Raw genomic sequence first — 139,109 nt, 5'->3', positions numbered from 1 at the left:
TTCTGTGGCTGGTCCGAGAACTGGCACAGCGCAGGGGCCACCTGGTCTGCCCACCCCACCCCTGAGTTCTTCCAAGGACCTTTATTTCCCCCTTTGCCTAAGGTGGGGGATTCCAGTGCCCAGGACCCCGAGGAAATCACCAGATGCCCAACCCACATCCTCCTGCCCCTAATTCTATCCCATCTGCTTCCACTTTGTCTCTGTGGAGTTGACAGAGAAGGAAAAGCTTCCTCCCTACCTCTGTACCAGAGCTCATTCAGATGTCGAGCAGGGTCTGAGAGACCTACCACCAAGGAGCAGCCCAGCTCTGCGCGGACCAGCTGGTGCCCCGGAGCCTTGCTTCCCCATCCCCAGCCTGGGAGCCATGCCTGCTGTAAAACCGGGAGAACCGAGTCCTGCTTTGCTGTCCCCCGTGATGGTAATGAAAATAAAGCGGTGGGTTACAGACATCCTTTGTAAACTATTGACTACAAACACAAGGTCTCAGTTCATTATCTGCTGATGCCTGGAGGGCGGGGGACCGGCCGGATGAGCAGGCCTTTCTCGGTCATCCCTGGTTCCAGAGTTGCTTCATCCCTACGGTTTCTTCAAGACCACTTACAGTCTTACAGACCACTGAGGATACAGGAATGGACAAGTCAGACCTGTTTCCTGCCTACTCAGAACTCACAGATTTGCAGGCTGCCCTGTCCAGTCCAGTAGCCATTAGCCATGCATGGCTATTTAAATATAAATTAGTTAACGTTAAATAAAATCAGTAATTCAGTTCCTTAGTAGTGCTAGCCACATTTCAAGTGCTCAGTAGCCACATGTGGCTACGACATCGGACTGCATGTGTCTAGAACATTTCTATCATTGCAGAAGTTTCTATGGGATAGGATGGCTCTGGGGGCTGTAGGCAAATTAATAGTTAATTACAATAAAGTGTGGTAGAGAGGTGTTTTGGCAGAAGAAATACCAAGAGCTACAGGAGTCTGGACAAAGGAGCATCTGATCAGAATTTGGGGATCTGGGAAGTCCTCCTGGAGGAAGTGACACCTTAGCTGAGACCTGAAAGTAACCGAGCAAGAGCATAAGGAAGAGTGTGTCCAGCAAAGGGTCTAGACTGTGCAAAGAAAAGAGGACATTCGGGGAACTTAGAATTGTTCCCTCTGAGTGGAGCATGAAGTTTGAAGTAGACAAGGGGAGGTAACATAGGTAGGACCTGCAGAAATAGGTCAGGTCACAGGGAGCCGCATTCAGCTCTGGAGGGGGTGGCTGTGAAGTGGGGGGTGAGAGGTGAGGGAGGGGGGTTCACTGAATCCAGCCCTCAACTGCTTCTGTGCCCTGGGCCGGATTCTGCGGGAATGCTAGAGACACCTCCTGGCTCAGCAGCCTCACTTGACAGATGAGGAAGTGAAGGCCTGACAAGGGAAGTGACTGTCCCAGTGAGTAAATGGAGGGACTTCCTGACTCCTAGCCCAGTGCTCTGTCCCACACCACACTCAGTCCCTCGGTGGCAGTGGCCACCTTTTAAATGTGCAACAGCCACACGGGGCAAGTGACTACCACACCAGACCGTGCAGATGTTTCCATCATCACGGAAAGTTCTACAGGACTAAAGGTACCAGTCTTTGAGTTAGACCAGGCCCATAGACCCTTTTCTCTGCTGGGAGCAAAATACACCTGCCCCCACCCACGTTGTCAGAGGCTCCCCTCTCTGCCCTGACACCAAAGTGCAGGGCCTCCCCACGGCTCAGAAGCAGGCATTTGGGCTGGTGGCAGGACTCCGCATCGGCGAGAGTTCTTGTCTCCTACTTCCTTTATGAACTCTTCTGGTGACCTGGGATCAGCCCCCTGGCTCAGCCAGAGCCTTCTGTGACATTGAGGGTGACCCTAACTTGAGGAAACGGAGTTTTAGATTCCTCAGCGGTGTCGTTTAGTCCTGATGTTTCTGGATTGTGACGTTCCCTCCAGACACGATGTTTCCTCTGTGAGTTCACAAAGCCCAGCCTAGATGGGTCTCTGCTCATGGAGTCTTAACTGGCAGGGGGACGTTGAAGGACTAAGGAGGCCGAAGAAGCTGGACCCGCAGGAGCTGGAACTCCAGCGAGGAATACTTGGCTTCCACGTCCTAGGGGAAGATTAGCCCCGGGTTTCTTTCCCTGCCAAAATGCTGAGAGCAGTTAGCTTCTCGCACCTTCTATCTCACCTCTTCCTTCTTCCAGCCGTGAATTCTCTGAAACTGCCTTTCCCGGTCAGGTCATGGGATAGACATCAAGGAAGGAGAGGCCCTTGGACTGAGTCCTGGTTCTGCTGTGCGGCCCTGGGCACGTCCTTTCCCCTCTCTGAACTTCCCTTCTGTAATATAAAGGAATCAGACCAGACAATCACTAGGGGGCCTTCCATTCTGACTGTAAAGAAGTCCAAAAGTTTGGAAGAAGGAGGAATCAGGGAAGGCTAAGATGGTCAGGAAAGAATAACACTAAGAGATAATATTTAAGATTAACGTGTGCCAGGCATGGTACTGAGTGAATTATTGCATGCCTTCCTCATCAGAACCCCAGGAGACTGGTACTGCTATTTTATAGACGAGGACACGGAGGCTTAGCGTGGTTGAAGCCACAGCTGGGGCTCAAACTCAGGTAATGTTTCCAGCGCTCACCTGGAGCTGAGCGCTCTCTGCTGGACCTCAAAAGATGGGTGAAATTTGGGTATACGCGGGAAACTCTCACAGGCCCACTCCTTGGTGCTCAGATATTCACCTCTCCCACCCTGGCGTCTCTGGTCTTCTTGTAAATGGGTGGGGATAGCAATAGACTAGTCTCATGATAATCAATCAGTATTTATTTAGTAAATGAATGGATTTGACCCCGTGGGTTTCCTGATTCACCAGTTCTATTGAAAGCTTCTCCAGCCTTAGCTGGTTTGGCTCAGCAGTTAGAGCATCTGCCTGTGGTCCAGAGAGACCCGGGTTCGGTTCCTGCTAAGGGCGCGTACCTTGGTTGCAGTTTGTCCCCGGCCCTGGTTGGGTCGTGAGGGTGGCAGCCACTCGATGTGTCCCTTTCACACTGATGTTTCTCTCTCTCTCTCCCTCCCACTCTATCTAAACAAAATATCGGAAAATGTCCTCGAGAGAGGATTAAAAAAGAAAGAAAGCTCCTCAAGAGTGGGGACTCCTCATGCTCTTAGGACCTAGCCCAGGACTCTGGGCAGATATCTGGGTCCCACCACAGACCTAAGAAATCAGACTCTCGGGGGAGGGGGGCTGGAGGCAGCATTTTTAATAACCTCCCAGGTGTGACCTTAGTACTTACTAGAGTTTGAGAAACCCACGCTCCTTAAGCTAGGCCTTCCATCTCCAAAGTGAGAATTATGTGCTTGTAGACAGACAGCCAAGGAGAACTCAGTGTCATGAACGGTCAGGAGGTACCAAGTATGCTAGTACTTCTCCGGGTCCCCTAAGCATTCAATCCATGACTTTTGCAAAAACGCTTTGCGTCTTCAAGCATCCACTAGGCGCCAGGCCCACCGCCATTCCTCAACCCATTGTGTGACCTCAGCAAGTCGTTTCTTCTCTCTGTCCCTTGTTTTCCTCATCTGCGAAAAGGGGCTCGATTCTCTTTGCCCATCTATAACCTTAGGAATAGCTATGTGCCTAGAAGGGATACCCATTATAATTTCACAAAGAATAACATAGGTCAGGGGTTCGTCAACTTTAGCATTCATCAGAATCACCTGATCTATTTGGTCTTGGGTGGGTCCTTAGATCAGTGGTCTCAGTCCTGGCTACACATTAGAATTACCTGGTGAGCTTTGTAAAAATACAGATGCCCAGGTCCCACCCCAAACCAATCACAGCAGAAGCTCAGAGGGTGTGGCCTGGGATTGCTATTTTATTGTTTGTTTGTTTTTTTAAGGAGAGAGAGAGAGACACATCGATGTGAGAAATATCGATCGGCTGCCTCCTGCACGCCCCCTACTGGAGATCGAGCCCACAACCCAGGCATGTGTCCTGAACCGGGAATCCAACCGGGACCTCTTAGTCCATGGGATGACACTCAATCCACTGAGCTACACCACCAGCCAGGCAGGATTGCTGTTTTAAAAGCTCCCCAGGTGATTCAAAGCTGTGACTACTGCTCTCAAAGCGCCATTCTAACAGTTGGTTCTGCTGCAGGTGGTCCCAGGACCTCACAATTTCTTGGGGCTTGGTGGTCTTGCCCCATCTCTTCCCCTTTTTGTACCAGGGAATGTGCCTTCTCAGTGCCAGGCTCAGAGACCAGGAGGATGACAGATTTTAGAATCTGGAGAGAAGAGAGCTTTACCCCACTTTCAGTGGAACATTATACATTATGGATGTGAGAAGAGAAATTAAAACTCAAACCAAGTCACTATGAGGAGAGCAGGTACATGTAACTCAGTCATCATCTGAAAGATGGGATTCGGGGATGCATTTTGCAAAATTGTGCTTTCCAAGGAAACACAAACAGGGCAGTATGTTGCAAGATTTTTGTCAAAGGAAGATGATCCAAGGACAGATGTTGCAAGACTGTGCTGCTAAAGGAAGTGGCTTCTTGGCCCATCAGATCTGGAACAAAGCTTCGAGATTATCTTCACCAGCCCCCTGGTTGGACAGAAGAGGAAACTGAGGCCCAGAGATAGGGAGGCACGTTGCCCAAGGTCAGACAGGGAGTTGCTGGTGAGCTCGAATCACAATCCAGGCTTCACAGCCCCCTTCTGCCTGCTGCCCTTCCCTCTATTCAAGTACCTACCACCTCTGTTTTTGCTCCACATCCCCAGCCCACCCCCTGCTCATACTCTCTTGGACAGAACCCAAGGCCAAAGCAGGGGACTAATCCGTGAGCTGCATGTACACCTGACAGATGAGAGGGGCCAAAGCCAGCAGGAGGCTGGGGCGCTAGAGAGGAAGGAGCAGCCTGATGATGCGGCCTGACCTCAGAAAGGAAGCCTGGTCACCAGGGGGAATTTCCCCGGGTGAGGTCTCATGTCTATGCAAATATGGTACTCCCATTAACCTGGACCCCAGAACGGGACAGTGAGGGAGGACTCCGGGAGAGACAGGGACGGGGGAAGGACAGGAATGGGGTGGGAACTTCCCAGGGTTCCCACATTGTGCCAGGTCCCTTTGGTCATCTCATTTCGTCCTTGGGACATCCTCCTAAGCGGGAAAGTTGGCAGTCAGAGGCCAGTGAGGGGAAGGAACATTTTCTCCAACCCCAAAGGGAGACCAGAGCCAGGAAGCGGCAAGGATGATGATGGAGCTCATCTGCTGTTGACGCGGTGACAGTAAGACGCTGGAGTCCGAGAAGTCTGACAGTTTCGTTTTAGGTTTCCATCTCACTCACTGAGGAGTTTTATCCTGGGAACAGCTCTCTTGGGGAGGCAGCGACCCTGACTCGCTTTGGGCAAATCCCAGAGCTCAGACTGCCAGGGAGTGTGGCAACTGGCACCTTTAACCTGTACATCACCAGCTTCCAGAACATTCCTAGAAAAGTGAACAGAATGGTATGATGTTTTTGAAGGAAAATCTCTCTCCTGCCTCTGCATTTCACTCCCCTTGAGCCTCACTACCGCCTGAAGCCTTCCCTGGGGACCCTGCTCCCTTCCAAGGCTGATCCCATTACTGCCTGGTTCTCCAGGGAGCTGGTCCCGCCCCCCAGAGCAGGGTGGCCAGTAGGACCAGAGCCTTGGCAAGGCACTTGGGCCCCACAGAGCCTGGGCGCTTCTCCTCCCGTCGAGGAACACACACCAGAACAGCGGATTGCTGACTTCTGTGTGCCAAGAGGAGTGAGTGTGTGAAAAGCAAGTGTGGGTACTTGCGAGAGGTATTTCCTGTGTGGGCAGGAATGCATATATGGACAAGTCTGTCTTTCTGTTTTTACCAGTAGCGTTCTGTGGACCTAATCACTTTATTTTTTCTCTCTGTGGCCACCAGTGTGCGTTTCTGATTCTGGGTGTAGAGATTGTGTGTCCCTGTGGGTATGACTATGGAACGCTGTGTGTCTGATATGTATAGGCGTTGAGTGGATACTAGATGTGTGGGAAAGTGAGAATGGAAATCTCTGGCCCAGCACAGGCTGAGGGTCTCTGTGTCCACCCCCCATCCCTGCTTCTGGCTGTCTCCATCAGGTCATGGCCGTCTCAGTGGGGAGCCACGCGGGGGTTCTGTCTGCAGCTGGTGGCACAATAGGCAGATGGTAGTAGCTGGGAGGAAGGGGTGAGACCATCCCACAGAAGGACATGTGTGCTCTGGAAACTGCTACAACAGCTGGGCCTGGGGGAAGGGCTCACCCCTGCATGGCTCTGATTTAGGGCTCCCTCAGTCCTTACTTAGCTGGGACGGAGCAGGACGCCTGCGCCTGGGGCCTGGGGCCTGACATCCTGCCTTTTAAAGCACTTCTTGCATCTGGATTCCCAGGTGATGACTCCTCGCTTCGCCTCTGCCTTCCTCTCATCCCCCCAGCAGGCCAGGCAGTTCCCTTCCTGTTTGCTCCCCACGTCTTTCTTTGCTCCATCTCTGCTTCCTCCACTCTGGCTCAGATCCTCATCCCTCCACCTCTGAGGGGTCACTGCACCCTGCCCAGTGGTCTCCCCGCTGTGGGCCTGTCTCCTCCACAGAGCGTGTTTCCACAGGACGTCTCTAACCATACGACCTCCTCCCGCGCACATCCAGGGGCCGGCCAGAGCCTGGAGGCTGAAATCCACGCTCTAGCCTGGCCTCTGCGACCTTCCAGATGGTGTTCTCACGCTGGGTGTGGGGCCCACGGCCCAGGGGGCGTTTCCCATGGTCTCGACTTCCCACCCGTGCCCTTGCTCAAGCGTGGCCTCTGCCTGGAGGTCCCTCCCACCTTCAATATCTGGTTGTTGAAAGCACATCTACCCATCTTTTGAGGTGCCTGGCACATGCCCCTTTCCAGGGAGCTGTTCTGTTTCTCTGTGGTTCATCTGTGACCTCAGCACCTGGTACCACTTGCTCCTGTGTACTTGGTTGAATTTTTCTGATAATCTTTCCCCACTTAGCTGAGGGTTAGTGGCCATAGAGGGACTCAGTAGCTCTCGGAGGCTATTGAAAGAGACTCCCCTCTCCTCCTCCATGAAATGGCATGTGGCCTATTTATTAATAATGAAATGCTGATCTTGACTGAGTCCTTCATACCTCTTGAACAGTGTGGTGAGATAGATAGTCATGTGTTGCCTTTTTTAATCTTCACGATACTGAGAGATAAAAACCTTTGTCATTCCCATTTTACAGATGAGGACATCAAGGCACAGAGAGCTCACTTGTCTATGTCTAAGTGGTTGACTGGGATCAGAGGCCGGCCTGCCTGCCTCTGGAGATCTAACCACTGAGCAGAGGGCTCAGCCCCACAACTAGAATTTCCCCCTTCCCACTCCAGCTGTAAAGCAGGGGAAGTCTGCCTTGGGAAACCCGAGGTCTGAGGGGAGTGGAGCACATTCAGAGCGCCGATTTATGGCTTCTGCGTTCTGAAATTTGGGTTGGGCAACTTGACATTTCTCCCTCCCACCGTCAGCATAGGAGGAAGAGGACGGACCAGAAAGCAGAGCAGGGATCAGGAGACTCCGGTGCTAGCCCCAGATCTAGTCCTTACTAAGTCACGGTCACGATCCCACTCTCTGGGCCTCAATTTCCAAACTTATAGAACAGGTTGCTTTGGATGATGTCCAAGACCATTTCCAGCTCAGGCAATCCATGATGTCCATCTTCAGGCAACTGGATTCGCCACTTGGATCTTCAGTGCCCTCATTAAATGGGGTGATCACCCCTCCACTACCGAAAAGGAAGGAATGGTTATGGAAACTTCCCCGTGGGAGGACTCAGGCAGGGGCTCTTAGCTCTCAGCAAAGCTGGGTCAGTGAATGGGGGAGGGGGGGGTGGGCAGCAGTTCCCACACTGCTCTCCAATGGCAGGAAATGGGTCAGCAGCAATTCCCAAACAGCTGCTCTAGGCCCGGCTTCAAAGGGCAACCCCCTCCCAACCAGCCACTTCCTTCAGAAATTTCCCTGTGGCCCAGAAGCCCAAAGTTGGCACATCCCAGTTTGCCCCAAGGGCAAGTGCAGGGCTCAAGGCCGGAGGGAGCAGGTGGCTCTGGGTGGAGCCTCCGGAGGGGAAGGGAGAAAGCGGGAGACCAGTGGGCCGGCCCGGTGTTTATACAAGCGCTGAGCCTGGAGCCTGCACGGGGCTGCAGGGCTCGGTTCTGTCTGCCGCTAGTGCTGCAACCCGGCCCGTGGCTTCCTCTCCGTAGAGGTGACGGTTGTTTCTGTAACTGAGGGAGGTGAGAATTTCTGAGGCCCCTTCCACATTCAGAACGCTCACAGCCATCCTCCTCTTCTCCCACTCTGAGACAGCGCGGTTTGGGCTTCTGCTTTCTCTTTCCTTTTAGTTTTAATTTAGTCCCCACTTCTCTTCCTTGAACTTTGGCCACAGAAGCGATCTCTGGTACGTTATCAGCCGAGACAGGTGTTTTGGAGGGAGCTGGGTGGGACACTGGAATGGGAGCTCTTAAGGATTCGGACCAACTGGGTCTAACTTTTTACGTCTTTAGCATCGAGCATGCTGCTTGGCACACAGAAGGCATTCAGTAAGCACAAGCTGCATGAACGAAGGAATGAGGTACCTCGGATGCCGAACAGTGGCTGCTCCCCCCTCAGCTCCAAGAAGAAAATGCGGTTTGTTCTGCAGGCCCTGGGTCTTAGTGGGATTGCTGCAAGACTCCCAACTGGCCACAACTCCCTTCACGTTTTTTAAAATTGATTTTGAGAGAGGAAAACATTGATCAGCTGCCTCCTACTGGGGATCGAGACTGCAACCCAGGCACATGCCCTCACCAGCAACCTTTTGGTGCACAGGGACAATGTCCAGCCACCTGAGCCACACTGGCCAGGGCCCTTCACGTTTTTCTTAAATGCCAGGCTAGATGACACGTTTCCTATCCAAGACTCCCCCTGGGTTTCAAGATAAAATCTGGACATACAAGATCCTCTATAGTTGGATGTGAACTAATTTCTAATCTGTTCTACCTAACCCCACAAACCCTGAGGGGCCCCCTCCTCCTCCTGACCAATCCTAGAACACAACCCACCCAACTGGATGAAAACTAAGGGGAACACGTGGGAAATTAGCAGGATGTCGTCTGGCTCCGGGCTCCGCTGGAGCTCACCTCACTCCCGGTGTCCAGGAATTCTGGGTCCCTAGTTTCTCCACCGTGTTCCCCTCAGCCCCCTGGGTCTATTTCCTCAGGTCCTGTCACCCTTTCCTGTCCACTCCCAGTCTATTTTCCCCTCTGTACATATTTTAAGCAAATTTCATATTTGTCTTTGGATGCCTGTGATCTGCAGCTGACTTGTGAGAACAAAGCTCAGAAAACATCTTGGGATCCCCTCTCAGCTCCTGCAATGGGGCCTGGCCCAGGGCGGTGGCGAGGTGACTCCAAGCCAGGCAGGACTGCACTCGACTCTCCTGTGTACCAGGTTTCACCTCCCAAAGGCTGCGAGATGAGCAGAACTGGGAGCCTATCTTACAGACAAGGAAATCGAGGCTGAGATGACAGACTCCACAGCTCTTACCCAGTTTGTTATCTTTTGGCAACAGTTAAGTTAAGTTGGGTAAATACCCAAAAAAGCTCAGCTGACTCTCATGGGGTTCGGGCTCCCCATAGGGCAGGAGGCAGGAAGTGGAGAAACACAAGGTAAATCGTCTTCCTTTCACTCATTTTGTCACAGATGAAGAGAAGGGTCTTTTAACTGTCGTGTGCAAACCGTCATTGTACAGATGAAGAAACTAAGGCCTAGTGCGGGCTCGGCTGGTCCAAGGTCACATGGAGAGGGAGGGACAAGGCCAGGCCCAGCAAGTCTCCCAATACCCACGGTCCCTGCACAGCTACTACAATCAACACACAGTGAACCTCCAGGACAGGTCAGGACGGCGGGGACAGGGAGCAGAGCCCTCCACCGGCAGGCACCGTCACGCCATGTCAGCGGACAACGTTAGATCCCCATCTCAGAGGCAGAGCTGGGGGAAGGGAGACAGAGAAACTGCAGTTGATTCTACGGCTTATCAGTGATCTTCACAAAGTGGAAACTTTCCACGGGCCTCCCCAGATCATGATCACATCTGGTGCCCTTGAAGAGTTCAAAAGAGGAAGTTTGTTTGGTTGTAATGGACGAAGAGCACACAACACAGACAAACGTCCAAGCAGCAGGAGGAGAGGGGCCCAAGACCCAGAGCTCAAACTCTCTTTTGGGGTCCCCAGGAGAGGATGCAGACAGAACCAGCTCCCAGGCAGGCCCAGGGAGGACAATCCAGCCTGCAGGGTGCAGGTGACATACACAGACCCTCACTGGAAATGGGTTTATGTGTGTCTTTTATTTAGAGACGTGTAAAGAGAATGATTTGGAGGCCCATCCTAGACTGTCAATATCAGAAGAAACGCCAAGATCTTCCTGTCCAACCCTCTCCTTTTCCAGCTGAGAAAACAGAATAGAGAGGGGGAAGAGATGGGCCCAGGTCAGAAAGCCAGTGTGTGGCTGATGCCACGGAACCCAGGTATCCGCACTGCTGGTCCAGGGCTCTAGCACAGCCACTGGATGGAGGGGCTGGAATGGCGGCAGGATTGTCGGCTGGCCCCCCTGTCCCCCCACCGAGAACACTCAACCGGCCCGTCACCACACCCCACTGTTCAAAGCACACACGGTACTCATTTCATAGACAGAGGCTCAGTATGTTTCTGGATTTGACAATGCCCAAACCAGGCAGGGCTGTGGCAGGGACAGAGGTGCCAGGAGGATGGGCAGTGGAGGTGGACGGAATCTATGGCTACGGTCCTCCAGCCGCTCAGATTAAGGGGTGACCAGCTGGGCCTTCAGTGGCCACTGGGAGTGGGAGCCTTTCCTAAACCCCGGTTGACGACAAGAGCCCCCCGCCCCCCGCCCCCCCCCCCCCCTAGTCTCTGAAGCTGGAGCAATCAGGCTGGGTCATGGTGGCTGGTGCCGATGACCATTTCTCGGCTGAGGTGTCCGCCAAGGCCGGCAGCCCTAGTCCTCGCCACCACAGAGAGCCAACAAGGCCTTCATGAAGTCTCCGGAGGTGTCGCCCTGGCAGAAGAAGAGGGAGAGCTGGGTAAGTGAAAACAATCCTGATGACCTCAATGCCCCACCCCACAGCAGCCCAAGTTCCAGGAGTAGTCTGTGCACGTACAAATATGTGTATGTATATAACCTCCCCTTCCTACACAAAAATGGACATGTGACAGTCACACTATTCTGGACCATACGTTTTTTAATTAAGAGAAGATCCCAAACCAGCACAGAGAGCCTCCTTGTGCTTTTTCATGGCTGTATCGTATTCTACCACAGGGATATACACCACTCAACCAATCCTGTAAGGAAGGCTTCCACTCTTGCTACTACAAAAAATGCTGACATACATACTCCCTTCCATGCCTTTGGGAATAGGTATAGCTCTATCTATAGGATAAACAGAACTATCAAGTCCAAAATGTACACATCTTAAATTTTAAAATCTCTAAACTCCCCTTTAGAGATGTACTACCAAGTTACCTCCCCACCAAGTCTGTGAATCTGCCTGTGAGATTTCCCAGTCTTGTCAACCACGTACAGTATCAAACTAAGATCTTGGCTAGCCTCTACGACAAGAACATGGGTCCCATGGTGAAAACAGTCAGACACAGTGCCCTGGCTGGTTTTGCTCAGGAGTTAAAGCATCAGCCCTGGACCGAAGAGTCACAAGTTCGATTCTGGTCAAGGGCATGTGCCTGGGTTGTGAGTTCGATCCCCAGCCCCAGTCAGGGGTCGTGTGGGAGGCAATCAATTGATGTTTCTCCCTCTCCCTCCCTCCATCCCTTCCAGTCTAAAAAGTATCAATGGAAAAATATCCTTGGGTGAGGATTAACAACAACAAAAAGACAGATACAAAAGGGTCCCATATTACATGATTCCATTTATATGAAATACCTGAAAAAGGGAAACCTACAGAGACAGAAAGTCACCTGATGGTTGCCTAGGGCTGGGGGTGGACATAGGTAAACAGGTACAAGGATCAGAGCAGGGTGATAGAAAGTTTTTTTTTTTTTTATCCTCACCCAAGGACATTTTTGCATTTATCTTCAGATAGAGCAGGAGGGAGAAAGGGGGGAAGAGAAAGAGAGAAACATCGATGTGAGAGAGACACACACGACCCCAACAGGGGCCGGGGACAAACTGCAACCGAGGTACATGCCCTTTGCGGGAACTGAACCTGGGACTCTCTGGTCCGCGGGCCGATGCTCTAACAGCTGAGCAAAATCGGCCAGGGCTGGAAATGTTTTAAACTGGATTGTGGCGATGGCTAAACCACTTATTACATTTACTAACATTTAAAAAATGATACCCTCGCCCTGGCCAGTTTGGTTCAGCGGTTAGAGCATCGGCCTGCGGTCCCGAGAGACCTGGGTTCGGTTCCCGCTAAGGGCATGTACCTCGGTTGCAGTTTGTCCCTGGCCCTGGTTGGTCGTGCGGGTGGCAGCCACTCGATGTGTCCCTTTCACATCGATGTTTCTCTCTCTCTCTGTTCCTCTCTCTCCCTCCCACTCTGTTTGAACAAAAAATGGAAAAAATGTCCTCAGGTGAGGATAAAAAAAAAAAAAAAAAAAAAAGATACCCTCAAACAGGGGCATTTGATGGTATGTAAATTATACTTCAATAAAAAATTTTAAAAAGCAAAAAGAAAGGCTCTTGTTTTATTTGGAAATCTTTAATTATAAACCTTTGATCCATCTGGAATTCATTTTGGTATAAACAATGAGGCAGGTCTTTCATTTAGCAACATCCTGGCTGTCCTAGGAGGTAAGTCACTGAGAAAAAGACTGGGGATGAAAGGGACTGGGGATCTCATGTTGACCCCCTTCCCCACTGACCTCTGGCCCCACCCCTCACCTCAATCACGTGGTGCAGCGACTTGTCGTATTTCTCAATGAACTCCCGCCGGATGTTGAGCAGGTCGATCTCACTCCTGGAGACCATGATCCTGGTGAGGGTCTTCTCGTCCGTGCCGGCACCCTGGTGGAGCCGGCGGGAGGGAAACAGGGCCAAGTCAGGCAAGGACTAGTGGGTGACTGTCTGTCTCTCCCCCTTTTCCCTCCCAAACCAGGGTGGGACATTCTGCCTCTGTCTGCAGAAGTAGCCCTGACCCAAACTCCCTGGGCCTAGGACTAGCCAGAGAGGCAAAAATATTAGCTGGTATGAGTTGAAGAGCTTACACCCCAAATTCAGGACCACCTGAAACCTTACAATGAGACCTGATGTGGAAATAGGGTCTTTGCACGTGTAATTAGTTGAGGTCCTACTAGATTAGGGTTGGCCCTAGATGCAACCACTGGTGTCCTTATAAGAGGACACATGCACACGCACACAGAGAAGGCAGGTGAAGACAAAGGCAGGGACTAGAGGGATTCATCCACGAGCCAAGACACACCAGGGTTCCTGGCAACCACCAGAAGCTAGAGAGACGGGCGAGTTTCTCCCTTGGGCCCTCCACAGGGAACCACTCCTACCAATACCTTCACTTTGCACTTCCGGTCCCTAGAACCATGAGAATAAAGCCTGTGGCCACTCAGTTTGTGGTCATTTGTTATAGCAGCCCTGGAAAACTAATGCAGGGCACAAGGAGCAGGCACAGGACAGGGAGTGTGTGGGCAGCCAGGGCCCACCTCTGCCCCCAGGGAGCTCGATCGCCACCTGAGGCGTGGGAGCGGGCACACGTAAGTGCTCGATAAATGGCTGTCACACGCAGCTCGCTCCACTACACAGCCTCCCCGGGCTGTCAGAGCTGAGACCACCTGCGGGGCTGAGAGGGAGGCCAGCAGGGCCTGGGTTTTTGGGAAGCCAGGGCCAGTCCCAGAGCTGAGCACTTGCTGCCTTCTGTGATCATCTGTCACAGGAGGTCCTGGGTCACCTGCTAGAATGTAAGCCCGGAGAGGGCACTGTGCCCCTCTCACTCAGCCCAGTGTCCCCAGAGAAGTTTCTCAACCTTGGCCTTTGGCCCAGATCATCTCTCGTTGTGGGGATCTTTCCTGTACGGTGGGGGCTGTTAGCAGAATCCCTGCCCTCTACCCACCAGGTGCAAGCAGCCGTCATTCCCCACGCGGTGACAACCCAAACATGTCAGAACATGGCCAAATGTCCCCTGGGGGGAACGTCACCCCAGCCCCCAGCTGAGAACTGCAGTCCTAGAGCCAGACACAGGGCAGACGCTGCTAAACATCAGATGGGGATACAGCTGCCACAGTCCTGATGTGGGGGATGGGGAACGTGCTGAACGAGCAAGATCTTACCTTCATGGACTTATAAAGTTTGTCAGCAAAGAAGAGAGGCTTGTTCTTGACACTCTGAACTGGAAGGAAGGGGGCAGATGCAGGAACTTGTTCAGAGGCGCTGGGCCCAGTCTCTGGGTAGGGCTTTCTTCTCCCACCTCCTCTCCCCCCAGCCTGGGCCTCCAGGTCACTGCCAACCCCAGGGTCGTGCTCCGGGCCCGACACACCCACTCCCCCTTCCGAGGCCGCTCTTCCGGCTCATCCCTAGGCCTGGCTCTCACTGGCTGCCATGCAGCTGCTCAGGTGCTTGTAGCTAACCCAAGGGTTGTAGAGGGCTCAGAGGGAAGAAAGCTTCATGAACCCAGGCCCGGGCCTCAAACTTCTAAGTGCATCGGAACCACTGGGGAACTTGTTTAAAACCCAGGCGTTAGGCTCCACCGTAAGGACTCAGGTTCAAGGAGCATCTCGAGAACCAGTTCTCCGAGAGTGGCTCCTGGAGAGCTGCACCTGCATCACCTGGGGACCAGGCAGAGATGCAGATCCTCAGGCCCCACCCCAGGTGTGCTGACGCTGCAACTCTGAAGGTGGGGACCAACTCGTCCCACTTTGCTGGCACAGCCATCTTAGCACAAATCAGGACGGTCAGCAGCCCCGCTCACCCCCACCCGAGACAACGTGTCTGGCTGTACCAACCCAGCCTTTTCTCAAGGCCTGGGGGCCTCTGGCCCGCAGCAGGGCCCACACGGGTATCTCAGCTCAAGGAGGAGGAATCAGACACCAGTCCCAGAAAGCCAGTGACTGGATAAAATTATTTCTGTAAGGAGGGCAGGGGGCAAAAGGCTGGAGCTGTGCACCCCGAGGTCACAGTGACTCAGGGACAACCATGCACTCGCCCCGGCGACAGGCTCAGGGACCCATGGGGAGACCGCGTCATACTTTCCAAGCTCTGCAGTAGTTCCCTGCCACCTTCCACACCAGCCAAGCTCCTCGCCTGGAAGTCAAAGCTCCTCCCTCCCTCTGCTCTCTCCTCGCCTTTGTTCCCCGGCTCTCCGCACACACTGTGAATTTCTTTGTGGCTCTGTCCTCTTGGTACGGAGTTTCCCCTGTGCCCTCCACTACTTTACCTCCCCACCCTCCTGCAAGGCTGTGCTTGACATGCACACCCCATTGTGTCACCCCAAGAAGCCTGCCCTGACTCCGGGCTCAGGGCTCAGTCGACTGGTTAAGGAGTAGACTGGGCAGAAACCTCCATCCTCTGCAATCAAGCCCAACACCTGAAGCCTGCTCACTCACCTCAGAAGACCCTGGGCCTGCCACGGATGAGTGATGTGGAGTGGGGTACGTGTGTGAGTGTGCGCCCACGCGTGCATGTACACAACCCGGTTCTGCAGGGCACTGTGCCCCCACCCAGCCCTGCTAGCCCCCCCTGGTCTCTTTCCCGGGAGAGCTGTTCTCTTCCTGACCTGCAGCCTGGAACAAGTCCTCAGGCTGCCCCACCGAGCACACGGTGGCAGGACCCCTGGAGCCAGGAAGTGGCAGTGTTGATTTTCTAGTCCCGGTTGTCTAGGAAGCTGCCACAGCCACTTGTTCAGGGAATCTGGCCATGTTCCCAATGTCCTTAGTCCTTGCCCTTGACCTCTAACCCCTTCCCATGGTCCCCGCCAGTTACCAATGGCCACAAACGCATCCTTGACATCCCCAGACATCTCCTTCTTGATGACATGCTCCACGTCATAGTTGGTCATCTTGATGAACTCCTGAAAGACTGGCCCCAAGAGAAGCCCCAGAGGTGGGGGTGAGCTTCAGATAGAAGGGAGGGGGGAGATCACCCCTCCCCCACCCACCCAGCTCCGCCCACAGGCACAGGGAAAGAGGGAAGAGGCAGCAGGTAAGGCTGTGTCCAGGGACACAATCGAGGGAGGGAAGTTCTGACTTCAGGCTACCTTGGGCTCAGAGCCACACTGTGTCAAGTCAGACACTGTCCCAGAGCTTTGGACAAGTCCCAGTCATGGCTCTGCCCCCAAACTCACTGAGTGACCTCGGAGGACCCACTGTCCATTCTTGGGCCTCCCCGTCCTCCTGTGCCATCCTAATGATAACACTGAGCAAGTTACTGTGTGCTGGGCATTGTGCTAAGTTCCTTTTGTGAATTATAACTTTTATATCCTCTCAACAATGTGCAGCAGAACTAAAGTCCCAGTTTACAGCTAAGGGAATTAGGACACAGATATTCACTAACTTGCCTAAGGCCCCAGGGCTGGTAAGTGGGAGACCTGAATCAAGGCAGTCCAGCTCCTAGGTTTGTTCTTTTAGACACCATGCCAAAGTACTAAGTATTTTTACTAAAAAGTGCCAGGCAAATGCATGTTAAAATGTGAAGGTCTTATGGGAAGGACACTTCACGATCACTTGTCAGGGCCTCTGCACAGAGGAGCGCCCTGCACATGTGGCAGCCTGAGGCTCAGAGAAGAGTGTGTGGTCCTGACGTCATCGGCACCCTCACTGCCTTGCTCCTGGCGGACATCACCGCTGGACCAGGACACAGAACCTCCGAATCCTTCGCGGCACAGAGCAGGCGGCCACTACCAGTCCATCAGGTTGGCTGGCCTTGGAGGCAAAAGGCACCTGCTTTCCCTTGTCTCTGGCACCCTGCCTGCTTCCCTAAGGGGGCGAAGGGAGTCGGCCCAAGGCTGAACGACACCAGGACTAGACCCCAGGGCTCCCAAGGCCCCATCAGCCACCGTACTCCGTTGCTGGGTAAGGAGTGTGGGGGGTACAATCGGCTCCTCTTGTCACAGAGAGCTGAGTGGTTCTCAGCCGACTCGAGGGTCTTCCTGCTGAATCGGAAGGGGGAGGGGTGAGCCTCACCTCTCCGGAGGTGCGGGTAGCTACGTGTACACAGGATCATCATGAAACGCGTCTCCAGGGAAGTTTTGTCTCCACTGCTGGACGTGTCTGCTATTTCCTGCAAAGCCCAGGTGGGGGCAAGGATTTGGGAGGAAGACACGGAAAGCCTTGGTTATTCTCATTCTCACGTCTTTGCTCTGGCCGAGGGCAGGTAGAAGTTGGGCTAACCCAGCCACCAAGGACACTGACGCTGGCCCCTCTTCCTTCCTCAACCCCTCCAGTCCCCAGCAGGCCTGGGGACTGACACTCAGGGACTAAGCCTCAGGGAAGCGTGTCTGTGCACACGGGCAGGGAAAAATGGCCTAGCCAGTGTTTCCCCAAGTGTCAGGAATGTCAAACACACTTTAGCACACCACATCTGTGTTTCCACAATGACCTTCTAGCCAGCTACTAGCTCTATTTACACTGACTTTATATTTCCCTTTAAAATAATACTTTCAGCCTGGCTGCTGTGGCTCAGTGGTTGAGTGTCAACCTCCGCAACAAGAGGTTGCTGGTTCAATTCTCAGTCAGGGCACGTGCTGGGGTTGCAGGCTTGGTCCCTGGTAGGGGGTGTGCAGGAAGCAGCTGATCAGTATTGATGTTTCTATCTCTCTCCCCCTCTCCCTTTCTCTCTAAAAAAATCAACTGAAAAAAACATTTAAAATAACTGCTTTCAGATTTTTTTTTTAAAAAAAGAGTCTATTTAAAGAAAAATACGCATAGCTCATGGTACACAGGGGGAAGTGAACGGCTAAAGCTTGGGAAACACTTGCCTGGCCCATTTTTTACCCAAAGGAGAGAGAGAAGCTGCGAGACAAACCCTCACACCGCCTGGCTCTGCCCCGCTCAGCCCCGCGCCCAGCCAGAACCAGCCTTTGGTCAGAGACCTTAAAACCCACGGGGAGACCATGACACTCACCAAGATCTCAGCCGCCACCTGGGAGCAGGGAGGAGAGAAGGGGAGGCAAGAGTCAGAGGAGGCCGGGAGAGGGTGGCTCTGGGGGCCTGGGGTGCAGGGGGAGGGGGCCTGGCTCAGGGTGGCCGAGGTCCGGAGAGGCCCCAAGGGGACTTGGGACCACAATGGGATCGGGGAGGAGAGAAACACCTTTCCCTAATCTTTGGGCTGAAGCTCAGAATGGAGATAGGCCTGGAAATTAATTACAAACATGTCCACCGAGGGGTAAGGGAGGACACAGAACAGGGCACTGCACCCGTCGTCACCCCGGAAGACCTAGGGTGACTCCAGACCTAGTGTGCTCATCCCCAAGGCCCCAGGGAAGTCAGAGTGTGAGAAGTGCCGAGTTCTCTCCACCCTTCACCACATTCAGAGTAGGAGGGTCCTCGGAGACCTGTCACTCGACCCCCGCAAGTGACAGACAGCAGAGGTAGGACAGCTGAGGCCTGGAGGAGGGGACTTACAGAAGGCACAGGGTCAATCAGGTGGGAAAATGCTAGTTGTTCAGTCATTTTACAAGGGTCAGTGCTGATTGCTGCTTGATGCCCAGCACAAAATTCTGATGTTAGGGCAAGATTTTGTCAGGTGAGCACTGGACCCGGAGTGCCTGGGGACAAAATCTAGCCAGCCCTAGACTAAGTTGTGCCTTTGTCCCCAAAACTCTGCTGACCACTTTAATCTACCGGACCAAAACCATCCTCTTCATAAACTTCCCAATAGCTTTGTTTTAGAAAACGTCTTCTCATTTTAGAAGTTGGTGATGTCTATCAAAATTTAAAATGCACATGCCATTTGATCAAGCAATTAATTGTGTAGCTAGGACTTCGCCTTACAGATCAACTGGCAAAGTCTTCAGCGATCTGACGCAAGGCTGTTCACTGCGGCTGTCTTTGCAAAAGAGAAAAACTAGAAACATTAATAGATGACTTATTAACACATTTTTGACTGCTCAAGAGTTAACTCGTGTTTTCCTGCCCAAACGTTGCAGACCGTGCATGAGTTAACTTGGGTTTGCACTTGCATTAGCTATTTCAGTTTTTGAAACTCAGGGTAATGTAGGATTATGCATTTGTGACTCTTCGCCCTGAGGGTCGAAGTTCGAAAAACAGCACACCGTTCTATATTCTTGAAGTAGCTAGGGAATGGGTATCTGCTGGTTCAAAGGAGTGCAGCTCAGAACCTATCGTGCAGTTTGCCCAAAAACGTGCGGTCCTTGGCGTATGTCTTAGAGATCTCTATGCGGTACACAATGTGTTAAACAGGCCACACGCGTGGTTTGTCCAATCCAAAAAATGAAATCCACACGGCTATCACAAAGAATGAGAGTGGTCTGCAGTGCTGATAAGGAGTTCCCATGTAAATTAAACAAAAAAGTAAAGTGTAGCATAACAGTGTATCATTGTGTTTTATTTGGCTAAGAGATGAACATACACTCGTTCCTATATACTTACTGGAAAGTCACGCTAAAGGGACAGTCAAGATGTTGACAGTGGTTACCTTTAGGAGGACCATGGGGGAGAGCTTTTGCATTTTATTTTACTTTCCCTGAAATTTTATGTTTATGTTTAGATTTTCTCAACATGTTACTTTTATTTTTTTTATTTTAATGTCAAATCAGAGTTATCAGGGCTACTGGGATTTGGGGATGCTTCTGGTTTTTATTTATATTTTTCTACATTAGAAACAACCTAGCTGACCTTGAGGACATCAAGCTAAGTGAAGAAAGACAAGCACTGGATAACGACTGTATGAGGGACCTAGCGGAGTCAGATTCAGAGACAGGAAGTAGAATAGTGGTGGCAGGGGCCGGGGAGAGGGAAAAGGGCAGTTATTATTTAATGGGCACAGAGTTTCGTTTTTACAAGACAGAGAGTTCAGTGGATGGATGGTGGTGATGGTTGCACAACGACTTGAATGTACTTAATGTCACTGAATTGTACACTTAAAACTGGTTAAGATGGTAAATGTTATGCTATGCATATTTTTATGTGTTATGTACATTTTACCACAATTAAAAAAAATTATGCTAAAAATACCCAGTATTTTTTTTAAAAAGAGGGAAAAGTTTAAGAAATTAAACAAAAAAAATGCCTGGCCGGAGTGGCTCAGTGGATTGAGCGTCGACTGAAAGGTCTCGGCTCAATTCCAGGTCAGGCACATGCCTGGGCTTTGGGCTCGATGCCCAGTGGGGGGCATGCAGGAGGCAGTCAAATGATGTTTCTCTCTCTCCCTCCATCTCTAAAAACTCAACAAAAACATATTTAAAAAAAGGAAAGAATTTAGGTGTCACCCTGGCCAGTTTGGCTCACCGGTAGAGCGTCAGCCCTCAGACCAAAGAGTCGTGGGTTCGATTCCAGCCAAGAGCATGTACCTCAGTTGTGGTTCGTCCCTGACCCTGGTCGGGGTCATGTGGGAGGCAACCAGTCTATGTGTCCCTCCCATGTTAATGTTTCTCTCTCTCTCCCTTTCTGTCCCTCTCTCCCCCTCCCACTCTGTCTGAAGATAAACAGAAAAATATCCTCAGATAAGAATTTAAAAAAAAAAAGAATTAAGGTGTCAAACATTCTTCATTTATTTGGGTCAGAGATTCCCCAGACATAGGTTTCTTCAAAGCACCTTTAAGACAATAATATTTGTAATATGAAAAATGCAGTGGGTTAGCAGAATAGTTTTCCAGAGAGTCAACACAAAAGCTTTTCCTTATTAGCTGAGCTACTTCATGCAAAAATTTATTGGGCCCTGGCCAGTTTGGCTCAGCGGTTAGAGCGTCGGCCTGCGGTCCGGAGAGACCCGGGTTCGGTTCCCGCTAAGGGCATGTACTTCGGTTGCAGTTTGTCCCCGGCCCTGGTTGGTCGTGTGGGTGGCAGCCACTCGATGTGTCCCTTCACGTCGATGTTTCTCTCTCTGTCTCCCTTCCTCTCTCTCCCTCCCACTCTATCTGTACAAAAAATGGAAAAATATCCTCGGGTGAGGATAAAAAAAAAAAAAAAAATTTTTATTGGGGCTGTTCCTCCAAAATTCAAATGCAGTTACCTACTCCTAGATATACACCTAAAAGAAACAAAAACATATGTGTACACACAAATTTGTACACAAATGTTTATAGCAGGCAGCATTATTTGTAATACCCCCAAAGTGGAAACAACCCAAATGTCTATTGGCTGATAAATGGATTTTTAAAAAGTGATATAGTCATACAATGAAATATTATTTGGCAATGGAGAGGAATAAAGAAATGTATATGGTATAAATGGGATGAATTTTGAAAATATTATACTAAGTGAAAGAAACCAGTCACAGAAGGCCACATACTACATGACTCCGTTTGTATAAAATGCCCAGAATAGGCAAATCTAGAGAGCTGGAAAGTAGATTCGTGGTGCGGAGGGCTGGAGGGCTGGGAGGAAATGAGGAGTAACTGTAATATGTGCAGGGTTTCTTTGGGGATGATGAAATGTTCTAAAGTGAGTGTTGCGCAAGGCTGTGAAGACACTAAAAAGTACTTAAGTGTACATTTTAAATGGGTCAATGTATGGTTTATGAATGACATTTCAATAAAGCTGTTACATTAAAAATAACAACTTGGGGAATGAGGTATCTAAAACTGGCCACAATTGTTCATTTCGATCTGGGTCTATAGCTAGATTATCTATATTATTATTATTATTATTATTTTTAATCCTCACCTGAGGATATTTTTCCATTTATTTGCAAACAAAGTGGGAGGGAGAGATAGAGAGAAAGAAACATTGATGTGAGAGAGACACATTAATTGGCTGCCTCCCACAAGACCCGACCAGGGCCGGGGATGAACTGCAACCAAGGTACGTGCCCTTGACTGGAATCGAACCCAGGACTCTTTGGTCCATGGGCCGAAGCTCTAACCGCTGAGCCAAACTGGCCAGGGCAGATTATCTATATTATTTATTGCTCAAACTGGAACACCAAGAGTGAAAGGGAAGCTACTGGCAATGACTGTGGGGCAAGAGGTGAACACAGGACATACGTCACCCTGTTCACAACAGACCCAGACTTTCAGGAGGATGAGGGTGTGCTAGGTGCCCAGGGTGAGCGTGTGCAGAGGAGGAGGTGTAAAACAGACACTGCCAAGTACTAGTGTGCATTATCTAGAACTCCTGGGGGGAACTTGGCCCTGCATATCAAATGCCTTCATTTGTGGACACATTCTCTGCCAGCATTCCCATTTCACCTCTAGACTCGAGACTAAGGAAAAAGCCATGCAAGTGATGAAAGAGTTGGCTGCTAGGAAGAGGGCTGGTTGAATCAAGTGTGGTAGACCCTTCCATGGAACAGTACACAGCCATTAAATGATGTTGATTTGTAAAAATAATACGTACGTTTTAACAGAATATTCATTTTTAACTTTTAACTATTACAGATCAGGAATATATCTATATCTATATCTATGTCTATGTCTATGTCTATATCTATATCTATACCTATACCTTTACCTATATCTGCATTTTGATATATTCCAAAATATTAACAGTGGTTATTATTTAGAGGTTCTGGATTTTTTTACTTGTCTCTACTTTCTAAAGTTTTACAAAAGAATGCATATTACTTGTTCTAGCTTTAAGAAAATGAGCCTACACTAAGATCAGGGTCTAACATCTGTGAATCTGGAAAGGGAGCCGAGTGGGCCTTTCAGCTGGGTCCTTTGGTTGTTTCCACCCAGGTTTTCTCTCACCTCTTCTCTTCTGCAAAGGCTGCCAGCAAACCTCACCACTGCCCCCTACTGGTAGCAACTATAAGCACAGCCTCATAGGTTAGACCAGGCACAAGGCTTCCAGAAACATTGGGGTGGATGGATTTGGGGTGAGCTTTAAGGAGTAAGCCAGGTTCAAAGATCCTCAATGGCACAACAGGGCCACTCTATTGAATGAGTGAATAAAATTCACTCTAGGGGGCTGGGTTCCCAGCCTAGTCCCTAAAGCATACCCATAATGCAGCTGGAATACCCATGAATGGAACCCTGCCGCTTCTGACAGCTGAATTCCAAACCAGGGACTGGAGAACTGGACAACTGGTTTGGAAGCTGCAGGGAAATAACTGTGCTGGGTCCTGGAGGACATTCGATGGTATTAAGCATAGGTTTTGGAGTCAGGCAGGCCTGGGTTCAAATCACATTATGGACACTTCGAAATTGTACCCTTGGATACGTAAGGAGCTTCATTTTCCTCCAGTAAAAAAAACGGGGGACATAAAAAAGTATAAAAGTCTTAGCATCATGTTCAGTACTTAGTAAGCATTCTAACAGTTTTATACTTGTTAGATTACAGCTAAGCATCCTTCCAGCTCAGGTGCGCTGCCAACACTCCACACCTCTGCTGGTGGAACTGGGAACGGAGCTGGCGCCCTGACACCTAATCCATCAACTACCAACTCGCCTACTGTAAAAGGGGGTTGAATCTCAGGCTGTGGTTATCTATGACCAATCCCTGAACCTAGAATTTGGGGGGGCTGGGGATGAGTCAGGCAAAAGAGACAGACCTGGACCTGTGCCAGGCCAGACGGTGCTGGGAGCAAGGCACAGGGGAGTGGGGACAGTGAGGATGGCCTCCGCAGGGGCTGCCCAACCATAGGGACGCTTAGGGACAAAGCATTTGGGTTTGTTTGTCCAGCCTCCATGAGACACCATCTCCAGACCTCAAGCCTTAGGAGCAAGGCAGAAGCAGAGAAGCCAAGAGACCCTAGAGAACCCTCTGCCCCCTTGTTCATCCAAAATGTATATATTGAGTTCTGATCACGTGCCACTTCAGACACATCAGTGAGCAAAGCAAAGATCCCAACCCTGGATAAACTCACTTTCTAGGTTCTCCCAGGATATAACCTTCAACCTCGGCCCATTTCATGGGTAATAAACTAGGAGCTGTAGCGCTCAGGCCCCCTTCCCAGCAAACTCCCAGACCTGCTCCCTCTGGGTTTACTTCACCTGGGAGACTTGGTTTGCTGTGTGACTTTCAGGAGTCATTCACCCTCTCGGGGCCTGTTTTCCCACAGTAACACGAGGAGTCTGACCTGGATGATCTGCAGTCCCTTTGAGCTCTGAAGGTCTGGGGCTCTAAGCCTAGCTCTTCATACAGGGGATACAGTAAGACCAGCACCACACTCCCGGATATCACTCAGAAAGCTGTGAGTCCTCAGTCTCACCTCCAAGCGGGACAGGGGCAAGGGACCCAGAGTCTAAGTGTCTGCCCATCAAACCACCCATGCCCCTGCCAGGAGCCTTCCCCACTTGAGAGCCAGGCCCAGGCGTGCACTGATGTCAGCTGGAGCTGCCGGGGTCTCACCTGCGCATCTTCCCGGGCCCTGTCCCGATCTTCTCCTCCCTCCTCACGGTTCCCCTGCGGCAGGACCAGTGAGAAAGGTCAGTCCCCAAACATTCACCCTCTGTCCCTTAGCAGCCACAGGACCTTGCTCAGCCATTCGGCCTCTCTGAGCCCTTTTCCTGAGCAGTAACATGGGGACAATAATCCTGCCTTCATAGCGTAGGCTTCGTGAGCGTTAAATGTGAACGTCTGGAAGGCACTGAGCCCAAGGCCCGACTCGGACTCAGTGAGCCTGCATCAGGGTCTGGCACCTGGGTTGTGAGAATTCAAGAGATGGTGATGGCAACTCCTGGGTAACAACACAGGGAAAGGTCACCCACATGGCTTTGTCTTGTCGGCTGAGTGCCCAAAAAGCCAGGCTGAGAGCCACCACGGGAGAGCTGCCCGGAGAAGGTGGCACCAAACCAGCTCTGGGAAGCGAACAATGGAGAAGGCACTGCACGAGGCAGACTGCCTGAGTGGCAAGTGGGGAAGACACCCTCTCTTCACCAGTATGGGCCCTGCTTCCCCCCGGCAGCCACCCTGCCCCTCTCCCAGGGCCCGAGGGCTTAGCAGTCCTACGACCATGAATTCACCCACCGTAGCCAGAGAGACGAGGATCCTTTTGAAGTGGCCGGATGTGTCTGAGCTCAGGGCATCCTCCAGGGACTTGTGATAGTCTGAGACAGAGAAAGGGGGTGTGGGCAGCTGCTGGCCAAGGGGATTGGCAGGGGGACCTAGGGACTCAGACCTGAGCCAGAGCAGTGTTGGTGGGGGTGGTGGGGATGAAGTTTATAGCTGGTTCTTGGGGGCACCCTCACATCTGCTGATCTTTTTTTTTTTTTTAATCCTCTGCGAGGACATTTTTCCATTTTTTGTTCAGGTACAGTGGGAGGGAGAGAGAGGGAGAGAGAGAGAGAGAAACATCGACGTGAAAGAGACACATCGAGTGGCTGCCACCCGCACGACCAACCAGGGCCGGGGACAAACTGCAACCGAGGTACATGCCCTTAGCGGGAACCGAACCCGGGTCTCTCCAGACCGCAGGCCGATGCTCTAACCGCTGAGCCAAACTGGCCAGGGCTTTTTTTCATTTTTTTTTTTTTTTTTTTACATCTGCTGATCTTGACACTGATATTCCCACTGGTCCTTCACCTCCCTTTGCTCCTGGCCCAGGTGAGGGCTTGCCTCTCCCAGGTAATAGCCTGTCTTCGTTCTCTCTTCCACCTACCCCCCTGCGTGACAGCTGCTGGGACCATGGGCACAGTCCTGACTATGTCACTCCATGGCTCACAAATTCTACCATTTTAAAGTTGCTTACAAGAGACAAAGTTTACATATTTTGACCGGTATTCAAGGTTCTTCCGAATAATATGGGGTCACTGGTGAAAAAATTAATAAGCCCTGGCCAGTTTTGCTCAATGGTTAGTGTCAGCCCGAGGACCAAAGGGTCGCAGATTTGATTCCTGGTCAAGGGCACATACCTGGGTTGCAGGTTCAGTCTCTGGCCCCAGTTGAGGTCATGTGGGAGGCAACCAATCGATGTCTCTCTCACATCGATGTTTTTTTCTCTCTCTCTCTCTCTCTTTCCCCCTCAACACAAAAGAGCAAGATGGTGATGGTGTGGCATGCAGGTAAGCATGGGCCTTGTGAAGACGGGGCCCCGTGCGCTGCACAGGCCGCCCTCTCCCCTCACTCCCAGAAAGACTCTTCCCCTTTCAGCCTTAGTCCGGCTGGGACTCTGTTGAGGGCACCCTTTCCCCAGACGCAGGGCTGGGATCAAGGCCTTTGGCTGGGATTCTCTGTCTGGGGTACCCTTTCCCCAGACACAGGGCTGGGATCAAGGCCTTTGGCTGGGATTCTCTGTCTGGGGCACCCTTTCCCAGACACAGGGCTGGGATCACCCAAGGCACTCATCAAGGCCTTGCGGCCCGAGAGAAGGGAGACAAGCAGAGCTGTGGGCAGAGCTGTGGGCGAGGTTGGAAGCTGGAGGACCAAGCCATTCGCCTGCCTGCCTCCCAGTGGTGCCGGGCCCCAGGCCTCCTTCCCATGGACTCACCTTCCTTGTAGGCCTCATTGATGGCCCGGATTTCAGCGTTGGTCCGAGTAGCTAGGATTTCGATGAGAGCCTTTTCATCTGTGCCGGCCCCCTAAAATGTCAAAGCCAAGAGCATCTGAACCACAGTTCTGACCTGCGTGCACAGGCCCACGTGCTCTAACAAACCACCCCGGAGGTGAACACTCGGGCCAAGCCCTCCTGGAGTTTCTCCCCATACCCAGACGTGGCCACAGACATTGGTCCGATCAGGGCTGAACGTATTAGCCCGTTAAGATTTCCAGAATCACCCACGAACACTGTTTTGGACCAAAATTAAAAAGAATATATGATATATGGGTACGTGCATATAAAAGTACATATGCTACGTGTACATATCAGAATATAAATATTTATATATGAGTATATAAAAAACAGAGCACCTGCACCATAGCATCAGTAACTGTGGTCTCTGTGCAGGTGAGAGGTCACAGATGATTTCTATTTTATTCTTTTGCTCTGTGTATATTTTCTCAAATATACACAGTGAACACATGATTTTGTCAGAAGAAAAAAATGTTTGGTGTTTGAAGGAAACAATATGCTCTATTTGTTTGTATTTGGATGTGATGAATGATACGTGGACTGATCCATTAGGTCTTCTGGACTGAGGTAGCTTGGGGAACACGCTCCTCAAAGGCCCCCACTTAGAGGGAGGCGGACAAGACTGACTGATGAATCGACTGGTAGATTCAATTATCTGTTAAACACCTGCAATGTGCCACTCACTGTGCAAGCTGCTAGGGCTATGACTATAAAAACAGGGAAGTCACCCTGGCCAGCAGGCTCAGTTGGTTGGAGTATGTCCATCCATCAAAAGGTTGTGGGTTCAATTCCCAGTCAGAGCACATACCTAGGTTGCAGGTTCAATCTCTGGTCTTGGCATGTACAGGAAGCAACTGATTGATGTTTCTCTCTCATGTCAATACCCCCCCGCCCCAAAATCAATAAAAAAACATCCTCAGGTGAGGATGAAAAGAACAGGAAAGTTGTGTTCTCTGTCCTGGGAGGTTACTGCCCAGTAATCAACTGGTCCCAGGGTTCTCTGTCTTGAAGCAGAATAATGCTGACTGAGATCTTTAGAAGCTGCATTGTGAGGACAGCCCGATCCTCAGAGTCCAGGGTTACCCCATCCTTCCCCCAGCTTTGTATTTTTAAGTCATTTGCTTTCTTGTCTAGGAATTTTGAAAGGACAATCTCAACCTGCTTTGCTTGGGAATGTCTCTTCTCTAAATCCTTCAGAGGCCAAAGCCCTAGTGATTTTTGAGGCAGGATGGTAAGAAGTTAGGAAAATTCCTGGCAAGTGGAAGGAGGGAAACTGAGGCAAAATAGTTAAACAAAGCTGAGCAATTAACAGCCAGCTAATAAACCAAAGACACTTAGGAGCAGATGGTTTATACCTCTCCTTCCCAACCAGAGAATGAGTAGCTTAAATCACTCTGGTTAGGGGAATAGATAACAGAGATCTAGTCGATGCCAACAACGCCAGCCAAACCCCAGAGCAGATGAAGTAAGAAGAATAAACAACAAAAAAGCCCAATCAGAGCCAGACAAATTCAATATAAAAGTAAAGCAGTGAAGCTGACCAGAGAATGATCTCAAACTCCCCTATAGGCTCACATTGATGCATCACCATACTAAAAGACACACCTGAAAAGCTACTGAGTCTTCTGTTGAGACCCTCCCGAGACCTCCCCTAAAATTCCCACCTTCAGGTAACAGATAAGAACCCTCAAGATACCCACACCTCCCCTTTCCTCAGGCATGTATTTTGCTCTTTCTCCTAAACTCTAAGGTCCTCATGAGATTGCAACCAGGGGAGCAGCAGCAGCAAGAGCTTGTCTTGAGCTAATCCCCTGAACCTGTCTCTAAGGACTCTCCTTTTGCATCTGTAACTCGTTTCTTGAGTCCACACAGCCCAGCATGGCTCACTTTGTTTGCCTCTGTAACGTCCTTTCCTGAGTCCATGCAGCCCAGTATGGCTCACTTCTTTTGCCTCTGCAACTACCTTTCTTGAGTTCATGCAGCCCAGAGTGGCTCACTTCTGTTACTATGACTTCCTTTCCTAAGTCCATGCAGCCTAGTCCAGGCTCACTCCTGTTACTGTGATCTTGCCTGTCTATCTTGATTGAGCCCTTCCTTTGTTCCACTGTCCCTAGCTTTCAGAAACGTACTCTTGACATCACCTGGACCTGTGTTGTGAAATCTTTTCCTGCATGAAGTCAAGACCCCGCACATTCTAGACTGTACTGGGGTAGACCCCCCTCAGTCCTGGTCACTTTCTGTTGACAGTTTTATACAGTTGTCAAATCAGGTTCTAGAGCCAGACAGACTTGATCTATATTCCAGCTCTGCTACTTCACAGCACTGTGATTTTAACCAAGCAATTTCACCTCTAAGCCTGTTTTCTCATCTGTAAAATGGGGACAGAAAAAGAGCCTTGCCTCATAGGTTGATGAGACAAGTTACTGTATGTTCTTATTAAAGGAGAGTAGCCCTTGGTAAAATTGGAGCCTTAGGAAGCAAAGAAACCCCAGCAACAGCTAGGCCAGAGCATAATGCCCTTTCTTGCTAATCGCAGGGCCAGGTCTTCAGAGTTAACAGTGCCCCTCATACCTGTGACCTCGTTTGACCCTCCCCCTTGTTTGGAGGGCAGGAATCACTACTTCCATTTCACACTTGAAAGCACACAGGCTTGCGTGAGTGGCCCAACAGCACACAGTACATAGTGGCAGGGCCAGATTAGAAAACAGATCCCAACTGCTGCTGTTGTTCCATCCTGCTTCCTCAAGCTGCTCCATGAGACCCCTCTGACCCCACTGGTTACTGGGTATGTGACCTCACTTCAACCAACCACAGTAAAAGCCAACTTTGGCGGGAGTCCTGGGGGGAAGGAGCTCTTTCCACTGGAGGTGCAAGCTGCTGGGAGGTACACAGCCATCCTGCCACCACGGGGAGAATGGCTGGCTGAGCGAGGAGCCGCAGAGGAGAGGTGAACCAAGGTGGGGAACAGACAAGTGTTCATATAACACTGTTTCTTTCCCTGGATTCAGCCATGTCTAAAACCAAACTGAATCCTGTCCTTTTCAGTTATAGGAGCCAACATCCCCTTCTGTGTTCAAGCCATTTGAACTGGGTGTGGGAAGGGCTCTACCAAGAAGTTATATCCAATCCATCTAGGCTTTGAGGAGCACCTGTGTCCCCCCAGCACCTGCACAGACCAGACCCCATCCAGTTGGTGCCCACACCATACCTCCATTGCCTTCTTTAACTGCTTGGCATCATAATGGTCCGGTGGCAACATTAGCCCCAGAATCAGCCGTGCCAGGTCTCCAGAAAGCTCAGACTTTAGGTCAGCCATCAAGTCCTGCAAAGGGCAGAGCCAAGGTCATGCCAACACCAGCACTTGCCCACGTGACCCAGGCCAGGGAAGATGTATGGAGGAAAGAGGAGCTCTATGTGGACACAAGGGATCGTGGGAGCCTGTGCCTGTCTTTGCTGATGTGGGTTTATGGTTTAGAGGAACTCCTCTTTGGGTTCCCACCCTCTTTCATGGGAAAAACAAAACAAAACCACCAGATGGAAGACCTGCTCTCCTTGGAGGCAGCAGACAGGGAAGGAAAGGGGGCAGAGCCATTTCAATCCTGGGGAAACTCGCCAGGTGAAACCAGGTGCCACTAAAGCACATCAATGACTCTGTGCACAGGGATTTGTGGGGTGCCTAAGGCACTGCAAGAAAACAGCTCATATCCCTGATCACACCCAGCTGAGCCTCCAGCAGCTCTGAGCCATTCACTCAAGCGTTGTCGATCACAAGGAACTGGGGGAATGGAGACTGTCTGCAGGCAGCCCACACCCAGTGATGGAGGTGCTCTCAGAACACGTGACCACACGGGGTCCTGCTGCATGAAGACTCAGGTGCCCCACCTTGCAGAGCTGGCTGGGACAGGCCAAGCTCCCTTAGAGGAGCATGGATACGGCCCAGGCTAAATCCCTTACCCGGCCAAAGTGAGACTTGAAGGTCTGCCGAATCTGCTGCCGCTGGGCATTGCTGCGGTGCGTGATGATGTCAATGATGGTGTCTTCGTCAGTTCCTGAGTCACCAAAGTCACATGGCTCAGATGCAGGCCTGTGGCCCAGCTTCCCGTGTTCCCCACTGATAGGCCCCGTCAATCTTTGTCAGGGTAGAAGCCAGGCTAGGCAGCCATGTGCTCCTGAGCTCCTGAAGGAACCCTGCCTCGGGCCCAAGCCACTAACTTCCCTGGGTTCCTCCCTGCACTGCCTTCCGTCATGTCGCTGGAGCAGCGAGCACTGGGCTGAGAGTCAGGGCCTGAGTTCTAATCCTAGCTCTAGGACCAGTCCTTTCTGGGACTCCATTTCCTGCCTATAATATGACTGAAGTCCCGCTGGGGGCCTTATGTCCTTTCTCTTCAGTTCCCTGAAAGCTGATGTGGGTTTACAGTGACCCCAAGTCCCTCTAAACACAGCAGGGTGACTATAAAGGCATCGGGATACCACCTCCTGGTCTCAGAGCAATGCCATCGACCTCAGACCTGGCACACCACTTTCTCTTTCAAAGGCATTTTTACACCTATTACCTTAGGGTCCTAGATACGCTCAGCAGATACTATCCTTCCCAAGAGACAAATGAAGAGGCGCAGAGAGCAGAGGACTTAACCCAAGGTCCAGGGAGGTGCTCTTGGATGGGGGTGGGGAGGAAGGGCAATGGAAGCCCAAGCCTAGATGCTCTGGCCCCAGTGGCCTTTCTGAAGACAGGCCATCCATCCACCCACAGGGTAGTTCTCCCGCTGGACAGACAAAGGTCTTGAGGGGGGTGGCCAATAGGGGAGGAATTGAGAATTGAGAATCTTGGATTCCAGCGTCCACATCCCTTATTTTGCACGTGGGGGAACTGAGACCCAAAGGGTTGAAGGATTTGCCCAAAGTCACACAGTGAGTTGGTGGCAAACCCAGGACAAGAACCCAGGCCTTCTGATCTTTCATCTGCACTAGGAAACTGCTGCTGAGGGGCTGGGAACACGTGGTCTCTGGGAAGGGACTGCGCCAGGTCCCTCACAAACCCCTGCCCTGCCCTCCTCCCTACACGCGGGGGGCGAGGAGCCTCCTCAGCAGGGTGGAGACTCGGGAGCCTTAGTCTGAGCCCCCTGCTCTAGCCCCTGCCGACCCACTGCAAACCCCAGAGGCCACCCTGCCCTTTCATGTCCCCCTTACCAATTCCCTTCATGGCTTTCCTCAGTGCTTTGGCATCTGCGTCAGGGTTGAAGTCGTTGGCTGGACGCACAGTTCCGTTCAGCTGCAAGAAGCAGAAATAGACTGAGCAGGTGTCTGGAGGCCCCCCGGGGGGCCAGGCCAAGAGAGGAGCATGCGAGGGAGGGGCTGTCCCCATGAGCCCCAAACCAAGCAGCTTGGGGGCAAAGAGGCGGGAGTGAAGGCATAGCAGACAGACCTCTGCCCTAGAGCTGAGAGAGGGAGACAGACAGACCTACGGCAAGTGCTGGGCGGGGGAAAAGTATCCAGGCTCCTGCCCCAGAGCCAGCTGTCCCAGCTTCACTGGGGGCTCCCCAGTCCCTCAGAATCTTGTCCTGTCCCAAGGCTCTCCTGCCTCTTAAAGAGCCACTCCCCCTGAAAAGGCAACAGAAATGTTCTAGAATATCAGAACAATTTCCCAAATTTTAGTCACTCCCAAATGACCGTCACTATGTTTTCCATATTTGTATACACCCTATGCTATTAATATTTTACTTAATCCAATCACTTTCTGTTTTACTTAAATGCATTCATTTGAAATATACTTTTTTCCTTTGATTTTTTTTTTTTTTTTAGAGAGAGAGGGAGAGGGAGAGAGGAAGAAACATCGATGAGAGAGAACATCGATTGGCCGCCTCCTGCATGCCCCCAACCGGGGATCAGGCCCACAACCTGGGCATGTGTCCTGTCCAGGAATCTAACCAGCGACCTCTTGTTGCGTGGGTCGATGCTCAACTGCTGAGCCACACGGCCAGACTTGAAATACATTTAAATACTCCTCAAGGGCAAGGTTTTTTGTCCATTTTGTTCTTTGACATATCCTTCAACAGTGACCGACAGAGTAAGCACTCAAAAAAATATTTAATTTATGAGTAAATGAAATAATTTTACATTATTATCATAAACAGGGAGTCGGTACCATGTTCCATAAACAGACAAGAATCTTCCATGAAAATAAATGTAATACAAACAAAAAACCATGTTGTTGCCTTGGCTGGTGTGGCTCAGTTGGTTGGGCAACGTCTTGTGTACCCAAAGGTTGCTGGTTCGGCCCCCGGTCAGAGCACATGTCAGGGTTACAGGCACATTCCCCTGTAGGGGGTGTGCAGGAGGCAGCCAATCAATATACTGCCCTCACATCGATCTTTCTCTCCCTCTACCTTCCTCTCTCTTTCTAAAATAAAAAAATCAATAAAAATGTAAAAACAAAAACCATGTTGTGAAATACGTATCACATTTAAGCAAGATGCTGTTCTTGCCCAAAGCAGCACTCTGAGCTTGAAGCTGGCTCTCTCAGCTCTCCGTGAAGGAGAACCAGCAAGTGCGGCAGAGATGTGGCACCAAACCCAGACTCCCGCCGACGTGACCAGAAACACTGAAGAAACTGCAAAGGAGCAGCTCTCTCCACGCGAGGTTCGGGTTGTTCAGTGCCATGGAGGTGCCCTCTCCCAAGCTGAGTTCATTTCTCGCAATGACTGATCTTGCCTCATCATTTGGGAAACGCTATTCTAGAACATCACAGCTCAAGAGCCCTTCAAGGGTACCGAGCCAGCTTCATGTCAAAGATGGAGACAGGGGCTCAGAGAGAATTGGGGACATGCCTACAGTGGCAGAGCAAGGATCCAAGGTTCCAAATACTTTTGTGTGGACCAGGTGCTGCCAATCCCTGAAATGGTTTGCTCCAAGCACGTCTGTGAAACCTTCATCTGCATCCTTTGTGGAGTCTGGGTCTGAGGACGGTTGGACAACCTGAATCCTGCAGTGTACCCCTGGGTGTCCATCTGTCCTCAGCTTTCATGCCTCCTGAACCCAACTGTGGGGCCCAGGATGGGACAGGCCCCTCCATGGAACTAGCCAGGTTAGTAGTTAGTGGGCCGGAACACTTCCCAGCGTGTTAGAAGTAAATGTAGGAAGCAGATGCCCACACCAGAGTGCCCACCCCTAAGGCATCACTCCAAGGAGAAGAGGAAGCTTCAGATGTGAGAACCAGTGTCTCAGGCTGGCCAGCAGGGGGCAGCTGAGTGCCAACCAGAACAGCAGGAAGGTGCGAGCAGAAGAGTGGAAGCTTGTGGTCAAGAAGTCAAGCAGGAGGTGGGGAGGGTCTGACCTCTACTCGGGCCACTGCACTAAGCTCCCACATCTGATAGGCCACCTGCGCTGCCTCCGGGAAGAACTGGCCAGCAGCACTGGAATGGAGGGGGTCGGGGAGAGGACAGGAGGGAATGTCATCGTAGGCAACACTCCACGCACGCCACACTCACACACACACACACACACACACACACACACACACGCACAGTAAATTCATCTATCTTCTCTCCAGTCTATGACCCCTCCCTCCATTTCTGAGAACTTCTACCCTCTCCAGACCCCCTGCAAGGCTGGCTCTGCCCAACGCCTTCCTGGCGGGTCCCAAGCAGGACAGCATTTCTCCAACCCTTCAACTCCCCTTTGGTCCCTGAAATTTCAGCGATTCCTGTGCAAGTCTCCCTCTCAAACGAGCAGCTTACGGCCACTGCATCTCTGCAGCTCCTCCTGCAAAGCACCTGGGCACATCCGGTGCTCAGCAAATGTCTGCTGAACTGAACCAGCCCCGATGGCACTCAGCAAAGGGCAATGGGGGTTCTTGTAGCTCTTACTTAACACGACCCTCATAAGCCCCAGGGGGGAGACGGCAGTACCCAGAGTTCCCTTTCGAGCACTCAGATCTGGTCGAGTCATGCTCCAGTTTCACCTCTTCCATGGCTCCCACTGCCCTGAGGGTCACATGCCAGGAAGAGGCCCTGGACCCTGCCCCCTCTCAGCCTCCTCTCTGCTCCCAGAGCTCAGCAAATGTGTAGCCTCAGTGATAACAGCGAACCAGGCCGTGACCTCTCATCTCAGGGCCTTTCCTCCATCCAAACACTCCTCCCCAGACACTGTCTTTGCACCCCTCCTCTCCTTCCTCCAGGGGCTCAGCCTCATTATCCTCAGGAGCCCCCAGTCTGGGTTATGCCCCTGTATGAGCTTTCACAGTGCCCATCACAGTGCCCTGTACGCATGCCCTGGTCTGCACGCTGCTCTGGGCTGAAGACCATCAGCTGCTTCCCACAGGCACTTAGTCCAGATATGTGAGTAAACGAGGAGGAGGGCGGGCGGCTGCATGGCTGCCATTTAACGGACGATGACGCCGAGAAGCAGCTATGAAGTAGCAGGGTCTGGGCCCCCATCTCCCATCTTCTGACACCTGCTCCCTAACACCAGACTGAGTTCCAAGTTCACACAGACACTGGACTTTGCCTGCGTGGTGCTCCTGGCTCTGAGGAATCCCCACGCTCATCCCATCCATCCATTGGCATGAGGCCCGCCACCCTCAAGGCCGCTCCCCCGGGGCCCAGAAGCCACTTACTCATCATCTCCCCCACACAGCTTCAGCAGAGCCTTCTTGTATTCGCCAGAGGTGTCATTCTGGGGAGAAGAGAGAATGGTTACTTCTCACCCGACCCTGGGGCCTTCTCAGACAAGGAGAGATTGGGAGCCCCAAACAGGGGAAGACTAAACATTATTCATTAGTCCTGACTCTCCTCCTGTTGGAAGTGGCTGAGACACCGAACACCGGTGTGCTGGTAAGAATTTAACAATGGGCTCTCTGCGGGGGAAGGCCCTGACTTGTAGCATCTGCCAGTTTCGGTGGTGTAAATATTTCCAATGGGCAAGTTCGAGACACCAGTATGATTTCATAGAATTTGAAGTTAAGAAGAGATGCGCACTGCTCTGCTGAGCCAGGGAGCACACCACTGCCGTCGGCCCAGCCCCCCAAGTGAAAACCGTGCGTGACAACGGCTCCAAGAACAAACACGCCGGGAAAGGCGAAAACCCAACATACATTTGATCGATGTGGCATATTCCATACCCTTCTTGGAGCTTCACAATGGACTTCATATACTAAAAGCTCTGAGATAAAGAAACTGGCTTATCTGTGCTTATTCTAGTTTTTTCCAAACATTTTTCCATGGGACCTTTTTGCCCACTATGCCTACAAAATTCTGCTTTAGACGTACACTTTGGGGAACACAGCTTGAACTCAGAAAGCGTCAGCCCCCACCAAAACAGGAGGAAAAAACTCAACTCAACATTAGTCCCTTGACCGACTCAAGAGTTGGACACCCCAGAGTCACCAGCTGGCTCAGGGCCAAGGGGCCCCAACTAAACTCTGATTTGTGTCCTTCAGTGTCACCTCCCTCACCCAGGAGACTGAACCCTCACGGCCCTGGGGACAGAGTCCTCAGCCCGGCTTCAGCTTGCGTGCCCTTCGGGCCCGGCCCTCCTTCCTCTAACGGGGTGCCTCACGCTCCTCCGTCTCACAGGCACCCAGACACCTGCTTCTCTGTTGAAGGGCCTTCAGGTCCCCGAATGTTCCTCAAGGCAGCGGCTCCTGGAGTTCCCAAGAGACGCCAGCTTTCTAGGACAGTCGTTCCCAAGCCCTGTCTCGGCAGAAAGCCCCTCTGTGTACCCCATCAGCTCCGCTTACCTTGATCATGCTGTAAAGGGACTTCTCATACTTGGTCCGGAAAATCTCCCGAATGTCAAGCATGTCCAGCTCGCTACGGGAGACCATGATGCGGATCAGGCTGTTGTCCCGAGTCCCCAGGCCCTGGAAAACAAGTGGGTTTGGGGGACAGAGTTGAGGGGGTAGAGTGCTGGCAGCACCCAGCTTAGTTGCAAACGCAGTTTTCCAAACAAAATGTTAGGATCAAGAGCAAGAGACGCAGAACATGGCCACTGCCTCCCCGTGAGTCCCTCCTGCTTTTACCTCCATCTTCCCCTTACCTCATTCCCATCCCTGATTTTCCTTACAGTCGTACCTAACTTTGTAACTCTGAACCGTTTATTGTCTAGGTTTGCACATGCGGGATCGTTCAAACTACGCCAGTGTGCCTTATTCTTCCTGCTTCCTGATGGACACTAGGCTGACTCTCGTCTTCTTCTAACAAGGACAACACTGAGATGACTGTTACAAATAAACGCACACACACAGGCAACACCTCTCCGGGGCTGGGCTGCCCACCCCTCTCTGACACTGGAGGGCACAGGGCAGGCTACGTCCACTGCCTGTGGGGACGGCCACGCAGAGGCTCTGGCTCTGGCCACAAACGCCTCATTCATGCACCCTGTGTGCGATAGAAACAGCATCGGTTTCTGTGGGTCCTGTATGAAATACCGGGGAGCTGGGTTAACAGATACCCAGCGTGAAATCGCTGGGTCACGAGGGAGTATTGTGACTCTTTTTTTTTTTTTTAGCTATGAACATTTCTTTATTTATTTTTATCCTCACCCGAGGACATTTTTCCATTTTGTTCAGACAGTGGGAGGGAGAGGGGTGGGGAAGAGAGAGAGAGAGAAAGAGAGAGAGAGAGAGACATCGACGTGAAAGGGACATGTCAAGTGGCTGCCACCCGCACAACCCACCCAGGGCACAACCCAACCAGGGCCGGGGACAAACTGCAACTGAGGTACGTGCCCTTAGCGGGAACTGAACCCGGGTCTCTCTGGACTGCGGGCCAACGCTCTAACCACTGAGCAAAACCGGCCAGGGCAGCATTGTGATTCTTAGCGGGCAATGCCAAAGTGCTTTCTGCTTACCCATGTACTCTCTAGATAAACATTCTGATTGATTGATGGCTTTTAAACATTGATTAAGGTTTTTTATTTTATTATTTTTTTAATCCTCACCAGAGGCTATTTTTCCATTTATCTTCAGATGGGGGCGGGGGGTAAACATCGATGGGAAGGACACATCAATTGGATGCCTCCTGCACGACCCCGACCCGCCGGAGACTGAAACACAACTGAGATATGTGCCGTTGGCTGGAACTGAACCCACAACTCTTTAGTCAGAGGGCCAATGCTCAGCCCACTGAGCAACCGGCCAAAGCTGATTGATTTTTTTTTTTTTAATCCATACCCAAGGACATTTCTCCATTTTTTGTTCAGATAGAGTGGGAAGGACAGAGAGGAAGAGAGAGAGAGGGAGAAACATCGATGTGAAAGGGACACATCGAGTGGCTGCCACCCGCATGACCCAACCAGGGCCGGGGACAAACTGCAACCGAGGTACGTGCCCTTAGCGGGAACTGAACCCGGGCCTCTCCGGACCGTGGGCCGACGCTTTAACCACTGAGCCAAACCGGCCAGGGCTGATTAATGTTTTTTAAAAGTATGGGCTTCCAACCCATCTAGCTGGATGGCCTGGGTGCAGGCTGTCACTGTACCCTCTGATCAGTCATGAGGTCAGGGCAGGTATTTGGGTGGGAAGGTGTATGACCAGGTAGCATCCCAGGCTCTGGAGCTCTGGGACAAAGTGTCCTCACTCTGACCTGTGGCCAATCCTTGAAGGCTTCCTTTGGCCAGTGGACCACAGGACTTTCCCAAGAGTCCCGGTGGGGTGGGCAGAGACTCCCTCCCCCAACCTCCTTCACATCAAACCGACCACGCACCTTCATGGCCTTGAAGAGTCTCTCAGCGAAATACTCTGGGGTGCTTCGGATACACTTCACTGAGAATAAAGAACAAGCAGTTATTCTGGCTGCTTCAGGAGGATGGGGTGACCTGCCCCATCTCTGTTTCCACTTCTTGGGGGGCCACCAAGTTCAAACCCAGGAAGAACCCTGGCTCATGACAACCTGCAACCCCAGCACCTAGACCTGCCCACTGTATCACAAAGCCAGGGGATCGAGAAATCAGGAAACGGACCCTGTAATGTGGTTAGCACTTTACAAAGACCCACTTAGTCTTCTAGTCCTCTGGGGTTTCAGAGGGAACTGGGCCGGGTGGGTGGTAGCTTCTGGGTGGAGCTGAGAAAGGTGTTTCTTTAGACTCTGCTGTAGCAGAAAGGTACTAGCTGCTGAACCACTGGATCCTGTCCATGGGCAGAGCGGGCCAGAACCTGACTACTGCAAGCAGGGTCGGCAGGGGACAGTTCTGGGGAGGAAGATGGGCCTGGGCGGTAGCCTTCTCCCAAGAAACACACACACACACCCCAGGCTCAGACATGCTGACTCTTGGAATGTCTGGATCACAAGGCCTCCGAGTCGGGCAGTCTGCCCCTGCACCCCCATTCATCAGATGAAGAAACTGAGGCCCAGCAAGGATGAGAGACTTACTCTATGTCACAGCAGGTTTGAATATCGACTCTACGTTGACTAGTCAGCTCCTGGCATCCCTCACACTCAGAGTACCCCCAATTCATAGCAAAATGACCCTTCGGCCAGTGACAGAGCCTCTGCGAGAAGCAGTTTTCTCACTTGTGAAGATAATGACAGTGCCCACTCCTGGGTCCTGGTAAAAACTGAACCCCAGTATAGCGCCTGGCACAAGGTATGCGCTCCACCAAACCGCTCGCCTGGTCAGGTTCCTGACCCTGGCCCTGTGCTCGTCTCTCAGTCCACCACACAGTCAGGAGGGGTGAGCCAGAGGAAGTCTGTCCCTGGCCTCAGCCATGCTGCTCCGGCCAAACCTTTGTACTCCACTGCCCACCTGGTCCTCACCTTCCCATCTCCGTGCCAAACAACTTCCCTTTTCCATTCTCAGCCCCTTGCTCCTGGGCCCGAGTCCCAGACCTCTCAATCCCCCGAAGGGACATCAGGACGTACCCACAGCCAGCATCAGCTTCTCAAAGTCCCCGGACAGCTCTCCTCTGATGCTGGCTTCGATGGGCTTCCCCGTGGTCTTCAGATACTCATCAAACACTGCATGAGACGGAGTAAGGATGTCAAGAGTGTCCCCGTGGCACTAAGAACAAAGGGTCGCCAGAAGGGGAGGGTGCCGTGGCCAGGACAGGAGTGCCAACCTGAAGGTAGGGCTGCCCTCAGAGGGAAGGGCTAGGCATCCTGCTACTGACCGGTGAAGGACCACACCAACCACTGTCTGACAAAATCAGGACCAGTGTTTGGGCTGGATGAAGTAGTGATCGTGCTCCAGTAGCAGGAAAGGAAAAGAGAATGGAATTTTTGGCACAGCTCCTAGCAGCAGCTGCCGTCTTTTCTGGAACTTACCCAACCGAAGATGCTGCTTGCTGCGATTCCCCAAAATGTAAATGAACTGGGCTTCGTCTGTTCCCCATTTCAGTTCCCCTGCCTCGTACAGGTCCTGAAGGGGAAGAGGGGGCACTAACTGAAGGAGAAAACCTCAGGAGCCAGGGCGCACGGGCCAAGCCACTCAGAACTGATGCTGAATCCCTGAACATACCAGTACCTGGAGCTGCAGGACCCTTGCAGATACTGGATAGCTTTTGCCCTTTCTTTCTGGGGAAAACTCCTAGTCAACCTTCAAGCACCAGATCAGATGTCCCATTGGTTCTCACAGCACTTGCTGATGTCCCCAGGCAGGGCAGTTTGTTTCCCGCCCTCCCTCTCTCTTCTAGGCTCCTACAGCTTTCTGTTCCTTTATAGCTCCAATCCACTTATATTATAACGACTTCTTTATATGCCTGTCTCTCCACTGTGACATGGACTCTTCAAGACAGGGACTATGTCTTAGCATTTTCTGTATCTGTCCCTGCGGTGTTATTGGCAGACAGCAGGGCTCAAAACACCTGGCATGTATGGTATATCCAGGGAGAAGGTGCTTGTGTGATTAATATAATCCCAGTACCGTCTGATTTTGTTTATTAGTGATTCCCAAAGCTTAGCACAGTTCCTGGCACACAGTAGGTGTTCAACAAATATTAACTAACTGAAAAAATGATGAAAGCTCCAAAATACATCTAAACAACTTTACATCCATCGAAAGGCAACATGCGTCCTTTCTTTAACAAAGTGCTATACAAATGTCAGTTATTTCTGGTATTTAATGCAAATTACTTCGCCGGCAGCCCTTCCCCGATCCCCAACCCTCCCCCAACCCTCCCGCTCTCCGGGCTCCCTGGCTGTGCCTGGGGTCCTCCATCAGGGCTGGTTTACCTGGGCGTCCTGCTGCACCAAGTCCTCGCTCACTACATCGTCCTCCTCCCTGGTCCCCTGGGCAGAGAGACAAGGAACACGTGGTTCAAACACCAGGCTGGGGGACGGCCAGGACGCCAGTGGTGGACGGGGACACTGGGAACCCCGGTGGCTGTAAGAGTCCAGGAGCAGTGACTTACAGCCACTGAACCAAGCCCCCAACACCCACTGTGTGGGGAATCACAGTCCCTCCACTGGCTTTGCCCTTCATCCTTGGAGCTGGGCCCAAACAGGGGAGTCCTGCGAATAACCAAGGTCCCTCCAGGTGCCCCTGCCACAAGTCCTGCACGTATGTGTTCTAGTAGGGGCTCCCATACCTTAACCCCAGGAATTCGCCAATCAGGATCTGAGACCTGGGCTCAAGCCGTGAAGGCACCAGATCCCGCTGGTATTCGTTGCTCCCCAGGTCCTCTGCCCCATCTGACAGGAGGACCCTGGCAGGGGACGGGGACAGCCCGACGGGCTGATTGGTCATGTGGGCAGAGGTCCAGCCTGTGCTGTTTCCTCTTCCCTCAGGCTCGAGCATTTCGGTCTCCCCCTGCCCCATTCTCTGGGACGAGCCGAAGCAGACAGGGCTGCAGCACACATTCCGTGCCGCTTCGCTGCCCAGCTGGCACCAGCTGTCCAGGAGGCAACATCCCGGACGCCAAGATACAGGCCGGAAACTCTCCAGAACATGCCCTTTCAAAATGGGGACAAAGGTCACACTGCCCCACTCCAGAGTTTCTGACTGTCATGGTAACAGCAGGAAGAGAACTGGTATAAAATGGGGTGGGCTTAATTTCTATATAAAGCTTCCCAAAGGTCTGGTCCTCGGAGCAGGGCTTGAGATACCTCCGGGTCTGTTCCCACAGGGCCTGCGGTCACAGGTGGCCGTGAGGCTGGACAGGTCAAGGTGTACAAAGGTGATGGCAGGCGAGACCTGCTCTCCAGCGCACTGCTGTCACGCAAAACGCAGGCCTGCTCTTGCCAGAACTTTCAATTATTCAAAAGAATCCAGACGTCTGGTTTTGTAACAATCTCCCTTTTTGTAAATGTTAGCAAATAACTAAAGATTTTTTTTTTAAAAAAAACCCACTGTGAGGAAAAACAAAGAGAAAAAAATCCCTACTTGGCAGCCTCTTTAGGGTCTCCTTTTTATTGCTCCTTTGGGGGAGGGAGAAGCAGCAGGGCAGGCTGTCGGGGGGCAGAAGCAATGGCAGGAGGGAGGCCCAGAGAAGGGCTGTGTATGGAGAGAGGAAAAAGGTCACAGAAGAGGACATTCCTGGGTGGGAAGGGGGTGGGGGGAGAAGGGTGCATGCAAAGGGAAATGTAGGTCACCTGACTATGCAAACCAGGGTAACAGAACAGACACCTGGATGCTCAAATTTTACACCAGGTGAGCCAGAGGGAAACCATCTCAAGTTCAAGGATAAAATGGGCGAAGGGGGGAGGGAGTGGCCACAGTATATGAGGACTTACACCCAAGGAGCCAGCAAGAATCCCCTCACAGGTTACCCTGTCTGTGGGGGCAGGGAGGTGGCCACAGCCCTGTGCCGGTGTTCTGGTTGAGAGCTCAGGGGAGGGCCCCAAGTGGACCAACCTGGAGCAGGACCACAAGCATCTTCTGGAAGTGGCCAGAGGTGTCGCCAATGATGTCAGCCTCCAGGTCCCGTTCGTAGGCTGCAAGGTTGGAACACAGGCTCTAGTCCGACCCCCAGAAGATTCAAGGGGTCCAGGAGAAAGGCCCCACTGCCCCCAAATGATCAGACCGTGGTTACAAATCCCCAAACCCAGTCTCCATGCCAACTATGGCAAGACCCCGGGTGTTCTCACAGTTCCTTGTTCTCACTGACCCACGAAACCATACGATGGAATCTGTCCATTTCGCTCTATCCCCACCTGTGCCACCTCCCTCCATCATCACTCGGTGGACAGCAGCTACAGGCTCTGACTACCCCTCTGCTTCTGCTCTCATTCCCTCTCCGATCCACAGGAACAAGAGTGACCATCATAAAGCCCCGAACTGACCACAGGCTCCCCTACTTCCCACTGGACTTAGAATAAAACATCGTCTCTTCCTCTCGGCCTACGAGGTCCTGCGCCCCACCCTCCACTGCTCCAGCCTCACAATGGCTCCCAGGCTCATTTCTGCTCCAGGCTCTTTGGACTTGCTGTTCCCTCCGCCAGGATCTTCTCACTCTTTATAGTACTAGCTCCTTCTCATTTCCTCCAAGACAGGCTTTCCCTGTGTGAGGTGTGAGGCAGGTCCTCCCCAGTTACAGTTTGATTTCTACCTTGTTTCCTTCGCATCACAACCACACGTCATCGTGTTTACTGTTTATTGTCTGTATCCCTCATTACCTCATTAGTCTATGAGCCCTCGGAGGCAGGGACTAGTGGTTTTGCCTGTCACGGTGTCCTGAGAGCCTAGCACACTGCCCAGCACAGAACAGGCACTTAGTGGAGAGCCAGACAGATGAGGAAGGAGGAAGGTGGACGGATAGGCTCTCAGGGTCCCCACTCTTGCAATCACCCCCATTTCATAGCTAACAATTCTGAATGCCCCCCGCCCCATCTCACCATCTTTGTACGCTGCCACCAGCTGGTGCATCTGCTCGTTGGTCCGGGAAGCCAAGATCTCAATGAGGCACTTCTCATCGGTGCCGATGCCCTGGGAGAACAGGAGGCACACGAGTCAAGGGCTGGGATGGGAGGCGACTGGCCATGGGCTGGGATCCTGGAGTGGCCAGAGCTATGAAACCCCTAGCATTTGGGGTGCTCCCACCATAGCTCATAAGCACCAATTGGGAAACTGCCCCAAGAATCAGAAGACATGGGTTCTAGTCCCACCTCTGCCTATAGCTTCCTTTGTGACCTCTCATTAAGAAACTTTATCTTTCTGAGCCTCGGTTTTCTCACCTGTAAAAGGAGATGCTACTTGTTGGTCTACCATCTTGCAGGGAGATTGAGACGGTAATGATCTCTTACTTTGCTAAGTTTATCAGTTTATGAAAGGAATTCATGTTTAATAGCTCATCTGAGGCAAAGACCATAGCACTTTATCAATGGCAGAGTGCTAGGTACATCAAAAGGCTTTTTTGATCTCTCCCTGCTTTCTAGGGAGGAACCCTCGACCTCAACCAGACTGAGCAGCTCCTCATATTCTGAACAACTTCCATGACCTCTCTTGCCATTTTTTTCTTCAGCCTGGAATGACCGTCCCACTCTGATCAACCAGTCCTCTCCAGGCTTTTGGGCCCAACTTGTTCCTCTCATCTTCTTAAAAAAAAAAAAAAATTCTTTATTGATTTTAGAGAGAGAAGAAGGCAGAGGGAGAGAGAGAGAGAAACATCGATGAGAGAACATCGATTGGCCGCCTCCTGCATGTCCCCCAGTGGGGATCGGGCCCACAACCTGGGCATGTGTCCTGACCGGGAATCAAACTGGCGACCTTTTGGTGCATGGGTCAGTGCTCAACCACTGAGCCACACCGGCTGGGCATCATCTCATCTTCTTAAATGACACCCTCTTAAGCCACCCGGAGCCCAGGGCCTGCCCTCCTGACCTCCTTTAGTACACTGTTGGCCTTTGGGTGTTGGACACAATTTGTCTCCGTGTCCTTATGTCCTGATTCCTCAGGACTGGAAGCTGCTGGAATGGGGTCTGGGCCAAGGACCCCCTTTCATACTGACATCTGTCCCACATCTGTCCACCAGGAGGAGACCGTGGTACCCTCCTGGGACAAGGTTTGGGCGAGCTGCCTCTTGAAGGAAGGCACATCCACAGGGGTGCAGGGCTCTTGGACACTTGCTGCAGAGGCCGGAATCTTCCCCCAGCCACGCCCACAGCCAACACACACAGACTCCCGCTTCTTACCGCGAGGGCATCTTTAATTTCTTTGGCATCACAGTAAGCAAGTGGCCTCATCAGGTTCACAATCAGTCGTTCAAACTTCCCCGTCAGCTCATACTTCAAGTCTGCAATGAGGTCCTGGCGGGGTGTGGGGGAGGAGACGGAGGAGGAAGGGAAAGAGCAGTTAGAGTAAGAGTAACATTTAATGAGCATGTACTCTGTACAGGCACTGGGCTAAGTATTCTCATTTCTCCGTCACTCTTGGAGGTATGTGCTATCATCAGTATCTCATTAGTCTATAAGCTCTCCTGTTTATTGTCTGTATCCCTTATTATCTCATTAGTCTATGAGCTCTCGGAGGCAGGGACTAATGGTTCTGCCTGTCACGGTGTCCTGAGACTCTAGGACACTGCCCAGCACAGAACAGGTACTTACTGGACAGACAGACAGATGAGGGATGAATAGGCTCTCAGCTTAGAGACATCAGGTACCTGCCCAAAGTCATGCAGCTAGCAAATGGTGGTGTGGGGTTCAAGTCCACAGTGCCCTGCCTCTTCCCACCATTGTTTATTTCCTTGTTCATGTGTCTCCCTCACTATCTGCGAGTCCAAGCTGCTGACACTCTCACAGGTCTTGTTCACCTGCGGGGCTCTAACCCCAGCACACAGAAGGTGCTCTAGGCAATTTGTGCTGAATGGTCCCTGACTGAGGAGAAAAAGAAGCCGAAAGTGCCAGCACAGAGGCTGCCCTGGAGCCACACGCTCAGGAAAGACGCTGAAGGAACACACAGGCGCAGGAAATCATTCCCCAGCCCCGCACCCCTGCCCTCCGGCTGCCAGTTACCTTGCCGTAGAGGGACTTGTAGCTCTGGCAGATCTCCTGCCTCTGCCTGTTGCTCCGCGAGGTGATCAGCTCCAGGATGGCCTCCTTGTCACTGCCTGGAAGAGGGGAAGGACCTGTCACCCTGCCCCAACCTCCCTCCAGGGAGCCCACCAGGGCTGCTCCCTGCAGTCCCTGGCATTAGCCCTGCTCCCGAGGTGGCAGCATCACAGAGGGGGACCTATGGGGGCCTGTCAAGCCGTCACTAAGAGGGACTGTAGCACATGCAGGATGTGAGCTCAGAGGGCCCTCGATTCAGCTCCTCATCACACAAATAAGAAACTGAGGCCCGGGAGGGCAAGGACTCACCCGCGGTCTCACAAAGAGCCTGGCTTAGAAAAAGTCAGGTGCACTAACACCCAGGGCAGGTTCTCTCAGAAAGAAAATAAGAGACTACTGAGCCAAATTCAGGGAAGTGGTGACCCCACGAGGAAAGTGGGGTCTCGTGACCAGCAGGAGGACCTGCCAAGGGGGCTCCAACTCTACGAGGAAGCAAGTGCTCGTTCTCGAGTGGGTGGCAGGTCTGTGGCTGAAGCTGCTCTGACGCGTCAGACCTTTTTGTTGGTCTGGAATAGTTCACTATAAAATTATGAACAATAATAAAAAGGAGGAGACAAAAGAGTGAGTGCACCTTACCATCTCACCCCCCCACACACACACGGGCTCTGGGATGTGCCCACGTGTGGGGATACCCCCAAGCCCCAGGGACCCCACCCCCAGCGGCTGGCACCCACCGAAGCCCTTCATGGCGTTATACAGAGCCTCGGCATCCTGGCCGGGGTCGAAGTCTGGGAAGTCGTGAATGGAGCCGCGGTACTTGGCACCCTGCGGAGAGAAAAGCAGAGGGTGAGCTGCTGACCCTGACCCTGACCCTGACCCTGACCCTGACCCTGACCCGGGCTCCCAGCCCCAACACAGGCCACACTCCCAACCTTGTCCTCAGGTGAGGACCAGGCTGAGTCCCCTCCCCTAAAATTGAGGGCTGACCACAGAAAGCCTGGCCAAGGGTAGAGAGGGCTCTCCTGGTACCCCCACCACTACCTGACCCAAGGGCGGGGCCGCCGCCCCACAGGAGGGTGGCTCAGCCAAGCCCTCGGCCCTGCATCACTCTCCTAGGACCCCGGAGAGGTGAAAAGCCAGGCTGCGTACTGGGGCTGGAAATGATCCCTACAACAGTAACAAGAGCCCCTCATATATATATATTTTTAATCCTCACCTGAGGATATTTTTCCATTTATCTTCAGACAGAGTGGGAGGGAGGGAGAGATAGAGAGAAACATTGATGTGAGAGGGACACATCGAGTGGCTGCCTCCCGCACGACCACAACCAGGGCCGGGGACCAAACCACAACCGAGGTATGTGCTCTTGACTGGAATCGAACCCGCAACTCTTTGGTCCATAGGCCGATGCTCCAACTGCTGAGCCAAATTGGCCAGGGCGAGCCCCTCATATTTTTATGGCGCTTTCTGATTTACAAAGCCCTTTGGCCTCCATTATGATTCTTTTAGCAACTTGGAGAAGCACTTAAGACAATCTCGATCACACCGAGCCCAGGGAGGGGGGCCTCTTGCCAGGGTCACTGGAACCCAGCTCTCTGGCCTACTGCCCTCTGCTCTACAGCTCTAGAAACCCACAGCTGCCAGCTTCTGGGGGTGGGGGTCTTGGCTCGGGGTCAGAGCCACCCTCAGTATCAATGCCTAGACAAGGCACCGCCCCTCTGGGGCAGTAAACTGAGCTGTGAACTGGTATCTGAGGACAAGCTGGCTGGGTCCTGGGGGAGGGGAGGAGAGGCAGAGCCAGAGGACCTTAGACATCGAGCCTGAGCGCACAACAGGCTGGTTGACAGAGAAGTCAGGTGTGGGTCAGCTACAGCCTGAGAAGCGTGGGGTCCAGGAGAGAGGCGGAGAGCTGAGAGGGCCGAAGATGCTGGGGCCCCAGGCCTGAGCACGCAGCTCGGGAACAGGGCACTCAGCCCGGATCAGGCCCGACGCTGCAAGCTACAGATTCAGGGAGAGCGAAGACCTGACCCAGTCTTTCTGAGCTTCTGACCCAGCGGCGGAGAGACAAGCATACACAGTGGCACAGAGCCTGTAGTAAACACCCGAAGACAGAGGCAGAGTAAAGGGGAGAAACAGCAGAGGTCAAGTCCAGCTGGGGGAGGGAACCAGGAAAGGCTCTGTGGGAGGGGTGGGGTGGCCCACACAAACTGTGCCTTAGGGGAGGAAGAAGCAGACTGGCCAAAATGAGCGTCCGATCACCTCTGAGTCTCCCAGTGCCCGCACTGAGGACTGGCCAGGCATCTGGGTACTCTCTGGCTTACGTCTGCAGCTGCCAGCTTCTCGGAGGTATGCACGCGTGGGCGTAGGGTTGCTATTTAAAGTTCTGATGGGGCGGGTGACCAGAAAGGGACACGGTCTTCTTCCCGCCATCAGTGAATCCCCTGCAACCTGATCACAGCCTTGGGCAGAGAAGGAAAGAGGAACACATGCCAAATGCCCGGACCAGAAAAGAGATACTCCCTCCAGAAAGCTCTGAGCGTCTGCCCTGCTCACTGAAGTATTCTGAGCACCTAGCACAGGGCTTGGCACCCGAGGCACTCACTAAACTCTGGTTTCCTAGATGAGTGGGTGTGTGAAGGGAGGATGACTGAGCATGTTCTGAGCAGACCAGAGACTTCCTGGGGCTGACATCTAAGCTGCGTCCTACAGGATGAGTAACAGCTGGCCCCAAGGGGGCTGGGGGAGGGAAAGGGCTTTATCGAGTGGGAACAGCCTGGCACAGACCTGGAAGCAAGAGCAAGCAGCATGCAGGGGAGCGAGCCAGATGTTTCAGCAGCAGGGCCAGTCTCCACGTGGGTCTTTGCACAGGACAGTAAGACCTTCTGGGAGACTACCGACCAGAGTAGTTACCCCAGGACCCTGCAGGATCACAGCCACCAGAACAGGGGGGCACAGGGAGCCTCAGTGCTGGTCACACTGGGAGACACAGAGACAGTCCTTCAAAGCATCCAGGCTCAGGTGTCTCACCATCGGTCATTCTCACTCCAAGTTACTGAATCTTTTGTCTCCAAGTGCCACCTGTGAGCAGCTGTCCCTACTTCTCCTCTGGCAAATAGGTTCCTGGCCTCAGGTGCCCATGATCGAGGGGGAAGGGAGGGGGGAGCAGAGGCAAAGGGACTTTCCACCCTGAAATATTCAGGAGGTCCCGATGCCAGCTGGTGAGTAGCCTGAACCCTGGGGCTCAGAGGTCTTGGGCCCCATCCAGGCTGCTGCTAGAGTAGGAGGGCTGTGGCCTCTCGAGGGCAGAAGCGACACCGCCCAGACAAGGCTGCTGGCCAGGACTCCACCTGGGAGCTGCCCTGATCAGACCTGACTCAGAACTAGTCTCTGCTCCTCCTGGGATTCTAGGCACCAGCACCTGCCCCTCTTGCCCTGTCCTCACATTGTTCTTACGTTTATCATCACGTTCAAACCCAGACATCCCTGTGCAACTGAGGCCACAGAGCCATGCCTCCAGACCTTTCTATGACACCACACTATTTCCTCATGTCTTTGGGCCTCAAGTTCCCCTCTGAATGGAAAGAGAGGGAGAACATCAGAATTATCACAGCAGTAACTGGGAGTGATCTGGACCAGAGCAAAGAGCAAGTGGCTTGTTCTGTGTGTGCACGTGTGTGTGTGCTGGAAAGTGGGCACACTAGAAACAGAACTAAGATGCTAATAACTGGGAGCAGTAGACACAAATCTGGAAGACTTTTGTCACACTTCTCTCGTATTGTCTTCTGCGACCTCCTCCCTCCCTAAACCCCTGCACGCATACGCATGCCAATCACTGCCAGTGCCGGAGCGCACTGCATTCTCTCCCTCCCTTCTGCTCCAGCAGCCCCTCTACCTAGACACCTCGGCCCTTACTCTTTCCCAGGAGCTCCTCCAGGCAGCTGTCCCCATTCCCTCCTGTGTGTCCCCAGAGCGCCTTTACTGCCCCACCAGACAATAAGCACTGTGCACAGGTGATTCCAACTCACCCCATAGGACCAGGGACCCCTAAGGCTCTGCCACCTGGGACTCTTATTTGTAAAATGTCTACTGACTCCTGGCCCACCCATACCAATAAGAAACCATGGGGTGCCCGGCCAGTGTGGCTCAGTGGCTGAGTATCAACCCATGCACCAAGAGGTCGCAGTTCGATTCCCAGTCAGGGCACATGCCCAGGTTGTGGGCCAGATCCCCAGTGGGGGCATGCAGGAGGTGGCCAGTCGATGTTCTCGCTCATTGATGTTTCTATCTCTTTCTCACTCTCCCTTCTTCTCTCTCGAAAATCAATAGAGGAAAAAAATTAGAAGAAAAACAAAACAAACCCACAGGTCCAGGTCTGGGAGCACTGGACCAGGAATCCAAAGATCTGAGCCCCTGGTCCTGGCCCCTCTGATCTCCCAGGGCCTGATCTGTCTACTTCAGTCACCTAGGACCTTGCAATTCGAATGCCTCTCAGGAAGTACTCAGAGAGGATACATATGGGAAATGGGGAACAGCAAAAGTTCTGTCTTGGATCTTTGCCCATAACCACTCTTTGCCCATAACCACTAATACCCTCTCCTCCTGGTCAAAGAGGCCACTCCTGCAAAGTATACCCCACTGGTAGGCCACAGCAAGGACTCTTTTGAGTGGACTGATCCTACATGACATGATACACCGTGCTCTTCAAAAATTGTGAAGAGATAGCCTAAGGCTCTTGTTCATTGGGTGGCACATCACGAAGACAGGGACAAAGTTAGTTTTCACTCAGCCCAACCACCTAGCAATGGAAACAGGCCCAAAGAGGGTACAGAATTCACCCAAGATCACAGAGCTTCTGTGTTATGTCCGTGGCCAGAAGTGCTGTGACTGAAGTGAGGGACAAAAGGGGCCAAGTCAGGTGTCCCTTAGTTTTAGTCTCCCTTTTCCACCCCAGTGTTCCAGTGACCCTGTCTCTCTAGAGCCAGCAAACAGGGATCTCTCTCAGGCAAACTCTACCACACAATGACACCTACCTCTTACCAAAGACAGAACCAATCCTGGCCACGCACAGGAGTAAAAGCTCTGACACACCTGAAATTCTACTGCCCAGCAAAGTAACAGAGCATGAAAGACTGGGGTCTCCTAATTCCAAATGCATGTGACAGAGAACACTTCACCCTCCAGAGCAGAGGGGACTCTCCAAGGCTTCTGCCTGTCCAATATCCATTTCCCCGCCTGGGGGAACCACCCTTGGGCCATGAAGTTCAGGTGGGACTGACTCTACTTTCTGGATCCTAGTTACCCAGGCCCAGCCAATGAGAACTAAACCTCAGACTTTCCCTGGAATCATGGGGAATAAATTATGTTGTTTCCTCCAGGCTACGCAGGAAGTGAAAGCCTGGAGCTGCTGGTGACTGGTGTGCCAAATCAGGGAAGGATCTGCCCAAGAATGAAGCCACCCAGTGAAATTCCAGTTCAGAGGCAGAATCCTGAGATTCACTAGCATTTGGGCCCCTGGATCCAGCCAGACCTGAAGGCCTGGGCTTCTCAGTCATGTGCACCAATACACAGCCTTTCTGCTTAGGTTGTGTTGTGTTGCCATGAGTCCCTTGACTAAAAGAGCTGTGACTTGTAAGAGGAGCAAGCAATGCCGGAAAACCGCTCCTGCTCCTTTCAAGCTGAAGGGACCAGGGACCAGTGCGGCATGCCTAGCGACTCTTAAGAGCCCAGGCCCGGGGAAGGCAGCACAGCTCTCAGGAAGGGAAAGGCTCCTTACCTGTGCTGGTTTGGCCATGGTCTCAGGTTCTGCAGCAGAACACACTGTGGAGAAGAAAGCGACCCCATGAGACTCCCTTGCACTCCGATCCCCTCCACTCTTTCCCCCAAATTTCCTCCCCCTTCCTCCCCCCAAGGGAGAATATGTTCCCTCTGCTTTTTTCCACCGCCTCCAGCCCTTCAGGTTAAATGATACCCCAAAACCTGGCTCGGGGCCAGGTGAATTTTCCAGAGGACAATGGATAGACTAGCTGGTGTCCAGATGCTCACACCCGGATGGGAAAGGGAACTGGAACCCAGGAGAGAAGTCACGACCACTGATCACCTGACTCCCAGGTCGGGCAGGACCCTTTGCCAGATACGGGCTCACTTAACCCTCACAGCAATCCTTCCCAGCATCACGGTCCCCTTCCTTAAGGAGGGGAAAACTGAAGATGGCAGTTGGGTGGGTCAGGAGGGTAAATAATTTGCATAAGGTCACACAGCTTAAAACTGATTTCCACAAAGTCCAGATTCCAGAGTCCACGCCATTCTGCACCATGGTCTCTTTCCAAGTCACCGAGAACAGTTCCGGAACCTAGACAGCTGAGCAGTCCACACATGAGAAGACTCGGGGCACCGGGGCACCTGTTGCAAGTATCTGAAAGGCTATGTTCCTGCATGAGCCCAGAAACACTTCCTCAGCATCCAGTCTGATCAGGCACCGCGCGAGCACTGAGTTTGAAACCCTGCTTTTCTGGAGCTTACTCTGTAACGGGGAAGGACACCAACGCATACGATAAAAACCAGGGAGAAAAGCCTGGCCTGGCGGCCCAGTTGGTTGGAGCATCATTCTGTACACCAAAAGGTCGGGGGTTCGATTCCCAGTTGGGGAACGTACAGGAGGCAAACATGGATGTTTGTCCTTCATATCGATATCTGTCTGTCTGTCTCTCCCTTTCTCTCTCTCTAAAATGAATAAGCATATCTATCCTTGGATGAAGATAAAAAAAAATTTAAAAACTAGGGAGAAAAGATAAAGCTTGGTCAGGAGACAGTGACAGTGGTCGGGGGTCTCCTGGGCCACGTGGACACCTGGGTGCAGTGCGGTCACGGAGCTCAGGGACTGGGACCGGGCACTCGAGGGTGTGGGGTCAGGGCCTGAGGCCACTGTAAAGACTGGAATTTTCTCTGATGAAACAGTCATGGAGGGGAGTGACTGAACAAACAGGACACACGATCTCATTGAAGATGTCAGACACAGGTTCTCTGCTAAAGGAGTGAGAAACCACAGCAAGAGTCAGTAATACTGTACCGACTGTGTACGCTGCCAGCTGGGTACTGGAAACGTCGGGGACCACTGTGTGAAGTCTGTGACTGTCTAACCACTATGCTGTACACCTGAAACCAATACAAACTAATACTGAATGTCAACTGTAACTGAAAAATTTAAAAAGAAACCAAAGTATCTTACCTCAAAAGAGATGAAAAAGGGGATGTAACTGGTTTGGAAAGGGGAAGAAAAGGGGCTGGGCTGGGCTAATGAGCACCCCCAGCACGAAGGCAAAGACTGAGATGAAGCAATCTTCTCAGCATAGAGGGGAGAGGAAGCCCAGAACTTTCCATTTCATGGACATTAGGTCTTTTTTCACCATGTCTATGAGTTGCCCTTCATTTTTATTTTTTTTAAATGTTTTCACTGATTTTTTTAAAGAGAAAGGAAGGGAGATAGAAATAGCGATTGGCTGCCTCCTGCACGTTCCCTACTGGGGATCTAGCCTGAAACCCAGGCATGTGCCATGACCGGGAATCGAACTGGGACCTCTCAGTCCATGGGAGGATGCTCAATCCACTGAGCTACACCGGCCAGGCTGCTTTTTTAAAGTTAATAACAACTCGCCCTGGTCGGTTTGGCTCAGCGGTTAGAGCGTCGGCCTGTGGCCCAGAGAGACCCGGGTTCGGTTCCCGCTAAGGGCGCGTACCCCGGTTGCAGTTTCTCCCCGGTCCTGGTTGGGTCGTGCAGGAGGCAGCCACTCAATGTGTCCCTTTCACGTCGATGTTTCTCTCTTTCTCTCTCTCCCTCCCACTCTATCTGAACAAAAAATGGAAAAGTGTCCTCAGGTGAGGATAGAAAATAAAAAAATAAAATAAAAGTTAATAACAACTCTATCAGACACATTCAGTAAGATCTTTGAGGAGCTGAGCTAGGAGAAGGAAGGACACCAAGGAGACGTTTCTGCTCAGAGCTTTCCAGTTCAGCACATCAACTCTCCTCCCCTCACCCTGCAAAACCCTTAGGTGAGAGCAGCCCTGACCTGTCCATAATCCTGCTCTCACTGTGGGGTCACTGGGGACAATGTGACAGTGTGGGACACAGCTTTTGGAGTCAGACAGACAGACCTGAATTCAAGTCCTTTTTGTCACTCACTAGCTATGTGACCTTCGGCATATTACTCATCTCTGAGTTCAAGGTTATCTCAAGTACAGAACTGGGGCTTGCCCAGCCTTTAGGGCTGTTGGAGGATGAGACAGCTTAGTCTCATCTTAGTCTCAAGAGCAGACACACGAGGCCAGGCAGAGATCCGTTTCCAGTAAACGGTGGCATTCGCTGCACTAGCTGGAAACTCTTTGAGGACCGATTTTGTCATGTTTGCCCATGGGTCCCCACTGCCTGAATACCAGTCCCCAAATGTCAGTCAGCAGACAGACATGAGGTGGGGTAGGGAGTGAGGAGCAGAGGACAGAGATGTGTCTGCAAACACTCTCCTGTTTCCCTGACAACCAGGGGCCCCTTGGTACAAATGTGCAGCTCTCACCAGGAAATGGAAACTGGCCAACACCAGCCCCCCCCTGAAAGGGAGGGAGGCCCTCATCTACCCCAGGGTCTGGCCAGAAGCCAGCTCTGGGTTTCCCCAGGGCTGGGGAGTGGGTGAAGGGACCCCAGGGCCAGCAGAGAAACGGGGACTTAGAGGTCCAGGATGCCTGCTGAGGCAGAGGGAGGGCTGAGGCCTGTCACCTGCACCTCCAGCCTCGAAGCATTTTCTTTTGGCCTTGTTGATGGAAACTTCAGCTACTGGCTGCAGCCCAGGCCCATCTGGATGGAGCCCTTTCCAAGAGAGCCGGCTCAGGAAGGGAAACACTCGGCTCTGAGAGCTGTTTGTGTGTGCCTCATGTGAGTACACGTCTTGTGTGTGCATGCAAAGCAAGCTTCTTCCAGAATCAGATGTTCAGATTGCAGTTCATGGAGGCCAATCTCCAACAGCCCCTCCTTCAAGGGCTCAGGGACACTCTGGAGCTAATCACAGAGGTGCGGCCTACTCTGGTTTACCCTGGCTTCACAAGAGGCTCTGAGTCTTCCCAGAGCAATCCAGACCATACTTCCCAATTGCCTGAATAAATGTTTTTATAGCCAGTGTTTCCCAGAGGGCCCCTTAACAATCCACTGCTCTGAGGCCCTCATTTTCTAGATGGGGTGAAGGCGTCTCAGGGAGACAAGGGGCTTGCCAAGACCCAGACCACAGCCAACATCTCCGCCTCCCAGCCCTAAGTCACAACAAGCACCCACACATCCCTGAGCCCTGGTTGCAATGGGACATTAGGAAGAGGTCATAAGAAGAGACCCAGGTTCTTATTCCCAATCTGTCTGTAACCTCAGACAAGCCTCTCTGGACCTCAGTTTCTTCAACTGTAAAATGGGGATATTATCACTCCCTCTTTGGGAAAATCCAGAGTGGCTTTTATAGATTTCAACCAGAAATCTCCACAGCAAAATCTCAGAACATCAGTGCCACGAAGATTCTCCTCCCCCAGGCCGCAGGATTTCTCTCTAGCACCCGTCTCATCATCTTGGTTGAAGCAGTTTCTCAAAACTGGCAGGGATGGCCCTCTAGACCTCTTCTGTCTGGCTGCCCGCAAGGGCACTCTGGCTCATCGTTCCAGAAGTCGTGTAAGGGTAGCCCGATGGCTTTGTGCTGCTCTGGCCGACCCCTGCCTTAGTCCTTTAAGTGCAAACAGTCATGTTTCCTTCTTTCCTCTTTGGGAGCTCAGGACTGACTCTAGACAGAATGCTCTGGGGTAGAGAACACACCAGAGCCTGTAGGACCTGTGGCTTGCTGCTGCCCCACCGCAGAGTTGGGGAAACTGACAGCTGGACGGGGGAAGGTCATGTCCAAGTCACGCAAAAGGCACGGGCTTTGAGGTCACATGTGGCTGTGAGTCATAGCTCTGCTCCCCCCACCAATTTGTGATTTAAGAAAGTTACCTAAACTGAACCTCAATTTCCACATCTGCAAAATGCATTTAAGTAACACTTCCACATACTGAGAAATAAATGAAACAATGAATGAACAGCTCTTAGCACAGTGCTGGGCACACAGCAAAAACAGACTAAATGGCGGCTTTCATTGTGACGAGCCCAAACAGAGACAAGGGAGGCAGCATGGCATCCTAAGAAAGAATGCAGGTTTTGCAGTCATGGCCTGAGTTCAAATGCTGACACTGCAAATTCCTAGTTCATGACCTTGGGTGAATTATGTGCACTTCTCTGACTCAGTTTCTTCATCTCTGAAATGACCATCTCATGAGACTTGTAAAAATTCAGTGAAGCGAGGCAGGTAAAATACTTGGCATGGACAGGTACAGATGAAATGTTTAGTAAGTGGTGGCTTCTGTTACCACAGTCGTCATTATTAGGGCAGCAGTCTCCATTTTTGATGTTTGTTACACATATATAAAGTTAAAGTTACATATTAGGGCTTCAGGCTGATGGAAGTTGACAATCAAGAGGGTGGAGTCAATGCAATGTGGCAGAGGGAAGAGGAGAGAAGGGGGTGTCAGGCAGAACAGAAACAGCATTTCTGTCCTCAAAACACGGCTTGTGGCTTTGGAGGAACAGAGTGCACTTTTAGGGAGGAGGACATGTTGAGTGTAAGGGTGTAAAACCAGGTGTGTGGGAGGGCAATTTGAGAAAAATCTAGAAATAACCTGGAAGATCATGCAAAAAAAAAAAATCACTGAAACGTCTGTGCTCCAGGAGTGGCCAAGGGACTCTACCTTGAGCTGTGTCACTGCCCTCAACACAGCTGCTCCCCACCGTGCAGCGTTCAAGGCCCTTGACAGCCTTCCTGATTTATCTGCCCTCTCCTCCCTTCTCATCACCTACCACGCCCTCCCTTGCACCCCCAAAACCAAAATCTCGTCTACCAGCATTCTTACATCAACACCAGTGCTTTTTAATTCTGGCTTCATTAATACCCACTGTGGGGATTTTCAAACTAACCAAAGCACACAGAAGGTCAACCCCCCAGAGAGTCTGGTTCGATGTTTCTGGGGTGAGGACCGGGCTTTGGTAATTTTTAAAAACTTTCCTAAATGATTTTTGCAAACTCTTCCAGGAAGCCAGGAGGGATTTCTCCTGCTCTGAACCCCCACAGCATTCTGAAACCACCGATACTTGGCTGGCTTGGGTCAACCACTGTGGATTTACCAGTTCAGGGGTGGGGAACCTTTTTTCTGTCAAAGGCCATTTGGGTATTTATAACATCATTCGTGGGCCACACAGAATTATCAACTTAAAAATTAGCCTGCTCTACATCGGCCTGTGGTCCGGAGAGACCCGGGTTCGGTTCCTGCTAAGGGCACATACCTCAGTTGCGGTTTGTCCCCAGCTCTGGTTGGTCGTGTGGGTGGCAGCCACTCGATGTGTCCCTTTCACGTCGATGTTTCTCTCTCTCTTCCTCCCACTCTATCTGAACAAAAAATGGAAAAATGTCCTCAGATGAGGATTAAAAAAAAAAAATTAGCCTGCTCTATTTGGTCAGGCGTGTGAAGGCCTGTGGGCTGGATGTTCCCCACCCCTGGTGGAGGCTGCTTGCCTCCAAGGTACTGTGGAGGGAAATCTGTACTTCAAATTCTCCAGGTTGTGACTTCAGTCTTTGTTTCTGCGCTGTTTTACAGCTCAGCAATCTGTGGATAACTGCTGGTAATGCAAAATAATTCTTACAGACATGCTCATGCTACCCTGCTGATTTCTCTCCTCGGATGAAACAGGTGCCTCCATTTGTACACGTCTTTCAATACAAAGCTGTCTACTGATTCTCTGTGAAGCTGGTTATAACATCTGCCTGGTCTGCTCATTAATTAATGAGTACAGTAAAATATTTAGCACACGGTCATTTTTATATCCGAGTTGAGTCACGATTCTACTCTTTCTTGAAAATCAATATGCATCTTTGCCATGTACCATAGCGTGTGGCTCATAAGGATTGTTGGATGAAATGCACTGAGTGGCTTTAATGCTCCCCCTTGAAAAATCACAGTGTAGCCCTGGCCATGGTGGCTCAGTTGGTTGGGTGTCATTCTATGCCCTGAAAGGTCACCAGCTCCATTCTCAGTAGGGGGCGTATAGGAGGCAGCCAATCGATGTTTGGCTCTCACATGGCTGTTTCTCCTCCTTTACCCGCTAAAAAAAAAAAACAATTAAAATTTTTAAAAAATCACAGTGTAAGGGAGAAAAAATAATTTTTCTTTTACTAGACCTTCTAAGTAAGTTCTTCTGGCTGGTTTAATAATGAAATCAACATGAGACAGCTTAACAAGAGAAAATAACCAAATTTACTGTGTATATACATGCAGGAATTCCATAAGAACATGGGACTCAAGGACATGTCCCGGTTGAGGCTTGTAACCCATCTTGAGCTAAGGAGAAAGAGTAGTCGCTTGGACTTCAAAGAGGAGGCAGGCAGCCCTGGCCAGTATGGCTCAGCAGTTAGAGCATCGGCCCACGGATGAGAGAGGCCCGGGTTCAGTTCCCACTAAGGGCACGTACCTCGGTTACAGTTTGTCTCCAGCCCTGGTTGGGGTCGTGTGGGTGGCAACTACTCGATGTGTCTCTTTCACATCGATGTTTCTCTCTCTCTCTTCCTCCCTCTCTCCCTCCCACTCTATCTCAAGATAAACGCAAAAAAAAAAAAAAAAAAAATGTCCTCGAGTGAGGATAAAAAAAAAGTTAAAGAGGAGGCAGGCAGTTCACAGGCAGATGAGGAGCACACATCTGGGCCACCCAGAAACGATGGGGCCCTGCAGGGTCTAACAATCAGACTGCTAGGTTCCTCCTTGTCTGCCACACTTAATTCATACTTTGCTAAAGTGATCTCCCTTCCTGGGGCAGGTTTTTCTGTCTGAATTATTTGGGGCAAGTAAGGGGGAGGTAACAGGCTCTTCTTGAGTCTTTTGTTTCTAAAAAATAACCAGCTCGAAATAATCAATATCCTCCTCAAAATGGCATATTTGGGGGTGGCAAAACTCTGCTCCCTCTCAGCAGAATAAAAGGAATCATCCAGCTTAGTGGTTTTATTCCTCATTATACAGCCAAGAGAGGAAATAACCTGAGGGATTAAGCAACTTGCTCAATTCATGAAAAAATTAGTAATTAAGCAGGGGCTTATTTTTCAAAAAGGACTGAGCACCTCTTGTGTGCCCATTGGTAAGAGTTGGGGTAGAATAAAAAATGACGAGTCTCCCCGAACCATGAAGCTGGCAATTTAGTGAAGTAATGTGCATTTTTTTTATCCTATATACCACCAGTAACAAAAGAAAATAACTGCAATCGTCATGATAAATAAAAATATACTTTTAAAGCATGAGATCAAAAGCAGTTGAAAAGTTTCTGTTTAAAGAAAGTCATCTTTTTCTTTTTTTTTTTATCCTCACCTAAGGACATTTTTCTACTTTTTGTTCAGATAGAGTGGGAGGGAGAAAAAGGAAGAGAGAGAGAGAGAGAGAAATGTCGACGTGAAAAGGACACATTGAGTGGCTGCCTCCCGCACACCCAACCAGGGCCAGGGACAAACTGCAACCAAGGTACGTGCCCTTAGCGGGAACCGAACCCAGGACTCTGGTCCGCGGGCTGATGCTCTAACCGTTGAGCCAAACCGGTCAGGGCAAGAAAGTCATCTTTAATGCCAGCTGGAGGGTGTGAACCCCACTTCAGAGGCCCCTGGCCTATAAGATCTAGATCCTTCCCTTTCCTCTTTCCTGTTGGTTCCTTCCCCAGCCCCAAGGAAGACACCCAGGACCAGCCCCACAACCCTCTGGGAGCCTCCCAGGTAAAGGGCATTCCTGGCCCTGAGCATGGGCACACCCCCAGCTCGTGCACTCAGGTTTCTTAGAGAGCAGTGTCTTTCCCTCTTCTGACTCAGTCATTGATCGCAGGACTGAACAAGGCCCCAGGAGATCACTGGGCTGCCGTAGGTTGGAACTGGATTGACCGCATTTGAATCCCAGCTCAGGTCACTTTCATGAAAGGCAGCAAAGTGTAGTGTCTCAGTACAGAGGCTGGGGCCCACAGGCCTGGGACCGCAGCGTGACCTGCTTTGCAGGGGCCTTGACCAAGTACCTAACTTCTGTAAGATGGGAGATTAAAACAGTGCCTATTGCGAGGAAGTGTGGTGAGGATGAAAAGAATTCAGTCACGGTTAGTGCTCAGGAGTGGCCCTGGCACACAGGACACATCAAGTAAGTGTATTATTTCCCTAAACTTTTGAATGTTGAGTTTCCACATTGGCAAAATGGGCATGATAACAGCACCTCATATATCAAGGGTTCAGCCAGGGCCTGGCAAGTTGGGAGGGGTCAATAAATGATAGAAGTTGCTATTTTGTCATTATTTAAGGAGCACCAGGACACCGGTTTACAGATGCCGAACCCGAGGCTCAGGTCACCTGCTTTCTTAAGCACCACACTCTGAGATTACAACAGTAGCACCTGGCTTCTCTGTGCACAGCACTCTGTTGTTTACCAGACACTTTCACATCTGCCATTTTATAATCTTATGAAGGTAAACTCATCTTCATTTCACAGGTGGGGGATCTGAGGCTCAAAGAATCCAAGGACAGTCATTCCCCCTTAGCCAGTCTCTGTGGGGTTTCTCAGGAAGAAAGGAAATGGAATGCGGCTGATTCAAAGCCAAGAGGTTTACAAGCACAAAGGCATCCCCCACCACACAGGCACAGATGTCTGCTCCTCCACTGTGGGTGGGGAGTGGGGAAAAGACATGCAAACTCAGAAATCAGGGTAAAAACCACATCCTGTGCTTTGTCCCCACCCAGGAAGTATCTTGGAGAGGCTGGGTGGGGTGAGGCTGGCTACACCACTGGGCCACCCCAGAAAATCCTAGAATGACACAAGGAAAGCCATGCAGCCCCAACCCACTTTACCAGCTGGGTGCCCTGGGCACATCTCTTATCCCTCTAGAGAGGAAGGAACTAAGGCCCAGGGGGTAGGAGGTGTGCCCAAGGCACCCAGCTGGCTAGTGGCTGGGGCTGGTGGCCCAGGGCTCCCTCTGCATGCTGCAGTGCAGAGGTTCCAGACTCTGGCAGCCACCCATCACTGCAGGGCTCCCAGGAATCAGCCCCCTCCTCTGCACACTCACACAACAGCTGTGGTCCTTACCCAGAAACCACAACTATTTTCTGTATCCCAGCAGCCCCCTCAAGAACAGGAGTGTTAAGGCAAAAAGGCAAAGGAAGATGGTTGAGTGACTGTCACAGCTGCAAAGAGGGAACAGAGGCCTCTGCCTCCTTCCCCAGCCCCACCCAATTCCCAGAATTCTAAGTCCCAGAACAGTTGAATCCTAGAATACCAGCGCTGGAAGTGGCAGCCAATTCAACAGACTAGTAACTAAGGCCCAGAGAGGGAAGGGGCTTGCCCAAGGACCCCCAGCACCTGGAACTATAACCCAGCTTTCCACTGACCCCCAGGCAAGTGCCCTCGGCATGGTGCAGAGCCTGATGGCCAGAAGGGCAGGGTCCGTGGGAGCTGAAGCTGGGCAGGTCATTCAACCGGAAGGAAAAGGGCCATGAGGTCAGGATATCCCAACTGGGTCAGTGAGGCCAGCAATTTAAGGTGTGCTTTGGACAGGGAAAGAGGGAGGGAAAGGCGGACTCAGGGAAACCAGAGTCCTTTCACAAACCCAGAGCCATATGTCCAAATTTGGGATAGTCCTGGAAGACCTACCAGGGTTTCGAGAAAAGGAGGGGGAGGGAGGAAGCAAAGGCTGTATTCATCCTCCCAAACGACCCGGCGCCCTTTCCCCTAGAAGGGCCTACAGGGGTGGGCCAGGCTTCCCAAGCCCCTAATCAAGACTTCCCCAACCGGTCATTGTTCCCGGCGCTGCCAAATGACCTTTCAAAGCCTTGTTCCCTCTGGGAGGGGCTGGGTCCAGCAACTCGGCTCGGAGATGGAAACTGAGGCAGGCAGGGACAGCTAGCGACTCAAGGTCACATGAAAGTTGGTGGTGGAGCTGGGATTCGATGCAAGGGCTTTCACTCCCCTGCTGGTGTTCTAGGAGTTTTCCGAAGCCCCAAGTTTTGGGACGCAGAGCAGGAAGAAGGGTGGGGCCTGTGCCGCCCTCCAGGCGCCCAGCTGGGAGCCTCCTTTGGGGGCAAGCATGGTCCACGGGCCCGAGGTGTGGACAGCCGGTCCTTCATCGGTCCCCAGCGACATACTCAGCCACTTCCTAAGTGGCTGGAGGGTCTGACTCCCCACGTCCACTGTCTTCGACCTCAGCCGCACCCTTCCAACGGTCGGGTCCTTACATCCCGGTCCAGGTGCCCCCAGCCCCAGGCCTTCTCGTCCCTCCAGGGCCCCCTCGCACCCTACCCCACGCCCGAAGCAGGGGCGGCGGCGCCCTCAGCCCAGGTCCGGGCCCGGGACCACACCCTCCGCAGGGCCGGCCCTCCCTCCGCCGCCGCCTCCCCTCCCCTCCCCCAGCCAGGGCGCCGTCCGCCCCGCTGCGCCTGCAGCCCCAGGTCGCTCCGCGGCGCTCTCCAGACGCGCCCAGCCCACGACCCTGTCGGCGGCCGCGCCCGTGGGCTGCAGTTCCCCGCGGCCCTCCCCGCGGGGGCGCCCCCTCCCCATGTCCCGGGGGAGGCACAGGTCGTGATGACGGGGCGTTTATTCATCGCCCCCGCAGCCCCCGGCCCGGGGTCCCCTCGAGCGACCCCGTCTCCGGCCCCAGCCCACTCACCGCGCGCGGGGGCCTCCTGTCGCGGCCGGCGGGCGGGCGGGCGGGCGGACGGACGCGCGGACGCGAGCTCGCGGGGTGGGAGCCCGTTAGCGGAGCAGCAGCAGCAGCCGCAGCGCAGGGGCGGGCGGGAGGACGGCCGCGCTCGGGGTGGACACGTGGCGCGCAGGGGCCAATCCGGCTCGCCCGCCTCCCCTCCTCCAGTCCCCCCACCCCTTCCCTGCTCAGATTCCTCTCCTCAATGGCCCGTCCGACCCCTGCCACTACTTACCGTTCAGGAGGGGAGCGCCCAGCGAGCCCTGCTCTCTGGCCAGGGTCCCGTCGCTAGTAAGCTGTGGAGTCAGGCTTGGAAACCTGAGCCGGGTGACTCCAGCTGGGTGCTTTATGTATCTATTGCTTGGCTGCGGGTGGTGCATTGTCCAGAAGACAGGAGGACAACGGGACCAGCAGTTATAATCCAGGGCTCCGAGGAAAGCAATAGATATATTTTTTTGAAATGATAAACTCTTGGGGAATCCAGAGGAAAACGAGACATTGTTATCCAGGGGATTTGTAAAGACTTCCTGGAGGGGATGTTGCAAGGATGTTGCCATCCTTGGCTCCCTTAGAAATTCTGCTTTGTGCCCAGTTGGTGTGGCTCAGTGTTTGAGCATCCACCCATGCACCAAGAGGTCCCCGGTTCAATTCCCAGTCAGGGCACATGCCCAGGTTGTGGGCCCGATCCCCAGTGGGGGCATGCTGGAGGCGGCCAGTTGATGTTCTCTCTCATGATATTTCTATCTCTCACTCCCTCTTCCTTTCTCTCTCTCTAAAATCAATAAAGAAAAAAAATGAGAAAAAAAAAGGAAATTCTACTGTAAAGGACAAACACATGCTATGTGAATGTACAGAAAGATTTTTCCATTAGGCAGACCTTACCCCCTGGATTTTAAGAGAAAATGGCAAGAACTAGCTACTAGAGTTAATAGATAACCACTGCATTGTATAGATAACCATTGCTTTGTGTACACCAAAACTGCTTGCTCCCTCAGGCATAACTGCAAATATCTGCTAACTGCAAATATCTGCTTCTGAATGTGCTTGCTTGCTTGCAGACCCTTAGCCCAAATTCCTTAACAGGGGCTAAGACAACTATATAAGCAACCCTCCCCCTGAACTCGGGGCTGCTCTCTCCTCTGCGTAGGATGGGACAGTCGCCGCGCGGCTAATAAAGCTCTCTTAATTTGAACCCAGTTCGGAGTCTGAGTCTGGTCTGTCTCGTTGGTCTACAACACTACTTTGTGAAAAGTTAGAAAGGTGGGAATTCTGGGCTGTCATTCAGGGGCAGAGTCTCCCTGGGCAAGACATTTAACTACTCTGGCTTTCAATTTCCTCATCTGAAAGATGAGTATAACCAACATTTTTGCAAGGATTATCTTCAATCTGTGATTATTTCAGAGACCTTTAAGCCTCCTACAAGGAGACCTGGTTGGAAAGTCCTTTCATCTTTTCATTTCGCAACAAGCATTGAACACCATGGTATGCCAGGCACTGAGCTGGAAACAGAAGTAAGCAAATGGGAAGTGGGGCCCTGACCTGCCCTCATGGAGCTTCTACTCTCGTGTCGTGGAAGACAGGTGGTTAGGTCATTGTTACAATAAAGTTTAGCCAGTTGTAATCTGGAAACCACGAAGTTCTGTGAGAGCCCACGGCAGATGGACCCAGCCTAATCTAGGCTTCCGAATGAGATGACGTCACATGATGTCCAGAAAGATGAGTGGAACGTAGTAAGAGACTAAGAAGAAATTAAAATGATTACCTTAAGATTAGGAGAGACTAAATCGTGGGGGTGAGGGTCGAGCTTGTGAACCCTTGTGAGACTTTACCTTTTACTGAGGCATTTGGGGAGCCGTTGGCAGTGTTGAGCAGAGGAGGGGCATAGCATTTTTGTCTCCTGGGGTTTTTTTTGTAAAATTCATATAACATAAATTAAACACCTTACAGTGAACAGTTTGTTGGCATTTAGTATATTCATGTTGCTGGGCAACCACCACCTCTCTCTAGTTCCAAAACCTTTTCATCACCCTAAAAATAAACCCTCCACCCTTTATTTTTTAAATATATTTTTATTGAGTTTTAGGGAGAGAAGAAGGGAGAGGGAGAAAGAGATAGAAACATCAATGTGAGGGAGAACTGGCTGCCTCCTGCACACCCCTTACTGGGGTTTTAGCCCAAAACCTGGGCATGTGCTCTCAGCGGGGAATTGAACCAGTGACCTCTTGGTGTATGGGACGACGCCCAACCACTGAGCCACACCAGCTGGGCAACCTCACACGCTTTAAACAGTCACTCCCGATTCTCCCCTCTCCTGGGACCCTGAAAACCACCAATTTGCTTTCTGCCTCTATGGATTTACCTATTCTGAATATATCAGATGAATGGAATAGAAGTATGTGTGGCCCTTCCTGTCTGACTTCTTTTACTTAACATAATTGTCTTAGGGTTCTCTAGAGAAACAGAACCAATAGAACATCATAGAAATATATGTAAGAGGAGAGTTTTTATAGGAATTGGCTCACACAGTACAGAGGTCGAGAAGTCCCACAATCTGCCATTTGCAAGGAGGGAACCAAGAGAGCCACTGGTGTAATTCAGTCCAAGTCCAAAGGCCTGAGAACCTGGAGCTCCGAGGTCTGAGGGCAGGAAAAGATGGATATCTCAGTTCAATGGGAGACAGAGAGAGAGAGAGAGAAAGAGAAAGAGAATATGTCCTTACTTCACCTTTTGCTACATTCAGACTCAATGGATTGGGTGACAGGGACAGATGCCTTTACTCAGTCTACTGGATCAAATGCTAATCTCTTAGCTAATCAAATGCTAATCCTCATTGACACACCCAGAAATAATGTTTTACTAGCTCTCTGAGCATCCCTTAGCTCGGTCAACTTGACACATAAAATTAACCATCACAGTAACGTTTTTGAAGTTCATCTATGTCGTAGCACACATATCAGTATTCTTTTTATAGCTGAATAGTATCCCACTGTATGGATGTACCACTTAACCATTCATCAGCTGATGGACATGTGCGTAGTCTCTTCTGTTGGGCCAGAGTGGACAGTGCTGCTATAAATGTTTGTGTACCAGTATTTGATTGAGTATATGTTTTCAGTTCTTTTGTGCATTTACTGAAGAGTGGAATTGGTAGTTCACATAGTATTTCTATATTTACTTTTTGAGGAACCATTGGATTATTTTCCATAATAGCTGCACCATTTTTCTTCCTTAATTATGTATCTATTGTGGTTCCTTCTGTTTTGGAGTGTTCCCTCAGCTCCCAAAGAACCCGCATGGTTCCCTGACCTTCTCTACTCTCTCTCTCTCTCTCTTTTGTGAAGAAGCCATTCAATTAGCCCTCAGTTGTCTCTCAGGAAGAATTGCTCTAAATATAGTTGTACATTCCATGTGTTCTCGGGAAGGGTGCCCTCTGGGACCGATCTCCAGCTGCACCATTTCAGATTCCCATTAACAACATGCAAGGGTTCTCCACATCTTTGCCAACACTTGATGTTTTTAGTTTTTAATGCCATCCTAATTGGTATGAAATGGTATCGCATTATGATTTTGATTTGCATTTCTCCAGTGACTCATGTTGAACATCTTTTCAACTCTTCGTTGGCCATTTGTGTATCTTCTTTGAAGAAATAGCTATTCAAGTCTTTGCCCATTTTTAAATTGGGTTATTTGTCTTTCTGTTGTTGAGTGGTAAGAGCTCTTTCTTTAAAAAAATTTTTTAAATTGATTTTAGAGAGAAAGGAAGAGATAGGAAGAGAGAGATCGAAACATCGATGAGAGAGAACATTGATTGGCTGCCTTCTGCATGCCCCCCACTGGGGATCGGGCCCACAACCAGGGCATATGCCCTGACTGGGAATTAAACCGGTGACCTCTTGGTGCATGGGTTGATTGATGCTCAACCACTGAGTGACACCGGCCAGGTATGTATGAGTTCTTTCTATATTCTGGAAATGACATAGGTCTTAAAGGGTCACTCAGACCCCTGAGCTAAGAATACTGAATACCATCCAGGGGCAAAAATAGGAACAGATCTGTCAGGAGGCTTTCGTGGTAACCCAGGCAACAGTTGGAGGCTCTGTGTTGGAGGAAAGCCCCAAAAATCTAAATTCAGGATCAGTTCTGAAGAACTGACACATAACTTTATTGGAATTCACAAGAGGTTTAATAGGAGAAACTTACATACCTGAGCAAAGCAGCTGCTCCCAGCGGTGGCTGGCTGGGAAAATATCCACACCCCTCCCAGGACAGGGTCTCTCTTTTTTTAGAGGTTAATAGTAAAACCATATGGTGGGTAGTCAAGTAGACCACTAGAAAGAACAATGCATTCCTAAATTAACAGATAACATCAGGCAGTTATCCATACTGTATATATTCATTAACCTCCTTCCTGGGGGCATTCTGGTTTTCTGGATAGTCAGCTAGTCAGCCAAGCCTGAGGCTGCAGAGAGTTAAGAGTCCGACATTTCCTAGATACCTTTGCTGCTGGAGCCATCTTGAATCTCAGTGAGTGGTATAAATGAGGTGGTGAGAAATGGTTAGAAACTGAATATATTTGAAGGTGAAATTAACATGATTTCCTGAAGGACTGGATGAGAAAAAACAAACAAACAGAGAGGAGTCAAGAATGACTTCTGGGATCTTGGCTTGAATCACTGGAAGGATGGAGTTACTGTGAATTTGTTGTGGCAGAAAGTCTGTCGGCGGGAAGAGACAGACTGCACACACTCGGAGGGTTAGAAAAGGACTATTTAATGCACACTGGTGCTGTCCCAGTGGAGTTACCTCCAAAGGCTGAGCCTGTACCCCGGGTCCCAGCCACCTTTTATACATGATAAGCCTCCAGGTATCTGGGGCTTTCTAGTTCCACTGTAGTTTAGGTGGATGTAAAGGAATTACAAAAGCCAGGGGTGGGGTCTCTGCACCACCTAAGGGGCTGCACCTGGCATGCTTTCTTAAACTGAGATGAGCAAAATTACAAGAGGAGCAATTTGGGGGGTAAAAGTGAGAAAAAGATCAGGAGTGCAAATTTGGAACAGTTTGTTTAAGATTTCTATTACACATCCCAGAGGAGACGTAACAGGCAGCTGGATAGACAAATCTGGAGTTTGGAAGAGGTCAGTCAGGGCTGGAGATGTGAATTTGGAAGTCAGGCATTTCGTGGCTGAGGAAGCGATGAGGTCATCAAAGGCAAAGAGAACCAAGGGGCCTGCTACACTGAGTCAGGGAGAGGGAAAACAGGAAGAGCTTGCTGTGACTTGGAAGGAAACCCAGGAGAGAGTGATGTCTTGCAAACGATGTGAAAAAAGTGCTTCAAGGAGGAGGGAGTGACCAGTTGTGCCAAAACGCTGCTCTTAGATCCAGTAGGACAGGACCCAAGAAGCCATCACAGATTTAGCAACATGAAGGTCAATGTTTCTTGTGCTCTGAAGAGCAGACGCAGGGAGTGTCGGGGGTAAGGGCCAGACAGAAATGGGCTTAGGATAAAAGTGTCAACTACTCACTCCAGGAGTTTAGCTGTGAGGGGCAGCAAGAAATGGGGCAGTGTCCAAATTCTTTTCTTTTTAAGTTTTTTTTTTTTTTTTATTCATCACCCGAGGATATTTTTCTACTTATTATCAGATAGAGTGGGAGGGAGGAAGGGAGAAAGTGAGACAGAGAGAAACATCGATGTGAAAGAGCCACATCGACAGGTTGCCAACCGCACGACCCCACCAGGGCCGGGGACACACTGCAACCGAGGTACATGCCCTTGACCAGAATCGAACCCGTGACTCATTGGTCCGTGGGCCGCCGCTCTAACCGCTGAGCCAAACCGGCCAGGGCCAGTGTCCAAATTCTTAATTCACAGTGAAGTTCACTGAAGTTCAGAGAAACTATGGCCTTTGCCCAAACAAAGACAACCCACGTGTTCTGAGGCAGGATTGATAGCCAGGTCGTCTTGACTTCAGAACCCGGAGTCTTAGTCCAGAGGCAGAGAAAGGGTAATGTACCGCTCATTCTCTTTGACTCGGTCATTTCATTTCTGGGAATCAGTCCTAAGAAAAAAATTTGAAATGAAAAGAAAGGTTTGAGGCCCAACACTGTATTTTTTTTTCTTTTTAATCTTCACCTGAGGATATGTTTGTTTGTTTTTAATTGGTTTTAGAGAGAAGAAGGGAGAGAGAGAGAATGATCAGTCTGAGAGAAACATCAATTGGTTGCCTTCCTCACATGCCCCGACTAGAGATCGAACCCGTAACCTTTTTGGTGTACAGGACCTTGCTCCAACCAACTGAGCCACCTGGGCAGGGCAAACACTGTATTTTTTAACCACGGAAAAAAAACAACCTAAACATCCAGGGGCCACGGAATAGCAAATAAGCATATGTGAGCGTGGGATAGAAACACACTAAGATGACTTCATCTTTTTGGCCCTGTTCCAAGCCCCTTCCTCCATGGAGCCACCCTCCCAAAAGTCTTTGTAAGAGAGACTTCGGTGTAATGTGGCCCAGAACAGTGGACTGGGATTCCAGACTTTTTCACCTCCCTTCTCTGGGCTTCAGTTTCTCTGATTTAAGAGAGAAGTCAGAATCGCCAGGCTGCCCTCTGGGGAAGCTGGAAATAGTCCAATACTGCCACCTGCTGGCGGGTCCCAGTTCTGCCGGCCTCCATCCGGGGAGGGTGCCCAATGTTGGGCATTCTAGAGATGGATCTCACTTTAAGTTCTCTAAGCAGAGATTCGCTACCCGTGTGCCACAAGAGTTTTTAAAACATGCAATATCTGGCTATTAGTCAGGGGCACTGACCTCTTTTCCCTTAGATTATCAAATAAAAAGTGATAACCGCCAACACAACAATAGCTATCTAGTGGGAACAAATAAAAATTATACCTATTTTGTTGTCAGATCAGGAAAAAAAGTATTTTTTGGTGTGCTGCAGGATTTCAGTAATTAGTTTATGTGTGTCATGAGATGAAAAAGGTTGAAAATTGCTACTCTAGAGGAAGCCCCGGGCAGTACCAGGAAGCCCCTCTCCCTCCACAACTCCCCTTAGTGCCCTCGTGCCTGGCCCTCCTCTGTAAGACTTGAGGATTTCTTTTCTCTGCAGGAGAGAACATAGCAGTTTCTAACCACATGGTGTGAAGCAGATTGTTTTCTGTTATGGGGTCTCAGCAACATGAGGACACTTAGTTTGGGGCAGGCAGGTCGCTTAGAGGGTAGAGAGACAGAGAAGAGTGTGCAAAAAAGAGACTTAGGATAAAAGTGTCAACTACTCACTCCAGGAGTTTTGCTGTGAAGGGCAGCAAGAAATGGGGCAGTGTCCAAATTCTTTTCTTTTTAAGTTTTTTTTTTTTATTCATCACCCGAGGATATTTTTCTACTTATTATCAGATAGAGTGGGAGGGAGGAAGGGAGAAAGTGAGACAGAGAGAATTTGGACACTGCCCCATTTCTTGCTGCCCTTCACAGCAAAACTCCTGGAGTGAGTAGTTGACAATTTTATCCTAAGTCTCTTTTTTGCACACTCTTCTCTGTCTCTCTACCCTCTAAGCGACCTACCTGCCCCAAACTAAGTGTCCTTAAAAATCACAGAAACACTTTTCTCATGACTTTTATTGTTTGTTTTATTACTGTAAAATAATAGATAACCACAGGTAAAAAAAAAAGTAAAGTCATAATCCAACAATCCCAAAATAGCCTATGTTAACGCCATTCTTTTATTGTATAACAATGACAACGATAGCAGTAATAGCAACATGTATGGAGTACTTATATGCCACACACATACTTTTCTTTGCAAAACATTGAAAGTTATTGCAAACATTTTTATTTTTAATTTTTAAGAAATGAATTTTTTTAAATTTTTACTTTTTCCTTTTTTTAAATTTTTTAATCTTTATTGTTGAATGTATTACAGATGTTCCTCATTTTTCCCCCATTGACCACCTCCTCCCCACTCCCGCTCTCCTCCTGCCTTTTCCCACACTATTGTCTGTGTCCATTGGTTATGCATATAAGTTCTTTGGTTTATTTCTTCTCAGTCCCCCAACCCCCTTCTCTTTGAGGTTTGTCAGTCTACAACCAATTTGTACTTCTTAATCCCTTCACCTTTTTCACCCATTCCCCTAACCCCCCTCCCATCTGGCAACCAACAAAATGTTTTCTATATCTATGAGAATGTTTCTGTTCTGCTTGTTCATTTTGTTTGTAGATTCAATTGTTGATAGACATGTATTCATTGCCATATTGTTTGTTCATATATTTTATCTTTTTCTTCAAGAAGACCCTTCACTATTTCATATAATAACAGTTTGGTGGTGATGAACTCCTTTAGCTTTTTCTTGTCTGGGAAACTCTTTATATGGCCATTGATTCTAAATGACAGCTTTGCAGGATAGAGTAATCTTGGTTGTAGGTTCTTGGTTTTCATCACTCTGAATATTTCTTGCCATTCCCTCTGGCTTGCAAAGTTTCTTTTGAGAAATCAACTGACAGTCTTATGGGAACGCCCTTGTAGGTAACTAACTGCTTTTTTCTTGCTGCTTTTAAGATTCTCTCTTTGTCTTGAACCTTTTGCATTTTGATGATGATGTGTCTTGGTGTGGGCCTCTTGGGGTTCATCTTGTTTGGGACTCTCTGTGCTTCCTGGACTTGTATGTCTGTTTCCTTCACCAAGTTAGGGAATTTTTCTGCCATTATTGTTTCAAATAGGTTTTTGATTTCTTGTTCTCTCTCTTCTCCTTCTGGCATCCCCAAGATGCAAATGTTGGCATGCTTGAAGTTGTCCCAGAGGCTCCTTACACTATCCTCATTTTTTTGGATTCTTTTTTCTTTTTGCTGTTCTGATTGGGTGTTCTTTGCTTCCTTATATTCCAAATTGATGGTTTGCTTCTTGGCTTTACCTACTCTACTATTGAATCTGTGTAAATTATTCTTTATTTCAGTTAATGCCTCATTTATTTCTGACTGTGCATCCATCATTTCTGACTGGTCCTTTTTTATGCTCTTGAGGCCCTCACTAAGTTCACTGAGGTTCTCACTAAGTTCATTGAGCATCCTTATAAGCAGTATTTTGAACTCAGCATCTGTTAGATTGCTTATCTCCATTTTGCTTAGTTCTTTTCCTGGGGTTTTATTCTGTTCTTTCATTTGGGACCTGTTTCTTTGTCTCCTCATTTTGGCTGCCTCCCTGTGTTTGTTTCAGTGTGTTACTTAACAAGAGGTATGGGGCTAGCTGAGACCAGATGCTGCTTGTTTGAAAGAATTTAGGGAAACCTGAAGCAGGATCCAAGACAGGCCAATCCTATGGTTAAGCAAGTGCCAACAGCTTGGGTGGGCCTGAAAGTTGGGTGGGGCGGGGCCTCAGGGAATCACCAGGGTGGGGCTACCGGTGTGAGCCAGGTTGCTGGAGTCCCAGATATGGCGGCTGTCTGCTGCCCCCCGGAAGGGCTCACCAAAGGGACAAAGGCCTCTTACAGCAAATCTGTTCAGGAGAAAGCCCCCTCTCCAGCCCTTGCTCCAGTGCCAAACAGCTCAGTTCTTCCCTGTATGTCTCTGGTGCCCCTTGAGCTGCCTCCTTTCCAAACTTAGAGGAAGTGAGTCTGTTAAGTCCGTGCGCGGGCCCTTTAAGAGGAGCTGCCTGGGGCTCTAGCCTTGCAAATATTAATTTATCTTTTATGAACCTTCATTTATTGTGAACATAAAAAAATTTTTTTTTTGTCTGGCCGGTGTCGCTCAGTGGTTGAGCGTCGACCCATGCACCAAGAAGTCACTGGTTCCATTCCTGGTCAGGGCACATGCCCAGGTTGTGGGCCAGATCCCCAGTGGGGGGCATGCAGGAGGCGGCCAATTGATGTTCTCTCTCATCGATGTTTCTACCTCTCTCCCTCTCCCTTCCTCTCTCTCTACAATCAATAAAGAAAAAAACTTAAAAAACATTTTTTTTCTTTATTGATTTTAGAAAGAGAAGAATGGAAGAGAGAGAGAGAGAGAGAAACATCGATGTGAGAGAACATCAATTGTCCGCCTCCTGCATGCTCCCCACTGGGGATCGGGCCCACAACCTGGGCATGTGCCCTGATGGGGAATCAAACCAGCAACCTCTTGGTGCGTGGGTCGATGCTCAACTACTGAGCCTCACCGGCCAGGCTGTGAACATTTTTTAAATTCTCATTCAAGGATATGTTTTTTATTTTAGACAGAAGAATGGAGAGTAAGAGAGAAAAACATCGATGTGAGAGTAACATCCATCAGTTGCCTCCCATGTACACCCCAACCAGAGACTGAACATGCAACCTAGGTATGTGCCCTGACCGGGATTCAAACCTGCAAACTTCTGGTGTATAAGATGATGCTCCAACCAAACGAACCACCCAGCCAGCGCTGTGAAAATCTTCTTATGTGATTAAATATTCTTCTTCAAAACATTTAAAATAGCCTGGCTGGTGTGGCTCAGTGGTTGAGCGTCGACCCATGCATCAAGAGGTTGCCGGTTCAATTCCTGGTCAGGGCACATGCCCAGGTTGTGGACCAAATCCCCAGTGGGGGTCATGCAGGGCACAGCCAATCGATGTTCTCTCTCATCGATGTTTCTACCTCTCTTCCTCTCCCTTCCTGTCTCTCTGAAATCAATCAACCAAAAACAAAAAAACCACATTTAAAATAACTATAAAATTCCATTGTATGGTTCATAGTATAATTTATCTAATTGCTTATGTTGGACATTTAGGTTGACTCTGATTTTTTCAACATGGCATTGAGATTATTTACTAAAACTCGAATTCCAGGTGAAAGAGTAACAGATATTTTTTGAGGCTTCTGATAAAAATGGCTAAATTGCTCTCCGGGGAGAGGGAATCTCACTCACAAGGTAGAAGAGAAATAACTAAACCTTAGCATCATTACATCTGCTTCATAGATCACACGAAAACATGTTTGCATCTGTTATTTCTTCACAATGGAGGTAGATAGAGCAGGCGCTGTAATTCCATCTAAAGTACATGGACTCACTGGCTGGTGGGACTCACTGGGACCCAGGAAGGCTCCATGACAGCCTGCATGACACAGCCATCTCGTGCCTGAGCTCAGACTGGGACTCATTTCCCGACTCCGTGCTGTCCCCTTGGATCCCAGAAACAAACATTTCTTTTGGGTTTAACAGCACGTTTAGGTCTTCAGAATGCTTTGCTTTTTGGACTTGAGAGTGTACAATGGACCTTCCCGGCAGCTCATCCCCCCACAGCACAGTAAGCCCCGAGATCACCTTGACCCCTAGAGGGAAAGTTATAGGAAGGCCGGGGCCACTGTGAGAAGGGTAGGCCTGTAAGCCGCGGTAATTAGAAAAACAACTGCGAAGTACAGTGCTTTAGAGCATGGTCTTCACGTTAGAAAAACAAATAACATGTGGTTCTACCACATTCTAGCTTAATAACCATTAACTGTTTTCCCCTAAGATTCTGTTTTCTTAGTCGTAATACACGGGTAGTATAAAAGTATCTTCCTCACAAGTTTGTTGTTGGAATTCACTGACGTGATGATATAAATCACTTAGCACAATTAGCACATAGTAACGAGACAATAAATGTAAGCATTGCTCCTATTATGAAGCAAATGGAGAGAGTCCTGCTCTATTAATAAGAGGTGAGAGCTGCCCACCCTGTGGCTCAGTTGGTTAAGTGTGGTCCCATGTGCTGAGAGGTTGCCAGTTTGATTCCAGGTCAGGGCACATGCCTGGGTTGCGGGGCTTGATCCCCTGTGGGGGGCATGCAGGAGGCAGCCGATCGATGTTTCTCATCGATGTTTCGATCTCTCCCTCCCTCTCCCTTCTTCTCTCTCTACAATCAATAAAAAAATCATATTAACAACAACAAAAAAAAAGAGGTGAGAGCTAATTCTGGCTGGGTTCTATGCCCTTGCAGTTTTGTTTTGTTCTTTCTGTACAATGATGGAGAGAAGAGATAGGAACAAATGATCTCAAGATTCCCTTTGTTGTTGTAGGAGAAGACTCTGAGTCTCTGACATTCTAATATTCTGTTTACTGTCGAAGAGTCGCTAAGTGCTTGTTTCAAGATTCTATGAGATTAAGATTCTATAATTCTGCGATTCTTCTTCTGAGATTCCAAGATTCCATGACTCAAAATTCTGTTGAAAGATTCCATCTGCGTGGAATGAAAGCCTCTAAGCCTAGCAGAACTTTGCCTGACTAGCTCTTACTATTCTTGTATATTTCTCCTTAAATAGCACTTCTTCAGAAATTCCTTCCTAATTCTTCCTCCAGTGCTCTTGATCCACCCCTTGCCATGCCTCTGCTGGAATCCTGCTCTTTCCCATTCCAATGCAGTCCTAATTGATAACCAGATATTTGTGCGATTTGGTTAATGCCTGTCTTCCTGTCTCCATTGCTTGGCGAAGTAGACTCTCGGTAAATATTTGATGAATGATAAATAAATGAATGCATGAATTCTACAAGTCAAAGATTCCATGAGTGTTTATTCCCAAAGTCTGCTATTCCAGACACTCCCCGCTGGCCACCACCTGAGAATCTGACACCCAGGAGGGGAGTGACCTGTGACCTTTCCTATCCCATGATATTGCCTGACTCCTTTGTGCTCCGCCCCTTCTGCTCCCTACCCCTCCATTATTTACCTCTTTGAGAGCCCTTGGATTGGAGAGAAGGCTGGACTGTATCTCTGCTATTGAAACCAATCTGGATACCAGTTCATTTGTTCGTTCGTTCGTTCATTCACTCATTCATTCACTTACTCATTCGCTCAGCAAATGCTAGGCTAGTGCCCACAAAGTGCCAGGCACTGTGCTAAGAAGCTGGTACAAAGGGTGAGTGAAGCAGGCCTGTTTCCAGCTTTCACAGAGCTCATACCCTAGAGGGCCGGATATGGGCACCCATGACATAATCACACATAAACTGTGAACACGGTGAGAACGTACAACAGCACGCAATCTAGACCCCGGGCCTTGGGCGCAAGGTCACCACGAGGCATCCTCCAGGGCCTTGAACTGGTCCCCTCTGCCCTTTATCTGGGACACCTGGACACTCTCCTTGTGCAACCTCTCCCTGGGGAACCATCAGCAAGAATTTGGGCTCAAAGTGGTGACATGCCCGCTCCCCAGTACCCTTGAGAATACTGTTCTCATCAGGTTGGAAGCTAAACCATCACCTCTCAGAACCCTTCCCGTCCTTACAGGACCGAAAAGGGAATGTTGATATCCTGGAAGGTTGGAGCTCTAGGTGTCCAACACCCTCCTTGAACAGATGGGGAAACTGAGGCTCAACGAGAGGAAGCTGCTCAAGGTCACACAGTTAAGTGGCAACGTGAGAACAGAACCCCAAGCTCCCTGTTCTCTCTTCTTACCCACCCCCTTGTTGACAAGAATGACCGCTGAGTATATGTATACAGAGGGAATCCTAGTTCAACCTGAAGCCAGGAGGGTTTCCACCAGCTACGAGCAACAGTTAGAAGGTAGACAAAGCTCTGCGGGACAGGAAGAGGTTTATGGCGACATTTGGAGGCATTTTCACTGTTGTGTTTCCTTAGGTCACAAACATACATGAGTGAAAATACATCCGGTGACATGTCCGTATCGACTACCATACTTTCTCTTAGTAAACAACTTCTTCAGGGAAATGTGGCTATGTGAGCCTGGAAATGCTAGTTCTTGCTCACTGCACTTTTCTTTCCAATAGCAAAAAACTCGAGACAACCTAAATTGAAACAACATAAACTGTGGTAGAACCTGGTCATAGAATACTATGTAGCACTTCTAAAGGTATAAAGGGCTCTAGCCAGTTTAGCTCAGTTGTTAGTGTCAGCTCTCAGACAGAAGGGTTGCAGGTTTGATTCCCGGTCAAGGGCATGCACCTGAGTTGCATGATCATGCAGGAGGCAACCAATCGATGTCTCTCTCTCAATGTCTCTCTCTCAACATCGATGTTTCTCTCTCTCTCCCTGTCTCTCTCCCTCCCTTCCTATCTAAAAACCAACAGAAAAATACCCTTGGGTAAGGATTAACCAAAATAAATAAATGTATAAAAGGTAGGTCTCCATAAGAGACCAGGCACATTGCTGAGTTAAAAAAAAAAAAAAAGGCAAATTTAAGAAAAATATGTACAGTGTCAAATCATATTAAGCTTCATCTGTAATTTTTTGGAGAATGAGCTTTATTTACATATTATTTACTTAAGTAAAATTATTTTTTAGAAATACCATCCTTTAGAGCAAGGGTTAACACATTTTCCTACAAAGGCCCAGAGAGACAGCATTTTAGGCTCTGCGGACCACATGTCACTGTTACAACTGCTCCATTCTGCTGCCTGGTGCAGATGCAGCCTCGGCCAGTACACGTGAGCGTGAGTGTGGCCCTTGTCCAATACAACTTTATTTATGGACACAGATTTGAATTTCATGTAATTTTCATGTGTCACCAAATAGTTTGTAGCCATTTAAAAGCGGTGAAACCATTCTTAGCTCAGAGGCCATGCAAAGCCAGTGTCCATGAGGTGTGGTCCAGGGGCAGACGCCAAGCCCTGCTTTAATCCAGTTCAAGCCCCACCTCCCTTCTAGCCACACTTACCTATTTTGTCCTCAAATATTCCTGTCCTCTTCCTCCATGACCCTCCTGTGACCTTCAATGGCCTCTCCAGATGCCTCCCAGCCCTGCCTGTCTGCCCTTGGGGACCCTCATCTCCTGGCGGCAGGACTGTTTTTTCCTGAGCAGGGCTCTGAATAGCTCCATTCACCTTGGCAAGAGGGAACTCAAAGAAAGAATTTTGTTTGGAGTCCTGGAGAAGCCAGGACTGTGGACTTTGATTTGCCTTTGAAATCAGGTCCCATTCCCTCCCATTCTTAAGGGTCCCTTGCTACTACTTTCCCTGCTCGCACTCCACCAGCCCCAGCAGTCTGTCCGCTGCAGCTCCTACGGCCACATCAGCATTGCAGCTCCCGATCACTCTGCATGGATCCCAGAACCCTCTGCTTCCTGTCCTGTTGCCTGCTCATCTGTGTCATTTCAGGTACGGACCTCTCCTTCCATCCCAGCAAATCAGTTTTACTCCCTGGGATGTCCTGAGATGCCCCTGCCTGTGCCTTCCCCAGGGTGCCTGGTTGACTGCATGGGGAAGGGGAGCGAATGCTAGCACCCTGGTGTCAGGAGGCTGAGTTCCAGGCTCAGCTCCGCCGCTCACTGTCTGTGCTAACTTGGCTGGGCCCTGTCACCTCTGTGAGCTCAGCTTCTTATCAGTACAATGACAAGGACGGGCTGCACAATCTTCCAGAGCCAGCCGGCCTCTCTAATCCGAAAGTCAGAGGCTATCAATTTAAGTCTAGTCATGACTTAGATTCATGGGCGGTTCAAGCATGTGGAACTCTGAAATCTGACAGGACCAATCCTGGCTTCTCTACTCCCTGGCAAGATATAATACAACAGTCTCTAAGACTCAGTTTATTCAGGAGTGAAGTGGGGATAACAGTAGTCCTAAAATTACAGTGTGGTTCTGAGGATTAAATGACGTAATGTATACGAACGTTTGGACCAGAGCCTTGCCCATAAATACACGACGAGAGGTAGCAACATTATTTTAATTTTAAAGACCCTGATCAAAGCTGATTATATAATTCTAAAAGTCAGAGTGTTTATTTCTAGGTTCTTTGACTCTAAGAGTCTATCATTTTGCTCACAAAGAGCCACAGTTTGAGGGCTCCATCAAGGGCACAGCCTGAAAGAGTTCTAGCCCAGAGCTTAATAGAAGACAGATACTTAGGGGAAGCTGAGGCCCCAGGGAGACTTATCCTCCATCTCTCCACTTCCAGCCGTCCCAGGAAGAGGTTGGGACCGGAGTGATCTCTGCGAGAGAATAGCTAGGCTTGGCACAGGATTTGGAGAGATGGTGTCACCCCAGACTTCCTCTTCCAGATGCTGCTGGCCATTGGCAATATTCCCTTGTGGTGCTGGCAGATGTTATTTAGGGAGCTTCAGATGGAAGAAAGGGGAGGGGCAGGCATCTTCCTGGTAAGAAAGTAGGCGTTCAGCAAAGGGTTGATGGTTGAAATTGGAGGGTTATTTGAAGGAGAAGGAGTGGAGGGTGGAAACACGGGAGGTGATGTGATCTCAGACATTTAGAACATGGGCACCGAGAAGGATCCTTGAGAGTCATGTAACTCAGGAATCTATGAACACTATGCTCTAAGGAATAATTCTGTTGTCCTGTTGCCTGCCTTGGGGTGGGGGAGAGAGGAGAAATAGGGATTTAAAGGCTGGATGGGTGGGTTTCCAACCCCAACCCCTTAAACCAGAACAACCCTATTATTATTATTTATCATCGGCCTTTCCAATATTTTAAGAGAGGATTCTGCTATCTAGACTTCATTGATTGGTTTGCTTTTATTTTTATTTATTTATTTTTTATCCTCACCCGAGGACATTTTTCCATTTTTTGTTCAGGTAGAGTGGGAGGGAGAGAGAGGAACAGAAGAGAAGGAGACGTGAAAGGGACACATCGAGTGGTTGCCACCTGCACGACCCAACCAGGGCCGGGGACAAACTATAACCGATGTAGGTGCCCATAGAGGGAACCGAACCCGGGTCTCTCGGGACCGCAGGTCAATGCTCTAACCGCTGAGCCAAACTGGCCAGGGCTTGATTGGTTTGCTTTTAACCTTGAAAAGCTTTGGTTTAGTCCAACCTCTTCACTTTATAGATGCAAAAACTGAGACGTAGACACAGCAAGATGAATAACAATGTGGTAGCATCAGAGGGGATCCCTTGGGCAAACCACATGACACGCAGTTTCCTCATCTGAGAAATGAGGATGTCCCGGAGAGCTCTGGTCGGGCTCTGTGAGTGTTAGATGGGATGATGCACGCAGAGCGCGGCACAGTGCCTAGGCGCCCAGGACTTTTTAATTATCATCATCATCACCAGATCCTGAAATGAAACTCGTTTTCCTCCTTCTGTGTGCCTAAGTGACCTGTTGACCTGGCAAGCCCAGAAGCTCCAGAGCTGTAGGCATCTTGTGGCTCCCAGGGAGCCCTTCTCACGTGGTCCCACAGCCCTCAGTCCTGGAGGTGGAGCCTTTGCTGGTGAAGCTGTTTGCAGCCTCCCTGTACTCAGGGCTTACGTTGGGCCCTGTCAGATCCCGCCAGCACAGCCCAGCTCTGGGGGCTCCTCTAACCCAGCCCTTGGTCAGATTTCAACTCTAGAACAAATAGGATTCCAGACCCAGAACCCAGAGACTTCCTCTTGCCAGCTGCCCTGACAGCAGCCTCTCAATTAGGGCAATCAAAATGCCAGCAGGTACTCCTGGCCTCTCTCTTATCCTGCCCTCTGATTGGTTGCTTCTGCTTCACGGAAGGCCTCTATGGATGTTTGGCTATTAAAGCATTAGTTTTATATATACATATATATATATTTTTATTCTCACCTGAGGACATTTTTGCATTTATCTTGAGACAAAGCAGGAGAGAGAGGGGGGAAGAGAGAGAAAGAAACATCGATGTGAGAGAGACACATTGAGTGGCTGCCACCCACACAACCCCAACCAGGGCTGGGGACAAACTGCAACCGAGGTACAAGCCCTTAGCGGGAACCGAACCTGGGACTCTCTGGTCTGCAGGCCGATGCTCTAACCGCTGAGCCAAACCGGCCAGGGCTATATTTGGGTTTTTAAAAGTACACTATTTGTGGCAGACAGAATAGTGTGCACCCAAAGATGTCCACATCCTAAGCCCTAGAACCTCACATGGGAAAGTTAAGACTGAGGGTCGAATTAAAGTTGCTAATCCTCTGACCTTAAAAGATGGAGAGTATTCTGGATTATTTATCCAGTGTGATCCTGAGTATCCTTGAAAGTGTAAGAGGGAGTCAGACAAGGGGGCCAGAGACGGCTGCAGGAGGAAGACTTGCTCCAACATTGCTGGCTTTGAAGACGGAGAAACGGGGCCATAGCCAAGGAACATGGGCAGCTTCAGAACCTGGGAAAGTCAAGGAACCAGATTTCCTAAGAGCCTCCAGACGGAACGCAACCCTGCCAACACCCCGATTTTAGCTCAGTGAGACCCATGGCAGACTTCTGACCTCCAGAGCTGTAAGAAAATAAACTTGTGTTGTTTTAAGCCGCTAGGTTTGTGGCAGTTTGCTATAGCAACAACACAAATGAATATACTGTTCATGATGACTACTGAGCTATTATATGCCAGACACTGTACATGCTTCTCGTACATTATCATTTAATATCCACGATACAGGCATACCCCAAAGCTATTGCGCATCCGGTTCCAGACCACCGAATGCCGCAATAAAGTGAGTCGTAATCTTTCTGCTGGTGGAGGGTTTTGTCTTCAGTTTGTCAAAAACACAACATCTGTGAAGCACAATAAAGTGAAGTGCCATAAAACGAGGTACACCCATAGCCCTGCGAGGCAGGTGTTCTTGTTCTCATTTTCTAAATGAAGAAAATGGGGCTCAGGGAACTCACATGACTTGGCCAAGGTCCCACAGCTGGTTTGTAGCAGAGCAGAGACGGAAAGTCCGCACCCTGGCTCTGAAGTCCACATTCCATCCGCTCGTCCAGGCTCACCACCCCTTCTCTGGAGTGGCCTAGGTACTGCCTCAGAGAATCTTTGTTTTTATTGTTTAATTTTATTTATTTTTTGTTAATCCTCACTCAAAGATATTTTGCCATTAATTTTTAGCTAGAGTGGAAGGGAGGGATGGGGAAGAGAGAGAGAGAACCATCAGTGTGAGAGAGAGATATCAATTGGTTGCCTTCAGCATGACCCAGATTGGGGCCAGGGATCGAACCTGCAACCCAAGTACATGCCCCTGACTGGGAATTGATCCCGAGACCCTTTGGTCCCTGGGGTGATGCTCCAACCACTGAGCCAAATCATCTGAGCCAAACCAGCCAGGCTGAGAATTGATTTTAGATGCCAGACTGCAGTGTTCCAGGTCACCTCGTTCAGATGTTGAGCCCAGCCATTCTCTCTGAGGCTTGGTTTCTTAACCTGTAAAAGGGACTAATAAATGTTCACTGGGTGGCCTTTGGGGACGAAGGCAAAGATTAAAGCAGAATGGCCCTGGGAAGCGTTGGTGGTATAGTGGTGAGCATAGCTGCCTTCCAGAATGGCCCTGGCCAGTTTGGCTCAGCAGTTAGCGCTGTCCAGAGAGACCCGGGTTCGGTTCCCGCTAAGGGCATGTACCTCGGTTGCAGTCTGTCCCCGGCCCTGGTTGGTCGTGCAGGTGGCAGCCACTTGATGTGTCCCTTTCACGTCGATGTTTCTCTCTCTCTCTCCATTCCACGCTATCTGAACAACAACAACAACAAAATGGTGAGGATAAAAACAACAAAGATAAAACCAGAATGTGTGTGTGGGGTTCTCTGAACTGTTGAGTGCTCTTCCCATGTAAGGAATTCAGAATAAACCTCCCACAACTACCAAAACTTCTTAAAATCATTTGGTCTCTGCCTCTAGTTCCTGGCACAGGGCTCCTAAGACCCTTGCAATTTCCTAAGTGATAAGAGCACTAAGAGAATCCGCCTCTCGGTGGGCTCCTGGGTAGCTTCAGGATGGGGCCGGTCACCAGAAAGCTTGGAACTTTCAGTCCCACCCCCGTCTTGTGGGAATTGGCTGCAGATTGAGTTATGACGGATTGTACCTGTGTGACAGAGCCTCCAGAAATATCCCCCAGGCCATGGGGTTGGGAGAACTGGTTGCTGAGCACTGGACAGGCTGGGAGAGTGTGCACCTGGACAGAGCATGGACGCCCCGTGCTCCTTCTCACATACCTGGCCCTGTGTATCTCTCCCATCTGGATGTTCACGTGTATCCTTTTATTTATTTATTTATTTATTTTTAATCCTCACCTGAGGACATTTTTCCATTTTTTTTTGTTCAGATAGAGTAGGAGGGAGAGAGAGGAAGAGACAGAGAAACATCGAGTGGCTGCCGCCCACACAACCCAACCAGGGCTGGGGACAAACTGCAACCAAGATACGTGGTGCCCTTAGCGGGAACCAAACCCGGGTCTCTCTGGACCGCAGGCTAATGCTCTAACCGCTGAGCCAAACCAGCCAGGGCTCATGTGTATCCTTTATTGTTTCTTTTTATAATAAACCGGTAAATATAAGTGTTTCTCTGAGTCCTGTGAACCATTCTAGCAAATCGAACCCCAGGAGGGGGGTGTGGGACCCCCGATTTACAGCCTGTTGGTCAGAAGTACAGGTGACAACCTGGGACTTGAGACTGACCTCTGAAGTGGGAGGGGAGGGGCGGCCTTGTGGGACTGAGCCCTCTTGACCTGCGGGGTCTGATGCTCTGTGTAGCTCAGAATGACTGCAGCTGTAGGACATGCAGTGGTGTTGCAGAGAATCGCTGGGTATGGAATGAAGACCCCACACACCTGCTGTCGGAAGTGCCCAGGGTAGTTGTAGTGTGAGTAGAGGAGACACACAGGACGAGAAGAGTTTTTTCTTAACAACTGTACAAACCAGAGGACTCAGCTTTGAAAGTGGTGGTTGGGTCCTTTCTTTTGTTGTGGTGTGTTCTGTTGTTGTTGTTTTTTGCCACTAAGGGACTGCTTGTGTTATTGATGGTGGTCAGTGGCCATAGAAAAGGACAACTGCTAAACTCCACCAGGATCTTTCTATTCCTGATGCCCAAACACTCTATTCTAGCCCCTTGCCCTGACTGTTCCCTGCCACCCCCACCGATAATGGGGTGGCCCAAGGCTTTTGTACCATGGGGGTTTAGGATGGATCTGATGTTTTGTGTCAGACAGTAGGTGCAAAAAGGCAAGTTATTTGGGAGCTACATTGACAGTCTGGTGGGATCTGATCAGGGCTTGGACTGCGTGCTGTTAGCACTGGGATCGAGAGAAAAGGATGCATCTGGGAACGACTAGGAAGAAAAAGCAAGAGCCTCAGGTCTTGGTGCACATTGCAGAACTCTCTGTATGAAGAGGAGATTTGGGGGTGGGGTGGCAGGCACGCATATGGAATGATTCTATTTCCTCTTCCACATGGAAGAAAAAGTAGATCTGGTAGAGGTTGAAGATAGTGCATCAACATCTGCAAGGTCTTCAGAGCCACTTGGCACCGAGATAAACTACAGGCAGAATTACCATGGGCTCTGGAGTCAGGCTGACCTGGGTTTGAGTTCAAGGTCTCCTATGCCTTAGCACTGGACCTTGGGAAAGTTAGCTTCTGTGAGCCTCAAGTTCCTCATCTGTAAAATCAGAATAATACGTACTTTGCAGTCATTAAGAGGATGAAATAAGAACATGTATATAAAGGGGCTAGTACTGTTCCAGAAACACTGTAGACTCCATCAACGGTAGCTATTGGTATTAAATACTGAGCTCCCCATCACTAGACACATCTAAGTGCAGGTTCAGTGGCCTCTTTTGGAGCATGCTTTAGCAGGTGTTAAAATAGTGGCAAGCTGGAAAAGAACATGTGTTAAGTTCCCTTGCACAGCCCACCAGCAGTTTCACTTCTAAAAAAATTCCTTTTCAAGAAGCAATCTGAGCAAAGGTGTATGCACAAGATGATTATTGCCAAATGGTTTATTTTGGCTAAGAATGTAAAAAACCCAAATACCCAACAATGAAAAATAAATCATAACACATCCTTACCATGAAATCCCATGCAAGTCATTAAAAATGTCGGTGTATGTGTGTTAGACATGGACTGAAAATCAAAACATATTACCAAGTGAAAATTCAGATTACTAAAGATATGTGCTATTGTTCCTTTTTTTTTTTTTTTAAACAAAATAGTTACTTAAAATATTTGCATTAAAATAGCCTTTGAAGAAATGTGCTTCAAATATTCATGGTGGTTATCTCTGGGTGGTAAGTTTGGGGGCAAATTTAATTTTTTTTCATGGTTTGTTTGTATTTTCTATTTTTTCCCTAAAGAGGGACAATGACTTGTGTAGTAGTAATAAGCGTAAAAGGTCGTAACAGAACCCTGAGATTCTGTCAGCTGCGGGGGTGAGAAAAGGGCAGAACTGGAGGTGCATGGTGAGGGCTGGTGACCACAGACGTCCCCTGTCTTCCCTGCAGCTGAAATCCACGAGGGCCGCAGGACTCCCAAGGCTCAGAAAAAGAAGGATGTCAACAAAGCAGCCAGCCTTGGTGAGGGGAAGCCCTCAGGAGCCCCAGGCAGAAAACCCAAATCAGACCCAGACCGGAGACAGAAGTCCCTGCGGATGAAGATTCCTGTGGAGGCTGCAGCTCCCCGCCCCCCAGCCCCTTCCATCCTGACCCGGGTGGTCGGAAGGGGCCGCTTCCAGAAGGTGGGGGACTCTCTGAGCCTGCGGGCTGGGGAGCCCCTGGAGCTGCGCTGCCGGGGAAAGGTGGTCTACTGGAGGGTGCCTGTGTACCTGGAAGAGGAGGGTGAGGGACGCCTCAGGTACGGGGTGGAAGAACTCCCGCGACAGCCTGCAAGGGCCCAGGGTGGGCCGGAGATGTTGGGCAGTGGTCAATAGCCCTTAATCAGTTTTTATAGGGATTCAAATGGCCCAGGGCCCGCACTGGGCATCCCATTACGTACAACTGCAGGCACCTAAAAGAAACAGTAAGAAGGGCTCACAAGACCCAGCCAACGCATAGAGGTTTTGCAGAACGGGAGACAAGGCTTCCCACAATCCTGGGAAGTCCGTTCTGAGAGCACCACAGTGCTCGTGGGAGAGGTGGCGATGGTAAGGCAAAAGAGCTGACTGTCCCGCTGCAAGCCACCCTTCGGTCAGGGGCGCCACCCTAGGGAAGCTGGAAGGAAAGGCAGAGGTGGCCCCGCCAGCACTGCCCACCTAAGTCCAGAAGAACATGGGACAGAGGCTGGGATATAAACCAGGGTCTAGGTGTGTCTACTTTCTCTCAATTTAGTCTCTTAAAATGAGATTTCCGGGGACTCTGCCTCCTTTGGCAGGTGGAGGTGCTTAGAGGGCAATTGCTGACCTGATCAAAGCGACACAAGGAAGGAGCCAAGGAGCCCAAAGGAGTGTGGGGGATCCCACTTGCAATGTGTGGGCAAGGTCAATGGGGGAGTAGATGGACCAATTAGAAGTTGCGTGTTGGATAGGCGAACCAATCAGAAACTGCAACCAATACAAACCCTGACAGCTCCAGAGGCAGGGGAGCTGGCTGGGTGGCGTGATGGAAGTTGGGAGGAGGACTGTCAACCAATCAGATGCTGCCACGAGCTGTCTCAAGCCACCCCGTCTGCCCCCGCCAACTGTCTTTCAGAATCAAGCACTTCAGCCAGCACAGCCGCTTACAGCTGGCGAACTCCACGGGCGCGGACACGGGGGAATACGGCTGCTGGGCTCGAGACTGCCAGGATGCGGCCTGCACCGAAGGGGAGGGCCACCAGGGAAAGACCTTCATCTTCTTCACAGGTGCCCTGGAGTCAGGCTCTCCAAGAACCTCGGTCGGAGAACATCCCCCAAACATACCTGACTTAGTCTTTTCCCGTAGTCCCACCTGTGAACGGCGGGACCTGTGTGCCTGTTTCTCCAAGATCCTTCTGGTGACATCCTGTGATTCTATGGCTAATCCCATGAAAACAGAGGGCTCCAGCTTTGTTCCACTGAGGAAACACACGACTGTCTTAGAACTGGCTGGGTCTCCTCCCTCAAATCCAACCATGACAGTAATGCTTACCCAGTCTAGAGGCTCTTGACGCTGACTCAGTGTCACCTGGCAACCTTATAAACCCAGGGTTTCTGGAACCCTGGAATGCCAACAAGTCCTACAGGGAAGTCCTATCTTTGGGAAGTCAGTGCTTCCCAAGTCTGGTTGCCCACTAGGGTCGCCTGTGGAACATTAAACCTACTGATTTAAGAACCATCCCAGCAAGGTTCTGATTTACTTGGTCTGGGGTGGGGTGCCCAAGAATCGGTCACTTCAAAGTCACCTCAGGTGATTCTAACATTCAGCCAAAGTTAACCATTACATTCGTCTAACCCTAGAACCACTTTATCCAATACTGAAGCCACTAAACCAATGTGGCTATTTAAATCTAAATTAATTAATGTCCATGAGTTCTGGAAGAAGGTGTAGAGGTGATAAATAGTGATGGGGGGAAAAAATCTAAGTTAATTCAAATGAAATCAAAGTTTACAATTCAGTTAGTTTCACAGTTGCACTCGCTACATTTGAAATGCCCAATAGCCACATGTGACTAGTGGTTACATATTAAACAACATGGATACAGAACATTTCCATCAGGACAGAATGTTCTATAGGACAGCGCTGTGCTAGAAAGCTGGTCCCCAGACCATTCCTACTCACTGCGCCATTGTGCACCCAAGAATCTGACCTGAGACTATGTTGCTAAAAGTACCCTGAAAGAGTCTGAAGAATGTGTGCCTCCCACAGGCCTGGTGCCTCATATCCAGTGTCCCATTTGTTTCTTATCAGCTCTGCAAAGTAGGCCAGAACAGGATAATCGCGGCTACTTGACATGTAAGAAGAACCAAGGCTCGGAGGAAGAAAGTGATTTGCTTAAGATCCCACAGCTAGTAGGTGGCAGGATTGGGAATCAAACCAGAAACCTCAACTTCAAATTCAATATTTCCTGTAATACTTTTCACATAGAAGGGCCCTTAGAGACCAAGCCATCTGAACTCCCTTATTGTACAAATAAAGACAGACAGACAGACAGACACACACACACACACACACACACACACACACACACACACACACACAGAGGGAAAGAGATTTAAGATGTATAACAAGCTAATGACAAAAGCCGGAACTAACAGCGCGCGCGCACACACACACACACACACACACAGAGGGAAAGAGATTTAAGATGTATAACAAGCTAATGACAAAAGCCGGAACTAACAGGCTGGTCTTTAGCCCCCAGTCCAGAACCCCTTACCAGAGAGCAAAGAACATGCAGAATGGAGATGGGTGGGGATTTTAAGTCCTCACAAGGATGTCATGCTCATGAGTGGTGGTAGAGCATCAAGAGACAATGCATCTGTCCTGAGCTCATTCTTCTCTCTCCCTCCTTCCTTCCCAGACCCAGAAGAGCTCTTTGTCCCCACAGAGAATTATTATGAGGTGGTACAGTTACGCAGCCATCAATCAGTCCTGCTTCCCTGCCAGGTGACCAACCCCTTGGCCCAGGTAACGCTGCATCGAGAGTTCCCCCCAGAGGAGGTCCCGGTGGATGGGACGGACATCTCCTTTGATGTGAAGAAGGGCTTCACCATCCACCGGCCTCGAGCTTCCTTGGCTGGCTCCCTCTTCTGCTTGGCCAGCCTAGGAGGCATGAGACAAATCTCCACCAAGTACATGCTGATCTACATCAACTGTGAGTGAGCCTAGGGCTATGGTTGGGCTGGGCAGGGCAGGGGAGGATATGGGGAGGGATGTCTCCTTTGGGAATCTCAGGCTTGGGATCAGTGGATTATAGCGCTCTAAACCACCAACCACCTTTCAACAACACTCTGTATCTTCAACTTTTTTGTCCAGAAATAGCCAACCAATCAACAGTTGAGCTAGCTTGCACCAGTTCAGCCTTTCTATCCATCCATTTATTCTTAATCAAGTCACATTATTCCATTCATCTACCTTTCCTCACATCAACCATTCCATTCACATATCCTCCATCAGATCAACTGTTCCATCATCTATCCATCCTTTATTAATTCATTATGTCCATTCATATCCTCTATCAATTCAGCCACTGCAACCATTCATCCTCTATCAACTTAACCATTTCACCCATTTCATTCAATCATAACAATCAACTCAACATGTTTGTCCCCATTTCTCTCCCATCTTCTCCATGGCAGATCCATCTTCGCCCCCCAAACCCACCATCCAAGCTTCAGCAACATCGGTCTTATTGGGCGAGAACTTCAATGTGACCTGCACAGTTCTGAGTGAGCCGGAGATTGCTGTGGACTTCAGTTGGGAATATCCAGGGCAGAAGGTAAGCAGAGGGTAAGAAGAGGCTGAGAATATGTGTGTGTCGGTGGTGCGTTGGGGCAGGAGTGTGGGAGTGAAGGATTAGGATGAGTGCCAGGAGCGATCACAGTACAGTGGAACTACTACTTGACTGGGAATCTGATGAACAGGGATCATAGTCCCAACTCTGACACAACTTTTCTGAGTGACATTGGGCATGTCACTTCCCTTTCTGGGCCTTAGTTTCCCCATGTGCTAAATAGAATTACTTCTCAGGTTATCGTATAATGTGTTCCTTTGTTAATTTAGTCAACAATAATTATTGAGCACCCACCACAAGCCAGACACTATACTAGGTGTTGAGACTGCAGAGACGAGTCAACAAGAGAGATGGCTTCCACTCTCTGTGCTTATAGTCTCAATGAGGAGGGGGAAGAGAACAAACAGGATCATCTGGAGAAAGGACTACATCAAGGATGAACAGGAATGTAATCAGGTGTACTTAAGACAGAACAGTCAGGATGTCTTTTCTGAGGTGACATTCAAGCTGAGGCCAAACTGGCCCAAATGACATACACATGGGGCTGGAGCAGTGTCTTGCTTCTGCCTGTTAGTCATCCTACTCAAAGTTTGGTATGCTTTTGTCTTCTTGTTTCTGACAGAAGACCTCCTTTCAACATTTATCATGTAGAGTTTGTGGTAGCAAATTCTCTTAGCTTTTGTTTGCCTGGGAATGTCTTTATTTCTTCTTCATATCTGACGTACAACTTTGCTGGATAAAATCCTTGGCTGATGGTTCCCGACTTTCAATATTTTCAATATTTCCTTCCATTCTCTCCTGTCTTGTAATGTTTCTACTGAGAAATTGGTACTCTACTGGGGTTTCCTTTGCAGGTTACAGTCTTTTATTCCCTGGCTGCCTTGAGCTTTTTTTTTTTTTGTCATTGATTTTTGACAGTTTGAATAAAATGTGTCTTGGAGAAGGTCTTTTTGTGTTGGTATAATTATGTGTTCCATTAGCTCCCTGTATTTTAAATTCCAGTTTTTTTCCATAGACTTGGGAAGTTCTCATCAATTAGTTCATTGAGTAGGCTTTCTCTTTCCTTCTCTTCCTTCTGTTATACTTATTATCCTTAGGTTGCTCTTTCTAATGTAGTTGGATAGTTCTTGTAGAGTGTTGACATTAAAAAAACAAAACAAAACAAAACAAAACAAAAAAATCCACAACTCTTTGTTCTCTCTCTTCTTCCTCCTGGGTTATTCCTAGATTTCTATCTTCAAGCTCACCAATTCTCTCTTTCATCTAATCTGCTCTATTTCCAATGCTCTTTAATACATTCCTCATCTCATTGATTGAGTTCTTCAGCTCCAGAATTTGTTTGGTTCTTTTTTGTAGTTTCAGTCTCTTTGGTAAAGAACTCCTTTTTGTTCATTAATTTTATTCCTGAGTTCATTTAACTGCCTTTCTGAGTTCTCTTTCATACTCTTGAGTTTCTTCATAACTGTAATCTCCAATTCTCTGTCCTTTAAGTCACAGTCTCCCATGACTTTGAGTTTTGTCTCTGGAGATTTTGCATCTTCTTTTTGTGCTCCCAAGGTACCTTGTTTGTTCATGGTATTTGATGGTTTGTTTCTCTGCCCACACAGTTAAGGCAGTGACCTTGTTGTTTAGATACTGTTCTGCTCTCTACAATTCAGCACGTTGATAGGTGGGGTACTTTCTTTTGTTTTCCAGTAGATGGTAGTATAGCACATGTTTTTGTGTTCTCTTACCTGTACCATTAGAACCCCTGGGCTACTGGTGGAGTAGCACCATTCAGATTGAGGAAAACACTGCATATCCACTGGGATGGTGGATGTCCCCTCTGTGACCAGCTTGCCTCGGCTATCAGGCATGGCCATGGTAGTGGGGGACTGTGGTGGGTGGTGGAGAATCAGTTTTGTGAGCTCCCAGAGCTACCTTTTTCTCACTAGTGGCCAGTGACCCTGCTGTTTTTGGAGGCGTCTCACTGTTTCTACTGGGTTATGGTGGGATGGGAAGGGCAGGGGAGGCAAGTTCATGACCTCACATCTCTGCCCCCGTGCCAGGAAAAGCTGCTGGCCCCACTGTGTTGTTTAAAGCTTCCCAGCCCCCTCTACCCAGCTCTGCTGCAATAGAAAGAAGGGAAGTGAGATGCCTTTTTCCAGAGGGAAACTGCTTCTACCCCTCTTACACTCCAGGCCCTCGGGTGAGGGCTGCGGCCGACTTTCCACCGCTACCTTGCTTGCTGGAGTTGCAGTGGCACCGAACTGCTCCTGTTGCCACTGTCCCTGACCTTCCCCATCCCACCTCCCCTACTCGTTCCAATACACCCACCCTCAGATGTCCTGATGCGTTGGGTCTTTCAGGCATGCTTGTGTGTTGAGATAGGGATGCTTTGAGTTATAAATATCTAACTTATTATAAATGTAAAGGGAGAAACAAGGAATCTTGTCAGTCTGCCATGATGGAGATGTCAATTTAGGAATTATTCAAAAGGTTTTCTAGAAGAACTGGAATTAGACATGAGCCTCAGAGGGAGGGCTGCACCCAGGAAAAATATGATGAAGGTGAGCCCAGCCCTAGAGGTGAAGGTGAGCCCAGCCCTAGAGGCTTTAGGATGTAGAAGTAGTGTGTGTGGGGGCGGGGGGCGGGTATCATTCTCCCACTTGTCAAAAGTGGAAGCTGAGACCCAACAAGGGGGAACGAATATGCAGGTGGTCGGGAGACCATGGTTTTACTCTACCAGCATCTTCCCAAGCATGTTCCTTGGAATGGCAGAATATCAAAACACCGCCTTTCCCCCAAAAAGCGTTCTTAGGAAAACGCTGTCTCTTATAACCATCACCCACCTTGGAGATTCAAAGCCCACCTAGACATGTGACAGACCCAGTGGTCTGAGTCTCCCCAATTTAACTTTGCTTGTCTCAGTGTTTCCCAGACAACTGTGATAATGGGTCCCCCATTTCCCCGCTTGGGGGAGGGAGTACCCACTGACATCGCACAGAATCAGAGTGCCACAAACCCACCCTGGGAGGTGCTGCTCTGCCCGAGTTACCCCCAGATGCTCTCCAGGGACTTGAGAAGCTTCACATTTCCCAGGGCTCCTGGCCTTTCAGGGGCTCTGACACTGTGCTGTGACCTCGGGCAGTCACTTCTCCTTTCCCTGAAGGACATAGGTGCCTCTTACCTGCACGCTGGAGGCTAAGTCAGAGGTGGCATTTGGGGAAGCTGATGGACAGTTCTCTCTCTTTCCTACAGCTGGGCCGTCCCCCCTATGTCAGCGAGCGGGCGGACACGGTGCGCCGCAAGGGCCAGGTACAGCAGGAGGCAGGGAGCACCCTGTATGTGGAAGAGGCCCGGGATGGGGACGCTGGTGTCTACACTTGCCGGGCCACCAACCTTCAGGGCACCAGGGCTGCCACCACTCGCATCCAAGTGACCCAAAGCTCTCGTGTCTCTCCTGCCCCTTCCTAACTCCCTCCTTGGCTGCAGGCTTCTGGGTATGGGGCAGTGGGCAGAAGTAGGTAACAGTGTGAACTTGGGTGTTCTGTATGCCAAGGAGGTGCCCCCACAGGGGAGAAAGAACCTTAGCCATCACCCCTTACACTCTTCTGTCTCTACTGTTACCCCTCACTGCACGTTCATCGCCTCACTCCAAGCCCTGACCTGTTCTGATAGCCAGCCTGTACCCCAACCCCAGGTCCTGAGGCTGGGCAAAGCTAGGGCCAGCGGGGCACCAGCACCCAGAGGGAGCTCAGAACCTGCTGAGTCACCCAGGCCCCAGGACTGATTCCTCACAGATGCCTGCCCCCAGCAGAGGTCATCGGGAGAACCCACCTCCTCCCTCTCCCAGGAAAACACAGAGGCCAAGTGAATACTATTGTGCTTCTATTTGGTTTCCATAGCTTGTCTGCTCCAGGGTGATTTATCTCCTCACAGTCACCACAGGCTACCCAAGGAAACCCTGCTCCCCACAGCTTGCCTCCTTGCCAGCCCAGCCCCTCCCATTAAAACAATGCTTTCCAGAAACATAGTCAAAGAAGTTTAGGAAATGCCATAGTCAAAGAAGTTTAGGAAATGCCGAGTACTTTGAGTACTTCGTTTCTTTCTTGGGACTTTGCAATGTATGTTAGCATATTAAAGGTTCTGAGAAGTCCTGCAGTTTACAGATCTGCTTAATCAAATTGAACCTAGAGTTTCTCAAATTACCTGACCACCAATTCTTTTCTTGGTTATGCCTATTAACGTCCAATGGACTAGTGTATCCCGACGGGCTTTGGGATAAGTTACGTGAAGAAGTACGTATGTACTTCACTCCAGAGCTGCTCCAAGACTCCTGGATGGCCCACCTGCCTATCGCCAGACTCCCCTAGCCCTGCCGAGCTCCCAGAACTAGAAATGGATGGAGAAGGCAGTCTGGGATGACTGAGAATACAGAAGGCAGCCTGGGGCAACAGAAGAAACCTTAGTTCCAGTGGACTAACTTTTCCTCTGTGTTGGCCCAGGGCTGGGGGCTGGAGCTGGGGGCCCCAAGGCCCTTTGGCTCCTGGGATCTCAGTCTGCTTTGATGCTGAAGAGGGGTAAGAACCTGCTGCAAGGATCCTATGAGCTCAGAGGAGGGAGTGTCTGTAAGCACTGAATTGAAATGCTCTAAGCAAGGAAGGTTATTATAGCCTCCAGTTGACCGGAAGCCTCCTGAGAAGAATCTTAAATCCACAGATGTCAGGGCTGGACAAGTCTGCGGAGGTGAGTTCCTTACTCCAGCCACCTCTTTGCACTAGGCCTAGGATCAGGGGTGGTAGGAGGAGTTAAGGTGCGAGCAGGAGTAAGAGAGAGAGGGACTGGGTGGGGGCGGGAGAGAGGAAGGAGAGAAGGACCGGCACAGATCTGACCGTCCCAGAGCCCAGGAGAAGAGAAAGCACGAGATAGGACCTGGAGAACAGGAGGTCCAGTCCTGGCTTTGTGAGTCCCACTCCACACCCAGGTTTCCTCGTCTGTGCAGAGATGAGGTGCCAGCTCTGGCTGTGGAGTACACTCAGACCCACCAGGTGGCCCCCATGCCCACGCGGCACAGAGCCGGAGGGACCTGAGGGCTGAGGAGTGAGCTTCGCCTGGTTAAGGAGGAGGAGCTCTGGCCAAAACCCCTGGGTTGGCTGGACTCTGGGACCAGGAGCAGTGGCATGTCCGACACCCTGCCCAGACCCTGCCTTGGCTGGGTTGATCCCTGGCACTGCCAGCCCCAAGGGCCCAGTGACCCCTCCCAGACGCTCACCTGTCCCAATTGAGGCTTAGGGTTTGGCTCACCTCCTCCCCTGTCCCGCAGTTCCTAGTCTGACCTTCAGACCATCCTAGAATGGGACACTGTAGTGACTTAAGAGTCATTCTTCAGTTCCTCGAACCGTTTTAGAGGAGTGGTAAACTGAGGCTGAGAGAAGGCCAAGGCAGGAGTGGGGACATCTAGGGGTAAGCTGATGAGCTGGCAGCAGAGCTGACAAGTTAGGACCAGGAGGTTGTGCCCTCTTCGCCCGATGGTCAAAGCGGCACAGGCTCCCCCGGGAAAAGCCTCGAAACTCCCTGATCTGAGCAGAGAGCGGGCAGGGAGCGAAGGACTCCTCTTGCTTGTTCCCTGGGCCAACTCACGAGAAGGCTCCTTGGGGCTTCTAAAGCCCCATGGGTGATTCTGGGTGGCCCAGCCCCCGGGGCTCCCTGGGCACACACCCTGCTCCCATCTCACCCCTGCCCCCGTCCCCTCCTGACAGAACGAGAGGCTCCTGCTGTCGTCCTGGAAGGTCCTGGGGAGGGAGCTATGACCACAGGTGTCGTGTTGCCCAGGCCCCGAGCCTATGTGGCCAGGAAGGAGACTTCAGTGGGGGTGACGGAGGCCAGCGGGAAGGCGGGGGACGCATCAGCCCCGAGGACCCGGTAGAGCAGCTCCTCCTTCTCCTGCTGGAGCTGCCGCCTTAACTGTGACTCCTTGTCCAGGGCCTCGTGGGCGAGGAGCAGGTCCTCCGACAGCTGCCTGTGGAAGCAGACAGAGGCCGGGGTTGCCCCTCGAGGTCTCAAGTGACCGCCGAGACCAACCTACTCTTCTAGGGTGCCTTCCTTAGGTGGGCCCCCGCCTGCTCCAGGGTCCCCACCGGCCCATTGTGCCCCCTTGAATGCAAGAGGTGATTTGATCTGTTGACCAAGGAGTGTGGTCCTCACAGGCAGACAGCTCTGGGTTCAAATCTGCCCCGTCACTTAGCTGTGCACCTTGGACCAGTTATTTAGTCTCGTCCAAGTCCAGTCCCCTCATTTGTAGACTGGAAATGAGAAGAATGGGATCCAGCTCGTAGAGGAATGAGGAGGATTAGATCATGTGTCAAGTATTCAACAAACTGTGTCTGACACGTGATATTAGCTCTCACTTACCAAGCCCTTAGACCTAATCCATTCATGGACATTCATTCATTCATTCAGCCCCGTGAGCTGTTCTCAGGTGGGCTTTCCCACGAAGCCCACTCAGCCAGGATGGGGACAAACAGATACTAATCAGGGCCCTTGATTTAGGTCTCCAGGCAGAGCTGGTCCCTAGGGATACACGGCTCCCCAGGAAAAAGGAGCCACATCCCCTGGGTAGGCCTGGGCCTACCTGTCAACCCATTCCTTGGGCTTCTCTGAGACGCTCAACCAGAGGTTTTGGCAACAAGGGTGGGGACTGGAGGGAAGGAGGCAGGGGGACAGCTACCTGGACACAACCGCCTGGTTGCGGCCTCGGACCAGGAGGTCCTCATTCTCCTGTTGGAGGGTGGTGATCTTCTCCTCCAACATCAGGTTTTTTTCTTTCTGTAACAGATTAGAATGAGCTCAGAAAATCACCAAACTCACATGACACAATGTGTGCCGTCACCGCACTCTTATCTGTGGTCGCTGAAAACACTGACTCACGCTAGACCATCTGTTACATCTCACGCAGTAATGAGATTACTTAAAAAAATAAAACTAAGGTGTGAACAGAGGGCTGCCCGCTTTTGATTCTGCCGCATGAGAATGTTAAAGGGAGGATACAACCACTGCCAGCTAGTATCTCCATCATTTCAGAAGAGAAAGGATATTCTTGTTTCTCCCAAAGTTAGGGGGTATAGAATACATATAAATAAAATTAAGAGTGTTTGTTATGCTATGCCATAAAAATGGTTGATCAAAATTTCTAGGGCACCCTGGCTGGTGTAGCTCAGTGGGTTGAGTGCTGTTCTGTGCACCGAAAGGTCGCTGGTTCGATTCCTGGTCAGGGCACATGCCCAGGTTGCGGGCTCAATCCCTGGTTGGGAGGCAGCTGATCTCTCTCACCTGGATGTTTCTCTCTCTCTCTCTCTCTCTCTCAAATTAATAAGAACATATTTTTAAAAACGGATGGGGAACATTTGAGAGGGTCTGATTAAAATATAGGTTGTGCAGCACACACAGGACCAGGGAGACTTCTTCCAGAGCAGTGTAATCTCTGCTCAGACTCAGCCCTAGGTTTCCAAGGCCTCCCTTCTCCTGGAGACAAAACCACCTATGTCCTTAATGCCTGCCGCTCCCCAGGCCTGTCCTTGCTCACTTTGGTCCCCCGTGTCTGTTTGGTTTGTCTGCCTTCCTTAGCCCCCGCTGGACATGTGACATCTGCCAGCCCCACCTGATGAGCCAGGCTACCTGCCCTGGTGTCACCCATGTCACAGCCACATCAGTAACCAAGGAAAGTGCAGGATCCAGATGACAAGAAGCCACTGCTTGACCTGGACTGGTTTCAGAGTAGCCTCAGCTGTCCCAAGGGCCAGCATGGGTGCAGGTCATAGCTGGTGGGGGCCTCGCCGGGGTGCCTCCCCTCTGCACGTTCCAGAGAGGAAACACTCAGGAAGCCGGGGCCTGAGGCTGCACCCCCAGCGTCTTCCACCCACGTACCACTGTTTCCATGAGGATCAGCCGCTTGTCTAGCTCATGAATACGCTCATTCTTCATCTCGATGACAAAGTGCAAGCTCTCCAGCTCCTGCTCCCAGAACTGACTGGGGCTCCCATAATCCTAGACAGGGACACGGAGTGACTTCATCAGGTCAGCAGGCAGAGGGGGGGCTCTCTCCCTCCTCCCGCTCAGTTTGACGTACAGAAGTCACCTCCCTTTCGTGGCCCGTGGTAAGCGCTTAGTACGCTTCGTCTCACTCTGTCCCAGTAACACCCCTTGAGGCACCGCAGGTGAGGAAACCACGGTTCCGATAGGTTAAGCTGCTCGTGCTAAGTGGCGGGTTTGCTGTTTGCACCTAGTTCTCTCTGAATCCAGAGCCTGAGCATTTACTGTCTCATATGCCTCTCTCTGAGCCGTACTCCCGCCCCCCACCCCGTGACATGGGGACCCTGTTTCTTCCAGCCCCTTGTGAAGGTAAGAATGTCAAGTCTGAGCCCTGTCCTTGAAGAGGGACTGGCCTTTCCCGTGGCCCAGACCCCGCCTTCCCTGGAGATTTCAGAGGAAAGGCCCCAGGTGAACTGCACCCACCTGGATGTGCTTCTTATAGTCTCGGCTTAGAATGGACTCCTCTACCCGCTTCATCTTGGCTTGGAAGGCCCCCAGCTGGGAGGTCAGTCCATCTATGGTCTCCTGCAGAAGGGAGCAGGAAGGAGATGATCAAAGCCTGGTGCACAAAGGCATCGGTGAACTTCTCCACACCCCAGAAAGGGATCAGTTTGGGCTCCTTCAGTCTGTCTTTGCTCTACCATACCCAACAATGCAGGCCCAAACCACTCCAACCGCTGCTTGAGACACACCAGCCCCGCCTCTTGATCTACAGCCTTTGCTGCCTCTCCGTACCGTGGGGACAATGTCCTGGGATTTAAGGCCAGCGCTAGCTTGGCATTCAAAGCACTTCCAAACCGGGCTCAGCACACTCTGCCAGTCTCATCTCTCATGGCTGCCCGCTACACACCATCTCCTGCAGACAAATATCTCATCTCTCCTTCCACCGCAAGGTGCATTCTTGTCTCCACAACCTTCCCCTGCCAAGAACTTCCTCCACCCAACTTGCCTTTACTATGATTCATAGGCTCCCCCGCATTTGGCCCTTGCCCACCTCTGCAGCCTCGGTTCTTTCCCACTACTCTATACCCCAGGCATCCTGGACTTCTTTTAGCTCCATAGGTATTCTGTATTTCCCCCTTCCCTCCATGCCTTGGGACACCCTGGGTTTTTCTGCATAAGGCATGCTTCCTACCCTTCACCTGAAGAATTCCACTCTACCCTTCAGGTTCCGGCTTAGATCTCACTCCCTTTAGGAAAGCCCTGACCAGCCTAATTGGGTCAGATGCCTTCTTTCGTGCTTCCCCGGGCCCCTGTGCCTCCTCCCACCAGTCTAATCACACTGTGGCCCCGGCCCACGAGGTCTCCAAGGTCCTCCCAACAACAGGCCTTGGAAAACTAGGCCAACCCTAATCTCGAGCCTGGTTGCCACAGCAAGGAGCCTGGATACATGGAAGGCAGTCAGCTCTGTCCCTCACACCTAGGTCGAGGCCATCAGCTCTGGCTTCTTTGGGGCTCCATGCTGCTTTCCTGCAGGTGCTCCCCTCATCTCACAGAGACGGACATGGCCCAGCCCCTCTTACCTGCAGGGACGCCTTGGCCTCCTGGAAGGAGTGGGTGAGGGCTTCTTTCTCTTGCTCATAGGAGGCCCGGAGGACTGTAGGGACACGAGACCTCTGTGAATGCAGACACTCAGACCCTTCACCCTGACGCCCTCCGGCAGGGCCCATGGAGGCCAAGAGTGTGGGGATGCTCTTATTCATCCTCCTAGCTTAAGGGCTTGGGGCTGTGTCAGAAACACAGTAGGTATCTAATAAAAGCTTATGGAAATGGAAACAAATCATATCCTGCGAGGAACCGTGAACCCTACCAGATTGTGGGTGCCAGCCACACCCCGCGGAGGCTAAGATTCCAAAGATCTTACGGCAAGCTGGTCATCGCAGACCACAGCCTGCCACGGGAAGTGTGAGGGCCAATGTTTTGTTGGCTGGGTTAGCCAAATCATGAAATCCCGAAGTCCTTCGTTGTCAAACCATGGCACAAAACTACAGTAAGTACATTAGATGTGGGGCCAGGAAGCCTACCTGGTCCCGATTCTGCTTCTTCAAAACTGAGAACACTTGAGGTCACTTAAAATATCTAGAAGTCCTGCCCAGGCAGCTTGGCTCAGCGGACTGAGTGTTGTCCCATGGACTGAGAGGTCCTGGTCGATTTCCGGTCAGGGCACATGCCAGGGTTGCCAGGGTTGTGGGCTCAGTAGGGGGCGTGCAGGAGGCAGCCGATAGATGTTTCTCTCTCTCTCTCTCTCCCTTCCTCTCTCTCTAAAAAATCAATAAAACATATTTTTAAAAATATCTAGAAGTCCAGCCCTGGCCGGTTTGGCTCAGCGGTTGGAGCGTCGGCCTGTGGTACAGAGAGACCTGGGTTCGGTTCCCGCTAAGGGCACGTACCTCGGTTGCAGTTTGTCCCTGGCCCTGGTTGGTCGTGTGGGTGGCAGCCACTCGATGTGTCCCTTCACATCGATGTTTCTCTCTCTCTCTCTTCCTCTCTCTCCCTCCCGCTCTATCTGAACAAAAAATAGAAAAATGTCCTTGGGTGAGGATAAAAAAAAAATATATATATATATATATATATATATATATATATATATATCTAGAAGTCCTTTTCTCTCGACTGTGAAGTGGGTCAATAAGCCTGGCCTAGCTGTCTCTAAGGGGTGAGAAAGGGACATGCAAGGGTTTTCCAGGCTGGGCAGCGCTGTGCGGAGCTGGATTTGCCGTTCCTCAAATCAACACAGTTCTAGTTGTCATCCCACCTCCTCTACAAAGCACCTCCTGAAGAATTCCAACCATGTCTCAGCAGAAGGAAGATAACACAGAAAGGACCAATCAAGGGTGGGATGGGAAACCAGACGGAAAGCTCAAGACAGCCAAAGACCCTGGTGCAGAAGGGGTCTGGGCCACAGTGGGCAGTGCCACAGGGGAAAGAACGTTCAGTCATATAAACGGGACAGAGCTGTCAAAAATCGATAAGACCTGCTGTACAAAAATTACAGGCTTACTTTTTTAAAATCATGGGCTCAATTTGCCTAGTCGATTTGCCCATCAGTATAGGCTGTGGTTCCCGATGAGATGGAGGTGGCGCACTCCATCCAGTCCGTCCGACTGAATGTGGCTATACGATCTGGACAGAGTAAAGGAAACAGCCATTTCCAGGCTCTGAAAGTAAACAGTGGCAGGCAGATTGGGCAAGAAGACCAGAACTTAAAGTATCACTAGACCAGTAGATTTAAACAAGACCCAGAATCTCATGTACTCAAATATTCAAAAAGCCCAGGGTACAATACAGAATTGCTCAGCATATGAATCCAAGATGACTCAGCATACAAATCCAAAATTGCTCAGCACGCCATCCCAAATACTTAGTATACAAAGTAGCAAGAAAATCTCAACTTGCCTGAGAAAATAAATTCAGCAGATACCACCACTGAGACGCCACAGAACAGTGACCAGGGACGTAAGGCGGCCACTATGAAAGCGCTCCATGAAGTCAGGGCGAACACTCTTAGAAAGAATGGAAAAACAGAAAGTCTTAGCAGATAAACAGAAGCTATTTAGAAGAACCAGGAGGAAATTTTAGAACAAAAAAATACAATGAATGAAATACAAACTCGGGCTCAATAGGAGAATAGAGATGACGTGCAAAAGAGCTAACGAAGCTGAAGACAGACCAGTAGAAATGATCCAGTCTGAACAACAGAGAGAAAATATGAGAAAACTGAACAGAGCCTCAGGGACCTTTAAGATAATCTCGAAACATCTAGCATTTGTGTCATCAGTGTCCCAGAAAGAGAAGAGTGTAGCCCAGAAGACCTATTTGAAGACATAATGGCTGAATGCTTCCCAAATGTGACAAAACAAACCTATAGATTAAAGATGCTCACCGATTCCCAAACAAAGTAAACCCAAAGGGATCCACACCCAGACACATTATTTTTGAGAACTAATGACAAAGAAGAACAATCTGGAATGAAACCAGAGAATAATAGTGTATTACCTAGAGAAAACAACAGTTTGAATGACTGTGGATTTCTCATTAGAACCCTTAGTGACTAGAAGGAATAAGCACATTTTTAAACTACTGAAATAAAAGAGCTATACATCCAGAATCCTATATCCAGTAAGAGTATCCTTCAGGAAAGAAGGTAAAGATTTTCTCAGAGGTAGCACACTAAAAGAATTTATCACCAGCTCACCCTGAGCAGACCAGCTCAATGAAATTCTTCAGACAGAAGGTAATGATACCAGAGGAAAACTTGGAACTTTAGGATATATGGGAAAAGCAACAGAACTGGTAAATATAACAGACTATTCTTCTTCCCTTGAGATCTTTAAAATACGATCGATGGTTAAAAGCAAAAATTATAACATTGTCTGGCGGGGTATTCAATGTACATAAATGTAAGACATAAGACAAATACAATAAAAAGGGGAGAGGACAGTAATGATGATGATAAGGTTCCTATATTCCACTTGAAGTGGTAAAATATTAACTTAAGTAGACTGTTGCATATACTGTAATTCTTAGAGCAATGATCTCTCTCTCTCTCTCACACACACACACACAGAAAGAGTAAAAGAGACAATTGGTAAGTTAAGACGGAATACTAAAAAATGTTCAAATACTCCAAAAGAAAGCAGGAAAGCAAAAAGAGAGGATTAAAAACCAGAGGACAGAAAGCAAATACAAAAATGACCTACTTAAATTCAACCATATCAGTAACAACATTAAATTAAATGGTCTAAACATACCAAATAAAAGACAGAGAATATCTGAGTGGATTAAAAAAACAACAACTATGCGCTATTTATAAGAAACCCACTTTAAATATACATTACAGGTAGATTAAAAGTAAAAGGGTGGAAAAGCAAACTAATCAAAAGAAAGCTATAGTGGCTATCTTAATTTCAGATGAAGTACACGAGAGAATAAGGAAGATTATCAGGGATGAACATAATGATAAAGGGGTCAATTCTATAAGAAGACATAATAACTAAACATAAGCAAGTAAATAGAAAAAAGGCGAGAAATAACAGAAATCAATGAGATTGAAAATGAAAAAAAAAAATGGGGGCCGGGGGGACAATAAAACCGAAAGCTGGTTCTTTGAAAGGATTAATAAAATTGATAAACTTCGAGTAAGATTGACAAAGAAAAGCAGAGAATGCACAAATTACCAACATCAGTGACCAAGCAGGGGCTATCACTCCAAACACGGAATATTTAAAACAATATTAAGAAACTTCTACAAACAATTCTATGCACATGAACTCAATAACTGAGATGAAATGTATCAATTCCTGAAAAACTACAATATACCAAAACTCACCCAAGATAAACTACATAACCTGGACATTCCTATAACCATCAAAGAATTTGAATTTGTAGTTAAACACTTTCTAGAAAAAAATAATCCAAGCAAAGATGGTTTCAATGCCAAATTATACTCAACATTTTAAAAAATGATACAACACCAATTTTATACAATCTCACCCAGAAACAGAAGAGGAGGGGACACTTCCCAACTCATTCCATGAGGCAAGCTTTACCTTGATACAAAACCAGACCGATGGTACAAAAAAACTACAAACCAATATCCCTCGTAAAAACAGCCACGAGGATCCTCAGTAAAATATTAGCAAATCAAATTCAGCAATACATCCAAAGAATAATATACCATGACCAAGTGGGGATTATGCCAGGAATGCAAGGCTACGAATGCAACGTTTGAAAACTCAAATCAATGAAATCCACAATATTAATAGTTGAAAGAAGAAAAACCCCATCATTTTATGAATCACCGACCTAAATGTAAAACTATAAAGCTTTTAGAAGACAACATAGAAGAAGATCTTTGTTACCTGGGGTTCAGCAGAGAGTTTTAGATATGACACCAGAAGCATAATCAATAAAAGAGAAACCAATGCACTGGAATGTATCAAAATTAAAAGCTTTGCTGTTAAGAAAATTAAAAGACAAAACAAAACAGTCCAGCCAGTGTGGTTCAGTGGTTGAGCGTAGACTCATGCACCAAGAGGTCACTGGTTCAATTCCTGGTCAGGACACATGCCCAGGTTGTGGGCCCGATCCCCAGTGGGGGCATGCAGGAGGCAGCCAATCAATGTTCTCTGTCATCGATGTTTCCATCTCTCTCTCCCTCTTCTTTCCTCTCTCTCTAAAATCAATAAGGAAAAACAAAATTAAAAAACAAAACAAAACAAAAAAACCCTACAGTTCAGGAGAAAATATTTGCAAATACAAAGGACCCATATCTAAAAAAATATAAAGACCTCTCAAAACTCAACAGTAAAAACAAGCCAGCTAATTAAACTAGACAATTATTTGAAAAGGCATTTGACCAGAGGATATACAGATAGCAAGTAAGCAGAAGAAAAGGTGTTTGAAATAATTAGTCATTATTGAAATGTAAATTGAAGCCACGAACAAATATTACCGCACACCTATTAGAGCAGCTAAAATGAAGAACATTGACAAGTGTTGGCAAGAAAGAATAGTGGAACTTACATTGCTGATGGGAGTGTAAAATGATGGTAACTAGGGGCAACACTTTAGCCATTTCTCCTGAAGCTAGACATACATTTATATATGGCCTATCAATCCCTCTCCTGTGGATTTACCCAAGAGAAAAGGAAACTTCTGTCCACACAAAAACATGTAACCAATTGTTTAGAAGAGATCTATTCATAATCACCTTAACTTGGCAAAAACCCAAATGTCCCACAAATGAATGAGTGAACAATGCAATACAACTCAGCAATGAAAATGAATCAACTAATGAGACTTGCAACAACTTGGATGAATCTCAGAGGTATCAGGATGAATGAAAGACACCAATAAAAAATGATACTGTATTATTTTGTTTATATAACAACCTCAAAAAGACAAAGTGATAGTGCTGAAGAACAGATCAGTGGTTGCCAGGGGGTGGAGTAGGAGAGGCTGAGAGAGTCTTTTTGGGGTGATGGAGCTGTTTTGTATCAGATTATGGTGATGGTGACACAAATCTATGTATGTGTTAGAATTTATGGAACTGGACACCCAAAAGAGTCAAGTTTGTTTTTAAAAACAAAAACAAGTCTGGCCAGTGTGGCTCAGTGGTTGAGCATCGACCCATGCACCAGGAGGTCGCTGGTTTGATTCCCGGTCAGGACACATGCCCGGGTTGTGGGCCTGATCCCCAGTGGTGGGCATGCAGGAGGCGGCCAATCGATGTTCTCTCTCATTGATGTTTCTATCTCTCTCTCCCTCTCACTTCCTCTCTCTCTCAAATCAATAAAGGAAAAAATAAGTAAATAAAAACAAAAATTGACAATAAAATACAAGACAACAAAAGGTCATCAAATGTGGAAAACCACCACTAGCCTCTCCCAGTTTCCTGTATACCTCCCCCCAAAACAAACTCATATATTGCCCCCATGCTGTGCTTTTATTCATTCATTTAATACATGTTCATGTAGCACTTAATATGTGTGAAGACACTTAATAATAACTATGAGAGGTGGGAAGAACTGATAGGAAGAACTCCAGACAGACAGTCCCTTCTTCTCTGGGGTTTTATATTAGGACCTTAAAAAAAAACATTTTTTTTTCTTTATTGATTTGAGAGAGAGAGTAAGGGAGATGGAGAGACAGACGGAAACATCGATGAGAGAGAACATCGATTGGCCACCTCCTGCATGCCCCCACTGGGGATTTGGCCCACAACCTGGGCACGTGCCCTGACTGGGAGTCAAACCAGTGACCTCTTGGTGCGTGGGTCATGCTCAACCACTGAGCCACACTGGCTGGGCCAGGAACTTTTTAAAAATCAATATATTTATAATGCTAAAAATAATATCACAGCAATGCTTAGAGAACAGAGTTGTTTTCCCATAACAGCCTTGTGAGGTAGGGAAGGTAGGTTTTAGATATATGGAAAGTGAGCTGAGATTCAAGGTGGATTTTAGAGACACAGAAAACGAACCGAGCTCAAATGACAGGCTGAGTTTCCAAGGTATATTAGTATTAAAACACAACTCCTCAAATTCGCAGAGCAAGGGCCTCAATTCCATTTCAAAATATTTTGTGCTAATGTTGCAATATATTTCAAGATTCTTAAAATTGTTCAGATCTCTGTTCTAGTTATTCCATTTCTGGTAATCTGAGGACATCATGTGAAATGTGGGCACATCTTTATGCAAAAGGCATTTAGTGCAGTGTTATTTATAGTAGTTAAAATCTAGATGTCTAGACTCACGGGAAATTAAGGACAACCCTGTATGCAACGGTCTAGCCTTTATAAACATTTTAGTAGCAGCAAAATTACGTGGACACGTGTTTGATACAATGTTAAATGAAAAGAACAGGGTACAAAATTTTACCTATACGTAATCATCACTGTGTTTTTAAAGTATAAATAATTCTGGGGAAAGGTCATGCAAATACTGATAATTAAAGGGAAAACCAGCATAACATTTTCTAGGTCAACTTCAATAGCATCAAAAACATATGTAAACTTTTCCAAAGAAGATATACAAATGGCCAAAAAGCACATGAAATGATGCTCAGCAAAATTAGTCATTAAGGAAATGCAAAGCAAAACCACAATCAGAAACCACTTTGCACCCAATAGAATGGTGCAATAATATTAATAACAACAGTATCAGCAACAATGGAAAATAGCAAGTGTTGGCAAGGATGCGGTGCAACTGGAACCCATGTGCATTGCTGAGGGGAACATCAAATGCAGCCACTGTGGGAAACAGCTGGCGGTTTCTTAAAAAGTTCATAAAATGACTGTATGACCCAGCGACTCTGCTGCTGGGTGTACACCCAGGGGAACCGGATGCAGGCATTCCTAGTGGCACTATTCATGGTGGCCAAAGGGTGGAGGTAGCCCATGTGTCCATCAACCAGTGAATGGAAACAAGGTGTAGTGCCCATGCCAGTAATAATGAAATCTTATTCAGCCACAAAAAGGAATGGAGTAATTTGTAAAATGGCTGAAACAACAACAACGACAAAGGAACACACGTGCTGTAGTCTGGGTGAGCCTTGGAGATACGCTGGATGAGGAAAGCCAGGTGGGGAGGCCACAGGTTGTATGCGTCCATTTAGATGAGTGCCCAGAATAGACAAAGCCAGGAGACAGTGGGCCCGTGGCTGCCAGGGGCTGGGGGTTGGGGAGGGGGTAGGCGGTTTACTTTTTGGGTGATGAGACTGTTCGGGAACTGGACAGTGGTGATGGTGATGAATGGACGGTGGTGATGAATGTGGCCAAGATTTTACCAAATGAAAGTCATACATGTGTAAGTATCATGACTATTGTAAAAAGTGTAAAAAGTTTGAAATGACCTAAATGCCTAACCAAAGGGGCCCAGTTAAATGAACAAGGGTACACATTGGAATGTTGTGTTGTTACTAAAACTGATGTCACAGACGTTTAATAAGTTGTTAATACAATTCAAAGTAAAAACAAACAATTTCTCTTCTCCCCCCCAAAGTATATGTGTGTGTGTATATTCTAGGCGTATACAAAAAAAGGGATCTATATCAAAGGGGTAACTGACCAGTTCTGAGTGGAATTGCATACAATTTTAATTTTCTCAATAATAAAATAATAATGCTAATAATTATTTGTTAAATATCTTGCAAAATACCAGGCCCTGTTCTAAATTCTATCTATTTATCAATCTATCTAAAAATTAAATTCAATACCCTAAGAACAAAGCTAACTCACTCCTTTAAGTTTACACAGCTGATAAGTGGTAGAACGGGGTTCAAATCCAGGGCCTATGGCTGTTGAGTCTGAGACACCAAGCACTGTGCTGTAAGATCTTTTTGGTTGAGCTATAGATTCTACATTTCCTATGAGGACTATATTTGGTGATATAAGAGGAAAGAAAGCGATTTGAAAGAAATAATCAACCTAACCAGAAATTTTAAGTACTGTCATTATTGTGGGGAAGAATATGAATATTTAAAATTCTTCTATATGTCTAGGTTTTTCAAATGTCCTTTAAGAAATATGAATTGATGCCCTGGTCGGTTTTACTCAGCGATTAGAATGTCGGCCTGTGGACCAAAGAGTCCCGGGTTCGATTCCGGCCAAGGGCATGTGCCTTGATTGTGGTTCGTCCCCAGCCCCGGTTGGGGTCATGTGGGTGGCAACCGGTTGAAGCGTCTCTCTTACATTGATGTTTCTCTCTCCCTCTCTCCTTTGTGCTCTGTCTGGAGATAAATGTAAAGATATCCTCAGGTGAGGACAAAAAAAGAAAAAAAGAAATATGAATTGCTTTTAAAATGGAAAAGAAAGCCCAAAAAGAAAAACAAATTTCCATCTCAGGTAAAAGAAGGCATGGCATCAGACTTTCAAAGCTATGCCCCAAAGGACAGGTCCAAGGACACTACAGACTCCAGCCCTGAAACAGCCAACTGCTTGTGAACCAGACTCCAGTGGGAGTCTCCCCCGTGACCTTGGCAGATGGGACCAGATGGGACTCCTCCACCCCCCCAGAGCAGCATCTCCATCCTTACCTTGCAGGGCTGCCTCGTGCTCTCCCTCCAGGGCTCTTCGCTGCTCGTCCAGTTTCTCTTGAAGCTCCAGCTCCCTCTCCTTCTCCACCTGGGGGCGGGGGTGCCAAGCAGGATGAGACTGAATGGGGTCAGGTTCAGCAGAGCCTCACTTATCCGATCGCTGCCCCCTGGAGCTATGTGGAGCTGGGTGATCAGAGTCCCGCCTCCTCATCAGAGTGATGGAAACGCACTCAGAGAGGGCACAAGGCCTCCCAGACATTGCAGGCGTGGATGACAGCCTTCTTTTGGGCTTAGAGGGGAGTCCCAGACATTATCTAGGTGGAAAGGGGACTTAGGAGTCTTCTAATTCTGACGCCCACTCAAGGTAGGAAGCCCTTCTACTGTGTTACAATGTCTCCCCAGCTTTCTTTGCACATAATGAATATCAGGAAACACATGCAAGCAGTTACAGACATTTGTTCAACAGATAAAGGACTCCGTCCTGGGAAAAGGAGTAAGAGATACTTACCACAACAATACGACCAAAAGTTGGTCCTCTCTCTTGCATTTGCAAGGTTAGCTGTGCAGGAGAAGAGAGCGGTTGGGGCTTACCTGCTGTGCCCATTTCTTCTTGTCTTCTTCGTGCTGCTGGAGAAGTCTGGTAACATCCTGCCGGTGCTGCTCAGCCTCCTCAGGTGCACAGAGCTGGACAGCTGCGGCTACAGGTGCGGAAGCAAAAATAAATAGGTAAGTAAATTAAAAATAAAATAAAAGCACATTGAGCAGAAGTGTGGTAATCACAGTGGCAGAGAGCATGTGGGGGGCTGGGGCTGGGGGGTGAGAAGCCTGATCACCACCTCAGGAATGGTTTCAGCTGAGGATCCACCTCCAGAGGCAGCTCCCGACCCCTGTGGCTCTGCAGTCCCTCAGGACAGGAGCCCGTGGTCAGGTTGCTCCCTGGCATCTACCGTAGAGTTGGCAACTCCCAGGGCAAAGTCAGCCCATTTGCCCTACCCAATATCCACATTTGAAAAATTAGTTGCTGATATTTAATGACCGGGCAGCTTTTACTTAATACCAAAGAATGGGCAGTGTGTGCCTTAGTGTCAACCAGGAGCTGGGGGTCAGGAGCAGCTGCCTCCCCTGGTCCGGGCGGTGGCTCTGCGGTTTGCCAGTCCTCGCCTCTTCCTCCTGAGGTGTGTCTAAGGGGTCACTTGGTCCTGGGCTATACCTGCTGGGGCCTGGGAGTGTCTGATCCTCACTTTAGCATTTCCTCAGCTGGAGGGCGAGGAGCTGCCTGAGCAGGAAGGAGCCACAAACAAACAGCAAGTCCAGCCCTTGCTTAGGGAAACTCCAAAACAGGCCCTGCGATGCCACGTGCAGTCTAACAGGCTCCGGGTATGACCTGAGGCAGTGACCCATCCCCTCTGTGCCTGTTACTCAATATGTGAAATCAGGACTAATAACACATTCCTCACCGGGCTACTGAGATGATTACATCAGAAAACAATGGCGATAGAAATAACAACAGCAGGTGAGAACTACTGAGAGCTTAGCACGCCCAGGAGCATGCCCAGCTCTTCTCCAACAGCCATACAGGTATTACTCACTTAATCCTCACAACCTACCCAGTGGGGTGGAGACCGTGATTCTTCCCATTTCACAGGTGAGGAAACTGAGGGACAGAGAAGTTAGGCAATCTGCCCAAGATTTCCCATTTCACAATGGGGAAGAAGGGCTATGAACCCACACAATCTGATTCCACGGCAAACTCTGCTAACCACCTCCTTATTCACCTGATTACGCACAAAAAGCAATTAAGTGTGAGCCCTGGCCTGGTAGCTCAACTGGTTAGAGCATCATCCAGATACACCAACGATGTGGGTTTGATCCCTGTCAGGGCACATACAAGAATCAACCAATGGCCTGGCTGGTGTGGTTCAGTGGATTGAGCGTTGTCCCATGGACTGAGAGGTCCCCGTTTGATTCCCAGTCAGGGCACATGCCCGGGTTGCGGGCTCGATCCCCAGTAGGGGGCATGCAGGAGGCAGCCCATCAATGTGTTTCTCTCATTGATGTTTCTCTCTCTCTCTCTCCCTCTCTCTGTCTCTAAAAAAAATCAATAAAAATATATTTTAAAGAAAAAAACCAGTGAATACATAAATAAGTGGTACAACAAATTAATGTTTCTCTCTCTAAAATCAATAAACAGAAAACTTTGTTTTAGGAATATGAAGAAAAGCAGTAAGTGTGCTGCCAGGCACTTGGAAGCGCTCAGTGTTCTCCATTGCTCACTAAATGGCCTCGGAGTGCTCATCGGGGCTCATCAAGTATCAGAGGCAAATCTAGTGTTAGCATTATTATTCATGCAAGGGTTGTGATCACAGACCTCCACAAGCAGGTGTGGCACAGGGAATGCGGGGACAGGAAAGGGAAATGGGGGGCTAGGAACTGCCAAGCGAGGAGCCCACACTGTGGTCAGTCCATCAGGAGAGAGGAAGCGTGAGTCAGTGTCCTGGGTCCTGGCGGATGGCAGTGGTCAAGATCAGAGAGACCCACAATCTCGCAGATCATTCGGTTCAGGGTCCCAAATGTTACTTCATAAGACCAGTAGCAGACTGGCCCCAGCTGGGGAGAAGCTTATTCAAAAAAATACATCACCACTAACAATGCAGACTCTCTAGCCCCACTCCCAGAGATTCTTATTTCATGGGCCTGCGGTGGGGCCCCAGGATCTGTATCTTCAAAGCCTCCCCAGGTAATTCTTACGTACAACCAGACTAGAGAAACTCTGATTTCTGGTCCAGTTGCTTATCGGGTACTTGAACTTCATCTACAATATCCCTGACAGCCTCCAGGCTGTAATTAAACACGTTCAGAGATGGAGAGCTCATTCTATTACTAGGCAGTTCTGATGGTTTTAAGCCAACCACCACACAAAAAAATCCTTTGAGACTGAACTGAATCCTGCCCGCCTGTTTTTGCTACCTTGAGGCCCTAGTCCTGACCTCTGGGTCACACTGGACAAGGCTTGTCTTTCTTTTCCTTTGAGGGTACTTCAGACATTTAGAGAGAACTGCTGTGTTTTATTATTGCAACATCTTCTTTCCAGGTAAAACATCCTGATCTTTCAATTGCTCCTTACAGAAACTGATTTTCAGATCCCTCATAAGTCTGTTCTTCCTTCACTATACTCCCCTCCAACTTTTCTGGATTCCTCTGAAAATGTACTTTACAGAAAATAACTCAGCACTCCAGGTGTGATATCAACAGCCCAGAACAGGAAAGCACAGGCCAGGACTATCACCTCCCTGATTTTAGACACGATACTCCTATTGATGCCACCGATCTAAAATTTCATGAGCTAATTAAATGGCTCTATCACCTTTGTCAATTACAAAGTAGGAAACCTCATGGATGTCAGGGAAGGCATTTATGGAGCAGGCTACTCACCTGTGTCCCCATTGAGGGGACCTAGTTCCTGGGGCTCTGTTCTGGGTGGCTGATCTGGTTCTTGGCATCTCTGGAAGAAATGGCACAATAATGAGGTGGAGGTAGAGGGCGGGAGGATCATGTGAGAATGGATGCTACAGTAGGACTCATCCAAAGGCAAGGCGGGACTTCCAGCGGTGCCAGACCACTGAGGCTGTGCCCTCAGCATCCCAAGGCAGCACTCTCAGAAGGGGTTCCCAGTGCAGGATTTTCCATCCTGGCCAGGGAACCCTCAGTGGAGAGTCTGATGCTAGCTGAGCGCTCCTTAGATTCTTGTGGTTTGGCTCCTGTCACAAACCATGGCCTCCTCTTCCTTCCCCCGGGACTTGGCCAGACCTTCTGCATTGACCCTCACCCCAGTTACGACCTCGCGGTGCCCTAAGAACTTTCCAACCTCTGCTCAATGACAACTCCCCTTTCTTCTCTGGGCCTGTGGCTACTGTGACTTCCAGCCAAGTTCCTCTTAAAGTTTTGTGGGGTTGGGGGCAGAGCATCAGAAGTTCAAGCCGTGGTTTTACCATGTTACGGTGTTAGAAGGGGCTGCTTCCTCAACCATAAGGAGGCAGAATTACTTACCTTGCCAGACGGGGTGAGACACCCCGTGATTGGGACGTACCAGGCGCTATGCTGCCGTAGCTGCACCATTTCGCTAATCTTTAGAGCAACCCTGGGAAATAGGCATTCCCCCAGTTTAAAGACGAGAAGGCAGGTTAGAACTGTGTCAAGGCAGATTAGGGGGCAACTGGCAGTCAAGTATTTGAGCCACACCCAGTGGGCGCTTTAACCTTGGCCAGTGCGGGTTGCATCTGATCGAAGGAGAGAACTGAAGGATGCAAAGGGCTTTCTAGATCACGGTGCCAGTAGCTCCGGGATTTTCAGTTTCCATTAATGAATAATTATTTTTAATCCTCACCCAAGGATATGTTTAGAGAGAGGAAATGAAAGAGAGGAATATTTAAGTGTTGAGAGAAACATTAATCGGGTGCCTCCCATATGCGCCCCGACTGGGGATTGAACGTAGGTATGTGCCCTGACTGGGAATTGATCCCCAAACCTTTTGGTGTACACTACAGGATGATGCTCTAACCAACTGAGCTGCCCGGCCAGGGTAAATGAGTAGTTTTTTCCCTTTAAAATATTTTTTTAATGGATTTTGAGAGAGAGAAGAAGGGAGAGGGAAAGACAGAGAGAGAAACATTGACATGAGAACAAAACACTGATTGACCACTTCCTGCACGTGGATCAAACCTATGACCTGAGCATGGGCTCTGACTGGGAATCGAACCAGCAACCTTTCAGTGCATGGACACCCAACCAACTGAGCCACCCCAGCCAGGGCAAATGAGTAATATTTTTCAGAGGAGAGCTGATGTGGATTGACATGCAAAAATGCTGAAAAAATTATTGGCCGTCTATCACTCATTTCATAAACTAGAGGACATTTTAACCACCTAAAATATCATAAGGTACACTCAAGACCAGTTTTCCCAGGAAAAGGCCATGACATGCTTACTCAAATGTCATATATATACTCACACCTTTCATTGTCTCATTTCACCCAGGACAGGTAAAAATTTGGTCAAGATCTGGCACTGACCACTGGACCAGAATTTGAGCTGGAAAAATGTTTTAAGTCCTTTTGTATACTTTTCAAGATATTCTTCCTAAAAGAAGATATTCTAGACCCCATTTTGAGAAACACTTTAAAAAATAAGTTAGCCCACGAGAAGGCTATGAAATGTTCCATTGTGAATAATCACTGCGAAAGAAAAACTTGAACAGCCCAGGCCGGTTTGGCTCAGCGGTTAGAGCGTCGGCCTGCGGTCCGGAGAGACCCGGGTTTGGTTCCCGCTAAGGGCATGTACTTAGGTTGCAGTTTGTCCCCGGCCCTGGTTGGTCGTGCGGGTGGCAGCCACTCGATGTGTCCCTTCACGTCGATGTTTCTGTCTCTCTCTCCCTCCCACTCTATCTGTACAAAAAAAATAGAAAAATATCCTCGGGTGAGGATTAAAAAAAAAAAAAAGAAAAACTTGAACAGATTTTTATAAGTAATTATTAGAATACAAGTTGTTAGCAATTTCATGAACTCAAGAACCACTGAAATGCTGCTAGAAAGCACAGGTCTGGTTGGGGAGGAAAGATAAGAGAAGGCTTCTAGAACATTCTGCCCCTGGCACAGTGTGAGCCCCTAGCAAACAGAGAGGCACAGTGCCTCCCCCAGGCCCTGGGGCCCCAAATCTACTCACTGGCTGAGCATACCTGACAACTGAGCCCTCCATCCACCCGGTGAAGACTCAGCCCTCCCTTCACAGGGGAGAGGGAGCCGCCCAGCCCAGGCACAAGCCAGGGAAGCTGTCAGCACAGGAATCTGGGGAAGTGACAGGAGCCAGCCTCTCCACCCTGGGCTGGAGGAAGGAGGGAGATAAACATAAATGGTTGTCTCATCCCTGTGGCCACCACTGGTTACACTAATCTGGGCAACATTTTTATGGGAGTGAGAATTCCTAAACTCCAGTCACGGCTCTTCCATGAACTTGGACAAATGCCTTTCTTTCTTTGTTAAGTGGAAGTGAGGTTTAATTTAACCCATGGCACTCAGAACTTCAAAGCCTGGAGCAGCGTGATCAAGAACTCGGGGTTGCCCAAATCTGGATCCAAATCCTAAATCCAGCCCTCAGCGACTGTGTGACCTCCCCAAACCTTGGTTTCCTCCTGAGGTTGTTTTAAGGATTAGATGAGAGAATGCACCTGTAATACCCGGCATAGTCTAAGAGCTCACACATTGCATCTGCTTATTGCTTTATGTTTGCAAAAGGTGGCAAGAACAAAGACTCCACAGAGCTTTGGTGGATCTCTTAGGCTGCGCTGGGCCTCAGGTTGCCTGAAATAAGATCATAAAGCTCATGAAAAATTGTCTGCTCCCAAAGAACCAAAGAAAGGGGGAAAACTCTCCTTCACTGACAGCTTCCAGACCACAGGCAGGACATGGCTGCACCCCAGTCCCAGATCCTGACAAAACCATCCCCAGGATCACTCCTTCAGAATGACAATCAAGGCTCGTAAGTCCGTCCTCAGTCTACCATCCTCTTCTTCCACCCCATTTCATTCTTTTTAAATTGAGATAAAGTTGGTATATAACATTATTTAAGTTTCAGGTGTACACATTAAAATTTGTTATTTGCATACACTACAAAGCAATCACCTCCATCAATCTAGTTTCCATCCATCGCCATACAATTGACCTCCTTCACCCATTTTGCCCTCCCCCAACCCCCTTCACCTCTGGTAATCACCAATCTGTTCTCTTTACCTACTAGTTTTTTGTTTTGCTTTATTTATTCATTTGTTTTGTTTTAGAGAGTCCACATATAAGTAAAATAGTACAGTATTTATCTCGCTCTGTCTAACTTATTTCACTTAGCATAATACCTTCAAGGTCCATCCGTGTTGTTGTAAATGGCAAGATTTCTTTTTTTTTTTTTTTTTTAATGACCAGGTAGTATTCCATTCTATATATGTGTCCCATCTTCTTCTTTTTTAAAAAAATATTTTTTCTTTATTGATTTGAGAAAGGGAGAGGGAGAGATAGAAACATTGATGAGAGAGAACATCGACTGGCCGCCTCCTGCACACCTCCCACTGGGGATCAGGCCCACAACCTGGGCATGTGTCCTAACAGGGAATCAAACCAGCGACCTCTCGTTGCATGGGTCAACACTCAACCACTGAGCCACACCGGCTGGGCTGTGTCCCTCTTCTTTATCCATTCATCCATCAATGGAAACTTAGGTTGCTTCCATACCTTGGCAATTGTAAATAAAGCTGCAATGCAAACAAGGGTGCAGATATCTTTTTGAGTCAGTGTTTTGTATTCTTCAGATAAATACCCAGAAGTGGAATAGCTGGACCATTTTGTAGTTCTATCTTTAATTTTTTGAGGAATCTCCATACTGTTTTCCATAGTAGCTGCACCAGTTTACAATCCCACCAACAATGTGCGAGGGTTCTCTTTTCTCCACGTCCTTGCCAACACTCCTCACTTCTTCTCTTGTTGGTAACAGCCATTCTAACAGGTGTGAGGTGCTATCTCATTGTGGTTTTGATTTGCATTTTCCTGATAATTAGTGAAGCTAAACAACTTGTCATGTGCTTGTTGGCCATCTGTATGCCTTCTTTGGAAAGCTGTCTGTTCAGATCCTCTGACCATTTTTTAAATTGGGTTCTTTATTTTTGTCATTGAGTTATATGAGTCCTTTATTCTGGGGCTCATTTTCTTAATATTTAAATATTGGTAAACACTTTTCTTTAAAAAAGTTTTTTTTTCTTTATTGACTTTAGAGCGAGAGGAAGGTAGAGGGAGAGAGAGATAGAAACATCGATGACAGAGAACATAGGTTGGCCTCCTCCTGCATGTCCCCCACTGGGGATCGGGCCCACAACCTGGGCATGTGCCCTGACCGGGAACCAAACCGGTGACCTCTTGGTGCATGGGGTCAACACTCAACCACTGAGTCACACCAGCCAGGCTGGTAAACATTTTTCTAATTATAGTAGTAGCAATATACATACATTTATTCATTATTAGAATATTACATTATTTTCTTATATTTTAATTTTTCAAATATATTATGATCGTTTACTACATGGCATTAAATATTCTGTAAAAATATTAATTTTAATGACTCAAGTATTACATCCTTGGGTGAATTAAATCATTTAATCAACAATTTACTATTGAGTATTTAGATTATTTCCATTTTTTAATTTCCAAATTATGCTGTATAAGACTTTTTTTTACACATCTAAAAGTATTGGCTCTACCCTTCAAAAAGCTTCTGCTGATTAACTCACCCACTAATAGCACACGAGGCCAGCTTCATTGCAACCCTGCCAACACGGAATAGTATTGCTTTTAAAAAAATGTTGGCAAATCTTCTGGGCCCAAAACAACCTCCTCTATCCCAGCACGTGTATCCATGCGTCCGAGACCATCCCAAGGTGCTCAAGATGACCTCAGCATGACAAACCTCGGAGATATTGAGGGTTTGGTTCCAGACCACTACCATAAAGTATCATAATCTTTTTGCTGGTGGAGCGTCTTGCCTCAGTTTGTGGAAAAATGCAACACCTATGAAGCATAATATTGCGCAGCGCAATAAAATGAGGTATGTCTGTACAGTCAATAATTTCTCAGGCCTCCAGACCCAGCTCATATATTATTTCTCCTTCATCTCTCCCCAGGACTGAGTTAGTTCCTATCAGCTCTAATCTCCAGGGCCTATTAAGACACCCATGTGAGGACCAACCTGGTCACCTGTGCTTCTCCTGCTAGTTTAAGGGGCTCCTTGAGGACAGGAATCATTTGTGGAATCACTGTGGACCTGCCTCATTGCGATGCACAGAGCAGTATTGGCAGGATGTGGCCAATGGGCCTGCTGTATTAGAACCACATGGAGTGCTGACTTAACATAACTCCCTAGGCCCAGTTCTAGACCTATAGATCTGGGGGTAGTGTGTGTGCTGGGAGGCTCCAATCTACAATCTCTAGGTGATTCTGATGCTCATAAAACCCTGAGGACACGTTGCCCAGAACTGGGTGGGAATTGATAAGCAACCACTGCATGGAAAATCCCCAGGTTGGTCCCTGGCTGCTTCCTCCTTGGAGGTCATGGAGCAGAGTTCACCCTGCAGTGGGAGAGGACAGGAGCAGGGAGGGAGATACACCAATTTCCTGTCCAAAAGCACAGCCAGGGGAGGCCTAGGGCAGGGGCGGGACAACTGGGTTGAGTTCTGGAAGAGGGGTGGCAGCTTCCCAAGTCAATGGAAACTTGGGAGAATGAAAAGGGAGAACCCAGGGCTAGGGGAGAGGCCGGGAGACCCGGGTTCCACCTTTACTATGTGACGTTCGGGGAGTCCCTTTCCCTCTCTGGACCTCAGTTTCTCCATCTGTGATGGGTCAGGGTTGCAACAGATGTTCTCACCCTTCAACTAAGAAGGCTAGACGCAGGACACCTATATCTTGGTAACATGCACAGTTCTGGGGCCCAGCTCTTTACTGTCAAGCAGACCAGAGCCCTGTTCTGGGTTCAACCTGGAGAAACCTGACCTGAGCAGGAGGTGGCTGCCAAAAGCAGACACAGAGTCAGGGTACAGTGGGAGGACAGTGTCCCAAGCTGTGCAGGAAAGCCAGACAAGTTCAGATTGGCCTGGTGAAACCCCCTAGAATACGTTTGCATTTTAGAGGGCAAATGGAGAAACTGGAATGTGTCCAAAATGAACTGATGGGATGTGGAAGGAGACCCCAAACCAAATTATAGGAGTGACTATTAACAGAACAACAGCCGGTCAGCCTCCAGAGCAGTCAGAAAAACTGCCTCTCTTCAAATCTCTGCAGAACTGCGGAGACTGTCAGCATGTGGTCCAAGCCTTGGAGGACAGGAATGTGGTCAAAGACTAGACGTTTCAGTTCAACCTGAAGAAGGATTGCAGAACTATCCCAAACAGAGGTTGCCTTAGAGGGTGGGGTACGGTGGTGGTAGTGAGCTCTCCATCACAGGTAGCATAAAGCAAGGGGCAAACTTCATTTTGCAGGTTGAACTGAGTGAATTCAGAGAACCCTCAGCTCCAACAGTCTGTAATTCTGTAAGGTATCTGATGTTCAGCAGTAAAGACCTCTAGCAAGCATGAAGTGTTTAGCTAGTGCAGATCGTACATTAAAACCGCCAGCATTAATGGAGCCTCCGAGGGCTCTGTTGAGTATTACTCAGGTTGCAGGACCTTGGGTGAATATCCAGTCCCATACTAAAGCCTCAGGGGTAGACTCCTCTATTCCCCTCAAATTCTGGGCCTCACCAGGCAAGTATGAGTAAGGCAGAAGCCCCTGGGATCCAAGCTGCCCAGCTCTTCCTTACCTTGGGAATCCTACCAGGATGGAAGCCAAGAGTAGTCCTGAGGATGACTCAGCCTCTCAGAGACCATAACTCCATCCTTTTCGTGGGCCTTCAAGGTTTTGCGTATTTCTGATTGAGTGCTTTGATTTATGTCCTCGGTATGTCTGCTTAGCGTATTAGAGAATTCAGTAATCAAAGGTGCCTTAAAAATTCACCTAGCTCACTCCCTGTCCCCATAAACCACAGCCCTGGCCTCCATCGGCCACAGTTCCATCACACACATCTTGACTCAGAAGACAGGGTGGGGAGGCCCCTGGGGACAGTTTTGCTGCAATCCCCACCTCCTGTTTCCAGATGGAGTAACTGAGGCCCAGAGGTGGGATGGCTGGTGACTTGTCAGAGGCACAAAGCAGGGGAGCAGGGCCTTAATGAGAATCCAGATTCAAGGCGGGGCCTGGCGTCCCTTCCTTCCTTAGTGCGCATACCAGACTGATCCAAGCAGCTCGATGTTGAGGGGACGGGTGATTCTGAGCCCCAAGGGACGGAGGTCACACCCCTCTGCAGTATCAGAGCTGCCTTTCTGGTGTCTGGACTCAGCGTGGGTGGGGCCCCTGCCTCACAGTTTCAGGATCTGAACAACCACAGCCAGAGCCCATTGGCTGAGGGTGGAAGCAGGAAGGAGGTGGGGGCGGAGGCTTCAGGGGCCCCCTCCAGGGCCTGGGGTGGAGGAAAGGCAGGGCCTAAAAGTTCTGGGCTGTTGAGAAATGTGAGCATTCACACCCAAATTACAGAGGCTCAGATAGAAGAACACCATCAACACAGGGCTCAGTTTCCCGGTCTCTAAGATGGGCAGAAGTATTTTGCCAAAGTAACGCCTGAATTTGATTTCGTCTTCGCATTGTCAGGGACGCTGAAGATTTGGTTGGACTCATTCTATTACACAGTGTGGCATCAGCATCACCCACTGCAGCCTGGGGGACAGACAATGGACTATATGAACCCCTGGGGGACAGACAATGTGACTATATGACCCACGTAAGGGAAGGAGCACCAGCCTGCACCACTCAGCTGCGCTGGGGGCATGGCCGTTGTCAAACACCTGCAGTACCCCCAGAGCACCCTGAATCGGGGGCGGATGTGGCCTCCACTGCTTCTGCCTGACCACTCATAAAAGAGGCCTCAGGGGAGGATGGAACCACTTCCCCCTTGAACACCTGCTGAGCCAGACCAGTCGTGAAGGCCTTGCACGCAGGGCCCAAGCCCAAGTTCACGGATGGAGAGGCTGCGGCCTGGAGAAGGGCTTTCCAACAGACCATATTCCTTTTCTTCCTCCCTGGAGCCCACCTTTTACCAGCTTCCCGGGTGTCTGCCAGCTTTGATCGCCTTAGAGGGCCAGGAGCTGGCAAAGACTCGGCACATGTCTGCCATTTGGGTCAGCCTGACTCTGAAGGAACAGGGCAGAAATCGGGTCAGTGGCCAGGGTGGGGGAGGTCACAGATACACTGCCAAATACCTACCTGTCTCCTCAACCCACTGGTAGACTCCCCAGTGGGAGTCCAGAGTTGAGGTCCTGGCTTGTCACTTGCTTACTGTGTGACCTTGGGGAGCACGCTCTCCTCTCTGGGCTTCTGTTTCCTCCCTTCTGTAGCATGGAGTTGGGCAATGGCATAGGTCAGAGCCCTCCTGGTCTGGGCATGTTGTAGACATAGAAGGGGCCACCCCCCACCCACCCCGTCATGCACATTTGCTCTGGGCAGGGCAGGGCTGGCGGTTTGACACGTTCAGCGGTCAGTCCCTGCATGCAGAGGGCTTCTCTGGAGGACAGGAATGGAGGGGCCTTGCTCAGGAGGGCCTGGATGGGGGTCCTAAGCTCTTCCTCCCACCCTCTGTTCTGGGAAGCCCCATGGGGAGGCAGTACAGGAAGGGCCTGGAGCAGAGGATGACAGGAAGCTCAGTAACCACCTTCCAAGCTACAGGAGTGTGCTCCCCACCCTGCACCTGCACTGCCAGCAGAGAGAGGCACCCAGGAGTGAGGGTGATGGTGCCTACAAGATGCTCAGGGCAGGGTCCTGTGATAGGGAAACACTGGAAACTAGCCTCAGACCCATAACTGACTCGATACACTGCGATGGATAATGCTACACGATGCCATTCACGTGTTTAAAATGAAGTAGCTCTTTACATACAAAGATGAAAAGGTATTTGGAAGAATATCAATATGCAAAATAAACCCTGTCTATTGGTACCTAAATGCACAGGAAAACATACCTAAAAAAGCACTAATGGATGACAGTCGTCATTTCTAGAGCAAGGACTAAAATTGTGGTCAATTTTAATTTTACCTGAATCCTTAAACATTTTTTAAACGATAGTGTATTCAAGTTTTACTTGTACAAAGACATTAACAACAAGGAAAAAAAAACCTCTTTTAGACCCTCAGAGCAGCCAAGGTAGTCATGTGACAGATGGGAAATCAAGGCCCAGAGACAGCACACCACCTATTTGATATCACACAGCAAGTTAGTGCAAGAGGCAGAAGGAGGACCCACTCTTGACTCCCAGCCCAGAGCTCTTTCCTCTGCAGATGCTGCAGCTGGTATCCAAAAGTATTTGAGCATTGTCCAAGCACCTCCCTTTCTGCAATGCTCCCTACTCTTCTGCCAAACCATGGCTTCACAGGGGAGGCCGTGGGTTCTGGTGCCCCTTGTGACTGGTGGCAAGGCACAAGGGGCACCAGAGAGGGTATGGAGTAACTAACCTTAAGTTTATAAGTTTCCTGGGGTTGCTGTGACGTTACCACAAAGTTGGTGACAACAGCAGTGTATTCTCTCACAGTTCTGGAGGCTGGAAGTCCCCCATCAGGTATCCGCTGGGTGGGCTCCTTCTGGAGGTTCTATGGGAGAGAGTGTTCCAGGCTGCTCTCCTGGCCCCTGGCGGGTGCCAGCCACCCTTGGTGTTCCTTGGCTTGGAGATGCATCTCTCCAATCTCTGCTTCTGTCATCACATGGTGTTTTCCCTGCATGTCCGTGTCCAAATTTCCCTCTTCTTATAAGGACACCAATCATTGGATTAGGGCCCATCATAATCCATTATGACTTCATCTTAACTGGATTATGTCCACAAAAAAACCTATTTCAAATAAGGTCCTATTTATAGGTTCTGGGTGTGCATGAGTTTTAGAGGAGCACTATCCAACCCAGCACAGATAACTTTCTGATGGCAGGGCTATTTCTTTAAGGAGGGAGCAGGGGTCAGGTTGCATGGACAGTGGAGAAATGGTCCGGAGGTCTACAAGGTTCACAGACACTCAGTGAAAAAGGACTCCACCTCGGGGGGGAAGAAATACTGCAAGTAGGTCAGTCTGTACAGTGCTTATCTGGGGGCGGAGGGAGCATGGATGGGGACGATGGTTTATGTATTGTATGGCATTTGGCCTAGATGTTCTGGAAGATCCAGGTTTGACAATAAGGCGACGCAAGATAAATGATTTTTAGGGATTAAAATTCACTTGCCAAGAGAAGAATGGCTCGTCTTCGGGAAATGGACAGATTTAGGTCTCAGGTGAAGATGGATGCGTTTTCTCGCTCCTTCTCTTCCTTTCTCCTCCAAGTGGGCTCACAGGAGCTCCCCTCTGCCTGTCCTGCTCCCTGTCTGGCCCTCTCCCCTCAGGTTATCTGGGAAGGTCCCAGGCTCTGAAGGTGAGGGACAGAGGACAAAGTGCATGGGGTGGAAACCCAAGTGTACCCCAAGATGTCAGAGCCAGGACTCAGGTCATCTATTAGACTCTTCCTTCTATGGGGGGGGTCTCCTACTTTTTCCAGGTTTGTTTTTTTAAGTAGACTGTTACTGAATGTTACACCGACCCCCCTTAGGGCTCCTTTTGCAGGCAGATTTCAGACTTTTGTTCACTAGCTGACCTCGGGACATCACCATATCAGCTGGCAGCCCCTCCTACCAGCATGTCACCATCTTCTTCTTCTTCTTCTTTTTTTTTTTAATCCTCACCCAAGGACATTTTTCCATTTTTTTTTGTTCGGAGAGAGAGGAAGAGAGAGAGAGAGAGAGAGAGAGAGAGAGAGAGAGAGAGAGAGAGAGAGACATCGACGTGAAAGGGACATATCAAGTGGCCTCCACCTGCACAACCAACCAGGGCCGGGGACAAACTGCAACCGAGGTACGTGCCCTTAGCGGAAACTGAACCCGGGTCTCTCTGGACCACAGGCCGACGCTCTAACTGCTGAGCCAAAGTGGCCAGGACACATGTCACTATCTTGACTAGCCTGCTTTTCAGCAACTAATTTGAAGTTTTATCATTTCTGTCCTTTTTAAAACAAAAAACACAAGTGCTGACATGAAGCATGGGCCCCAAACTAAAGAGCACCCGAATGAGGTGAAGACGAGGTCCTTTGGTGGCTGGGGTGTCAGGCGTCAGGGACCTACACTAGCCGCCTGGGAATTCAAAGGACATTCAGCTACAAAGGAAAAGAACAGAATTAAAAACAGGTAGGAAAGGTGTTACCAAGGTTGTGTCTCCAAGGCAAGGATGATTAGCAAGTTTTCTAATGGGTTTTAGGCCACAGAGTACAGAAATCTGGATCAAAGGCACAAGGTCTCAGGGTGCGTATGTACGGAAGCCTGTATGGGGTGTTCCTGGGATGATGGGAGGTGGGTTATATTCCAGGTTGGGCAAAAAAACCACTCAGAGGCCACATCCACACCAATGTCCCTGTGATGTTTGCAACAGAGGGCTCAGGGACCAGGAAAGGCAGCTTCCTCCCATCGCCCCTCACTGCCCCCCCCTTGGCACACGGAGTTAAAAGTCAGATTTGCCTGCTCCTACCAAGCAGGTATTAGGGACCCTGCCTACAATGTACCCCACTCACCTTAGTACATGGTCTAGCCCACCCACCTGGAAACCCAGCCTCAGGAGGCCTTCCCTCGTCCCTCTGCTCTCCTCTGAGCGCAAAGCCACACTAGCCCGGGGTAGGATGAGACCCAAGGATGCTCACGAATAATGCAAACATCCAAGTGTCCAACTGGTTAAATAAGCCACAGGACATCCACAGAACTTTAGGTGGCCATTAAAAATCATGTCCTCAGCCCTGGCCAGGGTGGCTCAGTTGGTTGGAGCGTTATCGTCTACCCCAAAAAGTTTGATTCCTGGTCAGGGCACATACCCAGCTTGTGGGTTCAATCCCAGGTTGGAGCTCGTATAGGAGGCACCTGATGGATATTTCTCATATCAATGTTTCTCTCTCCCCACTTCCCCTCTCTCTAAAATCAATAAAAACATATCCTCGAGTGAGGATAAAAAAAAAATGTCTCCATGAACTATTTAACATGGCAGAATGCCCCAGCAAAATGTTAAGTAACTAAAATACTACCACTTAATATAGTCACACTTATGTATATTATATAGCAGAAAAAAATAGCAGAAAGAATGACATTGAAATGCACACAGAGGCTATCTCTTAATGATGGGGATTAAAAGTGACTTGTAGGTTTCTGTGTACTTTTCCAAATTTTGCCATTCTGACTCAAACATTGTAATAAACAGAATAATTAGTTTTCTTAAGCGGAATCCTAAATATGTGCTAGTCCTGGGCTTGCATCCCCTCTTCTATCCTTGCCAAAATATCATCTGACCTCTACTTGAACTCCTCTAGAGATGGGGAACTCACTACCCTTCTTCCCCATGAGAAGCAGCATCTGGTTTCCTGTAGCTTCCCCTCACTGGCCACAATTCTACCTGTCATGCGCCTTGACAGTACTCCAGAGGTTCAAAGGTGTGGCCAGCCTCCAGGCTCCATGCTCCCAATGCAATAACCTTTCAAGGACATCAATGTCCCTCTGGCTTCCACATCCCTGCTTGCTTTCCTTGGGTACAATCTAGGCAGTGATGTCCTTAAAGTGTAACTATGTTTCCCTTATGACATTACCCACATGTCCCTCTTATCAAGGGCGTACCACTTGCCAGTCAGCGTATTGGGGACTCTATTACACACAGCCTTTCATCTAATCTTTAGAACAGGAGCTAATATCATGCCTAGCTCACAAATGAGGAAACTGAGGCACAGAGAAGCCAAGTCCCTTCCATGGTCACTTAATGCACCTGTGATGGAGTCAGGACTGAAGCAGCACTTGGCCTAGTGCCTCGTGTGCCAAGTTAGTAACTGGTTACGTGAATCCGGTTCTGAAACCCCTGCCCTAGTGGCTCTGGTTGGGTTTCACTATTGTTTATGCCCCTGCAGGCTCTTCCCTGTCACTCACATCTGCGTGTCTCCCTCTGTCTCATCTGGCCTGCTACCTGGACGCGATCACAAAGAACTGCTGGAAGACTGACCCGCTGAGAACCTGCTGCCTGTGGCCCAGCTTTGGGAGCAGTACTGGGCCAGGCTCTCTGTCACCTGCTCAGGGCTGTGGGGCTGTGGCCAGAGCAGAAGCGGGGACTGGGGACTTCAGACACCATACAGGCACCTGCGCAGAGGGTTGACTACGAGGTACTAGGTGCTCTGCCCCACTGAGGTGCTGGTAACCTGTCGGGGAGCGGAAGGCCCGGTGCACTCGCGTATCACTCCTTCAGGCAAGTCTATGAATGCTCGTCTCCTTGGCCCTGACTCTATCTGTCCAGCCTTCTCCCGAGTCCTCTCAGCGGACACGGCCGCATCAGCCATGGTCTCTGCCAAGACAGGTTTAGGAAGGATCACGTAATGCAGATGGTTCCTCAGAACCCACTCGCAGTCTGCTAGGGACCCCCACACATTCATTCACTGGGATTTCAACTGGTCCCAATAAGGCAGTGACTTAGCCTCTCAAAGCGTCTAGAACAGCTGGTCAGCTGAGACCATCAGGCACTATAACAGAGCTCAGCAAACCCTCAGATCCTTGAACCTGGAGGGACTTTGAGAAGTCGTAGAGGTCAAGCCCCTGTCCTCGGCCAGGGTAGGCCCCACTGAAAGCTCTGGCCTCATTCCTTGCTACCTGCCACCTCCACTGTCCACAGCAAACCCCATCGCACCAAACTTTTCCTGGCTCAGCCTTTGCTCGGGCTGTTCTCTCTACCAAGCCTTCAACACTCAGTCAAGGCATCCCCCACCCAATCCAAAAAGCCTTCCTGTATCTCCCAAGGCTGGATGAGCTACTCCTGTTGCACCCTGGGCTAAGCCCTAGCAGGGCTCTTATTTGGCTCACATTCACTCACTCAGATAGTTACGTGCCACCTGCTCTGTGCTCTGCACCAGGCGATGAGCACTGGATGGGGTGTGCAGAAAACCAGGCTCAGTTGTGCGGCTTTGCCACCCACTGGCTCTATGACCTTGGTTTCCTCACCTGCAAAGCGGGGAAGAGGCTGCAGCTCAGCCTCGCTTCCAGGCCTTCTGTGAACTCAGCAGGATGTGAAAGTACTCTGTAAACTGCCACTCAGGTTGAGTCATGCTTGTCGTGACCTGACCCCATCTAGTCTGAGCTCATTTTTGTATATCCCATCCTTAGAGCACCCCCTCTCTCCCAGGGGGCTGGTAGCCTTGGGAGCTCCGGGATTGGCACCTGAATGAGAAATTGGGCATGAACATGAAATAGGCATAAACTTTAAACAAAACTGACTTACAAGTCCTGCCACACAGGGGCACAGCCCTAACATTGCTGGGGCAAGGAAACCACGCCAGGCTGCTCTGGGGCAAGAGGGTGAAGGCTTTTATGCCAACGGGCTTGGAATCATTAAGAAGCCACCAGAAGTACAGGGGAGGGTAGAGACAAAGAACACTGGACCAGGGGACTAGATACTGGGGTTGTGCTCTAAGTTACTCTGTGCGACATCAGTCAAGGCCCCTCCCTTCTCCAGAGCTCAACCTCCATCTCCACTGGGTGCTTCTAAGGCCCTTGCTCACTCAGATAGTCTGTGCCGACTTTACTTGCCCTTCACAGTTTGGGACGAGGGTCCAGCTCAGGCTGTGCTAAGGACAGACAGGGACAGCTGGTAAGGCTCTCAATAGGGCCAGGAACCCATGCTCATGGTGGTCTCCTCTTCCAGCCTGTGGAAGGTCAGGCCGGCACAGGGCTCCTCCTCCAGCCTCCTCCCACTACTGTGTAGATGGAATTCATCACTGGCCCACTTTGCAGACTGAGGGTCACACAGGTACACCGAACACAGACTCGCAGACTGTTAGAAACCATTCTGTACATTCTCCTCTCCTTATTGAGGGACAAACTGAGGTCCAGAGAGTGGCAAGGGCTTCTTGGGGTCACACATCATGTTGGTGGCAGAGCCAGGACCCAAACCCAGGGCTGATGTCCACCTATCACCAGCTTGATGACAGGTCTCAAACCAGGCTCAGGCTTACCTGCCCATCATCTCTGTCAGCCAGCCCTACACTTCCGCTGATGGAGGCAAACCTCAGTTTCCCTGTTGGCACCAGTTTTTCACCATCAAGCTCTGGGTCAGAGCTTGATGAGGTTTTTCTGAACTGGGAATAAAGAAGCAAGGAGAGCAGGGGAGGCACTGTACTTGGGACCAAAACTTATCTTCCTGGACTACGCACAGGGCAGGGAATAGGATTATCCAGATTGGGGACGTACTGAATGAATACCCAGTAGGTGGAAAAGCTTGTGCTTGGGAACAAACAAAGCAGGTGCAGAGAGAGACTCAAGTTCAATGAAAAATGACTAAATATTCTCACGGTTTGTTGCCTGTCAGGGTATCCAGGGAACATCGTAAAGTTTATGGGACCACCTATTCCCACCTGGCTGGAGGGCAGGCAGTAGTAGGACAAAGGGCCAGGACTTGAGGGGTCCTCTCTTTCCGCTATGAGCCTCAGATTGCCCCCTAAGGAGGTAGTCCTTCGGGCTCCAGGCTATGAACCTTCTGGACTTATCAGACCCCAAGGGGCAGCTGGTCCCACTGCAAGAAACCTGAGTAGTGTCTCCTGGGCCCTAACCCAGCTCTTGAGGCCCCTTGGGGTAGGGACAGGGAGGGAAGGGCAGCAGGCGGTAGATCTCCTCCCTTTTTGACCCCTCCCGCCCCCCCCCCCAACCCCAGGACAGTCCACAAACACCCACTCTGGGGCCCGAAGGGGCTCTAGACCAACAATTCTCAAACTTTAAAAAGCTCATTGTAATCACCTGAGCATCTTGTTAAAAGACAGGTTCCATCTGAGCGGTCTGGGGCAGAGCCTGAGATTCTGCATTTCTAACAGGTCCCATGTGGTGTGGATGCTGTGAATCCATGGACCACTCTGCGAGCAGCGGCCCTAGAGCTGATCCGCTTCTGAACCGTGGGAAAGCCGCAGGGCCGGAGAGGACAAATCACTCGTCCCTGGCCACACAGAGAGCAGCCCCAGACCGAAGGCAAAGGGCACCTGCCACGGGCACCAGAGACTTCCTCCCTCTGGAGAAGGGAAATATCTGCCCTCCCCAGGCCCAGGGGCCGTGTTTGTAAACTCTGCCGCCCCGCGCGGCTCAGCCCGGGGCCGGGATAAAGAGCAAGCCCGGCCGAGCCTCCCCCGCCTCGCTCGGTGCCGGCCTCTCGCAGTTCTCCGCCCGGCACCCCGGCCGACCAGAGGGAGCCCGCGACTCCGAGGGTCCCTGCGCGGAGCGGCTCCACACTGCCCTGCCCTTCCGAAGGCAAACTTCTCTGCCGGCGCCCTTTACCTTTTTGGGGGGTTTGCAGCAGCTCAGCCTGCTGTGTCTGCAGCCCATCCTCCTCCGGGGGCTCCCGGACGCCGCCTCCCAACTCCGGGGCCCCCAGAGGATCGTGCGGTGCGGGCCCCGCTGCCGGCTCCGCGCCTGCCGGCCAGGGCTGCGGGCGAGACCCTGAAACTGAACCTGAAAGTGCAGACTTGAGCCCGAGCGGCGCAGCGGCGCGCCGTAAATGCCCGAAGAGCAGGGCCTCCGCGAAAACCGCGAGGCTCGCCGCGCCACTGCTCGAAGCAGGTGACCAGAATCTTTGTAAATGATAGGAACCTCCGGCCAGGACGGAAAAGATCCCCAGGAGCGGCGGCTGCTTTTCCAGGCCCTCAGCAGAGAAAAGGCCAGGAAAAAACACTGAATCCATTTTTTTATTGAACACAACAGCTGCCATTTATTGAGGGCTGTTTCTGTCCCTGCTACTTAATATATGTTATTTCTGTTTCTTGCCATCTCCTTGCAACAGGACCGTATTAGTGCCTCCATTTTTACAGATGAGGCTCAGAGATGTGAAATGATTGGCCTAAACTCACATAGCTAGTAAGTACCAGAGGCCAGGTATAATCCAGTTTTAACTCCAGAACCACTCCCTTACAAATGCATAATAATATTAAGTTTAATTGCAATGCCTCCTCACTTCTGGGTGGAGAGCTCTTTCCAGCTCACACGTATCTGTGGTATTCAGCTCTATTCATCTTGGATAGATGTTATCCATCAAAAACTTCCTGAGGCAGACAGGCAGATACAGTGGGAATAAGGAACATACAATACCTGGGGAAAAACTTTTTATCTACCCTCACTTTATTACTAGCCGATGTTTCAAGGAGTACCAATGTGGGGGAAAGACGCCTAACTGAAAATGTGTGGCATGTCTGTGTGTATATTAGTAAATTATCAAGGCCCACACACCCTTGGAAAGGTGTGTTGATGAAAGGGACTTACAGTTTTGAATGGGAAAATAATATGAAACCACAAAATAAATTCCCCCTCTACAGAGTATAAGACCAATTGCAACAGATTCTAATAAAGGAAACTAAGGACACAGGTGATATTAAGCTCTTGGAAGGAAGAATAACATAGGATGATGGTTTACAAATCATCAGCATCAGCACTACCAGAGAATGTTGTTAGAAATACAGAGTCTCAGGTCTCACCCAGACCTACAGATCCTAAACTCTGGGAATGGGTCTTAGGAATCTATAGCTTCACAAGCCCTCTGGGTAATTCTGGCCCATGCTAAAGTTTGAGAACCACTGCTGTAGGATGGGCTAAACAGGTAATGAGGAAAGAGTGTCTGCTTAAATTAACAATGTTTATTGAAGCAGTGCTCATGATGTAATCAAAACCAAAACCAACAAACAAGCCCAAAACCAAAACAACGGAAACATCCAAGAAAAGAACAATGGTTAAGTAAATTATGATCTAGCAATAAAAATAGAATGTCATATAACCAGCAAAAAATGCTGATGAAGACAAATGTTTTAAATATTATAAAATGCGACAAATTCATTCTTATTTTTAAAAGTATCTCTGGATTGGTGAGATTTTTTATTTTTAGAGCGATTCCTCATTTTCTTATATTGAAAATGAGTATACACTTATTACCATTGTAATAAGAAAATTAGCATTGCCCAACTTCAAGGTGATGGGGAAGCGTAATGTATGCCCAGAAGGAGAGGAGACCCCAAAATAGTGGTGAACAGCAGTAAAGCCTACCATAGTTAGATATCAACAAGTAGGTTTTATGATGTGCCCATTTCTTGGACAAGTTGAGTGAATAACTCATTCTGATTTGCTCAGGATTTCCCTACTTTTAGCACTGAAAATCCTATGTCCCAGGAAGTCCTAGGCACACCGGGATGTTTGCTCACCCTAAGGGCAAGGTATACTGAGGTACAAGAGAAGAAGATTAAGTTCTTGTCCTTGAATTAGTTACAATCTGTTTTGTTTTTGACATTAGACCTAGACCTAGGAAAATATGGGAAGCAATGCAAAACAGGTTATAAAGCTAATGTCAAGTTGTATAATCCATGTGGAAAATATTTGCATTAAAAGAAGATAAAAAGACCATGGTGGATGAGGATGGGGAAGGAGGACTTCCTGGAGGAATATGAAAAACAAGCCCAGTGGTTTGGCTCAGTGGTTAGGGCATCGGCCTGCGGTCCAGAGACCCCTGGGTTCGGTTCCAGCTAAGGGCATGTACCGACTCCGTTGCAGTTTGTCCCTGGCCCTGGTTGGGTCGTAGGGGACCACTCGATGTGTCCCTTTCCCGTCGATGTTTCTCTCTCTCTCTCTCTTCCTCTTTCTCCCTCCCACTCTGTCTGAACAAAAAATGGAAAAATGTCCTCAGGTGAGGATAAAAGAAAAAAACAACAACAACAAAGTACATTTATGCCAAAGGGAATCCTAAAATCTCAGGTTGGGATGGGATCTGATGCTTTGCTTCTGTTGCTTGCAACTCAAATCTCTTTTATAATTTCCCTTCTAGCTGTTTGTGGAGCCTATGTTCAAATACTTCCAGTGATGGAGAAATCACCACCTATCTTGCCATATCTAGGAGGAAGAGGAGAAGCAGGGAGAAGTAATTACAAGAAGGAGGAACAGTATGAGTCAAATTGGGGTAGAGTGTGGAGGTTGGGAGTTGGGGAATGAAAAATTAGTTTGTAGCTAGGTGGTGTGTAAAGGGATAAAAGTTGAAGATGGGGTGGGCTCTCTTGGGAAAGAATGGAAATAAAGTACAGGGATTACCCAGAGTCTCTTCCATTAGAAAAACACAATATACCCACACGTAAAAGGTTTTACATAGACATTCAGACAGTTCAAAGGCCCCTGCAGCCTTTGCAATCGGGGCTGTGTGTGAATCCCAGGCTAGGAACCTCTCAACTCAGAGGTTGCTAAACCTCTTTCTAGCTACAAAAGCTTTTTCTGTTCAGATTCTTCTGATTGAGCCCAATTGCTCCCCAAATATATGTTGTCTGCCCAGAGTGACTTTCTTCACCATCCCTCTCTGTAGATTATAATTCTACCGGTGTGTCAAACAGCAGCTCAAATGCCCCCTTCGGAAAGCCTTGCAGCACGTGTTCTGAGCACACTTGGCAGTTTTCCTCTGAGTCACACTTGTTTGTGTGCTCTGCTTATCCTCCCTAATGGACTAAAGGTTACACAGCTCTGTCTCCTTCCTCCTCACCCCACCCCATACTTAGTAGATTGTGGCAAAGTTTCTAGTCACCTTATTCAACTTTCATTCTTCCCTCTTCCCTAGTTACAGAATCCTGATATTTTCTGGGACAGTAATGTGCTGGGCTAACAGGCTACTTACCCAGCTTCCCTTGCATCTGGGGGTGGCCAGTGATATGTAAGGGGAAATTACTGGTTGGAGTTTCCAGGAAATCTTTTAATAGGGGGATGACTCAGCTTGGAGGAGGGATCCCCCTTTCCTAGCTCTACACCCCCCTTTTCCTGCTTGGAATACAGACATGATGGCTGGATTCCAGCAGCCATTTTGTTACCCTGAGCAGAAAGATAGGAGGTGCCTTGATCTCTGATAAATTTATAGAACCCCTATACCAGCCTTGATCAACTACTTCCTAACTCCTTTACATAATAGAATAAACAATGAATTTGTTTAAGCCACTGCCATTGAGAGTCTGTCCCTAGCAGCACAAAGCAATTCACAGTCACTCCTTAAGATTTGTTATATTGAATCGAATAAGAATACTTTTCTCTTAAAGACACTATATGTAGCCCCAGCTTCAGTTCTGGAAATGGGAAATGAGTCTCTGTTGAGAAAGGGACCTTGGATTTGCCAGCCTTCTGATGGAAATGTTGTTTTTGACAGTTTCCTCATGGAATAGATATAAGAGAAGGAAAGGAGAGAAACCTAAAGTTGTTGAGTCCTCATGCTTCTATCGGCGTGCTGCTGAAGGAACGGGCGGGCTCGTTTGCAGAATCATCTGGGCATTGTTGGTTAAAATGCAGTTTCCCTGGAGCCCTCTCTCCTTTCCCATCTGTTGAATCAGGACCTGCAGGAATGAGTCTGAGGCACTTTCGCACTAAAATCTGAGCCTTATGGGTCGAATGGTTGTGGAGGGTCATCTCACCAGGGAATCAAATTGCTACATTAATTATACTGAACTGTGTTGAAGTGCATGAATGGGGAAATCCTTTGAAAGGAGAATTAAGTCTGAGTAATGCTCATTATCGAGAAGCCACCCCTTCCTGTTTTCCCAGGAGACCTGCGGTTTGGGATTTGGGACTGCCTTGGGAGAGGTGGCGAGATTTACATCACCACTTTTCTCTACCAGGTGTCAGTTCATGTCAAGAACCATTGGTTAGCGCTGTCTCTGTTTAGTGAAGCCAGACGGAGGTCCTCCAGGAGCTTATACAGTAAAGCAGAGTCGGAGGGGCACAGAGCCTCACCTAGGGATCTTATCTAGATAAAACTGCACATCACCGCTTTATGGAGGTGCTGGGGTCTGGTTTGGAGGCTACTAGAATGAGCAGCAGTAGACAATTCTTTGTAGCAGTGGTTCTCAAAATGTGGTTCAGCAGCATTAGCATCTCTTGGGAAATTGTTAGAAATGCAACTTGTTGGGCCCCAGCCCAGCCCCGTGGCATCAGAAACTGCTGGTTGTGGGGCCCGGGAATCAGTGTTTTACAAGTCCCCAGATAAGTCCGATGTGTGCTTATGTGCTGACCTTTCTGTCCTCCTCACGTCCGACAGCCACTTTTTAATGGACACAGAGATGAAGGATAGAGTGAAGTCCAGTGCTCAGTGAGTCTGCAGGTGAGCCTCATTTTCCATGTTTGAGACATCCTTGGCTGGACTGGGTGACTGGTGTCGGGGCCACCCCTATCTGTGCCCTCCATGTGAAACACAGGGGACTGTCACACAGCCTCTGAGCCATCTCACATCTAGGGATTAAGAGTAACCGTCTGTATAGGGTCCTCTAATGTGCAGCTTGGTGATTTCAATGTAATCGAATGAGCAGGACTCCAACACCAGGTAGGGGCTTTTCAGGCACAGATCAGAGATGGATATTCACTTGTCTGGCTGCACCTAAGTCAATAATCTACTTGTCCCCTCGTACACTCCCCCTCGTATTCCTTATCAGAGGGCTGTGATTGCACCTTCTGCATTTCCTACCTAATAGCATCACCTTCTCAATTCTATTCAGTTCCAAACGTATTTACTGGAGGATACACAGAGCACGGTGTGTCCAGTGGGGAGGAATAGCAGCCCACCTCATTCTTTTAAAATTTTTATTTATTTATTTGTATATTTACTTATTTTAAATATGTTTTTAAAACTGATTTTACAGAGACAGGAAGGGAGAGGGAAACATTGATGTGAGAGAGAAACATCTATCGGTTGCCTACATATGCACCCTGACTGGGATGGAACATGCAAGCTGGGTATGTGCCCTGACCAGGAATTGAACCGGCAACCTTTCAGTGCATGGGACGATGCTCAACCAACTGAGACACACTAGTCGAGGCTATTATATGCTGATTGGGGGGGGGGGAAGGGAGAGAGAGAGAAACATCGATCTGTTGCTCCACACTTTCATACATTCATTGGTTGCCTTTTATACGTGCTCAACTGGGGATCAGACCCACAACCTTGACCAAGGGGGATGACACTCTAACCAACTGAGCCACCTGGCCAGGACCCATGTCATTCTTTGATTTGAAAAATGAACAGCTTTCTGCGTGACCGGTGTGGCTCAGTGGTTGAGCATCGACCCATGTTGGTTCGATGCCTGGTCAGGGCACATGCCCAGGCTGTGGCCCAAATCCCCAGTGGGAGGCATGTAGGACGCAGCCAATCGATGTTCTTTCTCATCAATGTTTCTATCTCTCTCTCCCTCTCTTCCTCTCTCTTTAAAGTCAATAAAGAAAAAAAAAATTAAAACAAACAAAAAAATGAATGGCTTTCCACCTATGTCACCTGCTATTTAAGCAACCGCTTTTCAACAGATAACTGCCCTAACCTCTCCCTTTCGGAAAACCCAGAGTTTCCTGACCCTGATATCACCTTCCTCACTCCTCTTTGACGGGAGAGTCTTATCCACATGAAACTAAAACGAGACTCAGAGGATGATAAAGACAGGAAATATTTTCCAAGATAAAAACTGGAAAACATAATTTGACAAAGGAATTTGTAACGTTCGTATTTTTAATTGACTTGATTCATGTATTTCCTCTGCTAACATACTGGAATTCTGGGGCATCTACATAGTTTATGGGGACAAGGAGGTAGAAGATTTGTCCCTGGGAGGGGCCCAGAACATATGAGAAATATGACCGAGGTCCAAGACTTGAAACCTAAATGTCTACATGGCTGGTGGGCACGTAACCGAGGAGACGGCCGGCATGAGATGGGGTGGGGTGCAAACTGGGAGCCGCATACCTTGCCGAAGGAGCACAGGTGGGTGTGCGTTAGAAGTAAATGAAGGCCCAGCTGCCTGACCTTCCAGTTTGTCAAGAGAAACTAGAAATCAGGGTTTATTTTGGGGGGCGGGTTCTTAAATGTAATCTCTCTCTCTCTCTCACACACACACAGAGTCACACTGGCTAAATAAAATATTTAATATTTGCTGAAGGTACATTGCCTGGGTTCAGGTAGCCAAATGATGTACCAAGGGTTATGGGAAAATACCATGAAAGCACAAGGGGTTTCTGGGAAGGGAAAGGGAAGAACTTGCTTCACTGAGAAGGTGATGTCTGAGCTGGGCCGTGTCGATTCAGTAGGGGTTCCTCTTGTTAAGAAAGTGGGGAAGTGGAACTATGTGAGGTCAGGGATGTGATAACTGACCTTACTGTAGTGATCATTTTGCAATGTATACATGTATAAAAGAAAAGAAGAGAAAAAGACAGCAGGGCAGAGCACGCATGACCAGTGCTTTCTGGCCTTTTGGGGGTCTCGGTGGCTTTGTGTGGCTGGAGTGCTGAGTTGATGCAGGGAGCGAGGGAGACACAGAGGGACGGGGGAGGCCTCGCAGGCCTGGCCAAGCCATTTTTGCTTTATCCTGTGGGCAACGGGAGCAGCACAAACTCACTGGTGTTGTATATGGCTGTGCTGGAGCTTAGGTAGAGGGTGGACAGCGCTGTCCTGGAGCCGTCAATATGTACTGAAGGTTCCTGAGAGAACTGGTGCTGGACCAAAAGGCACTTTGGTCCAGAAGGACCGCAGCCCCCAGATCCAGCTCAGGCCCTGCCCTCACTGAGCTCCCAGCCTGCTATAATATAGTAACTACGGCGGCATGTGCGCGGCAGTGTGGGGTGCTGCGGCGGGTAGGCGGAGAGCAGTTTCCTCTTCTCTCAGCCTGGGAGGCGGCAGCTAGCAGCCGGCAGTGTTGTGGTTACCGGGGCCTTGGGTTACAACACATGTTTGTTTTTAAAAAACGTTGCAATACCTTTTAAATCAGGGCCCTGGACAGGATCCAAGGACAGTAGCAGGACCAGTCCCTGTGGCGCTTCTTAAAGAAGCAGCTGCAGAGGGAGGGAGTCTTGGGAACCTGGACTGCTGGGAGAGCTGGAGGTCAGGCAGGGCGTGGAAGCCGGGCATGGCTGGAAGGAGACCCAATGCCCGCTTCACCCGGTTGCCCCTCTTCCTCAAGGCGCTTTCGGATCTGGAGCATTGAAGAAGATGCCCCATCTTCCAAGCTGTCTGGGAAAACTAGAAGTAGTGGGTGCAAGTCCTCAGGAATGTGGGGTTCACATTCTTCAGAGAAAAGACCTTCCACATGGTCCAAGATTCAGGGGTCCAGCTTGACAGAGTGAGTGCCCCATTTTGGGAGGTATGCAAGCAGAGGCTAACATTGATTGGTAGGGCCTGTTGGAAAAGGCATGCACGAGTCTGCTGAGGTAGGTGTCCTGAGTAAATGGATGCTCAGATCCATTTTGATTGTGACTGGAAGGGATCTTGGTCCCTTTTCAGAGACAGAAGTTATTCCTCAAAGGAGTTAAGATTGGATTCAAGAGACTTTCATTCTGGTGCACTGTTGATGGGAATGTAAAATGGTGCAGGCACTATGGCAAACGGTATAGAGGTTCCTCAAAGAATTTAAAATATGTAATATGACCCAGCAATCCCATTTCTGGGTATATACCCCAAAGAACTGAAATCGAGGTCTTGAAGAGCTATCCATACACCTGCGTTCAATGCAACATTATTCACAATAGCCAAGATATGGAAACAACCCACAAATCTACTGACAGATAAATGGAGAAAGAAAATGTGGTATATGGGTACAATGGAACATTTTTCAGCTCTTCAAAAAGAAGGAAACTGCCTTTTGTGACAACGTGGGTGAACCTGGAGGACATTATGCTAAGTGAAATAAACCAGTCACAGAAGGACAAGGACCTCATGATCCCACTGATGTCAGGTTATCTAAAACAGTCAGGCTCAGAGAGGCAGAGAATAGAAAGCTGGTTCTAAGATCTGTGGTACTACATAGAACCTACAGTTAATGATACTTTACTGTGCACTCAAACATTTGTTAAGAGGGTGAATTTCATGGTAAGTGTTCTTACCACAAAAGCAAACAAACGGACAAAAACGAAAAACAACGGGGCACAAGGAAATTTTTGGAAGTCATGGGCATGTCTATTAACTTGATTTTGGTGATGATTTCTGGGGTGTAGGTAAATGTTCAAACTCACTGAATTGTACACATTGAAAATGTGCAGTTTTTTGTACATCAATTATACCATCAAGAAAGTGTGTGTGTGTGTGTGTGTGTGTTTAGAAAGAGAAAGAGGAAGGGAGAGGAAGAGAAAGAGAGAGAAACATCTATGTGGAAGTGGGTCATTGACTGGCTACCTCCTGCATGCCCCCTACCGGGGATCAAGCCTACAATCCAGGCATATGAATCCAACCGGCAGCGTTTTGGTGCAAGGGACAACCCCCAACTAACTGAGCCATACTGGCTAGGGCAAGAAAGTTATTTCTATTTTATTTTTCTTAGAGAGAGAGGAAAGGAGAGAGAAAGATAGAAACATCGATAAGAGAGAACATCAACTGGCTGCCTCCAGCATGCCCCCCACTGGGGACTTGGCCCAAAACCTGGGCATGTGCCCTGACCAGGAATTGAAACAGCAACCTGTTGCTGCATGGGTGGACGCTCAACCACTGAGCCAATCGGGCTGGGCAAGAAAGTTATTTTTTTTAAAGATTTTCATTTTGATTCTTAGCTTGTTATTGATTTACATTTGACCCTGGATATTTCATATACATTCATTTCTCTAGCCTTACACCTTCATCCTACCATTTACACAGTGTCTGGCATGGAGCAAGCTCTAGATTTGTTGAATGAATGAATGAATGAATGAATGAATGACATGGATTGGCTGAAGTTGGATTGGGATCAGCAAACTTCAGAGTTTACACACAAGCAATGATATTCACAGTCGTGTGCATATAAGGAATTACATTTTTTCTGAGTAGAGGGCCTATAGCTTTAATTACCATCACCATCACCATAATTTGAGGATTTTATGATAAGCCAAGGTCTTCACACACCTTTTCATGTTTAATCTTCAGGAACCGTGAGGGAGATTGGACTGATTCCCCTCTACTAAGGTGGAAACTCAGGTTGGGGAGTGTAAGGACCTGCTGAGGGTCATATGCTGGATTTGAACCCGAGTCCATCAGACTCCATAACCTGAGCTCATGATAAATTACTACAGCTTCTCAAAGAGATCTGGGACCCAGAAGGTAAACCGAAAACATTCTATGGCCCTAGAGTTCGATTTCTCGGCGGGACTGTGGGGACTGGGGATAAAGGGCCGAGGTGGAGGAGACAGAAAGCTAGCCAGAGCAGGACAGCGCCCACGCCAGCAAGGGCTGCTATTTAGAGCCGCCCCAGAGCCCCTAGAAAAGATGATAAGGGGGCGGGCAGGGAAGAGCAGTTGAAACAGGAGCCCAGGAGGGGGAGGGGGCTATCTCCTCCCCCGCCCCTGCTGCCTCCAGCTCACCCTGTCGCCTGATGTCTAAATAAGGCTTAGAGGCACATTCTAGGCAGCTAAAAATAAACGCCGGCTCCCCCTTCTGCCCGTGGGCTCTGGCGACCTCCCCAGCCCTGTCAGGGCTCCCCAGGCAGGACCAGCTCTCCGGGGCACGCCCTCGGAGCCACGGAATCGGGACCCCGGGGTCGCCAGGGGAGTGCTTTCTACTGTCAGACCTGGACCAGAAGTCAGGTCGCCTGGGTCCTACTCCTAACTTTGCCCTAACGAACCCGAAGAAGCTCATTTTTTTTTTTTTTTCCTGCTTTGAATCCCAGTCTCCCCACATGTAAAATGCGGACGTTAGAATAATGATGTAAAGCTCTGAGGATTTTGAATGAAGTCAGAATCCCACACTCTGGGATCAGACTTCAGAATCTGCCCACTGGGATTCTTTAGGGTACATCTGTCCTGCAGACTTATTTTTAGCTTACGCAGTCTTTTATAATGATCTAAATTAGCTGCCCATCCTTAACGATGTAAAGAATTCACATAAAAGTCTGGATTTCCAACCTCTCGAAAAATCCGATCTGTCCACACCGGCAACTCGAGTCTGAATTGAGTAGCGGACGCCCCCTGCCGGCATAATAAGTGTACTACAGGTGGGGGCCGACACCTTCTCTCCATTTCAGCCCAGGGCTGCAGGCACCCGTGTGCGAACCGAATGAATGAGCCCGCTAATAGAATGCTTTGGAAACTGTGAAGAGCTCCGTGAATAGGATTTTGATGATGGTGCCGCCTAGCTGAAATCTGGTGCCATTGCATGGCTAGCTCCTGTCCTGGAATCCAGGTCCTAAGCCCCAAGCAGGGACAAAATCCTCAAAACCTGGCTCTCAACCCCACCCTGTTGGGAGACATCACACAATTAAGGCTCTCTTAGGCACTGCCGGGGCCTCGGGAGACGTCACTGGGATTGTCCTTGGTTGGAAAAATACTAACAGACACTGACAGGGTCTGTTGAACTCAAATAACTCTTACCAGCCACTTTTTGGAGGCCAGCAGAGCGGGGAGGGCCAGGGAAGGAAGCAGAGGGAGGAGGGGTAAGAAAAGGAGAGCAGAGCTGTTCAAAGAACAGGATTCTGGTATGCCTGCTTGGATTCTAGTGCAGCTCATTGGAGCCAGACTCTTCACAGACTTCAAGATGCTGCAGTTGGCCTGGCCCTCAGAGATCACAGAATCCATCCCATCTCAGCCGTATGGTGTGGGTTGGGAATACATTTTACTCCCCTTTTAGTTCCTTCTGGCTGGTCTAATAATGAAATCTCCAAGAGACAGATTAACAAAAGAAAATAACCAAATGTAATTACATATGTGCAAACGGGGATCCCACATACAGGAGAGGTTCAGAGACAGAAAGATAACTTAAGAAATATATGCCATTCTGAGCTAAGGATAAGGTCAGGCACCTGGATCTTCTGAGGGGAGAAAGGTCATTCACAGGACAATGAGAGCAGCTGTTCAGTAATTAGGTTTTTGTTCTGTCCTATAGACAGGTCATAAAAAGTTATTGATGATGATAGCTCTTATTATGGGCAAGGCCCCTAATTTAAATCCTTTAAAGGAGAGGTAAAGGCTTACGTGAGCCCCCAGGGTTTCACTTGCTTTCAGCTCAAAATAATCCTCATCAAAGTAGCACATCTGGGGGAGGCCTGTTTTGAACCCCTTCAAGGGTGATGGGGTGTAGACATGAGAACCTGGAAACAACTGAGGCTTTGTCCTTCCTGCTGTCTCACCAGACACCTTCCTTGGGAGAAAATAGTGACTCCATATGTATTCCACACCAGCCACTCAGTGGTGGAGGAAGTGGGTCTAGTTCAGACTCTCAGACCTGCATCATTGGCCTCCTTGTGGGGGGCTTGTTATAAGTACAAATTTTTGAGCTCCAGTCCTGCCTGTTGAGTCATTATCTGCACTTTAAAGGGATGTCAGAGGTGTTGTGTATGCATATTACCCTTAGATAAAAGCTGCTTTAGACCAGAGATTCTCAATGTTGGCTGCATCTTGTAATCCCCTGGGGGACTTTTAAAATGCTGATGCCCTGTCCCAGCCAGGGGTGTAACCTGGCCATGCAGTCCTAGGTTATTTGTTTAAAGCTGCCCA

The 139,109-nt window shown here is 49.3% G+C and overlaps 3 protein-coding genes across 5 annotated transcripts; 1 reads left to right on the top strand and 2 right to left on the bottom strand.

Moving 5' to 3' along the window:
* Positions 1-10,374: 10,374 nt before the first annotated feature.
* ANXA6 (annexin A6) lies at positions 10,375-62,371 on the bottom strand. Of its 3 annotated transcripts, none has more exons than XM_036281959.1 (26): positions 62,338-62,371; positions 51,334-51,377; positions 46,295-46,385; positions 45,525-45,619; positions 44,706-44,819; positions 43,410-43,500; positions 42,430-42,509; positions 40,809-40,865; positions 39,903-39,996; positions 39,501-39,596; positions 38,346-38,404; positions 36,380-36,502; positions 35,258-35,316; positions 33,977-34,055; positions 31,834-31,915; positions 30,601-30,695; positions 29,855-29,968; positions 26,566-26,656; positions 25,107-25,186; positions 24,489-24,542; positions 18,139-18,156; positions 17,199-17,295; positions 16,000-16,095; positions 14,352-14,410; positions 12,955-13,077; positions 10,728-11,115 (listed from the first exon to the last, which is right to left on the bottom strand). In XM_036281959.1, exons 2-26 carry the CDS (start codon positions 51,349-51,351, stop codon positions 11,056-11,058), a joined length of 2,025 nt encoding a protein of 674 aa, XP_036137852.1. In that variant the 5' UTR covers positions 51,352-51,377; positions 62,338-62,371; the 3' UTR covers positions 10,728-11,055. The 3 variants fall into 3 exon arrangements, with proteins under 3 accessions (XP_036137854.1, XP_036137852.1, XP_036137853.1); XM_036281960.1 differs by lacking the exon at positions 62,338-62,371 and adding an exon at positions 61,494-61,909; XM_036281961.1 differs by lacking the exon at positions 18,139-18,156 and having other exon boundaries at positions 10,375-11,115.
* A 14,968-nt stretch (positions 62,372-77,339) lies between these two features.
* Positions 77,340-94,142, top strand: LOC118643511 (platelet-derived growth factor receptor-like protein). Its single transcript, XM_036281618.1, has 7 exons — positions 77,340-77,397; positions 84,447-84,795; positions 85,629-85,780; positions 87,418-87,711; positions 88,196-88,335; positions 91,591-91,767; positions 94,092-94,142. Exons 1-7 carry the CDS (start codon positions 77,340-77,342, stop codon positions 94,140-94,142), a joined length of 1,221 nt encoding a protein of 406 aa, XP_036137511.1.
* CCDC69 (coiled-coil domain containing 69) lies at positions 92,204-138,647 on the bottom strand. Its single transcript, XM_036281617.1, has 10 exons — positions 138,588-138,647; positions 126,963-127,136; positions 110,389-110,458; positions 107,548-107,654; positions 106,957-107,044; positions 97,944-98,017; positions 96,844-96,945; positions 96,256-96,375; positions 95,060-95,157; positions 92,204-94,351 (listed from the first exon to the last, which is right to left on the bottom strand). The coding sequence occupies exons 1-10, from the start codon at positions 138,645-138,647 to the stop codon at positions 94,174-94,176; spliced, it is 1,071 nt and encodes a 356-aa protein (XP_036137510.1). The 3' UTR covers positions 92,204-94,173.
* Positions 138,648-139,109: the final 462 nt, after the last annotated feature.

The sequence above is a fragment of the Molossus molossus genome, unplaced genomic scaffold, assembly GCF_014108415.1.
Source record: "Molossus molossus isolate mMolMol1 unplaced genomic scaffold, mMolMol1.p scaffold_m16_p_4, whole genome shotgun sequence".
Classification (NCBI taxonomy): Eukaryota; Metazoa; Chordata; class Mammalia; order Chiroptera; family Molossidae; genus Molossus; species Molossus molossus.
Note: the sequence above shows the minus strand (reverse complement) of the source record. Positions and strands in the feature narration are given on the sequence as shown.

Bases quoted from the DNA above. Each gene is read 5' to 3' on its own strand.
- CCDC69 (XM_036281617.1), bottom strand. From the start codon at position 138,647: ATGTGCTACTTTGATGAGGATTATTTTGAGCTGAAAGCAAGTGAAACC. The intron at 110,459-126,962 runs GTAAAGGGCGCC...CATTTCTTCCAG, and splicing joins GCTGCAAACCCCCCAAAAAG to AGATGCCAAGAACCAGATCA. The intron at 98,018-106,956 runs GTAAGGATGGAG...GTGTCCCTACAG, and splicing joins GCACGAGGCAGCCCTGCAAG to TCCTCCGGGCCTCCTATGAG.
- ANXA6 (XM_036281959.1), bottom strand. The intron at 39,997-40,808 runs GTAAACCAGCCC...CTTCCCCTTCAG, and splicing joins TGGTGCAGCAGGACGCCCAG to GACCTGTACGAGGCAGGGGA. The intron at 34,056-35,257 runs GTAAGTGGCTTC...CCTCCATTCCAG, and splicing joins CTGTGTGGGGGAGATGATGA to TGCTGCTGGCCAGTTCTTCC.
- LOC118643511 (XM_036281618.1), top strand. From the start codon at position 77,340: ATGGATCCCAGAACCCTCTGCTTCCTGTCCTGTTGCCTGCTCATCTGT. The intron at 85,781-87,417 runs GTGCCCTGGAGT...CTTCCTTCCCAG, and splicing joins GACCTTCATCTTCTTCACAG to ACCCAGAAGAGCTCTTTGTC. The intron at 91,768-94,091 runs GTGACCCAAAGC...CCCTCCTGACAG, and splicing joins CTGCCACCACTCGCATCCAA to AACGAGAGGCTCCTGCTGTC.